The sequence below is a fragment of the Hippopotamus amphibius genome, chromosome 4 (assembly GCF_030028045.1).
Source record: "Hippopotamus amphibius kiboko isolate mHipAmp2 chromosome 4, mHipAmp2.hap2, whole genome shotgun sequence".
Taxonomy (NCBI): domain Eukaryota; kingdom Metazoa; phylum Chordata; class Mammalia; order Artiodactyla; family Hippopotamidae; genus Hippopotamus; species Hippopotamus amphibius.
This window is the reverse complement of record NC_080189.1, coordinates 14654508-14757267: the sequence shown is the minus strand read 5'-3', so window position 1 is coordinate 14757267 and position 102760 is coordinate 14654508. Positions and strand designations below refer to the sequence as shown.

Genomic DNA, 102760 nt, shown 5'->3' with positions numbered 1-102760 from the left:
GTTTAGGGAACAATTATTGCGTGACCCTTCTTTAGTGTGTATTATAGGGAAGTTTGGGAGTCTCATTGTCTGAGCAACCATATAACAAAACTTGGTTACTTTGTGGCTTGACCACACTGCCCTCCCAATACCCTGCATTACACAGAGCTGGTCTCTGGGTAGGAGGGGAATACAGCAATTCCTTCTGATCATCACCCTGCCCAGGAATAAAAGCAGAGCACGTGGCGCCCTTGAAAGGTCCTGCCTCAAAGCTCTGAAATTACTTCTCTGTGGAATCCAGTAACTCCTTCAGGAAGCACATTTTCCATTCTTTTTGATAAGAAAAAAAAAAATCCTTCCTTAACCTAATTAATCTGTTTTGTAGTTTTACACAATAACCATTAGTGTAATCTATATTTGCAAATCAAGTCACACCTATGTACACTACAGTTTGCAAAGCATTACCATAAAATTTTAAGTTTTAGGGTCTGAGACAGGGACTGGGGGAGAGAATCATGCGAATAACACGTCCTAACCCTAAACTCAGGCTGGGATGCTACAGTGAGAAGTGCAGCGAGGGGGGCACAGACAAGGCCGAGAGCAGGGGAGGAGGGAGTGTCCCCCCACACACACACACACCAGCTCTGTGTCCCGTTCAGCATCCTGACCCAGCCCAGCCCTGCTAGGTCGCCAGAGCAGCACCTGGGGGAGCAGCAGAGCCTGACTTCTGATGGGTGTGAATAGGTACCATGGTATAATTAGTGTCCTTGGGGTACCTAATCCATACCCTGTGGTAGAATACATTTGTCTTTTTTAATTACAAATTTGATGCGTTATTTAAATTAGAAAAAAAAAATCATAAAACCAAAGTGTGTGCAAGTCCCCAGCCTCAGTGATCTCCCCATCCCTATTCCCATTCCCCAGAGGTCACCGGCCACCACCAACTTGGAGTGCGTTATTCCAGAACCTGAAATGTATCTCAAGTTCCCTAGATATGGCAACTTCTAGAATAAATGCATAGGGGAAGGTCAAATACAGTTTCTTACTATTCTTGTGAATGTTTTGTCCCAGGTTATATTTGCCTTAGAAAAACTTAGGAAATTTACACATATTACTATTTTTAGGCCCCTTATTTTTTTCTTCTTTTTCCAACTCTGGCATAGAAGGAACGTGAATCTGCAAAACTTCAGAACTGGCCCTTTAAAAAGCGTAGGAAGAGCCCCGCAAGGAAGGGGAGCATGGGGAGCACGGGAGCCAGAAAGTGAGCGATGATGAGAACCTGGGTGGTGATGAGGGCGGGGGTGGGGGTGGGAGAGGAGCCAGGCTCTGCCAGGCAGAGCTGAGGTATCAGCAGTCTTCTTCCTTTCTTAGCTGGGCCAACCCACTCACGAGGGCCAAGGGGCAGTGCTCACGGCGGTGGCAGCGCATTCCCACATCCCAGGGGCTGCCCAGGCCTGTGGAGGGCGCACAGGCACGGCGTCTGTGCAGACCCTGGGGGCTGCGACTGTGGGAATTCGTGCCGGTTCATGAGTCACGTGTCCCTTGTTTACAGCCTGTTCCTCACTAGAAGCTGAGGTCCTAGAAGAGAAACCACACTCTTTCATGTGTGCCCAGACCCTGGGAAAGTACAGACTCAAAACTTTAGTTGAGTAACAGGAAACTTCTGTAAGAAAATATATTTTTGATCCAAAATAGGTGCCTACAAAGGAAACTAGAACAAAACCATTCCTAAAGGCCATCTCTTCCTTTTCAATAATTGAAAGTATTATAATAATTAAAAATAATCAGAGAAATAACATGGCATTTAGAGTTGGGCTTTGATTACAATCTCAGTTCTTCTCATTAGTGGTGTGAACCCAGACACGTTATTTACCCTCTGGCCTCCCGGTTGCATCTGCAGGATGGGGAGGACAGCACCTCACTGGTTGGGTTATTGTAAAGAAGAAATGAAAATATGCCTTGTCCACAGTGAGTGCTTACATGGAAAAAAATATAACGAGGGCTTCTGTTTCAAAACCCTGCCCGCAGCGTAGCGCCTGTTCCCCAGCCCCACCCCCAACTCTCCAACACCCCACATCCCACACTGGTGCAGCTCACAGTCTCACTGCCTGGTAGAAACTTTTACAAAAGTCAGGCTCAAAGTCTAAGGAGAGCAGGTCCTGATAAATCAATTCTAACAGACAAGCTTAATGAAGGGTCAACACCCCACAGGTTTACAGACAGTATGCAGATTTTTACAAAAGAACAGATTTGGTCAGATCGAAGTTTCCATCAGCTGGACGAAAGCAGCCTAGTAAGTAGAAAGAAGAGGTGTAAATGTGCCTTGGGTAACACTCCTGTAAGGCTGTTGAGGTGTGTGCCCTCCAGACCACCTACTCTCTTGCAGGTATTGGGCAACAGGAAGACCAGAGGCCTCTGGCCCTTCTGCTGTCTTGGTTTCCAGGAAACTGAGCTCAGGTTTCTCCTCCAAGGTGGACTCTCACCCACGTCCCGCCCCCTTCCTGGAGCCCTGAAGTGCTGCCCCCAGCGCTCCTGCCTCCCTGGTCTTCTCTCCCGGCATGCTCAGATGCCCCCAGGCCTGGCTCTCAGAGCCCTCGGAGCACTGTGTCCAGAAGGGACCTGGTCCTCCTCAGTAAACCTGCACTTCCGCTTCCACCTCCACGAGGCAGCCAGGCCCCAGGCACCTCACTCTCCCCCCAAGCCTTTCATAGCCACAGAAGCTCCCAGAGAACAGGGGCTGTGGCTCAGGCACTAGAGCAGTGCCTGGGACCCTGCAGGTGTCCAGGAGGGGCCCAGGCTGGGGACAACGAGTGCTCTTAAGTGACCATCAGGAAGTGCCCAGGGCCACAGCGCGGCCTCTTCCCACCAGTCACCCCTCTGTGTTCCTCCCCCTGTTTCAGCAACTGCTTCCCCAGGCAACACATCCAGGAAAGCAGGAAGACACATTGCTTTTCACGTTGAAACCTTCAAACTAGTCAGGAACATGAGTTCAACACAGTTTTTCACATTCTCTAACGATTCTCCCAAAACTCAATAAGCAGAAAAAGGGAACAGAAAGTCAGAGTTGGATATAGAATTCAGATTTTTTTCTTTCAAAGACACATTTTATACAACTTTCAACATTTATACTTTCAAACAAAATGAGCAAAAAATACACCGAGTGCTAAAAAAAATCAAAACAAAAGTAATACAATTTTAATTTCAATATTTTAAAATACAGAAATTGGAAAGTAGGAATACCAAATACAACTTTAAACAAGTCACTTGTCCTCCCCTATAATAACCAATGTAAGCTACTTAAAAACTTACAAATTTAAAACAGAAACAAAATAAATACTGTACACTTTCCCTGCCTGCAGGCAAAAGATGGGAAATACTGTTATGAATCGGAAAAAAATGCTCTTAAAGCTTCAGCATCCCACTTCCCAGCCACACCCCACTCCATTGTCACACAGTGTGCTTCTCTATTCAAAGGACACACATGTGCACACACGCTGACTGCCTATCCACACAACAAGACACTACTCTGCAGACACCCCGAACAAGAAAGGCTAACAGTCACCTGGGACCATGGGCGTGAAAATCAGCTCAGGAAAGTCAGTCAGGCTAGCAAAACATTACTACAAAACTAGTAAATACCATAGCCAACAACTGTCCCTTTTCAAATTTCACATATTTAAACCCTCTAAAACCAATACTACCCCTCCCTGTCACCACCCTCTACCCTCCCCTCACCACCCCCCAAATCAAACAAACCTGCTGAAGCACTGGCAAAGTTAGACATTTCACAGTAAATGTGAAAGTTCATATTATATCATCTCTTAAAATGAACCTTTTCACCCTCTTTCCACAGCATGAAACTGTTATGGCTTAATTTATATTAAAAGTAGAAAAGTCTTCTCGGAAGGAAATGCAGTCTGCCAAGGCGCGTGTGCATTTCCTGATCAGTGCTATTTCATGCCTAACAACTGCATGACTTGCTTTGCAGTCAGAAGCTGTTTTCAGAAAAACTGAGGTTATAGCTTTTGATTCAGTCTAACCATAAATGTAAGGCCCTTAGTTTGGTTTAGGTTTCTTTTGCAAGATAAAATAACCTTGGGGTTCACTTAGCAAGTTACACCTCAGGTCCCTGACTATAATGTGGAAGTTATATGTATGCTTTGTAAACATAAAAGGTGAATTGTATGAATCTTAGAGGGAAGAAGTGATTCTAGGCAGGAAATCAACTCCTCATTATCTACTCTACCTCCTGCTGATAACAGTTACCAACCAAAATCCACCAAAGAAATATGAGCATTTCTGGGTTATTTTATTCCTGCAAAATATTATATATTCCAGCACTTATGATCATTGTTTTGGTGAAAAATCTTGGGGGGAAAGAGCTGACATTTTGAAAAGGAAATGGCCAAAGTCAAACTGGGTGGAGGCAAGGTTTATCTTTATGATTAAGCTCCATTTAGGGGTACTTCCTGAAATAAAGAAAAGTGAACTCAGAATGTCACAGGTCTTGCATAGGGAAACTACTTGGAGGTCACGGGCTACGTGGTAGCCAGGGTTTATTAGTGAAATAGTGCAGAGCAGATAAACTTGTTGGAAGAATCACCGAATACAGTTTCAAAAAGGCTTTAACAAAAAAAATTTAACGTTGCACTTGTTAAGACAAAGCTTTAGGACACTAGAAAGGACAGGAAGGGTGAGAGGGAGACTCTAAGGTATAGAATGCAGGTAAATGAGTCTTATTTTCCCCTACCCATTAAAGAGGGAAAAAAAAAATACCATAACAGAATAAAACCACAGTCACGATAAGCTAACTGCTTTGAAAACAGGCATTTGCTTCTTAATGGCCTTAACTTAAAAATTTTTATGTAAGGGGTATCAAATATTTGACTTACGGCATGACGTTCACTGAAAATCAAATCAAAAATAAGGGAAGGGTTTTCAGTAAGGCTACATTATTAGAATTACATTACGTTCAATGGCAATGTAGTATGTTACTTCTTCCCCTTTCTTCCCACCTGGCTTCTAGGAAGCGTATCAGCATCACCCGCCACAGAATGAGCATAGGCTGCACAGTGTCACAGAACAGGGGCTGCTGTAGGAAGCACAGTACTGCAGGTCGAGGATCCACTGGGACCCCAGGCAAGTCACTGCCCTCGCTGGGTTTCAACTGTCTCTTTTCTTAAGCTAAAGATCTGATGTTGAATCTTCTCAAAATTGCTTTAGATGAAGGTCTAGGGCATCTGAAAGTGACTGGTGATCTTTAGCTTCTCTTTTTGGAGGAAGCAATTAGCTTAATAATTAATGAGAAAATGAATTTTTGAAAAAATTTCAAATTTATATTAAGCCCTCGTCTCAATATGAAATCATAAAATGCTTATATACTGCAATAGCTACTTCTGGCAGTCGTATAATGGGTCATAGAATGATTCACCAACTCTTTGAGGAGTTGACTTACTAGAGAGAGTGTTTCTCGGAAAAAGCAGAATCTTTTCTTCTGAAGGTGTCCAGTCAAGGCTCCCTTCCTACACTACAGTGGTTTCTCTCTCTACCCAGGGAGCCAGTGTTGGCCAGCTCGGAGCTGTGCTTGCTCATCCCCATCTCTCTAACCACCGTATTTTCCTGCCCTGGTACCATGGATAGTTGCTAAATCATTTTAATTCCATGACTTATTTTACCTTATTCTAGTGCCCTGAAGAGTATGCAGTACTCTTTGAGAAATACCTAAAAGTATCTTTTAATTACTTTAAATCATCTTAATGATTACTTGAGGGTAAACATTCTCACTCTTATCCATAAACTCTCTTTCCTTTTTCTTTCACTTCACGCACTGATTCTGAGTTTAATTCAGCACCTGGTTAGAGATACTTCAGAGTTTTTTAGGTAGCATGCTCTGGGCATATATTTGATACGAAGCAAATTTTACAATTAACAAGCAGTTTTCATTCAAAAATGCATATAAATGGGTATTTGTTGTCAGTTGTAACTTAAATAATGAAAATTCTCTGCAAGTATGACGTGTTAATGCATACTGTGTTTTCTTAACTGCACTTTGATCCAGATTTACAAGTGAGAAAACGAAGACTCAGAAGGAATAAGTGACTTCTTCAAGGTCACACAGCTGAAACAAAGGGCAGAACCGGGACAAACACCCGGGTCTTCTGCCCCTTTCATGCTATAACATGCCCCTACGATTATGAACATTCAATTATTAACTTTGGAAATGTTCTTTAAATTTTGAAAATATTAAAAAATTTTTCTTTACTTCTACCTCTACAGTTGTATTGTGTATCTCTGTTGAAACTAATAAGCTTATGTTTCATTTTATTTCATTTTGTTTTATGAATGGGCCCTCTTGCTTAAGTTTGCTTAGAAGTGAAAATAATACTGCTAATTTCATGGAGAAGATACCTTCCAGAACAGAGACTACAACTTCTACTTTATATCCCCCCTCACCCCCCCCCCCCCACACACAGTACTAAGTAGTGCTGGGCACATAGTAGATGTCTGATAAATACCTGCTGATCTCACATGAATAAATACAGTAGAGTTCTTAAAAAGGCAATAATTAGGATCATTACAAAATAGAGCAATATTCAATGCTAAGTATCTAAGTAGTGATAAAGATGGGTTTGTTTTCTGAGTTTATAAGATGGTTTCAGTCAGAATTTTCAATTCTGCAGGCTTTAAAAATTAACTCAGGCTTAATGAAGTTCAAAGTATTTCTAGGATATTGAACTATTATAAACTGCCAGCTGTGTATAGTTTACACCATTAATCAATACTGGAGAGCATAATATTATGTGACATTATGAATTACAGTACAGTGGATCCCAGGTTAACAGAAGTCACTTATTAGAATCAATACAGGAAAATGATCACCTACTACTATAATTAAAATTGCACATGTTAAATCATAATTGTTTGACATAATTTGTATTTGCTTCTAACTAGCTAATGCCACCACTGCTGTCTTCCTAGGTTGCAGTGTCTGTACAATACACATAAACGAGACTGAGGGAAAGACGAAAGGCTGTCTATTGCAGTCGAGTCCAGATGCTGAGTTAATTCAAAGTTCAGCCATTTCCATGAGATAAGGGGATGCATCACAGCCAGTGATTTTACCAGAGGTTTGACAGAGAAGTCACTGGATCAGTGGCTGGATTTTTACTAATACACAAAAAGATTACATGTATTCTGTTTTAGTGGTTATTTCATCTTACTGGAAGTTTTTTAAACTTAGCCAGTTAACGGGCTAACACTGCCAAAAATGAATCCACAGTACCTTCACTTAAAAGTTCAACATACTGGCTACTTAAAATTAGTATTTACCGGCCTAAGTACACAGGGCAGATACTGGCTACAATTTTAATTCAGAAAAATAAATTATTTATTTTCATTTTTATAGCTAAAGAAAAAAAAAAGTCAGGTAATTAAAAATACTTAGAGCTCTGAAAAATGTAAAGGCAATGAAAGAACTGAAATCATGATGTAGCTGGAAAAAGAAATTATAATTCTCATTGCTTAAACTAACACCAAAACATGTGTACTATAACACTAAAATGGGGTCTACAGAAAACCAAAACATCACAGTAATATATTGTCTGGGGAAGGTGGGAGAAACAGGCAAACCCACATTTTTGACATCTTGAGACCTGATGACCAACCACATGACTGACTGTACCTATCTCTTACCTAGTTTTGGCATAGTGTAGACAGAATTTAAGTAGGCCTATTATAGATATTTAGTACTTCCACTAAAAATTCTTCTTCCTGACACCCAGATAAGACCTAGACAGTGGTCCAGTCACTGGAACCAAAAAGGCTAATTCGTAAATTATTTCACATATATTCCATGAACTACTGGAATGGAGACAGAGTAAGAAATATTTCTCTTTGAAAATACACATTCGAATGCAACCATGAAAGATAATGGTATAGACTTTTTTTTTCTTAGCTCTTCAAGTGATACTTAATACAGAAGGGAAAGTCCTGCTACCTTGCTGAGTAAAAAAAAGACAAACCCATAATACGGCCATATTTATTCTCAATAAAAATAAATTGTATCCAATTTGCCTATATATTCTTTGTAGGAACTTGTAAAATGCTCTATTGTCAGAACTGGGACTATCTCCACCCCACCCCCCAGAAATCACTTGTTTTTATGTCACGGGGAGGGGGAGGAAAATATAAGCTATTGCAAGCAACTGAAAACTGGCATTTAGTAAAAATTGTGCACAAAGGAGATAAATGATTCCTTAAAGCTCAACCAGATACTTAACCTCACTATGCACTGGTTAAGTTAGGACAGATGGAAGAAACTGCAAAAAGCACCCATTTTACTCCAAATCCGTATCTTAAATAATTCTTTAGATGGTTAAAAAATAAAAAACTAAACACACACACACATACACACACACCCAAATCATCTACTCCAACATGCTTGCTTCTATACAACTTAATATAGTATAGTCTTATTATATTACGGCTTATTATGCAGATTTGAATATTCTAAGTCAAACCATATTTCATATTTTCCAACAAATTAGGTATACAGAATAAAAGCATCATAAAATATAACCTCTGTGGCAGGTGTTGGTCCTGCCCTCCAACACCAGCAGTATGAAGGCCCTCTGTAGTTACAAATGTATTTGAAAAACTACAAACATGACAATTTAACCAAACTTATAATACTTTTCCCACAAGTAGGAAAAAGATATTAAAGCTGTACTCTTTGGGACCCAGATATCATCAGCAAAAAATGAAAATGCAAGAAGCCTATTTTTCTATTTAGAAGAAAACTGCAATGTCAAATGAAAATGAGAAATGTGGGGTCTTTTATGTAGTTCTTACACGTTGGCTACGAAAGTGTTTCCCTGCAAAGAGAAGAGTCTTGTGTCGTCACGAAATGATGGGGAGTGCAGAGGGAAGGCGGGATATAGGTAATCAACCTGGATAACAGTATGCACCTTGGATGTTAGCAAAAGCGAAGCTAATAGCTTATAAAAAACACATGAAATATATAAAATAAAATGATTTTCATATACATCTTAATTTAAAATAATTAATGCATCAAATCCCTGTTTAAGACTTTAACCTGAATAGCAAATTTAAAAGTCCAGACTAGTTACTGTTACTGTGGCACTTCTCCACATGTAACACACACACTATCAAAAATAATTTAAAAACCTTCACATTCTTAAATCTAAATTAGTGAGATATTTCTCCAGAAATCTTCCAAATAAATAGCTTTAAAAAAGAAAGAATTTAAAAGCTGTTAACTTTAAAAAAAAATCTGTTAAATAAATTATTGATAATTCTTTACCCTACCACTGAAAATAAATCAAAACACTACCAACAACAAAATGAAATTCAAGCCCTGACAAGAGACCCTTTCCAGTTCAAGGTCTCTTTTTAAGGTTCTACCCTCCTTCTTCCTCTCCCCACCAGGTCCAAAATGGTTATTGCTGAGTGGGTGTGGCACAGTGAAAATGCAGCATCAGGTTCATTTTGTTCTTCAGGCAGTGTTCCCTACTGTACATGCAAACTGCTTCAGCGGGGGCGCACGGAAGCTCCAGGCTCCCGCACCCCGAGACCGGCCTCCGAAAGGAAGAGTGGCCACAACCACAGCTCCGTCACACAAAGAAACGTGCATGGCCATTTCTGTTCAATTTAAGGATCTTCCCAAGACGTTGTTTGGCTGTTGCCATTCCTTTTTTTGGACGTTTACCTATAAAATACAGAACATCAACAACATGTAAATAACAATGAAAATCATAGTTGACAGCACCTGGAAGACTTAAAGGAGAGACATGGTAGGCAATGGCTTTTAGGTGTTCCTAATGGGCAGAGTCACACTTCTGGAATTCCACTGCTGAAAACTCTTCCACCTCATCACACAAGAGATAAAGGCCAACCTTGTTCATAAGACTTAGAAGAGCCTCCTACACTCTGATCCCTGCACATCTCTTCAGCCCAAGCTCTCACCTGTTCCTGCCTCAAACTGTGCTTCAGCAACGAAACTGACGGCAGTTTCACACATAACCCCGTGCTGTTTCTCCCCTTTGTCCTGTGGGTCACATTGTCTCCTTTGCCTTCAGTGCTGTCTACCCCACCTCAGCACCGCTAACCCATTAACAGCCTCTCTGGGATCTACCTCCCCCTCCAGGAAGCCCCTCCTGCTCCTCAGGGTTGACTGAGGCATCCCTCTTCTCTGTCCCCACAGCAACCCATGCGTGCTGCTACTGCTGCGCTGTCCGTGACGCAGCAGGCTGTGCGCAGCAGCACGAGCTGGTGTCTGTCTAGACTGCTACTGTCACCAACATACACAGTCAGAAACATACTTAACCTACGCACGTGTAACAGTTACCTTTTGTTGCCTGGTTGCTGATAGGTGGTGGATTTGACGCAGGTCTCTTGGTGGGGTGAAGGGGCACTGAAAAGGAAGTTTCACCAACAGGCCTTTCTGGGCTTATACTGCCATTACTTATCTGGCATGCCCCCGACATCAAGCTTGAACTCTGCATATACTTTCCATTCTGAGGGCTTGAGCCACTGCTGTCCACAGAATTCCTGCTTTGTACCTTCTGACTGATTTCTGATGAAACTTCCTTTTTGATGCATTTCTGGCCTCTACTTAGATCCTAAAAAAAGAAGGAAGGAAATAAGGTCGAGTTTTTAGGGTTCCTTTAAGATAAATAAGGTATTTAACCTCTCTATGTATTAACAATTCAAGAGAGAGAAGAAATAGATTATTGAACTTGGGTTTTCTTAACATGTAGTAGCCACAGAAAACCACACCCTCCTGATGGTCATCTCATTCCAAAACCTAGATGCTCTGAAGGATTCAAGTCTTGAAGATGCCTCATAACATAAGTCGAGAAGGAAACACTATAGATAGACAGATAGACAGACAGATGGATGATTGGTGGACCTTGAAATCAAAACAGAGGGCCCCAACCAGAATTAAAAAGAGAAGGAGAACATAAATTCGAAAAGAGCATACTACAGATGTGATGTTTCGTGAAACTAGTTTTAAGTGTATTTGTGTGTGTGTATTAAACTGAATTTCTGATTCTGTAATGGTCAAGTAAGTTTTAAAACCTGCATTCAACACAGACTTGCTTTAAAACAGTCTTACAGCTGAGCATGAAGAAACAGCTGTTCAATTTGACACACCTTTCTAACGCCGCTATAGATTATAGGCAACAGAAATTCTATTTTCTCTAAGGTGATCTTGCTAATCATCTGTCCTCTACTTCTTTATTTTCAAAGACAATTATAAAAATAACAGTTAGATTTAAATAATAGCTTACTTTTAATACTAAATCCTATAAAATCATACACTGAATAAGTGAATTCTTAATAGTTATGGGATTTCTTACCTGACCTGTGACCCTGGAGTTCTTCCATTAAAAGAACTTGTACTTGCCTTTAAAAAACAACTTGGCTCTTTTTCTTATTATAAAAGTAATTGACAAGTATTTAGAAAATATAGGGCAGCCAAATGAAGAACAGAAAAACTAGCCATATTTCTGCTATTCAGAGAATGCTTGGGGTTGGGGAGGTTTAGGGACTCCACTCTGCTACATGAGAATTTTTATTCTTTCTTTGGCTGTCATTTTCTAAGGTTTGCAGCAAGAGGTCATACTGCTTTCCTTGTGCAGAGCTACCAGTTAAGTTTTGGTTTTTTAAAAAGGTATTTTGGGTTCCTTTTGTTTGGCATAAGCACTCATACACCAGGGTCCTAAGACATCGAGTGTCTTCTCTCAAAGCAGGGGCTCTTAATCTGGAGTCAGTGAATGGTCTGGGGTGAGGCTGGGGCATAAACCATGAGAAAATGTCAGCACAAGTCATATTTATGACGAACACTCTTCTGGAAAGAGAAGCATTAACTGTCATCAAATTCTCAAAGAAATTTAGTACCTAAAAATGTTCAACAAACAAAGTCAGAGATTGAAAGGATCCTCGTGGTAATTTTTTTTCCTTCCGTGTTTCATTCTAGCCAGACATAACCTAAAGGCGTTGGCAGGCAGGGGTTTTTAACTGTTTTCTTAAATAAACTGTTCTTTTCCAGATCACATTCTATTATATCAATAAGGCTTTCATCAGTCATTACATCAGAATCCCGGAAAATGGGCAGCTATTCAAACGTGCGTTTAATGGTAATTTTTAAGCTTTCCAGATCTGGTGGTTGATTACTGGTTGCAGTTTTAAAAAAAGAAAGCAAAAACAGAGCTAATGATGCTTCTATTTTAACGTTTCAAACTCTGAATATACCTGAAGATTAAATCTGGAAGTTGTATCAAATTGTTTAATCCAGGAAGAACTCCTCAAGTCTTGATCTTCAGTCTTGACATGATATCCTAAAGAGGAATTTTAATTAAATGATCTTCGCACAAACTGGATCGTAAAAAACACATTTAGCCTACTGCTCAAAATTGAAAGTAAATTTATGCTGATGTTTTATTAAAGAATGAATATGCTCTTTATTTATATACTTTCACCATACTCCTTTCCCTCTCAAAAACAAAACAGTCACCAGCTCGCAATCTAGCATGCTAATTCTTTCAGTTCTCCCAAAGACTGTCTTTCTATGGCAGGTTTCTGTGCCAGATGCTGGAGGACCTAGATCAAATGCTATGGCCATCTGCTACAGATGCAAAACCAAGTGCAATACACTTTCTCTAAAAATAGTATATTTTCCCATCTAGAATAAAGGCATATGTTCGCCTGAATTTGGCAACACTTCCATAGAAGCTTTCTTTTCATGGGACCAAAGAGATTATAGGGACACAGAATGGTATAGGGGAAAGACAGACAAACCCAGATTTGAATTTGAGTCCTTCCATTACCAGTGCATCTTGAGGCAAGTTATTTAACCTCTTTAAATCCCAGTTTCCTCTTAAGCAAAGATTCTGAGATCAAACGGCCCAGTCCTCGGTTCAAATTTCAACCACTGAACAGCTATATGAGTATGGGCAAGTTAACTCCACTAAGTTTTTTTCCCTTTACCTGTTAAAGTTACATTACATACAACCAAAATGTTGTTTCAAGAATTAAGTGAAATGAATGTCAAATTCCTGGTTTGACACAGCTAGGTGGAAATGAACACAATTTCTACAGAAGACTTCAGTTTTAATGTAGTACCATCTTCTCCCCAATCCTCCTCAGACTTATAGGGAAACAAAATTTTTCTCTAAAGGCACCCAGAAGAAAACACTGTGTGGCATCACTGATATTGCCACCCAGTCTTCTCTCTTTCCTACTACTTCCTTTTCAAGTAGGAGAGAATATCCTCAAGCAGAAACAGTTCAAAACTTGCCTTCCCTTCCATAAAAGGAAAAAGAGTTGGTTGTTTAAACTTAGCACATCGATTAAGACGCCAAAACATTACCTCCACTCTGATTAACTTATAAAAGGGAAATAATACTGTTTTGAGACAACCAGTGAACCCAACTCTTAATCCATTAATTGACATTTTGAGTTCTCATACGTGTATCTTACATTTGTCAACATTATGTGTTTTTTTGCCAACATGCTTAACACCACTTTCAACTACAGATGTGCAACAAACCGTTCTTACTCATGGTCTCTAACCTCAGCTAGGATTACAGGGCTAATAAGGTGGGGGTTATACGTTATTCTTCCAAGACTTATAGTTCATGTTTCTTACCACGTTCCACTGGCTTATCACAGTGACACAACTGCCTAAGCTCATGGTTACTGCGGTGGCAGCTGCTGGGATCCTGGAGAGAGCGTCTTTCACCACCACAGTCTGTGCTTTGTATCTGCCTTTGTAAACACGTGGAATAGTGCAACCCTGCCATAGACAGCATGCCCTGAATAGCTTCTTCCTCTGTGCTCGTCGAGGTAGGACATTCCCTAAAGGACAGATCAGCAAAGAAGACAAGAACCTTTTTATTCTAGTAAAATATTTGGTAAAATTTAAAACAGAACAAAAAAACCCTAACAAAACAAAACGACAATGTTTTCCTTTCATTTATATCACAATATAAGATTATCACCATCAGCATGCCTACCTTTTAACTGGAATTTCGCTTCTAGATGGCTTCTGGCTCTTTTGAAGGAAGCTCCTCATCACATTAGATTCTTCCTTAAAGTTTGATGTAATTTCTTGTTTCTTTTCGTCACCTGAACTTTCAGACTCTTCAGTGGTAAAGTTATTTTTCTGGGATAATTAAATGGAGGGATCTATATAAGAAATCTGAACACGTCTGTACAAACTAACCAAAAACACTTTATCCATCATGGAATTATTTCTGTATTTCGTATGAAAAAGTGAAAGTCTCTAGGAACCACAGTAATATAATTCCTTAGTTTAAAAAACATAGCACAGGTTTTCTTTAAGGCAAAATGAAATATAATTGATGAGAAACATGAAAACATATCTCCCTCTGCACTTTCCAAAATGAGACAAAAGTTATGTTGATCAGATGTAAACAGTCACGTGATGGGGTGTACGTGTGTAATCACCACTGCAGAGAAGGCTCTGTGCCACGAAGGCCAGAGAGACAGGCTTGGGAAAGCTGTCACGCACTTTCCTCCAAGGTAAAGGAAAGTGGGTGTTCACCTTTCCATCACGTAACTGTAAGTTACAGGGTTCCCAGCGTACCAGTGCAGTGCAGTCAGGTCCAGAGTCTTCTGAATCAGAAATATCAGAATATTCTGATGATCGATTCCTGAGTTCTGATTTCACACTTGTTAAAAACCCTGAGAAGGAAAATGATGACAGAAGAGGAAAGAGTCATTAGAATTTGAACAAAGTGCCATCCAAAGCCTGTCCAACTTTGTGAGCTGTCTCAACTGCCCTGCTCTGTCCTTTCTCGCTGCTTTCATGGTCTTCATTTCATTCTTGCCCCGAGGACTTCTCCTTAATTGACCAAGATACAGGCTGACGTGTATTCTGAAAACATCTGGGGTATTCATTGAATATGGTTATATAATCCTTCTATGGGTGGGTAGACTAATGTATATTTCTTTCCAGAAAAAAACTTCTAACACTAACATTAGCTACAAGACGCTTTTCACTTTCTGTCGTACGCTATCTCTCTCAGCAGAATGCAAAACAAAAAACCCTCCTAAGCCTAAGACGCATTCAAGTAGACGGTGACTTCAGCAAGCCTAAAGACCCGGCTTCTCCCTGCCTCTCTCTGCCCGGCGGCACTCCTCAACAGCAACCGTGGGATGGATTTCACTGCTTAGCTGCCCTTCCCTGGCACGTGAACAAATGCGGAGTCACCGACTACAGCAAGGCCAAACTCACCTGGCATCAGCAGGAACGGAGGTGTTCAACATGGGTTAAATAATGTTAATTATCTGCAACATATACTTATCAAGAACTAAAATATTTAACTACTTTTTAAGATAAAGGGTATATGGAGGAAAATGTTGAGAAAATGAAGACTTCATTCAAAGAAGAAAGATCTCGAGGAGGAGGAGGTGTTACTGTTCCTCACCCGGATGATAGCCAACTTATAGCCGAGTCGAGACCTTCTTGTCAACAGGCGGCCAGAGAAAACAACGCATGGATTACTAACAGCTTCGTGTCAGCCACTTATACGTGTCTCCTAATTCTGAAAACCATATGCGTGTTAGCTAAAATAACCTTAGAAACTGGATGAAACGCGCAACGGCTTTCTTATTTGGAGTAGAGGCCCATAAAAGGCGTGAGCTCTCCTGTGACCCTTGTAAACACCGTCACGAGATGCGGGTGTCGCTGGTGGGCAACATCCTTGCCATGCACACCACCTTCCCTGGACGCCACCCCTCACCTGGCGGTCACATTCAGCATTTCCCTGATGGGGAGGCAACTCAGAAATGCTCCAGACATCTCACAAGAGTACCAGGGACACAGAAATTTTAATCCTACTACTGATTTCAGCACTTTAAAATTAGCACGTTACTTTACATGTTATTAGCACATTCATAATGAGCAGACCTTTCAAATGACCATGAAAACAAACATACTGTTAAAGACTGGCAGGAGGGAGAGATTACAGAAGGGCATTTGAAAAAAAATTTACAAATAAAAATAAGCATACTGTTAAGTGGCTTTTGAGACTCTTCATTCTCCACCCCTTCCATTCCTGAACCCTCTTCCCTCTTCACTTTTGCCTTTTTCGTCCTTCTCTTATCGTCTTCATTTTCACTATCTGCTGTATAAAGACTCTGATCTGCGAAGGGCTGTCTCTCATCCCTGTATACAGAGGAAGACACAGTCAAGTCAGAAAACAGAGCAACCAGGTAGCCAAACAGTATTAAACCTTCGTTAATTTACAGCGAAAATTAAGAACTGAGACACCTTCCCCCCATATTTCAGGCAGGTGAACGATGGTCTGGATCAGGGATTAAATGAACAGAGAGAATCCACTGAAAACTAATCTGTTTGATACTTTGATCTACTTCACATACTTAATGATCCTTCCATTTGTCAGCAGTAATCGAAGATCATTATCTTTCGTTCTCCATTCAGGTACCGTGGAAGATGGCTGGAGATGTTTGTTGAATTTTCCATTCAGTTTAGAGCTCAAGATGTCCTTAAAGTATAAAAACAGAACTTACTTAACCTCTGCCCTCAAATACGCCTGCTTGACAAGTAAAGGAACAGCATGACCATCACCCCCACCCCCGCCCCCGCCCCCCAGCCCCACATGCTGCAGAGTGCTGCGCTGCCTCCGAGGCTAGGGCGTTTGCAGTGGTGCAGCACGAAAACTAAATGGCCCGTAAAACCAAAGCATGAATATGGTTCATCTTTCTGTAGTAACAATAAAACACAATTCTATAAAGCAGAATATAAACTCCGTATCAAGTGAATTCAGACGTTTCACTCTTGCATAAAGCTGAAAAACTGAAAGGCTGGAGAAGCCCTGCCTTCATGTATTTGAATTCTCTTTCCCTTGTTTCTCCCAGCAGACGTGCTAGCTGCTGGGTCCCTTCCAGTCCCCCTATCTTTGACCTCATCTCTAGTCTTCCCACCAGGCACTCTCAGCAATTTACAGGTCATCACCCTGCTATCACCAGGAACAAAGGCCACCAGGTGACAGAAAGGCACAACAGTAGCTGGTTTTCAATACATGAAGAATATTTCCTTTTTGTGGTAATATTTTTCTTTAATAATAAATAGAACCTTTTATAATAAACTAAATCTTCTCCCAGATGGCTATAGGTTTAAGGAGGTTTAGAACAACAAAAGCTTGAAACAGTATAAATATAATTATATAACACTTAAAATATTTAAGGAAGTTTTCATTTCTATATAACTTCTTCAAATATGTTAATTCAGAGACACTGCTATCTTACTCATCTTAAATTATCCTCTATTTAAGATGTAAAATCATGAGTGACACGGATCTGACCATGTCATTAGCATGCTTTACAAAGGCCCTACATTGAGCTCATTACCGGCCCACCCCTTCTCCCCTTTGTCCTTCAGGCCAGCACTTCTAAAACTGTAGTAATGGCTTCGCAGTCTCCCAGCCTAACAGTCATCCACGCTGCTGCCGCTGGGCCAGGGAAAGGCCTTCTGCACTTGCTCTTCCCTCAGCCTGCGATACTCGTCCTCAAGTCTGTGTATCCATTCGACTTCTCTTGCTATGTAAGTGTCCGATCAAATGCACCCTGGCCACCTTATCTAAAGTAGCCAGCCATCCCAGCCCCTTTATTCTCTTGCTTTACTGCTCTCTTCCTTCATAACATGTTATCTGAAATTATATTATTTTAATAGCTGTCTCGGACTTCGATCCTTCTAACTTAAGCCAGGATGGAAGCTACATTGAGGGCAGGGACTTAGGTTTTGCTCATTCCGATACCTCTTCCAGAGCCTAGAAGAGCATACAGCACTCGGTAAGCACTCAATAAACGTGTCAGCAAACAGATGAGATCTATTTGTCCTACGTCTACACTGAAGAGCGTCCCCTGTCACGAGCAGAAGTGCTGCTGGCCCTACAGCGCTACGCAAAGATCAGACAACAAGAATGGCTGGACTGTTATCTTTCTATCGTCCTTCCAAAGGCCTTTCAGAAATGACCGAGTCTCTTGTGTGACCATGGAACGGAAGCTTGCCTCTTCCCAGGGACACATCTCCAGTCTTCTGAGCACCTCCCTCGTATGGAGCTCCAGGATGTCTAGGTTAGAAGGAGTTCGGACATTATGATCTCGAAGCTTCCGCATCCTTCGACGGGAGTGGTATGGGGAAGCGGCTTCACTTGAGGATCGTGAAACTGGACATACAGTAGGAATTCCCTGAGATTTAACTGGTTTGCCATTTTCCTCCTTTAAGAATGAAATTCAGAGTATTTTTATGACAAAGCCACAAACATATCTGCCTAAATAATCAGCCATAAAAAATTTTAGAAAACAAAAAAGCATTCAGTTTAATCATATAAACAAAAAACACCAAATTATAAAACAAACAGCTTTGTTGAGATCTTTTCCCCTTCTCTCCCCCACAAAATATACTGTGAACATACTACCTTGATTTTCAATACCACTTTAAAGGCTGTGTCATATTCTACTGTACCGATATGGCATAATTTATTGACCTAATACTTAGTGGTAGTTATTTAGGCTGCTTTCAGTTCTTTTGTATGATAAAATTCTTTCACACATATAATTGCATAAATCAATGAATGCTTTTTAAACCAAAGTCACAGATCTATGCAGTTTTAAAAATTAAAACTTTATAAGCATATTATGAAAAGAGCACTCTACTCTTCCCAACTGATTCTTTTTCTCCATAGGCAACAACTTGCATGTTTTTAAAAATTGTAGTAACATATACATAATTTTGTACCACATAATGTATGTGGTAACATATATGTAATTTACCATTTTAAAGTGTAAAATGCCATAGTTCAGTGGCATTAAGTACATTTCACATTGTTGTCTAACCATCACCACCAACCATCTCCAGAACTTTTTAATCTTCTCAAACTCAAACTCTTAAACAATAACTCCCCATTTCTCCTTAGCCTCTGCTCCAGGTCACCACCATTCTACTTTCTCTATGAATCTGACTGCTCTAGGAACTACATGTCAGTGGAACCATACAATATTTGGCCCTTAGTGACTGGCTCCTTTCACTTAACACAGTATCTTCGAGGTTCATCCATGTTGCAGCATGTGTCAGAATTTCCTTCTTTTTTGATGCTGAGTAATATCCCACTGTATGTACAGACCACATTTTGTTATCTACTCATCTGTGATGGACACTTGGGTTGCTTCCACCTTTTCAATGCTGTGAATAATGCTGCTATGAACGTGTGTGCACCCTGCTTTCAATGCTTTTGGGTATACACCCAGCACTTCCAACTCTTGCAGCTGTTTCTTTGTTGTTGTTGTTTCAGTTACTTGCCTCTGAATTTCTAAAGAACACGTTTTAATTGTTATTTCTTGGTTTTTCAGCTTCCAACATTGCTGAATTCCTACTATGCAAGATGAAGTCTTAATCTTTGCACACCTCTCCTAAAGGCACACACACTCTCTCTTCCTTCAAAATTCAATATTTAAATTGGACTCAATGAAAATTACTTATAACCCAGTGCCACATAACATACTAGTATCACCTTTCCTTTCTTTTACATCCTGTGACTTTCCCTTGAGTTTATAACTGCCTCATCTCCATCTGTTTCATTTCCTGTCTTTATCACTAATTGATCCCAAAATTCCCACTAGAAGAATGCAAACATTCAAACACATTAAGTAATTTATTAATTTTTATATTTTTCTTTGGAGACAGACCTCCTAGACAGGAAGGCCTGATAAAGTACAAGATGCCCAGTTAAATCTGAATTTCAGATCAACAACTGATATGGAGCCTTTCATTCTGCTGACCCGTCCTGGACTAGCTGCTCTCTGGGCCTGCACAAGATACCAAGACCCTTCCCGACCTGCCCCCACTTTTACCCTCCTTTATTTTTCTTCATAGCACTTATCAACTCCCAAGACATTAAAATATTTATGGCCAGCCTCTTCCTACTAAGCTCCAAGAGGGCAGGGCCTTTGTTTTGTTTACAGCTCTATGCCCATTCCTAATGAGACACAGCGCACAGCAGGGACTCAGTATTTGCTGGAAGAATGAATTCCAGGGCTCCTCCTTTTTTGGTTTACTCCCTCCGGGCGCATCCTCTAAGAGCGTCGGAAGAAAGGGAACATGGAAGTAACTTGTTTGAGATTTTGCCTCTCTGACATCTTGACTTTACCATCATATTTAATTTATAGCTTGGCTGAACACAGACCTATAGGTTGGCACCCCTCCTCGTCCCAGAATGTTAAAGAGTTTGCTTTATTGCCTTCTAGTCAGTAATGCTATTGTTGAAAAGTCTGATATTATTCTCATTCCCAATTCTTTGTATGTGATCCATACTTCCTTCTTTGATGCTTTTTAGGATATACTTCATCACACATATTTTAAAATGTGACCAAATGAGCCTTGGAATAGGTCTTTTTTCACTCACTGTAATGGGCACTCTGTAGACGTCTCAATTTGGGAAGGTGTGTCCTTGAATTCTAAAACATTTTCTCTGATTATTCTTCTGATAATCTTGTTTTCTCCGTTATCTCTTTCTGAAGGTCATATTGTTTTGACAGTGATTGTGTAAAACTATTTAATTTTTCTGTCCTATTTCTGCCTTTTTTTTTTAAACTTAGGAGAGATTTTTCCAACTTTACCTTCCAACCATTTTACTAAAGATTGTTTCTATTTTATTTCTAATTTCCAAGAGCCCCTTTCTTTTTTCTTTGAATGTTCCTTTGTTATAGCCTCCTGTTCTTTTTTCATGGAGGTACTATTTACTCTTTTCTGTCTTCAGGGTATCAATTATGTTTGGATTTGGGGCTGGAGACTCATTTGTTTATCGATTGTTTCCTTTGAATACTTTTCTCCCCCCTTTTCATCTTTTATCTTTGGTCTCTGTCTTAAAATTTTTTCTTGGCTTTCTATGCATTTTAAAAGGGAAGCATAAAAAGCTAACTGGTTTCAAGAAATGGTGCTAAGAAAACTAGATAAAAATATGGGGAAAAATAATGTCTTAATTTACCTTATGCTATACATAAAAATTCAAGATTGGCCATTTATCTGAATGTAAAAGCTTCTAGAAAAAAGAAAAAGAAAAAAAGAAAGTATCATCAAGACCTTGGGTGGGGAAAGATTTCTTAGAGAGGACACACAAAAAAGTATTATTTGCAAAAGAAAAACGTTTTATAAATTGGACTTCTTCAAAATTAAAAATTTCTGCTCATAAAAAGACACCATTTTTCATATCAACTATATCAAAGGAAAAAAGTTAAAAAAAAAAAAAAAAAGACACCATGAAGATAATGAAAAGATAAGCCATGGGCTGTGGGTAATTATTTACTATTATATATATGTATGTATCCAATAGATAATCTATATCATCTGTACATACATGAAAGAATGCGTGCCAAATGACTAAGAACTTACGTCCAGGATATATAATAAACTCCTACAACTCAATAATAAAAACAACTAAATTTTTTAAATGCGCAAAAACTTCAAACAGATACTTCACAAGGGAAGATAAACAGACAGCCATCACAAAAAGAGGTGTTCAACATCATGAGTCTTCAGGAAAATGCAAAGTAACACCACAGTGAAACAATACTTCATATTCTCTGGAACAGCAAAAATTAAAAAGACTGAAAACACCAAATATCAGCAAGTATATGGAACAACTACAACTCCTATACATTACTGGTGAGAGTGTAAAATGGTACAACCATTCTGGAAAACTGTTTGGCAGATTCTCATAAAGTTAAAAATTCATTTACCCTATGACTTAACTCTACTTCCAGGTATTTATCCAAGAAAAATGAAAACATATACCTACCACAAAAATACACACAAGGTTGCTTATAACAGTTTTATTCATAATGGCCAAATCTGCATATAACCCAAATATTCATCAACAGAAGAATGGAAAACAAACTGTGGTATATTCATTCAACCGAATACTACTCAGCAATGAAAAAGAACTACTGACACATGCCACATGAATGAATCTCAAAACCTTAAGTTGAAAGAAGCCAGACACAAAAATAGTAATACACTGTATGACTGCCTTTATCTGAAGTTCAAAAATAGGCAAAATTAATCTATGATATAGCAGGAAGGTCAGAACAGCGGTAGCTAACGGCAGTCAAAGACTGACTAGAAGGGGGCAAGAAATGACCTTCTGGGGTGATGCAGATGATTTTTAGCTCAGCTGGACTAAGGGTTACACAGGTATATACTTTTGTCAAAACTCAAACTGTACTTTTATGATCTGTGTATCTCAGTGTCAGTAAAAAGGAGAAGCTAATTGGGAGCTCCGCATGAGTGCAGCTTTGCCAACTGATGGTTTCACTATAGGAATCTGGGTTGTTCCATTTGAAGGTTTCAAATTGTCAGTATCAGTGGATCTTCTTTTTGGCCTGGGAGGTACAGGGCAGACTGCCAGTGTTTTGGGGCCCATGTGGAAGAAGGATCACTCACTATGTAGACTGTCACTTAATCCTCCTGTTTTCAGTATGGTACCCATCTCCCTCAGCTGGGTTCAGTGGCCGAAGTCCAGTCTCAGGTTCGACCTCTAAAAAATGAAACCTCTAGTTTCCTATATGTGTTAAGGCAGGGATCTAGAGGTCAGTTTATTTCTTAAATAGACCCTTAATCAATCCTGTCTTCAACCCACCTCCACTCTCACATTCAGAGGGTCCTAGTGTCCCTGATTGCTGAGCTTTTTGAAGGTTTTCCTGTACCAATAAGATCTGCTCTGGTCTCCTCCCACGGCCCACACAGGTTTTCAGTGACCTCTGGTCTGCTAAGTCAGTTACCACTTGTACATCTGCTTTCCAGCTTCCAAAATTTTGTTGGAGTCTTCACCTCTATCATTCTCTTTGTCTTCAAGGGATAGCATTTTTATTCTTTTACTACCATTTTGGTTCCAAGAGGTGATAGTGGTAAGCAGGTATGGTCATGTGCCAAGTTTAATTGGAATCCTCTTATTTACTTTATTAAAACAACGCTAAGTCAAGAGATACACCAGTTAGAAAGCATACACTATTTACACTTCATACCAGCAGGCAAAAATACAGAATTTTGCCAATTTGATAAATGATCATTTGAAATCATAAATTATGTGGCAAAATGTGGTTGAATACTTTTTCACATATTTTTATTGGATTGGCCATTTCTATCTCTTCTTTAGTGAAATACCCATTTATATTTTCTTTGTACATTTTTCTACTGCCATTTTGCTGCCTTCTGTACTCCCTACCCTCCAATTAAAAAAAACACTTTGTTGACTATTTTTGTCCAATTATTCTTCCAGGCATATTTTGCCATTTTCAATTTGTAATACTAATTTGGAATTGACATATTTCAGAAATGCCACCCCCATTTATTCAACTATAGCTTTATTTCTCTTAGTAAAGATTTATAGTTTTTTCATATAGACCTACATATGACTTTAGATTTTTTAAATCCATTTATATGCAGCTCTTCAAAAGCAGAAAATAATTTCCTACCATATCTGAACATATTGAGAATTATATGAAATACTCTACCCAAGGATATTAAACCCAACATTTTAATATCTCTTATATGCACACCTCTTTTCGTTCCCCAAATACAGCCCTAATCTGAGCTGTTAAAATATCAGCTGCCATTTTTCCACTTAATTTCCTTTCAGTTCAAGCTGGACACTAACAGAACCACCTTCCTGAAGAATTACTTTAATTAAAACCCCCTTTAATACCTAGAATTGCTCCTAATTAATAAATTAAAACACCAAATCTCAGACTTCATGGGCTTTTTATCAAAGGGCATTCAACCTAACCGAGTTGCCGTAATATTTTCATTCAAGTGGATCTCCTTGCCCCATCCCCCTTGTATCATCCTTCTTTCCAATCCAGTTTCGCCCAGCTCTTACTCATCTGACATTTTCTCTTTCTCTAATTTCTTAACATGTATTCATCTCTGCACTGCAGAAAGGAATGAGATCTGAAACTTTTGTTTATTCTGGGTTTGTTTATTTTTGGAGTAACCTGAAGAACCTGAAGTAACCTGGTAACTGCTTCCTTACTACTTCATTATGATGCAACACTCCAGATTTCTCTCGTAGGACTTTGGGAGCCTGAAAACCAGAGACTCCTTCCAAGACACAGTGCATTCTATTTCTTCTAAGCGTGTCAGGGCTTTCCAATGTTTGTAGTGTGGTGGTAGATCCAACTGCTTCTCAAAGCAGGTAGTAACCAAGCATTCAGATGATAGTTTCTACTCTTACCTCTATTGCTCGAATTACTTTAGAAAGTTCTTTAATAAGATGTCCAGGTCTAACATTGTCTGGAATTTCAAAGGCATGTTCAGATACAAGCTGTATTTGGATTAACAAAGATAAGACAACCAAAGTTATTTACATTTTAAGATGTAAAAACTAATTTACTAAATCAATTTTTAGGTTCTCTGGACTTTGCAGACGAAGTCAAATACTAACAAGCCAGGTCTCAGAGCTCATGTAGTTGGTTTCATATCTTCTAAGGAGATCCTTATTAACTTACAAAATCTCTTACCTTAAGTTAAAGATGGACTTGTCTTACTGTGAATTTTGCTCTATATGGACTCTACACCTCAAAGCCTACTGTAATTCTAACTACTACTATAATTAGTAAAGAAACTAACTGAGCCTTAAATTTAATTCATAATACATAAGGATTTGTAAGGGGGAACGCAGGCACTAAAATAATCCTAGTTTCTCATGGGAAGTCTAATTCGTAAAGTTTTTTTTTCTTTTCACATTGAAAGCAAAATAGGAAAAAGATTCCATCAACAGGAAAGAGGAATTAATTGATGAGTTACCATATCTACTGAACTGCAAACTGTCGTCATGATTTATTATGTCTAGTTCCAAATATTAATCTGTATATCTAAGAATATTTTGATCTTTTAGACGCACTTAACGTACTAATTGTTACTTCTGCTTTACATCCTCTCCTGGATTTTAGCATAATTTGGTAAAAACAAATAATAACAACAGTAGCATTAAGTGCTAACTATGTGCCAGGCAAAATGCAGCTGAGTACTTTAAGAGTGTTAACTCATAAATCCTTTCAACAGCACTACAACAGAGATACTACTAGACTCTCATTCTACAGTGGAGGGAACAGAAGCACAGGTAAGCGGTTTATTAGTAGCATAGCTAAGACTTGAATCCAAGCCTCTGACTCCAGATTCCACGCTGTTAACCACTATGCTAAGCTGCCTCTCATCTTAGAGCAAAGTGTACAGTTAACTGCAAACATCACGCTTTTAAAAGTGCACTTCAAATGTAATGAATTAACAGTATCTATTACTGATGAATTTTACTGTGCATCAAAATCACCTACAAAGTTTGTTAAAAACAGAGGTTCAGATCCTACCCCAGATCTGTGAAATCAGAATCTCTTGGGAAAGAAGCAGGGAGTTTATTTTTAAAAAGCTCTAAAGGCAATTTTGATAAACACACAAGATTGAAAACAACTTGTCTAATGCCTTCAGAAGGAAAAGAATTACAGTTTTTGTAACATACCCTTTATTTTGTTTTTATCTTGTTATATACTATATACTTTAGTAATCTGTTTATGCCTTTACTTGTCATTTAGATGATGACACCTTTGACAGTGGAAGGCATGATTTTTATTTTCCTGAATGCTTCCACAGCGCCCTTACTCTAGTGGGTATGCAGCAATGATAATAAAGTGAAAGGGAGCATAAAATTATGGGGAGGGTAACCTATTAATTATTGTCTCCCAGTATCTTTTAAGAGCAGGATTTTTATTTCAGGTGGACATTTGAGAAATTAGTATGGAAATGTTTTTTCATCAGCTCAACTATCACTTATTAAAGCATTGTGTAAAGTTCCAGGAAGGAAATAAGGATGAGAAAGTCTCTGTTTTTCAAGGGCTCATAAACCTAGACAAGAGGACATGGACACATTACTTTATGGGCATTACTTTTAAGTCCACTGGCACCAGAGATACACTATGCACGCATAAGGCCAGGATGTACTGATTCCAAATGGAGATCTCGGATGACCTCTTAGAGGTGGTGGGATTCAGATGCAAAGTAGACCACATTTTAGGGAAAAATGGAAAGCTCCTGCTCGAAACCTGACCTCTCTTTTCCTTAGTTCTTACGTTAAGACTAGCAGAGGGATAACAGCATAGGCTTTGCAAACACAGAGACCAAGCTTTAATCCTAGCTCCACCAATGTCTTGGGCAAGTTCTCTGAACCTCAGCTTCCCCATATGTAAAACGGGGATACCAAGAGCACCCCAACCTCATATAGTTGCTTTGAAGAATAAATGAGTTTATGGAAATAATGGCTAAGCACAGTGGTTAGCACACTATATGAGCTCAAAGTTATATATTGTTACTCTATACCTACATGTTCACTTCTTAGTCAACATGCTAGATATACTCGAACTTACTTTCTGAGATTACAGAAACACCTAGGTACTTCATTCTCAAAACTATAAACATAGATTAGCACACCTGCATATACTGTCCAATAAAATGCAGGTTGTACTTAGTTAAAGCACAATTTCCTTTCCTTCTACTACTCCCACTCACTGCCAAAACAGCATAAGGACTCTTGTTTTCCTGACCTTGCCATATAAAAATTAACAACTGTTTCACCAAAGACAACTACTTACTTCCTTTTTCATCCATAATTTTAAAGCAGTATGCAGCGCTTTCACTCCCTGTACTAGGTAGGTCTGAGGCTGGAAACCATCTTCTCTCAGTTCTGTGGGAATGAAGTTGAGGGGGAAAGGAGTTAGTGTTCTGTGACAAGGGAGTTAACTTTAGGTTTTGAGCAACCACCAAATATCAAACAAGTTAACAGAGAAATAAGAAATAATCAACAGAAAAGGTGAGAAAGAAAAAGAAACAGAATTACATTAAATGTAGCTGTACTAAATGCTCCAGTTAAGAGAAAGCTCACGACACAATGCTGAGTAAAAGGTCACAAAAGAGTGTCAGTAGGAATCTACTCAGATGAAGTCTAAAAAATGGGCAAAATTACACTATTTTAGTTAGTGACGCAGTGGTAGAACTGAAGAAAAGGATTTCACAAAAGTCAGGATGGTGGTTCTCTCTAGAAGGGAAGAAGGACGGTGCAGTGGGAAAAATAACTGGGCCTCTCTAAGATAGCAGCAAGACTGTTTTTGCTTACTTTGGGTAGAGCTGACCTGAGTGACAGCCCAGTAATTCTTTAAACTGTACTAGAGTGTATGCACACACAGTACATGATCTATACAACTGACTATGGGCATGACATATTACATTACTGTAAAGGCAAATACACAAACACACATACAAATGTCTTTTCTGGGTTTTAAAACCAAATTGATTACCTAAAACTCATGCAAAATATATTAGATGTGGTCTAAAATTCAGGTAAGGTGAAACAAAAGTAAAAGATCTCATCTCTGCTCAGTGTTTAATTTAGTTACATAAACCCAAAATTGGTTCATTGTTTTATTATTATTACTGACACTAAACACAGTTAAGAGTTTCATATAATCCACACTTATTTAACCCATCATATAAACCTTATAACAGTCTGAGCTGGCAGACAACAGGCCACAGCAGAAAGTTAAAAGGTCAGGGATAAAAAAAAAACAACAATATAATGTGGGGTAACAAGACCACCATTCCTGCTTCCAGGATGAATCCTAGGACGATGGCAATTGGTATACTGGTCTTTTGGTTCTAGCCTTAGTGGGAATGGACTGACTCACTAATATTGCCAGGTCACCTACACTGATATAGCTGACAAAATGAAAACACTTTAAAACTTGACCTACAAGCATCCTTTAACAGTAATCTTTTTTTTTTTAAGTTTTAAAGTACAGGTTCATGTTTTTCATCAGAACTCAGTATTTCTGAACTTTCAGTGGCCTAAAACAAAGGCTAAATAGTTATTTTAAGACGAAACAATTTGCTGCTTGTGGCTGCAAGGGGAACAGCAAGATTCTGCCTTTCAGATAAATTTTTAATTTGCTCTAAAAAGTTGGTTGATGAGCCCCTCTTCGACATTAAGGAAAAAGCATCACTCCAGGAGATCCCCCCTCCATCTTACACAGCTGCACCACTGTGTCAGAGTGTGTGTCTGTGTGTGTGTGGGGGCATACGTGTGTTAGAAGAGAAAGGTGGAAAAAGTGCCCTGAACTTTCTGAATATTGATGACCAATCTCTTATCTGGACAGTTCAGTAATTGGATTTTTTTTTTTTTTTTTAAGTTTTGGCTGCACTGGGTCTTTGTTGCTGCGTGCGGGCTTTCTCTAGTCGTGATGAGCAGGGGCTACTCTTCCTTGCGCTATGGGCTTCTTCTCATTGCAGTGGCTTCTCTTGTTGCAGAGCACAGGCTTTAGGTATGCAGGCTTCAGTAGTTGCAGCACGTGGGCTCAGTAGTTGTGGCTTGCGGGCTCTAGAGCACAGGCTCAGTAGTTGTGGTGCGTGGGCTTAGGTGCTCCATAGCATGTGGGATCTTCACAGACCAGGGATCAAACCCGTGTCCCCTGCACTGGCAGGTGGATTCTTAACCACTGAGCCACCAGGGAAGTCCAGTAATTGCGTTTCATTTCCAGAAAATAAGGACAGTTGTAAGTGTTTTTTCTAAGTGTTCCTATTTTCACAGGCTTGTATAATTGAATAGGAAAGTGTGAACTTTACTATCCAGTACTTTACTGAAAACCACATATGGCAGTTCTGCGAGTCTCCTGTGACCTTCCTGACAGCAGTGCTCTTCCCCACCCACGGGATCCCCCTCCATCTTACACAGTTGCACCACTGTCAGGACACCTGCCTCTACACAGTGCTACAAGGTGTGAGATGGGGTTCTACTGCTCTTTCCTTCCAAAGAAAGTGAGCTTCCCCCCACTCCCTTTGAAGGGAAAGAAAGCATAAATGATTTTTATCATTTAATTCTGTGCATGCTATCCTGGGAAATAAGTTATTGGGTGTTTCTTTCCCTTTTACTTTTTCTTCTTGTGTAACTTTTAAATCGGAAAAAACCCAAATGTCTTGAATAGACTTTACTGTTTAATCTGTTTATGTCTCTTCTTCTGGGAGTTAATTATAATAGCAGCACTATTGGCAAACTGACTAGAAAAGTTAGACAACACAAAAACCAGACGGACTGTATTCTCATGGGCACAAGTGCTTGAAAAGCAAAAAACAGATAAAAGTAGAACTTACAGTGCGTCTCCAACTTGACTGCTCAAAGATTATTAAACCAATAATAAAACACCAAAATCTGAAATTCCACATACAAAAGGTAGCTTTCAAGTTTAAAGGGATATCCCCCTCACCCCTGAAAAAAACCACTTCTCTTCAACTCTAGATGCATAGCCTGACACTAGCTGGTTTGTGCTGACAGGTGCCTTTTACTGGCCACATAATGGTCATAACGGTAACGGCACAGGCACTACCTGGTTCGCTCAGGACATGAAAATTATCCCCTCAAGTTTCTTAAAGCAAATGTTTGGGAACAAATGTTAGGTAACAGTCCCTTGGCTTCAACTGCCCTTTTGCTAGTGAAGCACTTTTATGTGCCTGATAATGTGTGCAGGTGACTAGAGTTCCAAGTGAAAGGAACATTTTTCAGTATTACCTGTGTGGTTCTGATGCAGCTCTTCACATATCTGATTTTTATGACTATGGACTAGAGATTTGCTAATTTGCTAAAAAGGTTCTAAACAGAGGGAAATCGTGCGTTTAAAAAATAAAATAGGGACAATAGCCACACCATATTTTAAAAACAGCCTCTCTTTCTATCCAGTGGCTTTTAGTGACTTCACACATATCATGTATCGTATGAAACAACAAAATGTGCATATTAGTTTATTACCTTTTAGGGTTTCCAGCAAATTTTTGGCTACAAACCAACATATGGCTTCAAAGAAAGGGAATTTGAAGAGATCTGGTGTTTTTAGCCTTTTTTCCATCTCATAACACCTAAATAAACAGAAGTTGAAGAAATTCAATATTAATATCAGCATTTCAAAGTTAAATGAAGGCAACTAACTTAACTAACATAAGCATCCCACAACGTACAAGACCAACTGAGTACTGCACGTGGCTCAGCACCACCACACGTGGGTAAGACAGCTGTGATCTTACTCAGCTCTGCCCTTAACAGACTAGACAGTATCCTGAAGAATTTACACTGGCCTTCAAAAATAGCACCCTTTGGGATCTGTAGCCTAGTTTGTTTTTGTTTTTTAAATAAGTTTATTTATTCATTTTGTTTATTGGCTCCGTTGGGTCTTCATTGCTGCACACAGGCTTTCTCTACTTGTGGTGAGAGGGAGCTACTCTTCATTGTGGTGTGTGGCCTCCTCATTGAGGTGGCTTCTCTTGTTGTGGCACACGGGCTCAATAGTCGTGGCGCACGGGCTTAGTTGCTCCGCGGCATGTGGGATCTTCCCGGAGCAGGGCTTGAACCCTGGTCGCCTGCATTGGTAAGTGGATTCTTAACCACTGTGCCACCTAGGAAGTCCCATGTAGCCTAGTTTTAACAGAAGGAGTTTTACAAGGGTGCCACTATAAAAAATACAACGCTGCATTAGAAACGAGCTCCTTGTGTTGGACAGCACTGCAACACCCACTAGCAGAGTTTTCTTCAGGCTCCACTAAGTATCCAAGCTCAGGACCACCCTTGGCAAGGGTCAAGGTGAGAAGACGGAAACCACAGCTCGCTACAGGGCGCATCGTCTGTGGGAGTCCTTGCAGAAGTCCCTACAGCCAGGAGCCATCTTTTCCCAGGGACAGCTCAGGTATAAAGAAACAAGATTCACACTTGGCAAGTGTGGGAGCTGCCCTGGCTTAAAGTTTCATGCCCCATAAGAGCCAGAATTTCTTGTAATAACTCCACAGACACATGGCTTCTGGGGTTCCCCACGGGCATGCCAAGTCACACGCGTTACACCCAGGAAAGCCCAAAGACGTGGCTTCCTACTTGGTATTTCTAGTTCTCCCAGTGCTGATGCAGTCTATCAATCAGGCATCATTTTAGCACAAGCAAAGTGGCCTACTAACAATCTTCTCTCATTAGACTACAGGGGAAGTTATTACAAAGGTCAAATTCTCATGCAGCAGGGGAAATAGCTGTTAATCCTTCACCGCAGCAAAATTAAAGCAGGTGTTTTGACAACAATCCTAACTTAGGGGGCTCGGCCCCAGTACATATGTCACACCTGAGTCTGACTGGATTTAGTTCAATTCCCTGGCTGTAAAAATAGCCAAAGGAGAGCCTAGCCATTTCCTTAAAATTTTGAAATTTGGGGAGATATCTCAAATTGAATAAATTCTTCTTTTTGTTTTAGATTAGAAAAGCATCAAGCATCCTGTCAAAATTTTAAGACAATACTTTTGTTAAAAGTTCCTAATAATTTCTCAGGGTCTATCTCCATAAGATCTCAATTAAGTATGTTGCTGAATTTATTTTTTTAACTTTTAGAACTAAGTCCTATTTAAGAAAGGACAAAAGATCCTTTAAATACTGATGACACAAACCTGAGCTGCATGCCAATGTTAAGGTTGTGCAGAAAGTTCCCCCCAAAAGCCATACAGTCCTGAGAAGTGAGCACAGCATGAATCCACCCTGAAATGGTTAAAAGTATATAAATCAGTGATTTTTCAATATTCAAACCACACAATGTGATATTTATCTGTTGTAAGAAACACAAAATAAAATCAGTTTACCTCATACTTCAGTGCTAGAGAAGCTAATGTTTGTTACCATCTAGAGATTCAATGATTCAAATATTTATTAAATGCCTATTACATGCCGGCCTCTGTGCTGTGTTTAAGATAAATGGATTGACTGAATTAGACAAAATTATGGTGCAGGATGGGTGAAAGTTTTTTGTGGTTGTTGCTGTTTTAGTTTTTTAGTTTAAAAGCACAATCTAACTTTAAAGATTTTACCCTGAGACAGGTCAAATCTAAGTTAGAGTGAGGCAAGCACGTTTTCTTTAATTGGACAATGGGATTGGCTGAGCGCTTGCCTCCCTAGTGTCCTCCTGAAACAAGTGCCTTTAGGGACCAAGCAGAGGAGGCTCAGTGGAACTCAACCCAGGACCTGCCTCTAAGAAAGAAAAGGTAAATCACCTGCATTTCATTAGGCAGGGTTATGGTCCTGCAAATATGAATGTTGACAATCAAAATGATATTGTCCCATAAAGTCAAAGTTTTCCCATAAAAATGTTTTCAAAGTGAGGCTCATTTCTAAGAGAGAATGCTAAACTTTTGAAAGAAACGTCTGTAGACAGAACATAAAGACTTCATATAAACATAAATACTTACATACACATGTTTGCATGTAAAATTCTTAAAATAGATCCCACTTTATACTTTTCATATTTTGATCCCTCATCGTGCTGTGACACAATACCAAAAAAACTCCCCCCCCCCAAGACTGGCTTTCAAGTGGTGACCATGTGTGTATTCAAAGGCACAAAGCCTCGAGCTTGAACCTGAGATCACAAATTTGAAGTCTATGTCAGCTTCAAATCCCGTAGAACAGTGGTTCTCCATGGAGGCAGTACCACCTGTAGAGAGTGATTTGGACAGTTTTGGGGGCTTTTTTTCTAACAGTGATCAGAAGGCACTACTGTCATTTTGTGAGTGGAAGCGAGGGATGCAACATCAGGAAAGTTCCACACAGTAAGAAGTTGTCCTGCATTTGTCAGGACTTTCACATTTCTGCTGGGCATTCAGATAAGCACAAAATCTGTTATTAACTGTCTGAGCCCAGAAACTGTAACTTGATCAATATGAAACAAGTATCTTTTGCATGGTTTTGGCACAATTTTCCAGGAATACAACTAGGTGGCCTGTAAATATCAGTTGCCAACTACCTTGGGGAAAAAAATCACACTCTCTCTAGAGTGGGTCTCACATGTGGTCCCCAGACCAGCAGCACCACCCTTAGCTGGGAACTTGTCAGAAATGCAAATTCTCAGGCCCACCCAGAGCTGCTGAATCAGAACTGCTGGAGTTAAGGCCCAGCACTCTGTGTTTTCATAAGCCCTCCAGGTGATTCTAGTGGTCAATGAAGTTTGAGGACCTTCAATCCACACCAACTCTACAGACTCTGAGCTACCAGTTTCCACACCTATACTGGTTCGATGGCCTGTGCATCCTCCTGGCTTCTGACGCTGCTGTGCCTGAGCAAGGACACTGTGAAATGGTATTTTGTTATAAATTACTTTTCATTTCTTCTTTATATTCTAATTAGGTCATTACATCAATGGGGGGAAATTACTGGTGCAGGAGGTTATATTGATGATAAATTTGAATTCAAGATTTTTGAAGCGGGCATAACAAAATATTTGTTATAAGAGGGAGCTTTGGGGGGCTTTAAGAGAAAGGCTTTAAGGGAGGCGCTTAGCCCATTCACAGTGATGATACTGATACGTATCCAGATTTATAAATTCTGGTAGTGCTAGGCATTTATTCATTCATTTATTCAACACATACTTTTTATTATATACTCCAGAGGCAAGGTAAGAAAGCAGGGCCTCTAACAGATTCTTGCAAACTGTGTAGCGATTAAGGTCACCCAAATGAGAAGAACACAATTCTCAAAACCACTGACCTAGAGAGTCCATACCCTGCATTCAGTCTTAAAATGACACACTCGATACCTATACTTGAGGCTACGGCTAAGACTGGTACTCAATCCCTTCCTAGGGTCCCTCAAAACAGACTCATTGCCTCCTAATTGTTCCAGGACAGCAGCCCAGATTCTTACAGCAGGCTTGGCCTTTGACCTCAATGCAGGGCTGACCAGTTAAAATTGAAGGGTATTTCACCAAAATTTTAAAATTTTATGCAAAGGACATTATCGAGAAAATGAAAAGACAACCCACAGAATGGGAGAAACTATTGCATATCATAATATCTGATAAGAGTCTAGTGTACAGAATATATAAAGAATGCTTACAAGTCAACAATAAGAAGACAACCCAACATAAAAATGGGCAAAAGATTTAAACAGACATTTCTCCAAAGAAGATATACAAATGGCCAATAGGAAAAATGCTCAGCATCATTACTCATTACAGAAATGCAAATTAAAACCACAATGAGACACCAGTACTTCACATTCACTAGAATGGCAAAAATAAAAAAAGCTAATTACAATGTTGGTGAGGATGTGGAGAAACTGGAATGCCTGTACATTGCTGGTGGGAATGTAACATGGTGCAGCCATTAAGAAAACAGTTTGGCAGTTCCTCAAAAAGTTAAACATCATTAAACCATATGACCCAGCAATGCCACTACTAGGTATGTAACCAAGGGAATGAAAACAAACCGCCACACGAAAACTTAACACACAAATGTTCAAAACAGCACTATTCATAATAGCTAAAAAGTGGAAACAACCAAATGTCCATCAACTGATGAAGGGATGAACGAAATGTGGTACATCCATGCAATGGAATATTATTTGGCCATAAAAAGCAGTGAAACATCAGTAAGTGCTACAACATGGATGAGCCCCGTAAGCATGAGGCTAACTAAAAGAAGCTCCATACAAAAGGGCACCCATTATATACGGAATGTCCCAAAGAGGCAAATCCACAGAGATCGAAAGTATACTAGTGGTTGCTAGGGGCTCAGAGGAGGGGGAATGTGGAGTGACTGCTAATTAGGATGGGGTTTCTTTTTGAGTGATGAAATGTTCTGGAGTTAGATAGGGGTAGGGTTGCGGAGCCCTGTTAATCTACTAAAAATCACTGAACTGTACACTTTAAAAGGATGAGTATTATGGTATGTGAATTTTTCTAAATAAAAATAAAAGTGAAGGGAAATGACATAAAACACAATGTCAAAACAAGTCCTAACTACAAGAGAAGCCCTCTAAGGGACAAAGAAGTGAAAAGTCTAAGATCAGAATCATCTCTCGGGCTATGCAAAGCTACTTTTCAAACACGTTAAAGTCAGTTTTCAATCAAAAGCTGACTCCATGGATGAGTATCCACTATGGGGAGCGGGAATGGGATTAAAACCTTACCTGTAGGAACAAATAAGGTATGTCCCTGCTTTACCACACATTTGTAGCATTTATCCACCTTATCTCCAAAGAACACTTCACTCTGGGTCACAGATGAACTCCAAGATTCATAGAGTGCCAAATTGTCATCTGTTGGCTTTATCAAATAAAAAACCTTCTCGCCCTAGGAGGAAGTAATCACACTATTTTTGAAAAAGGAAATGCCGTTCTTAGGATGGCCCATATTGATGTAATTTCCCAATACAATGTTCTAAATTAGATAATTATCAAGATTTTTTAGGCTCAAAAAGACATATTTCACATGCTTGATCAATAGCTCTTGCCCTTAATTAGCATCTTCAAAGGAGCTAAGTCTCCCCCTCTCAAATACAACAAGGGGTCAATAAAGCAGTGATGGAGAACTAGTTACAAGAGAGGAGGGGAAAGAATCACAAACATCCTACTGATCTCATTTTCAAGGTATAGAAGTAAATACATGTTAATAGGCCCCAGGTTACGGAGAGTCATCTCTACAAACTTTGCCCTTTCTCCTAAGACCTATAATAATACAATTATTTTAAAGACCTGCGAATAAACTTTCTTTAATGAATTAATCCTTTGCTTTCTCATGGAGGAAAGGAAGAGGAGCTCAAGGGCACAGCATCAAACATAGTCCAGAGCATTGCTGATGCACACGCATGTGATACAGATGAAGATCTGGTTCTAGATCAGCACTGTCCAAAAGAACTTCCGGTGACAATGGGAATGTTTTACAACTGTGCTATCCAATACAGTAGTTATAAGCCCTATGTGGCTACTGAGCACTTGAAATGCGGTTAGTGCCAATGAGGAACTGAATTTTAAATTACATTTAATTATTTAAATTTAGCCACATGTGCCAAGTGGCTACTGTACGGAATAGCACAGTTCTAGATAAAGCAAGGTGAATGTAAGCTCCCAAGGAGAATTTGTATTTTTATGGGCATTCCTGGCTTAACCAACTAGCTATCTTTAGCCTGACCTTAAGGTCAGAAGCAATTATTACTGTAATTTTGCTGCTTCTCAGGTATCTGACTCAGGGATTAATTGGTAATTGACTAGGGGGAAGAAGAAACAAACAGAGACAAAAGGCTAAAAGAGATTAACTTATAAGATGGGGGCAAAAAAAGGGAATCTATATAAATTAAGAATTCATGGCTCCTCCATTACTTGGGATTAAAAAAGAATCATGATGCTTCTTTAAGCATTTAAAACGAGAGCTCCCACTGAAAAAGTACAAAAAACTTCCCTCTTTACAAATGTTATTTATAGCAAATGAATATACCCGTGGAAAAATAAGACTGTATGTTTTTGTGATTAAGTGAACAAAGATATACCCAAGCTTACCCAGAGGACATGGTACCAAACTGAAGTCCCACCAAAGTCAATGTGGAAATCTGTGTAGCTGTCTTGAACTCCCATTAAGCAGTATTTCTGAACAAATGGCTTGGGAAAGACTGAATCATCTGGCCAATAATTTTCCACCCAGGAAAGTTTTCTGGCTATATCAGGAACCTCCACCAATTCAGACATCCTATAAAAAAACGAACACACACATAGACACACACCGACATCATGCAAATTAAAACTTCTTAAAATTGCATCTCCCATCTCAACCCCAACCAAGAAGGTAACTGGAACTCACGGCTAACAATAATACTTAAAGTCTGAGCGTCCCAAAGCAAAATTTACAACATAGCTATATCACTGAACCACTTCAGAAGTCACAACTCTGTTTCTTACTAAAATATATTCATCATTTAACTACATTTAGCTAACACTCAGAAGGCTAAACCAAAATGTCCAGAACTACTCACTTTGTATCGGAAAATTCAAGGCTGATCACATTTAACACTTTTGGTCTGTTAGGATTCATGAAGTATTTAACATAATTGTGAAGTGTCATTTTGCTGTCTGCCTGCCTTGCCACATCAATGACATCTATCACTTTGTCACCACCTGCAGAGAAAAATCATAGTCTCATTATGGGGCTTACGAGTTTCATCAATAGACGCCCTAAACAAAAAAAATTTTTTTTTAAATTTTTTTGGGGGTACACCAAGTTCAATCATCTGTTTTTATACACATATCCCCGTATTCCCTCCCTTCCTTGACTCCCCCCCAACAAAAATATTTTAAAGACGGTATTTACTTGGTATGATAATTAAACCATCTATAAAAACTATATAGCCTAGACAAAGATTCTTCCTATATCCTTACTTTTTAAGTCCAACTGGAACTTGTGAACAAAGGGATGACTTTTGAAAGAAAGTATAAAGTAAGACAGAGCTGCATAATTAACATTGAGTATAAAAATGTATTATGTTTACAAAGCTTTCTATACACCAATGATTTTTTGTGCAGTTCACAACAAAAAATGCATATTACATTGGTAGGTAAAAACTGTGCCACATGTTCTGGGTATTAATTCCTCATGCATAAAATGAGGGGACTGACTCTTCCCTTTCACTTCTTTAACACCTAAGATTCTGAGAAACCAGTCATTGAGGATTTAGTGAACAAATTAACCAGAACAAGTGCTGCTTGCCTGGAAGTGTATTCTCTTCTAATATTCTGTTTCAATACAAAGTGAGTGGTTAGGAAGCAAAAATGAGTTCATATCAGTGTCTGTGAAATGAGTTCTGAATTGGGATTAATTTACAATTTTCCTATAAAACCATGAGGTATTGCTTGCGCAACACTGCGTCATCTTAAAAAGCGTAGTTTTACAATGTCCTATAGGATAAGGTAAAATTCAAAATATGGCAATAATCTGAAATAGGAAACAAGTAAGTGCCATTTTCTTACTTTAATGTAACTTTATATAAGTTAAGAAAGTATTGCTAAATAGACTATTTTATACTTAGGAGGCAAAACAATTCTGTTAACTGAAGTGCTTTGCAGTACTAAAAAGTTAGGTATCAAGTAGTACGAATGTTTTTCCTACTTGTGTTACACCAGCCACTTACTTTACAGTGCTGTCCACTGCAAGCGGGTTTAGTGAAACCTCAGCCTCATCAACATCTATTTTGCCACATAATTCAAAACTAGCGGAATGTGAAGTCAGACAGTTTAATTGGGTTTCCTCAGTGAAACAATTATTGATGTCAACCAATGGGTCAATAAAGGGACAAGTTCTCAGGTACTCCATGCTCAGGAGATAACATACTGTAAAGAATAGACAATCTGAGTCCAGATCTAATCCTCAAATAACCTCTAGTTTGCTGACAAGGAATGAGATCTACACAGAGTCGGCTTTCTCTCTAAACACCCTGAGGAGGATGAAAAAAGTGACTGAGAATGCCAACAATATTGCAATAGATGAAGGGTCTTTCACCTTGTTTCTTGCACCTTTCTGGGCCTTAATCTAAAAAATTAAGTCCAGACATCATTAAATGGCAGTATCACCAAGTCATTGATATAAAAACAGGTTTGACAATAAGCTCCTCTTTTTCATGGCCTTTCTCTAGGCAGCAGGAGGTCACCAAAGCAGGATCCAGAAATCTTGCACCTGAATGCTGCTACGCAGGCCCAGGACCAATCCAATCTCCCAAAGCCTCCTTCCGCATATCTGTAAGCTACCCCTCCATAACAATTCTTCCTGAGCAAGCATCAGGAAAGTTGATGACAGTAACAAAGCAGCAACAGGATGAGGTGGACTCAATAAAAAATGTTCCTGTCTCTCTGAACGCAGGCCAAGAAAAAAAAGTTCTCAACAGAGGTGATACTGAATTTCACTTCTCCTGACCCAGAAACTGAACCAAATTAACATCTCTTCATTCAACTTTTAGTATTTTCTAGGATAATATCAATTTTACTTTTACCATGTTTTCCCAAGTAACTAAAGGAGTCAAGTTCGTACCTACATAACGTTCCACATCCATAACAGAAAAAGCAGGTGGAGGGAGCCTGAGTCCTAGGTCGTCTAATTTGGGGACCATAATAGGGACTTCGAATCCATGTTTCTCCAGGTATCTCTGTGTCAGCTGGCTGCCATGCATCTTCACAATGATTTCATCGGCACTGAGGAAAGCATAAGAGCAAAATGTCATCTTTGTTGATAAGTTTGGTTAAAAATACTCTAGTAATGGGTCAGTTCATATACTATGTTATTATCTATATCAGTGGTTCTCAATCTATCATACCTAATTCTCCTTTTTATAACAAATGTTTTATAAAGCCCCTTTTAGTATTCTAAAGTAAAAGTTATAGATAATTGCTTCAATACTACATATAATTGGAAAAATATGCATGTATTATATAAAATGCCTTAACTCTAACAAGAGAAAAAACAAATTAGTTTCTAGCAAAATATGTATTTCAATATGTAAATGTTCAGGTAAACAACAGTGGAAAAGACAATAGAATAACAGGATGCTTACAATTAATTGTAATGAGTGGTTGGATTTAAAAGAAGTAACAAGATCAGAAGCTACTCAACACAAGCTGTGGAGAAAACCAGACGAAAGAGGGAGGGGGTACAATAGAATAAAAGCTGGTTAGGAAAAGTAAAAACAGACCAGATTTCAACTGGCTATAAAATTCTACACAAACATTTGTTAGCCATTACAAAGTCCCAAGGGACATAGAACAATTCCTGTTCTCCTGCACACTGGAGGATGACTAGCATCCGTGGTCCCTACTCACTGAGACAATGTCCAAATGCCCCAGTTGAGAACTCCTGATTTAAAAGATCTGTTATGACCAATATTTAATGTTTTAATACGTAGTCACATTAAGCCACTAAAAAGGGTTGCTGAACCTCCAGCTGCCCTCTTTAATGATTAACACACATGCTGTAGGCGTTACACTTGTGTGGTCTGTCCCTTTTCACTGTCCCCTATCTAACCATAAATCAAAGATCTCTTTAAATGGGGATGTTCTAGATTTTATCTTCCAATTGCTCACAGAATGCAGCTGCTATACATTCAAAGTTAAGTGCAATATTTGCATCATAGGTTAAACACAACAGTTTCCATTTATACAATCAGATCTTAACAGTCTTGATGTCATCTGTAGCCTAGGTGTCAAGGAGAAGACAGGAGAAACTGGGTCTTTGAATCACTGAGCTCAGATCCTCCCACCTTCTCAATAACAGAAGGTCAGTTTAAGGACTAAAAAAATCGAGACAGACTTTTCTTGGATAGCCTTGTAAGTAGAGGGCTTAGAGCTCCTTCACCTGACTCACTGAATTCTGCACTGCCTTTTATTTTCCCCATAAGCATCCACAAGTGTTCCTTCTTCCCTAACCTCTGAGAATTTAACAACTCCTTAAACTCCAATGGAAGGGAGAATCTTAAATCACTTGTACTCCCTCATCTTAAATGTTTGCTATTTTACTTTCCCCCTCGCTGATCAAAAATATATAGGTACAAGTGCTTAAAAATACAAGCACATCATTACTTACAAGAGAAAAAAATTGGACACAAACTAAACATACACCATAGTGGGATGGTTAAGTAAATTATGGGATAAACACACACACACACGCACACTATTGCATACTACACAGCAGTTAAGGAGTGAGGTAAATTTGTGTATACATACAGAAAGATATCTATTAAATATAACAGTAAAAAAAAGCAAGTTGCACAACATATGCATAACATAACCCCATTTAATTTTTTTAAAGTAGATATATATATATATATACATCCATACACACAATTGTTTTAAAAGCTATTTATGTAAAAAAGGGTTTCAAAAGACTTTGTCTTAAAATGGGGGGGGACAGAGAGAGAGAATCCATTCACTCTATTTTATACATTTCTGTGTTAATCATATTGTGTGTGTAATTTAGTCAATTATTGTCACTCTACCATGGTTTTAAATGACGTGGAGGTTTATGGAGTTAAACAATATAAAATCAAAGGCCTTTAATTAATGGTAAGTACAGATGGTCACTTTGTGACCATCTCTGTAACCTGCTCACATTTGTGTTTAATACTTTGGCAGAGAAGCCACAGGAATCACTGGGCCAGGATTTTTTTTTTTTTTAATTTATTATTTTTTTGGGGGTACACCAAGTTCAATCATCTGTTTTTATACACATATTCCCATATTCCCTCCCTCCTTCGACTCCCCCCCCACCCTCCCTCGAGTCCCCCCCACCCTCCCCGTCCCAGTCCTCTAAGTCATCTTCCATCCTCAAGTTGAACTCCCTTTGTTATATAACAACTTCCCGCTGGCTATCTATTTTACATTTGGTAGTATCTATATGTCTGTGCTACTCTCTTGCTTCGTATCTGCTTCCCCTTCACCCCCCGCCCCCCCCAAACCTCGAGTTCTCCAGTCCATTCTCTGCATCTGCGTCCTTGTTCTTGTCTTGTCACTGAGTTCATCAGTACCATTTTTAGATTCCGTGTATGTGAGTTAGCATACAATATTTGTCTTTCTCTTTGGGCCAGGATTTTTAATACTACACTTTTGGGTTACAAACCTATTTTAAAAAATGAAAGCTATGGCTCCTCTCCCTGAAAAATTCACATTCACATGTCAACATGTCAATTGTTTATACAATTTCAGGAAACTCACAAGCCTCTCTGAAGCTAGCCCATATAGCCTAGCTAAAAACTCTGGCCCGTAGGCTCCAAATCAACGAAAATAAACAAACATTTCTCCAGTGACTCTGAAACTGATAAAGGAGAATATTTGAGAATAGGGCCTTTAGTATCACAAAAATCACGTGAAAATCACTGTGTTTCATATATGTTGGGTTTTTTTTTCTCCTCTCAGTGCCTAAAGGAGTCAACATCAGCTGTTTATTGGTTTCCGTTTAAGGGAGGGGAATGGCCAGGTATCCTAAAGACTATGAAGAAATAGCAAGGGTCATACAGTTACAAGATCCGAAATAATTCCCTAATAGGCTGCAGGTGATATTGTGATTGAAATTTAAATTGTGCTTCACCTTTTTAACAAGCCTGGATATGATCTTGTGTAAAAAGCCTATTAAGTATCATCACCTGAAACAGATGTCAGGCAGTGAGTAGGAAATGATCTAAATTAGCATGGTTAAATGCTGTATAATGCCTCTGACGTTCTTCGAGCCACAGATAACTCAAATACCTTCCATTATCTTTAAAAAAAAATCAAAAAGCCTAGTTCTGCTGCCACCAGAGGCTGAGCAATGGTTGTGGTGACTTCTGGCAGATGCAGGGTGGAGACAGATAGGAAAATAACATAAGAAAAAAAACAGAGAATGAAACTAGGAGTAGGTGAGGTGAAGATGAAAGAGAAGCAGCAGCTGTACAATATGAGGAACGAAGCACAGGAATAAGTGCCTCAGATGAGTGTGTTTCAAACTTTTTGGACTGGGACCTACAGTTAAATACATTTTTACACAGTAATCCAGTACAGGTACACATAACAAAGCTTCCATGAAACTATGCTTATTTACTTCTATTGCTTGCAATGTACCAATATTTTCTATTCTATTTTCGAAAAGTAAAAAGCTGATTGAGAACAATAATGGCTTGCAACCTGAAGTTGGAAAACGCTGCTTTAGATAATGTCACCTTATTAGGTAACATTCTTAAATGTTCTTTGGTCATAACAGGTTTCCTACCTTGGGAAGACTCGAGAACGTAATTCCTTTACAAAAGTTCTAGTTCCAGCCTGCACTGGTTTGGAACCATCATCAACTTCTGTGTAGTCATGCCTGTGCCAGTTCCTCCTCTTTTTCACTGGAGTTTTAGAAAATTAAAACAAGAAAGCATTTTTGTAACTGGTGGTACTATGTACCTTCTAATAGTTATAGTCTATATAATCAGAAAAAACAATTGTCAAGTACAATAATACTCACATTTTCTAATGCATTTCTAAGGCTGAAGAAGTAAAATTTACTTTATGTAATGCTGCAATTACAGGCAATCAATTGTGGGTTTTTAAAACTATTTCAAAAATGATTTTAAAATTAAATCGAGGAATTCAAAGTAGCAGATTAAGCCTTTTATAACATCCACAGTCACACATACATAGTGCCCCACAACTATTTAAAACCATGATTGTCACTGGAACATTAAGTCATAGTTTGATTTTCATGGATCATCCTCTCAGCACAGGGCCTTTTGTCCCACGTCGGAAATCTATTTTAACCGCAGTTTCCTTCTCTTTTATATCAAGATTTATTCCCAAAATAATCATGGTTTACACTGACACAAAGAATAGCAGGTGATTGCATTATAATGAAAGGAGGACAAGTGAGATGACAGAATAAACAAGCTATGGTTAGTTCTAACGCTCAGATCCCATGCTTCTACAGCTCTGGGAGGCTACAATCCTGAACAGGCACAGGTGCAACCAAAATCAGGACACTTGGCTTTGATGCCTAGTTTAGTCATAACTTACTCTGCAACCTCGGGCAAATCACTTAACATGTGTGGGTCCGGTTTCCTCAATGTGGAAATGAAGGGGATGCAGTTTTTCATACTGTGTTGAAGAACCCTTAATAAAAGGGAAGATGGGAGAAGAGGCTGAGGTAGGAGCTCTGGACCTCATTCCTCCTTCCTCCAGGGTGGCACCACCTACATATCTTTTGCGTGGTATCAATGTAAGATTTCAGTTTTACATCCTTTTTTTTTTTAAAGTTTGAAAATTCTGGGACATGTACTGATGTCTGTAACCTACTTAGAATGAATCAAAAAATAAGGATGGGACTTCCTAGGTGGCGCAGTGGTAAAGAATCTAATGCAGGGGACTCAGGTTCGAGCCCTGCCCTGGGAAGATTCCACATGCCACAGAGCAACAAAGCTCGTGCGCCACAACTACTGAGCCTGTGCTCTAGAGCCCGTGAGCCACAACTACTGGGTCCATGTGCCACAACTATTGAAGCCCACGCGCCTAGGGCCCATGCTCCACAACAAGAGAAGCTACTACAACGAGGAGCCTGCGCACCACAGTGAAGAGTAGGCCCCTCTCGCAGCAACTAGAGAAAGCCCGTGTGCAGCAACGAAGACCCAACGCAGCCAATAAATAAATTAAATAAATAAATTTATAATAAAAAAGGGTGGATAGATACATGGATAGACAGTGGGACAGTTACACAGAGAGATACGAGATAAAGCAAGTAAGGTAAAAATGTTAATAGTGGAATCCAGATGGTGGGTTTAGAAGTACTCACTATAAATTTCTTTCAACTTTTCCTGTATGTTTGAACACGTTCATAATAAAACCTTGAGGGAAGGACACAATTCTATGAATCTAAGTCATTTCAAATCCTTCACCTTATAAAGTTCGTAATAACAATGCTGGATCCTCACATGGATAAGAAGTCACACTAAATAATTAATAGGGGTGGAGATCAGGCTTATTCATATCTAAGTGGGGAGGGTTGGGAGGGAATGAATTGGGAGATTGGGACACCAAATTGTACACTCTAAATATATGCAGTTTATTGTAAAAACAAACAAATAAATAAATAAATTTTTAAAAAAGATTCCCAAGTCATTTATGGCAGTCAGACCCTCAATATGGAAGAAAATAAATCCCATTTTTAAAAAATCTCATGGAAAAAACTGACAATCATTAAACAACCTTCCTAGAAAATACCATTAAGACGTCCTTTGTGTGTTATTTTTTTCTTCTCACTTAAAATCACTTCTAAAATTCAAGGGTATTTCATTCCAGGCTTCTTTCCTACACATACATAAACATACATGACCGCATTTTATTTTCAATTGGGACCATGATGTGTATCCTGCTTACCTTTCTTATCATGGGCATTTTCTCCTTATCAAATATTCAAAAACAATTTAAAGGCAGCCTAGAACTTTAAGATGTAAATGTAGATGCATCTTTAAACAAAGATGAAATATTCAATATTTATATGCATAAATCTGTTTCTTGCCACATACTGCAAAACTGCCTCCAGAAAAGTGGTAGGCAACTCACATTCTTACTAAGATATGTTTTTTGGTGGAACAGATTAGAATTAAAACAGATTTGGAATTGGACAGCTATGGGTTCAAACTCCAGCTCTGCCAAATAGCTACATTAAAGACCTAGTAAGATAACTTTTCTCACATCAAGGTGTTACAAATATCAAAGGAGATAACATAGGTCTAGTCCTTCTTAGCACAGGGCCTGGGGCAACCAATAAGCTGCCAATTACTTTTTCTTTTTAAATGTACTGACTTGCAGGATGTTAACAGAAGGCTACACTGTCCTGTTGGGCCAACATCCTTAACACATAAAATCAGCCACTGCAAGAGCTGACTGAATTTCCTAAAGGAAGGAGACCAGTGAAAGAATATTTTAATAGTGGGCATAGGGAAAGGAGAGAGATGTTTTGAGTTTAGATTGCATGTGCCTGAGGAGCACCGAGAATATGTGTTTAAGTATCGGGCTGGTTTTTTTGACACTGGACCTCGAACAGAGTTCTCAATTCCCATTAAGAGGGTAAAGTCTAAGATCACCATATTCATGGATATTATATTGTCGAAATGGTATCTGTAGTAAGGACTCCTGGGGAACTCTGAAAGAAACAGGAAGTCCTTGGTGGCAAGCAAGAGAGGCTTAAGAGCGGAGAGAAAGGGACCAAAAGGGATTACCCAAATTAGGGGTGGGGGTGGGGGTGAAGGGTGGGGCAGCTGAGCCTTAAATCAAGATAAAACAGATTGCTGGACCTTGGGCCTTTTCCTTAAGGGTACTTAGAGTTGGACTTTTGCCCAGAAGACAGCCAGTGCCTGATTTTCTGTTATTCAAGGATGAGAAGCATATGAAGAGGCAGGTAACAGTCAAGCTTCTCTCTGATGCATTGTTGTTCAAAGTGCAGGCCGTGATCCATTATGGATTGTGAAATCAATTTAGTGAGCATGACAAGCTTTTAAAAAAATTAAATCACATAGGAAAACACAAAATAGAGTACATGACGTGTAGTAGTGTTTTTTTTTAAAGTATTTTTTAAAGCTTTTTAAAATTATTTATTTATTTTTATTATTTATTTTGGCTCCACTGGGTCTTAGTTGCAGCACACAGGATCTTCGCTGCAGCATGTGGGATCTTTTAGTTGTGGCATTTGGACTTCTTAGCTGAGGCATTCAGACGCTAGGTGCAGATTCCTTAGTTGTAGCATGCGGACTCCTTAGTTGTGGCATGTGGACCCCTTAATTGTGGCACACGGACTTCCTAGTTGGGGCATGCAAACTCTTAGTTGCGGCATGCATATGGGATCTAGTTCCCTGACCAGGGATTGAACCCAGGCCCCCTGCACTGGAAGCACGGAGTTTCACCCAATGGACCACCAAGGAAGTCCCCTAAAGATTTTTTTTTTCTTTTGATGTGGACCATTTTTAAAGTCTTTATTGAATTTGTTACAATTCGCTTCTATTTTATGTTTTGGTTTTTTGAGCTCGAGGCATGTGGGATCTTAGCTCCCCAACCAGGGACCAAACCCTCACCCTCTGCATTGGAAGGCGAAGTCTTAACCACCAGACCACCAAGCAAGTCCCTGTAGCAGTGTTTTAAACACTGCATTATTCTAATTCATAGTAACCCCTTTAACATTTCACAGAAATTAAATTCAAATTATTTCATTTGGTGGTTATTTACTTAAATTCTAAATTGAAACTTACATTTTAGTTCTGCTTCCCTTCTTGACATAATAACCCAGTATTATTTATTTCCTCAAAGAATTACACTTGGTCAATAATTACTTCAAGTTATACACTACATACTTCAGTGCTACACAAAATAAGAACCTTTAAAAACATATCAACAAATTAGTCAATTACACATGTAACAATTCTACTAACTTGCTAACCTCAAATTTTCTACTGCCTAACAAAAAGGATTATCTGTATTTTACAAAAAAATATTTTAATACATTCATATAGCTTATGCTAAATCTCTTAGAAAATAGGTAAATTATTAATATTTCTAACAAAACAGATAAGCAGTCAGTTGCAGTAAGTCCCTTTTGAAAAATCACTTGCCCATAACCTCAAAACAAATTTTCTATTTTAAAAAAGTACTAGGAAAAAAGCCTCATTCAAAATAAAGAGGTTGTTGGGCTTCCTAGGTGGCACAGTGGTTAAGAATCCGCCTGCCAATTCAGGGGACACAGGTTCGATCCCTGCTCCAGGAAGATCCCACATGCTCACGGAGCAACTAAGCCCGTGTGCCAAAAAAAATAATAATAAAGTGTACAGTTCAATGGTTTTTAAAAAACAAAAAAACAAAATAAAGAGGTTGTATAGGTTACCTACATCTGACTCAAGTGTGTATCAAGGTATGTTCGGGAAAAGTCCAGTTCTAAAATGATTAAGTTTACAGGTTTTCTCTTTAATTTTATGAACACAAAAACACTAGCATGCAGTCTACATTTTTAAGAAAAGTTATAATATAATCCAAAGCCTTTAAAATCTCTTCTCTACTCTCACATTTGTATGACAATTAATATTCCCATCTATTCTTCTGAAACATTTGTAAAAGGCTGACAACAATGTCGCTTTGTACATGTTGCTGGTATACTCCAGAGGACTTGTGAGCTTCCCTACCCGTGCCCCTGTCCCTAAGAAAGAAGAGTGCGGGCAGAGACTTGGTCTGGCCTCTGCCCCCCTCAGGACGGGAACTGTTGGGAAGCTGCTTCCATCACAGAGGATACCTGGGCAGGACTCTAGGCCTAATTCAGACAAAAGAAGTGGTACGTTAGCACATCAGTGCCCTAATTTTCTCCTAAAAGTATAATGCATGTGTGTGCATTAAAGTCTTATCCTGTACTGTACACTGTCCCAAATCGTACTGGAAGATCTTTTCTTCTTCCAGTTTTACTGTGATATGATTGACCTACAGCACTGAATAAGTTAAGTTATACAGCATAATGATTTGACTGACATATGTCATGAAATCACCACAATAAGTTTAGTGAACATTCATCACCTCGTGTAGATACAAAATAAACAAAATAGAAAAAAAAATTTTCTCCTGTGATGAGGACTCTTATGATCCACTTTCTTAACAACTTTCACAAAGAATACACAGCAGCGTTAATCATATTCATCATGTTGTACATCTCTGGTACTTATTTATCTTATAACTGGAAGTTTGTACCTTTTGGCCACCTTTATCAAAACCCCCTCCTTGCACCCCTGCCTCTGGTAACCACAAATCTGACCTCTTTTTCTGTGAGTCTGTTTGTCTTTGAAACATAAATGACAAACAACACTATGTTAGTTCCTAGCACACAACATAGTGATTCAATATTTCTATACATTTAAAAATGACCACAAGTCTAGTTACCATTCTTTTTTTTTTTAATTTATAGAGATAAAAACATCCAGAATGAGAAAAATTTTACTTTATTGCACTTCTCAAATTGAAAGGTCTGAAAAAATACATTTGAGTTTAGGGGCTTTGCACTGCCAATTAAGAACCATGGTATTTTTTTCAATTAATGTTTTGACTTGTTTATATGTTCTTTAGTAATTCAAACAAAAACTGTATTCTCAATATTTTCAGAAAAATCTTCCTTATAGTTCTTGGTGGGTATAACTAGTCAGAGTATCATTAAAGTGCTGTCATGTACATATTAATTTCTAAACTTCTATTTTTATTTAAGCTTCTAGTACTTACTCAAGGAGGAACCATGTAGAACTGCACAGTTGGGACAGTGATATAGGTCAATGTCAACAGCATGATGTTCTTCTACTCCAACACAGCTAAGATAAAGGAAAATAAAGCCAATATGTAAATAAGGTGAACATTTTTACTTAACTATAATAGATTGGTTAGAATTTAGCTGAGAAATGCACAACAATCTCACCAACAAATTTTGTAGAGCACAGAAACACATGCAAAAATAAATTTTATTCTCTTACTTACATACTTGCCGAATAACTGTGGTGGTGAACACATGAGAAGTGATTCACTACTAGCAGCAGTAGAGATATCATAAGTAACATAATTACAAACCATAACCTCCTCAACCTTTACGTAAATACTACCTGTTATGGACTAACTGTTTGTGTCCCTCCAAAATTCACATACTTAAGTTATAAACCCCTGTGTGGCTGTATTTGGAGATACGGCCTCTAAGGAAGTAATTAAGGTTAAATGCGGTCATAAGGATGGGGGCCTTAGTCCCACAGGATTAGTGTCCCTATAAGAAGAGATACTGGAGAGCTCACATACCCTCTCTCTCCTGTCTCTTCTCTCTTCCTCTCCTTCTCTCCTCCCTGAGCAGACTAAAACACCATCTAACTTTAAAATATGGCTGTCATCAGCCAAAGGTGATTAGTAAGTTTGGGAACATTACTGACATGGTAAGAGCACTGAGTCTTAACAGTTCTGCTTTAGGTCTCATATCCCTAATTAACCAGTTGAATTAGTTTGAGGCACTGTATCTGAAATACTCTATTCCATGGAGTACATAGCAGTAGCACTTAAATAAAAATAAAGATTAAGGGAAACAACTAAGAACTGAAAAAACTATACAGTGACATCTTGAAAACAGGAGTAGTTCATCAAAGAAAGACCACAGCAGCTTTGTTCACTTCCCAAGTAACTTATTAGGGTAAAATTTTATACATGTTTGTACTCCCAGAAAGTTTCAGAACAGAAACACAACCACAACTAGTACTTGAAAAAGAAGCAAAGCAGAACTAACACAGAATTTTGGGACATTGATTGACACGTGTAACAGTGGAAGAGAAAATTAGAGAAATGGATGACGGTCACATTACTCAGAATGTGGTAGACAGAATAAGATGGTGGGAAATACAAACAAGACTGTAAGAACCATAAAGGATAAAATGAAAAGGTGTAACATACATTTAACCAGAGCCTCAGAAGGTAAAGACTGAATAGGGGCAGAAGCAATATCATGAGCTAACAGCCAAAAATTTGCAGAGAAATAATAAAAGACACCAATCTCCAGATTTAAGAAACCCAACACACACCAAGCAGCATGAATAAAATGTCTACATCTAATCACATCATAGTAAAACTGCGGAAAACCAAAGTCAGAAAATTTCAAAGCCATAAGAAGGAAAAAAGCACACATTTTTTTTGCAAGGATTAGAGAACTTCTCAAAGCAATAATGGAAACTAGAACACATGAGAATACCTTACATGTGCTTAAAGAAAATATCTGCTAACCTAAAATATCTATTAATCTAGCATTCAATATTCCGTCAAAATGTAGTTCAAGAAGGAGGGGAGAAAAGAAATTGTACAACCAAAAACTGAGCGTTCACCTCCAGCCAAGCCACAGTAAAGAAAATGCCAACGGATGTTCCTCTGGCAGAAGGAAGATGATCACAGAGAGGTCTGGGATGCAAGAAAAAACGGAAAAGCAGAGTAATAAATATGAGGGTAAATTTATATGAACACTGACTACATAAATAATGTCATGTGAGGTTTAAACATATACATATATAAAGAACTAAAAGACATGACAATAGCAGCATTAGAGTCAGGAGAGGACAAATGGAGTTACAGGGTCGCAAGGCACTTATACTAGAAGGAAAGGGAAGGTAATGATTAATGTTAGACTTCAATAATAATAAGTTGAGGATCCCTATTATAATTTCTTGGGAGACAACTAAAAGAACAGAAACAGAGAGCGTACCTCCCCAACTAGTTGGGGGGGAGAGGTGTGATTTAAAAAAGGAGGGGAAGAAAAAGAGAAAAAGAAACAAACAGACCAAAATAAGGTATAAATTCAAATATATCAGTAATATATTGTATGCAAATGGACCAAATGCTCAAGTTAAAAAACAGATTATATGGCTGGACTTAAACAATACAATTTGCTGGTTATAAGAGACATAAAACAAGGATACAGAAAGACTGAAAGTAATAGGACAGGCAAATAAATACCACAAAAATAGTAATCAAAAGAAAGTACAGCTATATTAAGCAACACAGACTCTAAAGCAAAAAATATGAGATAAACATGTTCACTTTATAATGATAAAAATTTCAATTCACCAGGAGGACATAACAGTAGTGAAGATTTTGACAATTCTCTCAGTATCTGATAGAATAAGCAGGCAAAATCTATGAAACATATAAGATTTCAACTACAGGATTAAAAAAACATGGCCCAATGAACATTTATAGAATCCTACACCCAACATCCACAGAACACACACATTTCTTCTCAAGTACACATGGACCATTCGTAACAGGCGACCACACACTGGGCCACAATCAAATGTGGAGGTCCGAAATCAGAAATTCTTTGGCCACAGTTCAACTAAGATAGAAAGTAATGACAGAAAGTTAACCAGAAAATCTTTCATGTGTAGAAATTAAGAAATAATATTCTAAATAACCTGAGTCAAAAGATAAATCATAATAAAACTCTAAAAAATATTTTGAGGGACTTCCTAGGTGGCGCAATGGGTAAGAATCCGCCTGCCAATGAAGGGGACACGGATTCGAGCCCTGCCCCAGGAAGATACCACATGCCACAGAGCAACTAAGCCCATGTGCCACAACTATTGAGCCCATGTGCCACAACTACTGAAGCCCACACGCCTGGAGCCCATGCTCTGCAATAAGAGAGGACACCACAATAAGAAGCCCGCGCACCACAATGTAGAGTAGCCCCTGCTCGCCGCAACGAGAGAAAGCCCGTGAGCAGCATCGAAGACCCAACACAGCCAATTAAATAAATAAATTTATTTATTTATTTATTTATTTAAAAAAATATTTTGAGCTAAACACTAATGAAAATACTACATAACAAAACTAGCCAAATGCAGAACTTGTAAACAGAAATGTATAGCTTTAAATGCATGTATTAGAGAAAAAAGAGGCTAACACTAATGAATAAACATCTACCTCAAAAAGTTACAGAATAGTAAAATAAACCTGAAAAAATATAGACAGAAGGAAAACTAAAAGAGCAGAACTGATGACACAGAAAACAAACATACAATAGAGCACTGAAGCCAAAAATTGATTCTTTGAAAAGACATAAAATTGGCAACCTCTAGCAAGCTTAAGAAAAATGAAATAAAACATAAATAACCAATGGTAGGAATGAAGAGGGAGAAAACTATAGATTCTATAGACACTAAATGTAAAAGAGGGTATTTATGAACGATTGTATGCTAAGAGATTAGAAAATATAGATAAGACAGCCAAACCTCAGTCAGAAAGAAAAAAAAATACTTGAATAGTCCAAAAATTGCTATTTATAATATTAAAAATTATCCCTCCACCCCCCCCCAAAAAATATCCCAGGCCCAGATGGTCTCACAAGCAAGTTCTAACAAATATTAAAGGAATAAATAATTCCAATATTATATAAAATTTGCACCAACAAGTAGGAAAAAAAAGACTTACTTCCTAACTCATTTTATGATAGCATGACCTTCATATTAAAACTTGGAAAGGATGATACAAGAAAGGAAAATTATAAGCCACTCTCATTTGTGAGCAAAGATTTAAATATCAAGTTTGGTCTATCACAGGAATGCAAGGTGGTTTTAACACTAAAAAATTTAATCTGTGAAATCTGCCACATTAACAGATTAAAAGAAAAAGCCATAAGACCACTTAAAAAGAAACAGGACAAGTATTTGATAAAATTCAACATTTACATGTGATTAAAAAGCAAACAACACTCCTTAGAAAATTAAGACTACAAGGATACTTTCAAAATCTGGCAAAGGGTACTTATAAAACTCCTATGCAAATAACATGAAAGTAGTCTCTTTGAGATAAGAACAAGACAAGAATGCCTGATGTTCCCACTTCTAATGAAAGTTATCCTGATGTAGTAAAATAAGAAAAAGAATTAAAGGGTATAGGGATTGGAAAAGTAAAAACAAAGCTGTCATTGAAAATGCTGTGGTTACACACAAAGAAAATGAAAAAGAATCTATAAATTATAAAAATCAATAAAAAGGTTACTAGATACAATATCAGCACATAAAAGTAATCATATATCCATATACCAAAAATATAAAGCTAAAAAATGAAATAAAACACCATGTACAACTGCAGAAAAAATGTCAAGTATGCTGGAATTTAACAAAAGCTATTTCAGACCCCTTTAAGGAGATTTATAACACATTATTAAGAGACTTTAAAGAAGACCTAAATAAATGGAGATATACATCGTGATCATGGATTTGAAGTTCAATACGTAAAGATACTAATTCTCCTCAAACTGATTTATAGATTCAATTTAATCCCAAACAAAATTTGTGGAACCTGACAAGCTGATCCTAAAACTGATATGGAGGGCTTCCTAGGTGGCGCAGTGGTTGAGAATCCGCCTGCCAAGGCAGGGGACACGGGTTCGATCCCTGCTCCAGGAAGATCCCACATGCCGCGGAGCAACTAAGCCCGTGTGCCCCACAACTACTGAGCCTGCGCTTTAGAGCCTGTGAGCCACAACTATTGAGCCCATGTGCTGCAACTACTGAAGTCCACGCACCTAGAGCCCGTGCTCCACAACAAGAAGCCACGGCAATGAGCCTGCGCACCACAGCAAAGAGTAGCCCCCACTCACAGCAACTAAAAAGAAAGCCCGCGCACAGCAAAAAAAAAGACCCAACACAGCCAATAAATAAATAAATTTATAAAAAAAAATAAAACTGATATGGAAACATAAAGAGCCAAAAATACGTAAGGCATTCTTGGGGAAAAAACCCCAGCAAACTCTCTACCAGGTATCTAGACCTATTTTAAAGTTACAGCGATGAAGGTAATACAAAACTGATGCAAGAGCCCCCAAACAGACCCACGCACATGTGGACACATGTACAGGAAGCAGTGCAAAGCATGCAGCAAGGACACACTTTTTTGTAGGAAGTCCTGAGACACCATTTACATAGCTGTAAGGGTTCAAAATGAAATTAGACACCTATCTCACAACATAAAAATGTATTCCAAAATAAGTTAAAAACACACATGAAAACACACATGAAAGGAAAACTACAAAGGTCATATAACATAAAATGAAAATATCTTTATGACTTTGTGGTAGGAAGCATTGTCAATCAAAACATAAAATGTACTATCCACAAGGGGAAAAACTGGTAACTTTAATTATACTAAAATACAGTTCATCAAACTATAAAGAATAAAAGGATAAGCCAGAGTGGGAGAAGACATTACAACAGAGATAACCACCAAAGGAATTGTACCCATAGTATAATAAACTCCTACAAATCAATAAGGAAGAAAGGAAGGAAGGTAGGGAGACCCAATTAAAAAATGAACAAAAGATGTGACTAGGCACACAATAAAAGGAAATCCAAGTGACTGATATACACATGAAAATGCATGTAATCTCACAAATAACTGGAGGAATGCCAACTAAAACCACAATATACTCATCATATTGGCTAAAACTAAAGTCTACTGATACCAAATGCTGAAGATGATGTGGAGCAATGGAAAGTCATATACCACTGGCTGGAGTAAATTTGGTACAGCCATTATGGAAAACAATTTTGTAAAAGAACTGAAGAATCCTATATTCTATGACCAAACAGTTCCTCTTTTAGGTACAAACACCTTAGAGAAACTCATGCACGTGTGCACAAGGACACAATGCAGGAAAGGTTATGGGATCATTATTTCTAATAGCCCATCAACAGTAAAATGCATAAACTACAGTATATTCTCACAATGGAATTCTGCACAGAACAGAAACTCAAGAAGTCAACTTGACACTTCTAGAAACTTGTGGTTTGTCTTACCATACCTTGACTTTGGCCACATTCCTTACGCTTAAAAAGTGATGGTTACACCAAAAGAATTATTGAGAAAAAAGTGTTAGATATATCCTGGAAAACCTAAACCAGCATATATCATAAACATATATGAATACCTAACATACCTATATAGGGTGATTCCCAGAAAGCTTAGGTAAGAGAGGGAAGACAGCAACATTCCAATTAATCAAGAACACTTCAGGCAAAACTTGGCTAATGATCCTCAAAGATCCACGGTTCCTCTCTCCCGCTTCTACTCGTCACTTCCACATTCACCCTATATACTCTCTTTTACTAAAATGTCAGTGATACCTTCAGGTTTTGACCAATTCTAATTAACTGGCAAAGCATTTATAGCTTATATTTATTAAAAAATTTCAGAACAATGGTAAATTAGTAAAAACAATAAATCTGATGAATTAGTAAATCTGAAAAATAATGCTTTACATTAATCACATAAAATATCATTTTAAAAATCAAACTGAACATAAAAATTAAATGCCCCTAAGCCAAGAAGGTTATTTCAGAAATTTGAGGGCACTAAAAGAACTACTACATACATTTCAGTTTCTCTTTCAGAGGGAGGGATAACTTCTCCCACCCCTCTGCCCCCATGAAAAGAATTGCAGAGTTGCTATAGCTTTAACAGATATGCTAACAGCAAATGCAGTAGGACACATAAAATGCAGAACTCTGAAAGCAAACTTCCTAAGAATAACTTTCAAATCTCCTTTAGTCTCTCACTCCATTTATTTCCTTCAAAAAACTTTCCTTCTTATACAAATAGCTCCATCTTTTCCCAATGGCAAAATACTCAATGTGTATTAGATGGTTGTGAGTGTGTGTGTGTGGAGGGGGGTGTCTTCCAATAGGGGTGATAATCTGACCTTTGCTGAATAGCTTCCATCTATAGAAGAACAGCCTCATTGCCATTTGGTGAGTGGGTCAGTGACAACTTTAGCTCTTTCTATTGTCTTAATCTTCTGAAATTGTTGCTTAGCTGGCATTTTTTTGGACACTTGACAAGAACAGGATTGAATTAGTGACTAACCAGAATTCCCTGGGATCTGCCAAACATTCTGTTTTCCTCCTGGACAATGCTCCCACTTTTATTCCCTCCCCTTTGAAGAGTACGTGGCCAAATTCTTCAAGATCTTCCTGCCCGCAGACTTCACTACATATTCCTCTTGCTTCAAATGCTCTCCCCATTCCTCACCAAGCAATCTTACACTACCTAGGCTTCAAAGCTCAACTCAAATTCCTCCTCCTTGGTGAAACGTCACTGGATCACCCCAAAGAAAGTCTGCAACATTTTATTCACACACATTTCCACTCACTGATGTCTAATACTGAGCTATTTTACACACCCTATTTCCTGAGTTGAGCTCAAGATTTCTCTCAGGACCACTTACAGTGACCTCTCAACATGACGATCCCAGTAAATTTCTGTTGATTATTAACTGCTGAAAACTTATTTGAAAATTGATCCATTGTGGTAAAATCACAAGCAACTTAAAAAAAAAAGTCTGTTCAGCTTGAATTTTTTAAGAATTTGCTAAAGGAGCTAAAGGCAACACAGTTGGTAAAAAAAAAAGGGGAAGATCTTTCAATGGATGAATTAGTAGATTTCCCACCTTTCCTTCGATGGTAGAATGATATAGTAATGAAATTCATTCATTTAAAATTTTGCTTCAGTGCAAGTTTTCACCTGTGTTTCAAAAGTTCACCTTTCCACCCAAAGGTGATTTTTATGACTTCTTCACAGAGGGCTGAGTTACCCATTGTGCAACCTCTAAAGCCTCACACTAACATCATCAAAAGGGGGATGCAGAGTGGCCTTTGAGATGAATTAACTCCAGGAATATAGAGGGTGGTTTATAACCTGCTCTTTATATTTCCTTTCCTATCACAACTCTAGGGTCAGCTGAGGCCTTGGGACAGCTATAAGCCAGGCAGGACTACCCAGTCCAGTTTCATGCCACCAGAAAACAGGTGCCAACTGGCTTCAGTGGGATGCATACATAGATTTTGGAATTATAAAGACTTGGTTTGATTTCTAGCTCCAGTAGTTTTGACTTTTTGAGCAACTTCCTTAATTCCTCTGAGCAGGAGTTCCCCTAGGATTAAATAGGACAATGTATGTAAATATGTAAAGCATATGGCTTAGTATATAATAAGCATTGGTACAGTAAATATTATTAAGTAATAAATAGCAACCATTAATATTATTATGCTTCTATTAGGTACCAATCACAGCTCATACAGCTCTGAGCTTATTACCTATGAGGTCTGAGTCCACGCAGGAAATCTGGCTTTATGATTAGGCTTAATATTTTTTTCTTTAGTGATGTCTCTTCAAAGCACACATTAGACACTCAAATGGCCATTCTTCAAAGGAAAAGAAGAGAATTCACTTTCAATTTTTAACTCCTTTTTGATGACTAAGTTCTCTGGAGTCAGTCTACCCACGTTAAAATCCTGGGCTACTACCTATGTGTGACTTTGGGTAGCTTTCTTTGTCTGTTTTCTATCTCATCTGTAAGGATAGAGATAATGACAGTATATTCCTCAAAGTTAAGAAAATTAAGTTAATCAACATAGAATGCTTAGAAATGAAACTGTAGAACAATTGTTTTGCTAGTCCAAAAACCTTACTTTGTTAATCGGTATTGGTTTAATAGGTTGATATTCCTGCTAAAAGTACTAGGATGTCAATAGGCATTTCACTTTTAAATTATGTTTTATGCAGTGTTTTAACCCTAAGATACTTTATTATCAGATATCAGCTAAAGTAAAAATTTATAATTTGCACATATGAAATATTTTCACTGAAAATCAAACTGGTAATTTTTAATTAAATCTGTGGTTCAGAAAAACCCAACTTCTGTTATTCTCTTGCTGACACACAAAACTGTTTTCATAAAATTACGTGCCTTTCTTTACAAGTTGAGCATGGCACTGAAGACTTTATTTTTGCCGCATTAAAGCTATTTACTGCCATATTATACGTTAACCATACGTAATAAGGGTTTTGAATGAAGTACATACTCTGAACCAAATTCATAATCATTTCAGGAAGTTAGCCAATTTTCATACCTCTAACAGCCAGCTCATGCTTCCAACTGTCCTAGGGCTTCTGAGTTATTTCCAACCAGCTGACTAAGAACATTTATGCTAATAAGGGTGAGGGAGGAAGACAATATAAAAAGAAATGAACAAAGAACATGAGAGGAAAATAAGAGTGACTGAAGAACCGAGATGAGCTCACCGACAAAATGCTCCCCTTAAAAAGCCGAAAATCCTGTTGACATGCTTCTAATAAAATTTGTTCCAAGATCAGTGTGTGAAACATATACATCAAATATAATTTACATGCTGATACATTACACCTCTAGAGCACAGAAAACATGCCTGTTCTGCTTGTCACTGTCTATCTGACACCTGAGTACACCGAGTAGGCAACGTAAATGGTAAATGGAGTTAAGGAGCCTTACAAATAAGCATAAATAAACTGTTCTCTCAGGAAGGTAATAATTTCTACTAGGATGCTCTAAAGAAAGAAAAGCTGTTTTAAATTTCTGAAATATCCAAAAAGCTAAGTATATTTGCTTTTCACCATCTTATGGTCATTCCACTAGCCATTCAATCTCTCAAACTAATAGTCTCTCACCCCTCTTTAGGAACCTACTTTCGGCCTCTCCAGCTACATACGGGGTATGGCTACAGTGACTAAGGAACGTATGGGGTATAGCTACAGTGACTGAGGAAGGCTATAATGCAAATGGTGCCCAGTAGATCTGCTATTTCATGGAGATAGACTATATTGCTATTTATAACCAGCGAAATAGCAAATAAATGCCATCCCAAAATGAATATTAGGTAAGAATTTAGTAAGAACTTTGTAAATCATCTTGAGGGAGAAAAAACTTGCCATGATGATAAAGGATAAACAGTAGCAATTACATAAAGGTTTGCTTGGAAATGTTCTTAAGTTAATAAAGGAATTAAAAACTATGCCCTCAGTACGTATGAATACCTTACTACCTTCATGTATTTTTGACTGATGAGTTATACCCAATAACTATAGCAAGAAACATGCAAAAATTTGTTCTAAAGCAACCTGAATCTAGAAGTACATGAAATGTTTGCTGAGTCCAGTTCCTTGCTGAGAAACCACAAGATTTAAGGAATTAACATTCCAAGAAAACTTTTTCTAAACCCATTTAACACTAGGTCTATCTGTGGCTCCAAACCTGGCTATGCATTAGAATCTCCTGTGGAGCTTTTTACAAGCTGTGCAAGACAGCCTTTCAAAAGAATGAGGCAGCTCTGAAAGAAGGTATATCTCCAAGATACACTGTAAAGCAACAAAAGCCAGGTGCAGAACGGTATGCCCCCCCACCCACCCATACATGCATGTTTGCAAATGCTGAGCATATGTGTGGAACCATATGCAAAAAAATTTGTAAGAGTGGTTCCCTCTGAGAGAGAAAATTGAATGGATGCAGAATGAAGGAGAGAGAGGATTGCTTTCACCATGTAACTTTCTCCATCTTTTTACTGTGCATTGTTCATTTTTTTAAAGAAAAAGAAAAACACATTCTTGAGCCCCACCTTAGATTTACAGGGAAAAGTTAATGGGTGGGGCCCAATAATCTTTATTTTTAACAAGTTCCCCAGGTAATTCTTTTGCTGTCAGCTCAGCAGAGAAATGGCATTTGGGGAACTAATGATCTAAAGCCGTAGCAGAGAGGCTAGGGCAATATCTTATTCACGGCTGCTTCCTATGAAAACTTTGTTACTCCAATTAGACTTTAAGTTTCTTAAAGACATGAGTAATAGTTAATAACTCAGAATTTCCTCTTCCCCACAGATCTACTTAAAGCTGACTATACAGTAGATGCTCAAAGAATACTTACTGACAGAAAGCAAAAATTCCAAGCATATTCAGGAGGCATTAGTTTGGGCCACTTTCCTGGCTGATATCCTATCATATGCAAATTAAATATGAATTTTGCAAATGTAAAGGGGTAGAAAATGGATGTGAGGGGGAAAAAATAAATAACAGGTGACACTTCTGAGGTCTTATTTTGAAATGTCCATACTTTTTGTCAATGAAAAAGGATGCAGTATTCTTGAATGTTCAGGTTTAGTTGCAGGTGTATAATTCTATTGCACAGAAAGGGTCTCTGTTTGTTACAAATTTATATATTATGCCCATTTATTCTGTCCTCCTTTCTTGTAGCTTCTAAGGGTCCCTATCTTAACTTGATTTTCCACGTAGGGTATCTACTGAAAGAATACATAGAATAGATAAATAGAAATAGATTTTTAAAAGATGAACCAATAGCCATCACGTATTTTCATTTCAACCCAGCTGACAAGTTTATTTCCCACTGTAAGCACGCGAAGGAAAGCTATATTTTCTAGGGTCTAATGACACCTACAGAAGATTTAATATATGCAGGGCTAAGAGATCACACCCTGGGATAAAAGACAACAGCAAGTCATAAATATTTATATTGAGGACACTTAGTGATGAGTCAGCTACAAAGGACAGGAGCCAACTCAAGTAGATCCAGCTCCCTAATAACCTTTCTCCTCTTGTAACAGCCTTCAGTGCCCAAATCTAGGGGGAGAGACTACATTCCAAGCGAAGCCAAGAGAAAGGATTCATCTTAGAGAATTTTCTGTTGGGATAGAAACTAAGGTTTCTAAGGGGGACTACTTAACATGCTTTGCAGGCTTCTTCATTCTCAAGGAAGGACAAGTTAGAGTAGAGGTTTGGATCATGGAAATCTTGACGTAATCCTTCACAAATATCCCTACATGAGGATTTCAAAGAACTTCAACAAAATTACAAATCAGAAGTACCCATCAAAAGTAAAACAAGTAGTGCTGAGTTGCCCAGAAAAGGCCAACAGCAAACACTGGACCATCCTATTTCAAAACATACAGTAAGGGCAAAGTGTAAGGTGTATAACATGTAGGGCTTTTTACCTATTAGATCCATTCAGAAGACAATGTATCACTATAGGTTCCTCAAAGTTCATTTTGTAATTCTTCTTTATTTCCACTAGAGGTCATATGGAAGATGATTGGCAAATACAAGAAAAATACAGGCAGTCCTCCCTTTGCATGGTAGTGTGGGACCAAAAAAATAATTATGCAAGTTGAAACTACACAAAGCTAGCTTAGTAATCAGTGGGAAAATTACAGTTGTTCCCTGATCTTCAAAAACGTTTGTTAAAACATTTAAAACTCTCTTACTGATGGTTATAATGTATGGAGAAATGAAAAGTTACTAAAACATTTCTTTAGTACACTGTAATTTTAAATATTACGCTGTTAAGTTTGCCTTCACTAAGTGCTTCTGGCTGCATATCAGGAGTCTCCAATGGCGGCAGTGTCAACATTCCTACCCTCGGTTACTCATTTTACTATTTCATTTATGCTCAATTTAAATTTCACTTCCAGAAACATCACTTTCTGCTCTTTGTTGGACTTTCATCTTTACTGACCACTTCCCTCTTTTGATTACCCAGCTTTGTAGTATGTCAGGTTTATCACTGGGAAACAAGGAAGCCACACACCACCACCCTTTCCTGTCTGTGTGTGAGCTAAACAACAGATGCCCAGCGGTCACTGACACACTGACTTGCTGATCTGCATACTGAAGGGCTAGCAGCAGAATTTGTACTTTATTTGCACAGTTAATATATCATGGTGACCAAAATGTGAATTGTGTTATTGGGGGACTAGTAGTTAACTAAACAATGGTGATATAGTGATATGATGAGAAATAGGTATTTGGTCTTTATCCCTGGGTCCTGGCACAGGAGCACCTAAAACCCTGCTAAGTTCCCAAGTGACAGAGGAGTGTCTTTTGTTATTCATAACAAGCCCCTTTCTATCACACCTGAGTTTATGCTAATATGGTGACTCTGGGTGGGCCCCTGGATAGCTTCAGGAGTTACCAGAGGAACCAACCCATGTGATTAGGGAGTTAGAATTTCAGCCCCACCCCCCAACCTCCAAGGAGGGGAGAGAAGTTGGGAATTAAGTTAATCACCAATGGTGAATGATTTAATCAATCCTCCTACAGAGTGAGGCCTCCATAAATACACTACCCAGAGGGGTTCGGAGTGCTTTGGGGGCTGGTGAATGCATTCACGTGCCAGAAGCGTGCATATCCCAAACTCCAAAGCGACAGAAGCATGTGGGACCCTTCAGGCCCTCGCCCTATGTACCTCTTTATCTGCTATTCATTTATAATATCCTTCATAATAAACTGGTGATAGCAAGTTAAGTGTTTCCCTGGGTTCTGTGATCCATTAGAGCAAATCATCAAACCTAAAGAGGGGGTGGCGGAAATCCCCAATTTGTAGCCAAGTAAAACAGAAATTTATCTAACCCAGGAATCCACTATTTGCAATTGGTGTCTGAAGTAGGGGGGCAGATCTGTTGGACTGAGCCCTTAACCTGTGGGATATACACTAACTCCAAGTAATTACTGACAGAGTTGAATTAAATTGTAGGACACCCAGTTGGTGTCTGCAGAGAAATGGAGAATTGCTGGGTGTAGAAAACCCACACATTTGGTGTCAGAAGTGTTATGAGTAGAGAAACAGTTTTCCTTTGCATGGTGACTGAAATCTGTGCAAATCAGAAAGGACAGAGTGTGGACTACCTATACAGTAGTCTCTAAAAGAGCATTTCTTAAACTATTCCACAGGAGTTAAAGTTAAACAACACAAAGATTCCCTAGTCAAGACTGGGAGATGCTAGGCTAAGATCAAAAAGAAGATGTGGCATATATATACAATGGAATATTACTCAGCTATAAAAAGGGATGAGATGGAGCTATATGTCATGAGGTGGATAGACCTACAGTCTGTCATACAGAGTGAAGTAAGTCAGAAAGAGAAAGACAAATATTGTATGCTAACTCACATATACGGAATCTAAAAATGGTACTGATGAACTCAGTGACAAGAACAAGGACGCAGGTGCAGAGAATGGACTGGAGAACTCGAGGTTTGGGAGGGGGCGGGGGGTGAAGGGGAAGCTGAGATGAAGCGAGAGAGTAGCACAGACATATATATACTACCAACTGTAAAATAGATAGCCAGTGGGAAGTTGTTGTATAACAAAGGGAGTTCAACTCGAGGATGGAAGATGTCTTAGAAGACTGGGATGGGGAGGGTGGGGGGGACTCGAGGGAGGGTGGGGGGGAGTCAAGAGAGGGAGGGAATACGGGGATATGTGTATAAAAACAGATGATTGAACTTGGTGTACCCCCCAAAAAAATAATAAATAAATAAATTAAATTTAAAAAAAAAAAAACTTCTTAGAGATTTCAACAAATTGATGTGCACTTTGCATTTCCCAGATGGGGATCTAGATGGGGGCTATTATTTCCCACCTTAGGAATGTGTTATAGAAATTAATTTTCAGACTCACAGCTGTGAAGAATTTACTATAAATTTAATGTTTTTATAATTACAATTCTTATAATTTTACAATTTAAACTTACAATGTTTTTTTTTAATTTACAATTTTACAATTGGTACAAACCACCCGTATAAAGTGTTTTGTAAAACCACTCCCTTAACAACAAAGGATACCAAATTAGTGACAGCATTACCAAGCATTTACAGCACACATTATTGGGAAGCATATGAGCAAAAATAGTCAATTATCGCTAACACACTAAAACTTTTTAAAACTATTATTTTAACCTTAAGAGAAACTTATCAAGATGTTTGTCTCATATTTCCCTTATCACAAGATAATTAACAAATATTTATAGGGGCACTTTCTAGGCTCAAGCCTAAAGATTGTGTACCCTTACTTTAAAGAGCTGACAATCTTGTCAAAACACACAATCTCCAAAAAAAGAGCAAGACACACCACATCTCTATGCCAGCCATCTGACTTTCTTCTGGGCAAAATTACTTATGAGCCAGGACTACCCCTTCCCACAGAGCTTCTGCCCCAGGGTGAGAATTCAAAGTTACTACCTAGCATCATGAGCTCTCCGACTTCCAAAGTTATAACCTTGCCTGTTAAACCTATTTAAATGATATTTGCCAAGTCCCCTTTGCATAACTTGACTCCATTCCTGGTTAGGCCCATCCTGCTGTCACCACTGTATCAGAATGACAGAGTGGGCAATTTAAGAAGACCTCTTATCAGATTCCTCATCTAAACCTTGGAAGTTTTTTTCTGGTTAAAAAAACATAGAAAATTAGAAACAGCAGTGGGGGTTGGTTAACGTAGATAAGAGACGGCAGAAAAAAGATACAGCAAGGAAGGAGCCAACTACCAGTGAATGCCCACTGGCCTGGAGCAATTTTGTGCACAAATGGTCCAACACATGCCAATAGCTCACAGAGCATAGAGAATACCTAAGGTCCATTATGTTTAGACATTAAAATTAAATAATACAGTATTCTATCAAGAAGAGCATAATATATTGTTAAAATCCTTCTAAAAATAGTTGACACATAAAGAATTTTATTTCCTGAGTAACTTTTCTGAGGATACTCAGCCATATTTCACAAGTAGAACTTTTCAGTTATAGGAAAGTCTTATTTAAGTACATCATAACCTTCCCCAAAGATGGCACCGTTATTAGTTTTTTATATACTAATTAATCTGTAAAATGTTAACAGCTCGTTGCTATCGTCCCCAGGCTAAAGGTTACTTACTACTGTGAAATGTTTCTAGCATTTTAAAAGTAGGGATTCAAAAGGAATAAAGGACAGGAGAAATAAATTAAAACAGCTTCAAATTAAAACCCCAGCACACATAAACTCCAAGTCAAGGCATCTTTTCAAGGCAGTAGGACCAGAAAACTATTCAATGAAGTAAGCAAGCAGCTGTCATATTCTACTTTGATAGCCATGGTCCCAAAGCATCTGCACATAGACACAAGTAAATGAAAACACACATTATATAGGCATTAATACATGAACATGACTATCATGTAAACAATCTGTCTGCTATTTAATAAGTGGAATCCAAACTCTACCTTCAAATCCAATTATCTTATGACCATTCACTTATGATCACTCTTCAAATGAACAATTTTCTAGCCATTTAGGTTGGCGTGTCCCAGAAGCAGATCCTGACACATGAATCTGAGTGGGAGGTGGTCTCTGGAAGCACTGGCAGGGGAGCAGAAGAGGCAGACAGGGAAGGGGAGGAAGCCACAGAGGGCACCTTCATGGGCATTTACCCCTTTGGCGAAACAGACGGGGCTTCAGGGTGGTCCCAGCAGTGAGAAAGGAAGCTAGGTATTTATCCATTGTCTTGCAGTCGACAAAGATTGAGGGCTATCCAGAGGCATTAACTCCCCAGAATTTCCAGCCTGCTTCAAGTACAAGCTGCTGAGCACCTGTAACCAGAAAAAGCCCTCAGGTCAAGTCTCAACTGCTTTCAACAAGAAGTATCCAGAGATGGAGATAGAGACAGAGCTAGAGCTAGAGGTGGAAACACAGAAAGCCAGAGGAGATGGGTGGGGCTTCTGCAGAGCCTGCTACCTGTGTCGCATTCTAGTCTAGCCAAACTAATATGCAGACACACTGATATGAGTTCACTCTTCGTACACATCTGCTCATCTTACCACTCCCTGTGTTCTTCACCCTCCTCTCCATTACTCCTCCATTCTCTCTGGGATGAATAATGAACAAGCATATACATAAAACACATATAATAAAGTTATAGGTAAATAGGTACAGACTAAGCAGATAATATTAATAATATTACTAATTAGTAAGTAATATTTAATACTTAATTCCTGAACAAAGATTAAGGACAAAATTGTCCAACTTGATGAGGAAATCCACAATTGACTTGTGCAGGTATGAAAGCATCACTGGAGCTTAGCAATTCTTCAGAGAGAAAAATAATCATCCTACCAACTTACGACATATCAGTTCCAGAGACAGACACAAAACTGATGGGTTTTAAAGGCAAATCTTGTCCCACCTATGAGAGCAGCCTCAGCTCTGGGCTCAGCTACCATGAACCCTTGTGAAACTGGACCACTGTGCAGAAGAATGAAACGGGGAGCAGGTGGAAAGAGGGCAATCGTCTTTTAGACAAAAGGGATTAAAATATTTTTTTTTGAAGCAATAACATTAATTTTATTATCCTTAAAGTTATTTAAAGTTCACAATGATGGCAGGAAATTATGTGTGGAAGTGCTTCCACCCTCGGGGGGAAGAGTAAGCAGAGATCATGGTTAGGAGGGGCCAAGAGAAGCCCAGCTTGACCCGCGGACCCCAAGGCCTGGCTCTGATGTTAATACGAAGGTTGATAGCCTGGAAAGAGGTTAATAAACATGCCCCCTCCTGGGAATAGGACCGTGGTCCTCTTCTCCCTGTAATTGTTTCTAGGGACGCCCAGGCAGGAAGACCTCCCTGAACAATGATGACATCACCTCTGCTCACCGGAGCCAGCGGGACCCCTTGAGCCCCCTGTGCTCAGAGCTGGGGAGCAGCCCTACAGCTTGGTGGGCTGTGGGGGGGGTGAGGTGGCTGGGCCCGCTGGACGGGGGCAGCACCATGGGCAGGGAGTTGCTGCCCCTTTCGTGCCAGCACGTGTCCAGGATGGGGTAAGAGCTTGCCCTGGAAGTCGGCCTGGAAGGTGTAGAGCGGCCGCGGGTCGTCGGGGCGGTCAGCATCAAAGGCCAGCTCCCCCTGCTCACAGTGCAGGCAGATGCCGAGGCGGTGGGGGTGGCCGGCCACGGGCAGGGGCACCTGCGGACAGCTGAAGGCCTCGTACACCCGGCCCTCCTTCAGGCAGACGAGCCGCACGCCGTGCTCTGGGGACTTGCTCAGCTTGCCCTGGCGGCTAGCCGTACCCTTGATGACCCCCAGGCGCCAGTCGCTCTTGCTGCCCACCCCCACCTCCCAGTAGTAGTGGCGGCCGCAGGAGAAGCCCCTGCTGGCCAGGACGCACGTGCTGTAGTCGAAGCCCTCGGGCTGGCTGGCGCGCTGCTGGGCCAGGAGCCCACACTGCACCACCGTGTTGCCCTTGGAGAGCTCCAGGAGCGGGTGGGCCGTGGCAGGATCCAGCTTGAGGGACTCCGGGGCTGGCAGAACCTTTCGGAAAAGCCTTTTCCATACAGTCAGCTTGATGTCGGCCTGGTGCAGGCCTGGCTTGAAGGAGATGGGACTGAACGTGCCTTCCAAGGGCCGGGCCTGCTGGAGCTCTGAGCTGGGGGCAAAGGTCCACAGTGACAGTGGAGCTGCCTACTGTGCATCTCAGCCCTTCACCTGTACGCAGATCCAACCAGCCAAGCCACAGCTCAGAAGACCGTGCACTGGAGATGCCCATCGTGTACCCCACCGATTAAAATATTTTAAGAGAAGTTCCACAGAGAAAGTAGCACTTCAGGAACTATTTTTAAATGAAGAAAGAAATCATGGTGATGACCAGGGAATTTCCAGAGAAATTTTTTTTGCTGAAGAGGAAAGTGTTACGCTAAATTACACATATGTATCTGCGGTAGGGGTGGAGGGAGGGTAAACTCTGAGAAAGGGGGGTACTCTGAGAATGAGGACGAGCAAACCAAGCTAGGATTCGGTAGAAGAGATTAGGTTATGAAGAGACAGCTAGAGGCAATATAAAATATGGGAGGTGAGAGCAGGAAACAGGAATATTAGCAGGTAGAGGTGCAGGCCATAATAGCAGTTTATTTGTTTAGAATGGGTAAAGTACGCACTTGACACTACCTGCTTTCCTTCATCAAGAGATGAACTTCATGCTGTAAAATGAACCCAAATGCCTTCTACAGCTCAACCATTCACTCATTCAAAGCACTATCAGGACACTGGAAATACAGCAATGATGAAATCAACAAATTGAGTGTCTATACTCTTGAAGCTTACATTTTTCTTGGGGGAGACAGACAGAAAGGAGGCTAGTGCAGCCCAGAGGAGCAGTGGCAGGAGAGGACACCTGATACAGAGTGTGGGGACAATCTGCAGGGTCTCACAGGCCACAGCAAGCCCTCTGCTCTGAGTGGGATTCTGTAGAGGGTTCCAGGCAAAGGCGTCACAGGATCTGAACTGTGCGGCCTAGTTAGGAGGCTACTGCAATAATCTGAACTTATACAGGGGAGGCATGTGAAAGCGATGAGACGTGGTGAGATTCTGAAGGTAAGCCAACAGGATTTTGCTGAAAATTTAATGCAGATTAAGAGAGAAGAAGCAAGGATGACTCCAGAGGTTCTGGCCTGAAGGAGTTGGCATTAACAGAGATGGAGCAGACTGCAGGAGGAGTGGAGCTGATTGAGAAGGGAGTTCTGGAGTTTGACTTTAGATACACTAGAGCAGAGGATGCCTACTGTTCATCCCAGTAGAGATATTAAGTTGGCAATTACATATTTAATTACATTTAGAGCTCAGGGAAGAGGTCTACAAAGAAGATAAAAAATTGAGGGATCATCTACATACAGATGAAAACTGAAGTGGTGGGGCCAGATAAATGCTAGAAAAGAGAACTACTGAGGGATGAGCCCTGTGGTACTCCAGTGACACCAGACCAGAGAGATAAGAAGGAACTGCAATGAGGTATGAGGAGGAGGAAGGAAGAGTGAAGCAGGAGGAAAATCAGTATAGGGATTTCCTGGAAGCCAAGTAAGGTGAAACTCATCGGTAACTGTGATAAGAACTATTCCAGTGGAAGAGTAAAGTTGAAAGCCCCACTGGACTGTGTTCAGAGAGAACAGGACCTCAGTTAGACAAAGAAAGAAGGGAAGCAAAGCAACAACTGGAGGCATTAAATATGGACAATTCTTCTGATGAATTTTGCTATAAAGAGAGAAAAGAAATAGGGTTGCAGCTGAAAGAGGAATGTCAGGTCAAGGATTTTTTTTTTAATGAAGTTATATATTATTTGCCCCCTAATGAGAAAAACAATGATATTGTGGGGGAGGGGGTAACTGCTGAAGTCACGTCCTTGAATCGGGGAAAGGGGATGGGATCTAACACACCTAATGCACCTAAAGATAATTTTCAGTGACTTAGCAGTTCCCTTTTCTTCCTGAAATTACATTTCCAGAAACTTCCTGATTCTGAAAATAGATCTCTCCATAACTAAAGCAAACTTTGGCTCACATACAAATGGCTGAATGCAAGATGTGCAGCACTGACACTTCAAAAACAATGACTAGAATAAAAATGTCTCAAGGGAAAAAATGTCATTTATTTGAAGAATATATGCTATTTTGACAAAATAGATATGCTGCTTTTCATCATTTAAGGATCCCTTCTTTCTGTGGGTGTGTACAAACCTTCTAGCTACTTTTTACTGATCTATGTCTACCAAAGTGTAGAGTTATGCATACCCGAAGGAATAGATTTCAAACAGGCTTGAAGCCTGCCAGAAAGATGGCACGCCTGAGAAGCTGATCTACAAATCATCCAGTCTTTCCATAAATACCAAGGAATATGCTGAGGTTGTGATCAGCTACTCATACCTGCTGGACAGGCAAGGTCACCATTAAAATAGGCAGGAACCCAGAGGACCCCAGCACCATCCACACCGGGAGAATGGCTGAACCTGACGGGATCCAGTTCCCAGGTGGCATTATCATTGGCAGCAGGGCACCTTTATGAGAACTGGAGGCCAGGGTGGCTTGTTCTGCCAATGGGACAAATTCTGCTGGGCCTCCTGCTTCATAGAGCCATTCTCATTTGGTTAAGATCTTCAATTCTTTACTTCCAGTAAAGAAACCTGTATCCTTTCCCTGTCTCTGTATTATCCCTTTATCAATCACCATCATCACCCTTCTGACAATCTTACACATCAACACTTTAGATGATGAATACTCTTTATCTCAATAAATATATCTTTTCTCACAAATATTAAAATATGTAGTGAGCACTGCAAACATATGATTTAACAGAGACCACTGTTTAGGATAAAATTAAATTAAAAAAACCAAAATCCATTTAAAGTTGTTTTAAAGAAAAACATTAAGTAAATATTACCAGTGCTACATAGATATGGCAGAAACCATGCCAGTGGTCAATAAAAGCTTGAAATGTGACAGTGGTAACGAAACCAAAAATCACTGATGTGGTAAAGAGAGAAGAAAAGTCACGCATATCTTAACATCACTTGATCTTACAGTCTTATGAAACTTGTACCACAGTCTTCCTCTGTCCTGTCCAAAGAAAGGAAAGAACCCCTCAAAGCACTGGAACTGGTGAATGAATCATGCAGCAGCCCTGGGGCGAGGACAAGACTAAAAACACCCTGCAACTGGCAGGAAGTAAGTGGATAGATTCCCTGGGTAACACTTCTGAAGGGACAGGCAGCCCCAACGAGGTGATCCTGAGGGAAAGAAGTGTGTGAAAGACTTTGGAGCTTTCAGAGGATAATCATTTCCAACACGGGGATCACGGAATGAGAAAACAAGGTCAGATCAGGGAATCTGATCTCTCCTTCCACAGAGGGAGAGGCAAGAATAGGAGAACAAGGCAAGCAGAGTCCAGTGCTGACTACTTGGCATTTGGATGGCCGGAAAAGCAGGTGTGAGGAAAGAAGTCCCTGAGTCAAAAAGCAGGGACTCTGCTCTCCCAGTAACCATGGCATCTAAGGAAATGTTGATCCTCTGATATGCAGAAAATAAGGACAGGCCAGTAAAATAAGGAAAGTGACTTCAAGAACCAGACACACAGAAAGCCAGCCTTAAAATAGGAAGAATGTAAGAGAGGACTATGAGTCAGACCTGAGACAAGTTAAATTAAGTAAAAAGATTAGAATTCCTCTAATCTGCAGACAAGACCAGAATTGCTCTAATCTACAGACAGCTTATATCCCAAGGTTCCTTCAAAAAGTAGTAAAATAAAAAAGAATGACCACATGTTTAGAGTGCAGTATGCGTGACAGGTGAGGCACTGTAGGAGGTCACAGAGAAGAGGAAAGTCCCAAGAACCCACAAACCCAGGCTCTAGGAGAGAACATTCCCATGAGGTCAGTCACGACAGAAAGCTTCTGAAGTCACTGATGGGAACAGAAAGCCTCTGCTCTGAGGGTGCCTTCTGCCCCATACTTTGTCACTTACTGGCTCAGTCAGGAAGCTATCCAAACTGTTTCATTGCTCTGACTTTTGTTCATGTGTTTTTGTTTCTTTGTTTGTTTGTTTGTTTTTAACAATCTATGGGGCTCCTGGGCAGTGTGAATATCTCCAGGACTTCCAGACAGATGTCCAGGACTTCCAGACAGATGTCCAGGACCATTTTATTTTCTTTCTTATATTTACTAATATTAAAGTATCCATAGGACAGTGTATAAATCAAAAGGGACCACAGTGGACTACATTCCAATTTCTTTGTCAGCTAGGACCACTCATCTGACAACAGCTTTTGTGCATAAAAAAACACCAAATTATCTACAATGGTATAGCTTCCTGCAGCTTTTGCAGTTTCACAATTTATTGCACGTGATGTCAGACTTTTATGATTACTAACTGATAACCAGTAAATAGAAGTCAATATAATGTGCGAAATTCTGTGTTTTGTGCTCAAGGAAAACACTTCCCATTTACAAAGGCACATAAGTTCAGTGCTTCTCCACAGAGCATCCTGAAAGAGTTTTATTTCCCCTTCCCCATAATAAAATACAAATCGGTTATGTCATTGTATTTCCTCTAACAATGATTTTTTTGGGGGGGGGGGGTACACCAAGTTCAATCAACTGTTTCTATACACACATCCCCGCATTCCCTCCCTTCCTTGACTCCCCCCCGCCTCAAGTAACAATGATTTTTTGATGCATCAGAATTACCAGGTGAATGCAACTTAAAGCGCTGGTAAAGAAGTATCCTTACATTTGCATAGTTAGTATGTTTAAGCTCATCGAACTTGTATTTCAGTACCATACGCTTCCTGTCTTTGATCAACAGTCCCTTTAGAAAATAAATTTTATTTTATTTATTTTATTTTTTTTAAATTTTATTTATTTATTATTTTTTTAGGGGTACACCAAGTTCAATCAACTGTTTTTATACACATATCCCCGTATTCCCTCCCTCCCTTGACTCCCCCCCCCCTTGAGTCCCCCCCACCCTCCCCGCCCCAGTCCTCTAAGGCATCTTCCATCCTCGAGTTGGATTCCCTTTGTTATACAGCAACTTCCCACTGACTATCTGTTTTACAGTTGGTAGTATATATATGTCTGTGCTACTCTCTCGCTTCATCTCAGCTTCCCCTTCACCCCCCGCCCCCACCAAACCTCAAGTTCTCCAGTCCATTCTCTGTATCTGCGTCCTTGTTCTTGTCACTGAGTTCATCAGTACCATTTTTAGATTCCGTATATGTGAGTTAGCATACAATATTTGTCTTTCTCTTTCTGACTTACTTCACTCTGTATGACAGACTGTAGTTCTATCCACCTCATGACATATAGCTCCATCTCATCCCTTTTTATAGCTGAGTAATATTCCATTGTATATATATGCCACATCTTCTGTATCCATTCATTTGTTGATGGGCATTTAGGTTGCTTCCATGTCCTGGCTATTGTAAATAGTGCTGCAATAAACATTATGGTACACGTTTCTTTGGGGATTATGGTTTTCTTTGGGTATATGCCCAGTAGTGGGATTACTGGATCATATGGTAGTTCTATTTGTAGTTTTTTAAGGAACCTCCAAATTGTTTTCCATAGTGGCTGTACCAACTTACAGTCCCACCAACAGTGCAGGAGAGTTCCCTTTTCTCCACACCCTCTCCAACATTTGTTGTTTCCAGATTTTGTGATGATGGCCATTCTGATCGGTGTGAGGTGATACCTCATTGTGGCTTTGATTTGCATTTCTCTGATGATTAGTGATGTTGAGCATCTTTTCATGTGTGTGTTGGCCATCTGTATGTCTTCTTTGGAGAAATGTCTATTTAGGTCTTCTGCCCATTTGTGGATTGGGTTATTTGCTTTTTTGGTATTAAGCTTCATGAGCTGCTTGTATATTTTGGAGGTTAATCCTTTGTCTGTTGTTTCATAGGCAATTATTTTTTCCCATTCTGAGGGTTGCCTTTTAGTCTTGTTTATGGTTTCTTTCGCTATGCAAAAGCTTTTAAGTTTCATGAGGTCCCATTTGTTTATTCTTGATTTTATTTCCATGATTCTAGGAGGTGGGTCAAAAAGGATCTTGCTTTGATGTATGTCATAGAGTGTTCTTATTTTATTTATTTTTTAATTAATTAATTAATTAATTTATTTATTTTATTGGCTGTGTTGGGTCTTTTTTGCTGTGCGCGGGCTTCATTTTAGTTGTGGTGAGTAGGGGCTACTCTTCCTGGTGGTGCGCGGGCTCCTCATTGCCCTGGCTTCCCTTGTTGCGGAGCATGAGCTCTAGGCGCATGGGCTTCAGTAGTTGCAGCACATGGGCTCAACAGTTGCGGCTCATGGGCTCTAAAGCACAGGCTCAATAGTTGTGGCGCACGGGCTTAGTTGCTCCACGGCATGTGGGATCTTCCCGGACCAGGGCTTGAACCCGTGTCCCCTGAATTGGCAGGAGGATTCTTAACCACTGCGCCACCTAGGAAGCCCTAGAAAATAAATTTTAAATAGGTCCACAGCCGAAAACAATTTCAAAATGTATATACTAGGAACTTACCTTAAGAATACCTAAATGCTCATCAAGAATAAAGGTAAACATACAAACATACACATTGCAGCACTGTTAAGTAAATACTAAGAAAAAGAGAGACAGAAACCAGCTGAAGAATTCATCAACAGAGAACCAGGTAAATTATAGTAAATCCACAGAATGGAATTCTACTCAGCCATTAAAAAGAATGAGATATCTCTATATGCTGATATGAAAAGCTCTCCTAGACCTCCAGAATATTTTAATAAATGAAAAAGAGCAAGGTACAAAACCATTTATACCATATGACCCCTTTCATCTGGATGGAAATTCCTAATTGTTAATGGTGTTTACCACTGGGGCAAGGGGACTGTAGGAAGGAGACAAGACACTTTCACTTTTCATTTTTTTACCTTTCTATATTGCTTGAATTTTTCACCAGATTTTGGGGGTTTTGTTTTTGTTTTTTAATTACAAGTTATGTGGTCAAAGGAGACATGGACCTTTGACTATTTAGGTATTCTTAAGGTAAAAATCCATCATTTTACTTCACATTGCTAAAAAATATTATACACTGAATTTTTCCTTTAATTTTTCCTTTAATAACCAATAGAGGATGCTAGCGAGCCAATTAATTTCAAAACTAGTGATTAAGGAAAAGAATCAAACATTTAAATCTGCCTCTCTTATACAAACAGTACCACCAGCTAACCAAAGGAGTAGATGAAGGAAAGTTTTCTCTTTATAGAAGTATTCCAGCTAATAAATGAAGAAATTTTATAATCAAAATATCATTTTGCAACTGCTAACAAATGAATGAATGGATACTGGCATTGATCAATGGCACCAAACATGACAAAAAGAGAAACAATCAGATATTTCACACCTCCTGATAGAAGACTATACCTGCCACTTACAAAATATTCTTGGAGGGAGAAACCTGAATCTGATCAAGCTTGTCTAGCTCCAACTACCAATTTACAGGAAAGAGAGAAACATGTTGAAAGACACTGCAGGGATGTAATAAGTAAAATCCAGAAAGTGGAAAACTTCAGAGGATAAACAACCACATTCTGCAACAAATAAACTGCAAAGGAAAAAAGAGAAACATACAGGAAACCTACAGATCAGAGTTTTCCAACAGCAGCACTACTGACATGCAGGATCAGCTAATTCTCTCTTGCAGAGGCTGCTCTGTGCAGGACGTTCAGCAGCATCCCTGCCCTCTACCCACGACATGCCAAGAACAACCCCACCCTATCCCCCTGCCAAAATAAAAAAAGTCTCTAGACACTGCCAAGTGTCCCCTGGGAGGCAAAATCCCATCCAGTTGAGAACCACTGCTACAGATTAAGAGACACATCAACTAATCATAATGCGTGCACCTTATCTGGACCTTGATTCAAACTACAGTACCAAAATTTACTATATTTACCATTTACTATAGTACCAAAATAGTAAAAAATATTATGACATTTATGAGACAACTGAAAATCTGAACACTGAATACTGATGATACTACACACTTTTCAATTATTTTTAGTTGTTTTAAAGGTACTGTAGTTTTTCTTAAAAGAAGCCTTATCTTAATAGATATATATGCTGAAATAGTCACAGATATAATCACAAGTTCACTTCAGAATAACACCAAGTGCAAGGGAAATGGGGGCAGGGTTAAATGAAACAAGATTGGTCATGAACGAATTGATAGTCACTAAAGTAGAGTGACGTTTCTCTGGGAGCCTATTATACTGTTCTATTTATTTCCGTTTATGTTCGAAATTTTCTCAAAAAAAACCCCAAAATTAAAATTAAAGTCAAGACCCTCATGGTGGCTAGCAACATTCAGCTGAATGACAAACCAACCCAGCAAGTAAACCTTAACATTCAACTAGTTTTCATTAACCATCCCATTTATGCTTGCGCAAACACATGCAGGGACTCTCAGAATATACAAACAGATGAAAGACAGACAGACAGACAGAAAGAAAGACAGGCAGACAGAAAGAGGGAAAGGGAGAGAGAGAGACAGAGAGACAGAGAAAGAGAGAGAGAGACAGAGAAAGAGAGAGAGAGAAAGAGAAAGAGAGAGAGAAAGAAAGAGAGAGAGAGAAAGAAAATGGCCCCCAACCACATGAAAAATTGTTCAAACTCATTTGTAATTAGAGATATGCAGACCAAAACATGGATACCATTTTTCACCTATCAGATTGGCAAAGATTAAAAATATGACAACACATCCTGATGACAAGAATGTGCAGAAAGCTGCACTCTCCTACACTGCTGGTGGGAATGAAAGCTACTCCAACCACTCTGGAGGGAATCTGGTAATCCTGACAAAACAATGTACTTAATCTTCTGACCAAATAATCCCACTTCTAGCAACCTAACCTGAAGCTAAACCTCCATTACCGTGAAAACACATATGCACAAAGTTCATTACAGCATTGTTTGTAATTGTAAAATATTATAAACAACCTAAATGCCCATACATAAGAAAATGGATGAATAAAACAGGGTACATGCACACAAGGAAGTACCATGCAGCTGTTAAAAAGAATAAAGAAGAGCTCTATGTATGCAGATGGCTAACAAACACATGAAAAGATGCTCAACATCACTAAGCATTAGAGAAATGCAAGTCAAAGCCACAATGAGGTATCACCTCACACAGGTCAGCATGGCCATCATCACAAAATCTACAAACAATAGATGTTGGAGAGGGTGTGGAGAAAAGGAAAGCCTCCTGCACTGTTGGTGGGAATGTAAATTGGTACAGTCACTATGGAAAACAGTTTAGAGGTTCCTTAAGAAACTAAAAATGGAACTACCATATGACCCAGTAATCCCACTCCTGGGCATATACTCAGAGAAAACCATAATCCAAAAAGAAACATGTACCATAATGTTCACTGCAGCACTATTTACAATAACCAGGACATGGAAGCAACCTAAATGCCCATCAACAGATGAATGGATAAAAAAGATGTGGCACATATATACAATGGAATATTACTCAGCCATAAAAAGGAATGAAATGCAGCTATTTGTAATGAGGTGGATAGACCTAGGGACTATCATACAGAGCGAAGTAAGCCAGAAAGAGAAAAACAAATACCATATGCTAACTCATATATATGGAATCTAAAAAAAATGGTACTGATGAACCCAGTGATAGGGCAAGAATAAAGATGCAGATGTAGAGAACGGACTTAAGGACACGGGGTTGGGGGGGCGGCGAATGGGAATCTGGGATGAAGTGAGAGAGTAGCATAGACATATATACACTACCAAATATAAAATAGCTAGATAGCGGGGGAAGCTGCTGTATAACAAAGGGAGATCAACTCGATGATGGGTGATGACTTAGAGGGCTGGAATAGGGAAGGTGAAAAAAGAGTCTCAGGAGGGAGGGGATATGGGGATATATGTATAAATACTGCTGATTCACTTTGGTGTACCTCAAAAACTGGTACAAGAGTGTAAAGCAATTATATTCCAATAAAGAGCTTAAAAAAAAAAAGAGCTCTATGAACTGACCTCAAGTGATTTCCAGTATACACCACCAAGTGAAAAAAAGCAAAGTGAAGAGTATTTATCATATGCTACACTTTGTGTAAAAAAAGGATCTGCTCATTTGTGGGAAAAAAAACAAAAGAAGAAACTCCACACAGAAAGCATAAACCAGAAACTAAAGAGATTGATTACTCACGGGGATGGGGGAGACGGGGCACAGGGAAGGGTAGAGGGAGTGAAGAGGGCTTGACACTCTGAGTATAACTCTTCATGGAACTTCTGGCTTCTCAGAACCACAGTAATGTTCCACATACTCAAAATATGAACCAGCAATTAAAACCAACCAGGACAAAGGAGGAATCCAAAATGCAATACAAACAGTAACAAATAAACCTAACTGTATTACAAATAAATGAGGCACTGAAGTAGAAGAAAAGAACTAAGCTAACTTTAGAAAACAGTGTTCTGCCCAGATACTATAAAAGGCTAAAGACACAAACAAACAAACAAAACCCAAAAAAACTACACACAAATACTGTAATCTACTTAGCAAACTGGGTTTCTCAGAAGGGTATGGGTTAGCAATTTGAGAACTATTCTATGTACTTTATGTACACACTAGGATTGAACAAATACATATCTTGTAGATAAAGAGAGCTGTGTTTCTGTTAGTCAACAAAGTTATAAGCAAGGAAAGAGGGAAGGTTAAAATGAACCCTGTGGTGTTGGATTAGAATCAAAGGTATCATTATAAAACTTCCTGGTTTTAATACAGGTAGACACAAACACAGATGTATGTGATTAGCGTATTTCCTAGCTTTGTCCACTGAGAAGGCCTAGAAGCAATGAGCCCAGTGAGTGCCAGACCTTGGTTTCTAACAACCATTCTCCAATAAAAGGAACCAGGGCTCACGCAAATACATACAAAAACCACACAAGTTGCCATTAATTCACATTCTAATTAATGGAAAAAGTATAATATTAATATTAATAAAAAAGTAAGTAAGCAATCACTAGAGTAATAAAATGTAACTTCCAAAAAGAATTAGACTCTTGGTAGCAGCTGCAACATCCGCACTGGCCAACTGTTCAAAGGCTGTGCAAATTATTGTGAGGTTTCAACTGCGCAAACCAACCAAAGCTTGCTTTATAATCAAATTCCTTTACTCCTGTTCTTTTCTTATTCTTGAGCCCCACCACGCCAGATCATCAAACATAAAGGCATTCTTCCCCTTGGGCAATCAGTAAACTCAATTTCATACCAAAGAACATGGGATATGAGAGCATACCAAGCAGAAATCTGCCCCAAACTAATGGTTTAAAATTTTTTTAAAGTTTGATGAGAACTGTATGTTAGTGCCACTAAGCATTCTGAGATAGGACTCCATTTCAAACATATTTTAGTTCAAACAGCAAAATTGAGTATGCATGTAGAATACTATTATAAGAGAAACATATGAAGAAAGTACTCATATATTCTTCTATGATAAACTGTCACATCAAAAAAGGATGTTGACAAACTCAATAAATGGACTTTTTGTCTCCTACAGGGAGATACATGTCCACCTATTAAGTTTATAATACTAAAAGACTTGATCATTAAGCAGAAATGCATATAAAACAAATTTTAAAAATAATTCCCATCCTTAACATTAAAGAAAATCAAAATATACTCCAATAATAAATTCACTATAGTAAGGATGAAACAGAATTAATTATAGTACTTTTCAAATAACTAGTTTATACTCTGTTCCCAAGGCAGTTATGATCATTTTAAACATATTTACGCCAAAGAAAATAATTTTAATAAAGAAAAAAAGGGAAGATGTTTACAGATGTATTTCTCTGGAACTCTGTCACATCTGTTTTACCTACATCGCCACCCCACCACCCCCGCTGCCCCAGGATAGAGACAGAGTTCAGATCTAGTTTTATGAACCTTCTAGCTTTGCAACCCTGGGAAAGTTACGGACCTCTCAACCCTCAGATTCCTCATCTGTAAAATGGAGATAATAATAACACTTACCCAGCCAGGTTACAGTGAGAATTAGATGAGTTAATTAATACAGCTAACGCAGTGAGGACAGTGCCTGGCACTTGGTAAAGCATTCAGAAAGCGTTCGAGTGAGTTCCTGGGACTCTAGAGTCAGCAGCTGAGAAACTCCTATCCAAGAGCATTATTCTAGGTAATATGCTTCTGTCCCCATAAACCAGGCTCTTCATTCATTCAAGCTTCAGGAATCAAAATTAATATAGGACACTTGTAAATTACCAAAACCAATCAAACATTTAAAATCCTCTCTCACCTGGATTATCACAATAGCTTTCTTACTCGCCTGCCTGTCACCTTTACCCCCCGCCCCCCAGTCTTTTCTCCATGTAGCAGCCAGAGTGAACCTTTTAAAGGTTAAGTCAAATCGTTTAACCCTCCACTCAAAATATCTGACTATGTGCTCTGAGTGAAATCCAAAATTTTCTAGCGTTCAAACGTCTCCTGCTCAAAGCCTTCTATAATCACACCATATGAAAGTAGCCTATACCACACCCAGTCCTCTCTTTCCTAACTCAATTTTTCTTCACAGCACTTAGCATTCTTGTGTCATGTATATCTGCTCACCTATCCCACCTGCCCACCATCCCCACCTCCATAAAATGTGAGTTACAGGAGAAGGAGGACTTTGGTTTGTTCACTGCTATATTCCTAGCACCAAGAACAGCGCCAGGCATACTGCAAACTGGGCCAAAGCCAACGTCATACTTGATAAAACACAAGAGGCAATCCCTTGTGTCAGGAAAAAGAAATGAAAGAAAATTACAAAATACTATGTGTCAGCTACTAAAGTGGCAAGTTTTTAATGTTTTAAACTTTTTATTTTAATGTCTGAGGTGTAATAAAATGTTAAAAAATCTTCAGTGCACATGCAGCTCAGTGAACTTTTCCATCTGTATATACACTCATGTAACAACAACCCAAGACCAAGATATAGAACATTTCCTGCACCTCAGAAGCTCTCTTGGGCCTCCTCTCAGTAAATACCCCCTGAGAGGTAAGTACTAGTCTGACTTCTATCACCCAATTATGCCTGTACTTGAACTTCATATAAGTAGAATCAAACAGTATATGCTTTTGTGTCTGTCTTCTTTTGTTCAATTTTACATCTGTGGGATTCACCCATGTTGCTGCATATATCAGTAGTGCATTCCTTCTTTATGGCTAAGAAGCATTTCAATTTATGACTATATCACAATTCATACAACTGACTATTGATGACCTTTAAGTTGTTCCAGTTTGGGGATAATATGAATAGTGCTGCCATGAGTGGTCTTCTGGGTTCATGGGTATGTCTTTTGGTGGCAATATTCACTTACCTGCAGAATGGCAACATTTTGCTTTGTTTGGTTTCTTTTTTTTTGGGGGGGGGGGACAGTAATGGTTAATAATACCTCAGTGAGAATCCAAGCAAACATAAGTGGGCAGTGGGTGAGAGTATAAACTGAAATAACCTTTCTAAAAGACAATCTGGCAATAGGCACAAGCCTAAAAATATCTGTGTCCTGTGACTAATAATTCTACTTCAAGGAAATTTCTTATTGAGTATTTACATGGGCCAGATCTTCTTCTAAGTGTTCTACATGCATTAACTCACTTGATTTATTCTAAGGAAATGATCAGAGATGCTCACAATGGTTTGTTTAGAAGGATGTCAACTATCCATCATTAGGAAGTACAAGAAAAAGTAGTAAACAAAGTAAAAAACTAACAAGAGGGGAATGATTTTGAAATGTAATGTACTTCCATGAAATTAAACTCTATGCAGTCACTGAAAATGTTTTTCAAAGAACATTAAAGATGCAAGAAAAAGTATATATTAATGAACAATAGGTAACGTAGAATGCATAAAATAAATTCTCAGTTTTGTTTTATTTTTAAAAATACGTATAGAAAAAAATAAATAAAAATAAAAATACATATGTATACCTTAAATGTTAAAATAGCGGTAATCTCTGGAAGACATGGGTACTGTCATATTTTTGATACTCTTCTGTACTTCCCAATTTTTCTACAATATATTACTTTTGCCAATCAAAATGAACACATGACTAACAAGACTAATAAATAAAGCTGTTTGCATTATAATGGGGAGACAAAATACATTATAATACAACTGAATTAGGGCAATGATGCAGTTTTGCATAGGATGACACAAAAGCTCTATGGAAAGACATCTAGCCTAGAGATGAGGGGGTAGGGCATTGCCAAGAAAGATCTCCACTGTCTTAACCCCAGCAAGGACTCAGAGAGAAAAACTCCATTTCTAGGTTGGAAGGAACCTGCCCAGGAAAATCCTGTTAATTCCTCAGATCGCTGCCGCTAGGGTATCAATTACAGGTTGTATCCTGGGCACATGTTCTTTTCCCCTCTCACTTACAGAAAAGACTTAGGCAGACTTAGGGACTGGAATTCCTGAACACCAAGGATGCAGTCTCAAACCTGGAGGAAGCTGGTTCCATCTGCCCTCATGCCTGGCTAAAAAGCATCAAGGAAGGGTCTTCCTTCCCAGTCAGGATAAATTAGGGCAAAAACTTTTCAGAGTCCCATATGTCAGAAACTGCAGGCAGAGTAAACCCAAACTTACCCAAAATTTTAGTGACTCCTTGAATTTAAAAAATTCTTCTACTTGAAAAAAATGAAAGCATCAAGAAGTTAACCAGGTAAAGATAATTCTCTGCATCCACCCTCCTACCCTCTCTCTTCTGCAGACAGACCATCCCTGGAAACCAAAGGAAAGCTGAGCATGGAGATTAAAGATTACCTTGGTACTTAAGGGGCCAGTTCTCACATAAGCAAATGATGTTTGTTTAATAATTAATAAATAGGGAACATTTTGCTGTGTTCAACAAACCATTCATTTTGTGATACAATTAAGAGAGTAAATATTGACTATGAGAAAAACATATGGATCCCAAATCACCAAGATTTCATTAAGAATTAAACTTGCTAATAAGATATTGCTTTTACATGGCAGGGCATTATCACTAAATTTTCTAAGTTTTAACATCTGAATCACATTAATTTCTCAAAGACTGCTGTTCAAAAAAGCCCTGGGTTCAAAAACACATTTTTCAAAGTCACTTCCACAGATATAAAGTCACCCAAATTTATGCGACAAAGCAGACCGTACTTGCTTTGGCCCTGTTCGCCCTCATTCACACACACCCTCTTTATTTTCCCTTCAACTTCACCTGTTTACAAATTTATATTTAAACATATTAACAAAAGTCTGCGTAAACTACCTGCAGTTTTTCATGGTTACAGTGTTACCTAAATTAAGATAAATAAAATTCTAGGCAAAAATTTATTAACCTCTCAAATCGCTACATTGTACAATGCGATGAATTTCTTATGCAGCAAAGAACAAGAGTTCTTTGAAAAAATAAATATTTACATAATCACCAGGGATCCGGGTTTTATTCTATATGTAACCTAGACTTTTGGATAATCTCTATTCTGGTTGCCTATGACGGGAAAAGAGGATGTAGAAATAGAACTGGCAAGACTTGGTATCTTCATATTTCAGTTTTACATACAATCGAAATATAGGGAAAACATCGGTTTCAAGTAATAAAAAAGAACTTTAGATAATTCATTCTTAATTACAAAGCGGCACGTTTGTAATAACATTCCCACCATATACCAGACTGTTAAAAGATTATCTGATATACAAAATAAGGACACTGTCCTTCTTTTACAGTGACGATTTGTTGTTGTTGTTGTTTTTCCCCTCTGTTGTTGCTGTCAGAATTGTGCAACCTGAAAACTGAGTAAGGAAAACTGGCTGCACTTGAAAATTAAGTAAAACTAACTCTACCTAGCACTAAACACTGACAAGATCGCTGTCATTTAACTGGTTTTCTCTCCCAGGGCCGGTAGAGGGAGACTAAGACATCTGGCCTGGTCGTGTAGCGTTTCTGCAAAATTGGGGAGGGGGGGGAAGCGGAGGCTGTATTTAAATGTCCTGCTGTCAATCAAAGGACACTTCCTACAATCACAGTCCCCATATCTGCTCTTACCCGCGAGCGCACTCTCGCCCAGAGACAAGGCGAAACGGGGCTCGGGCAACCTGCCTCACCTAAAAGTGACCGCAGGCTTCGCCACAACACCCAAATAAGGACTTCGGGAGCCCAACCTCAACTAGTTTCTTTGTTTAAATGCCTGCGAATCCCTCCCACGCCGGAGTCAAGAGGCTGTGGCGCCGCCCTTTATTAGCCTCACACTTTGATTACAAAACACACGAGTCGGCGGCGGAGGCGGCCCGAGCTCTCACAAACGTCAAACCCGAAAGGCAGGCGGCGGCCGAGGCACAGGGTGACGCTCGCCGCCCCCGCCTCCCGACCCGAGGTCCCCGCCGGCCGGAGAAAGTTCGCCCCCCGCTCCGGGCGCCGGCCCCGGGCCGCGCGGGTGTCGCCGGCCCCTCGGGCGACGGGAAATCTCACTCTTTGTAAAGTTTGAGCGGCGGCGCGGGGGCGGCGCGGGGGGTGGGGGACGGGTGGCTGTCCCTTCGGGCCCCGCTGCCCACTCCATCCGCTCCACCCCCGCCGGGACGGGCTGCGCCGGGGCGGCGGGGGGGAGGACAGGCGGGCGCGGGCCGCGACCCGAGCCGACCTGCCGCCCCGCCCGGGACCCCCGGCCCGAACTTCCCACTGGCATCGCTCAAGTCCCCGAGAGCGCCTCATCTGTTGCTCCGTTCACTCGGCGGAGCCCCGCCGGGCTGGCGCTGCCGACGCCCGCGTCCCGGCGCCCCGCGGCCGAGGAAGTTTGATGAAGCCCGGGGAAGGGGGCGCGACCGGGACCCGCGGGCGGTGGCGGGGGCGGGGAGGGCAATTTCTGGAGACCCCGCGCCGGGACCAGCCGCTCGCCGCCCGGAAGGAAGGAGCGGCGGCCGGCCGGCCGGCCGGGGAGGGCGGCCGGCCGGGCGGCGACTCTGGGCCGGGAGCCCCGGGCGGCCGGCCGGGCGGGGCGGCGGCCGGGCTGCGGGCGCGGCGAGGGGCGGCGGGCCGCGCCGGCCGGCGCTCCGCCCGCCGCCTCCGCCGGCGCCTGCCCCGGCCGCGTCCCCTCGCCCCGGTCCTCCCCTGCCAACTTCTCGGCCGGTCCCCTTTGTTCCCGTGTGTTGCGGCGACTCTTCGCCCGGCCGGGCGATCCCACCAGCCCCGCTAGCTCGCCCGGCGCCCGGCGAGCCCGGGGCCCCGCGCGCCCCCATGCCCGGGCCGGGGGCTCGGCGCCGGGGCCCCTGCGCGCTCGGCGCGGCGCGGCGGCCGGGCGGAGGGCGGCCCGGGTGGCCGGAGCGGCGACGGCGGCGGTTGGCCGGTGGCCGGCGGCGGCGGCGGCGGGGCTGGAGGGGGTTTATTTACCTGCCGTGGAACCAGTCCTTGCAGATATCGCACTCGATCATGAAGCGGTTCACGTCGTACGGCTGCCGGCACACACAGTACACCGGCGGAGGCGGCGGGGGCGCCGAGGCCCGGCCCGGAGCCGCCACCGACACGGCTGCCGCGGCGGCTCCAGCTGCTGCTCCCGCGGCCACCGCCGCCGCCGCTCCGGCCATCTTTAAAAAACACACACACGCTCGCTCGCTGCTCCGCTCGCCGACTGGAGCGAGCGCAGCCGCCAGCCAGCGCCGCCTCCTGCAGCAGCCGGAGCAGCAGCCGCGGCGGCGGCGCCTCAGTGCGCGCGCGCGAGGCCTCAGCCGGGCGGTGGGGGGGGGGGGGGGGGGCGGCGGGCGGCGGCGCGCGCACGACGCGCGAAGTCCCGGCCCGGCTCCTTCCGGCGCTCCGCGCGGGGCCGTGCGTCTCGCGCACGTCGTCCTGCCGCGGGCGCGCGCGGCGCGCTCCCCTCGCGTCGGCCCGGCGGAGGGACGGACCGAAGGGCACGCGGGGCGGGGGAGGCGCGGGGAGGCAGAGGCTCCCTGAGGACACGCGCGGTGGCGCGGGGAGCGCGGCCCCGGCAGGAGGACGGCGGGCGCGTGCGAACAGCCGGCTCCGGCGCTTGAGTGAACGCAGAGGCCGGGGAAGTTCCTGCGCAGTGAGAGGCGGCGCGCGCGGCGTCTGTGCACTGGATCTGGGAACCGAGGAAACCAGAGCCCCGCCAGGGCCACCTCCCCACCCGGGGAGAATCTTAAATCAGTTAGCAGCCGCCCCGCGACCTCCGTGGGTCCGAGCCGAGGGTTAACGGCACCCGTGAGCCGGTTACGCCCTGCTGAGGGGCAGGATGTGCTGGGGAGTCATTCAAACTTCCGAAACGTCCCACCCGAATTCCCACCGGCCAGCCGGGAAATTGGTGTTGATGCAGACTAGTAGACGAGGGATGTCGTTCCCAAGAGGAATTCATCTAATGTCTGTCAGCCTAGAGGGACCAGCCTTGGAATGTAATGGGTGGAGAAAGGACGGGTGAGGGACCCGGCGTGTTTATAAACAACACGACTTAGATGCGCATACTTTCGCGTTCCAAGTTTGGAAGATAGGGATAAAATTCTAAATGACAGTGCTACCTCGGAAAGAGACTACAAACCAGATAATACGGTACTTGGCACATAATCAACCACTAATAAATATTTTTGAATGAAGGATGAGATTGATACGAATAAAAACACATATCGAATAGAGATAGATTGCCTTGTTATAATTACGCGAATTGGGAGGGATGTTAAGAATTATGGAATCACACAACATTGTAAGTCAACTATTACTTCAATGAAATTACATAGAGAGAGGAATTATGGAATCAGATATCTGTTGCTAAATTTCGCAGGCATTTTTATCGTTGGTAAAATCCCTATAGCTCCCATCTCACTCAGCTCCAGAGAATCACGGATCTAGTCTAAGCTTTTTATAATTGAGGACAGCAATTAACTTACCAAAAATCTCAGATCTGGGCTTGAGCTAAAGTTTTTAAGTTTCTTGATTCTGCAACCAGTCCTTTTTCTGCCTCACCATTGCTCGTCACCTATTTTGCAGGAAAAGAAACACCTGGAAGTCAGAGTTGACCACAGAGTGAATGAGTTCGAAATATATTTCTGCTGGTGAAAAAAGAAAAGTTACTGTAATTTTGGCATATGTTTAGAGGCATCCTGGCTTGGGGTAGTGAAAAGAGCCTTACATTCAGACCCTGCTTTGTAGAAGCTGTGTGACCTTGGGCAAGTGACTCCATTTCTCTTGAATTAGATCCTTGAAGACCTCCTCAAAGAAAACTTGTGGGTAATATTATCTTCCTAAACTACCTCACAGAGGCTTTATCATAAGCAGAAGAGATCGTGTATTTTGAAAATTACACTGTAGAGGATGTGTGTTGTCACGGAAGCGAGGCAGCGAAAGCTATCATGTTGGTGTGGGGGTGAGAAGGGCATGCACATAGGGACGTGGCCTGTATGGGTGTTCTCAATGCTGGAGGGGCCACCTGGCTCTGGGATGTCAGCATGGGTGGAGTGAAAAGGGTAGCCAAGCAGAGGAGGAGGCAGCAGTGGTGATGGGAGATTGGCTATGAACAGGAGAACTGATCCAATATGATCCAATAAGTAAATATATTAAGGAAAATGGGAGCCAATTTCTCACTGTTGAGGAAGAGAGTTACAAATATGAAAAGAAAACTAGAATGACCCTTTTGGTAGTGAACTGATAATGGAGGTATCAATCTATTTCTATTTACAGAAATAAATATAGGTGTATAAGTCCATGAATACTCTGTCCAATTGAGAGGATCTGGGACACATCAAAATGATGAGTACATCTAGCCCAGATCTTGGCTTCTGAATACCATCCTCCTCTTCCTTTTTTTGTCTTGGCAAAATGTCTGATTTCAGGACTGGAGAAGTACAGGATGAGACTAGAGCCCCTAGTTGTGCCAGAAAACAAAGGACATGTGCAAAGAATAATGGGGGATGTCCAAAGGACACAGGCCAACTTATGTCCCAGATCTGGGACAAAATAAAAAATAATAAGTATTAAAACCCATTGAATAGCAATAGGAAACCACACATGTGTAAATAAACATAAACAGAAAGTTTGAAAAGGATTGGAATATTTACATAGTTTCAAAGTATCTCCCCACAAAATTGTTACTAATTACAAAGAGAATTAAAGTAACTTTACAGCGGAGAAGTCTGGCAAGCACCATCTTAATCGAGAGATCAAGGGCCATCAGTAATAGGACAAATCAGAATCATGCACCATCTGATAGAATCCAATGAGGATACTAGCATCACTTCTGTGTATTTTTGCCTGGTGCACTTAGTCAAGTCTCCAGTTTGGGAACACAGCTAGTTTCAAAGGCACATCAAAAAATCAGCAAGAATAAAAACACTATAAGGCATACCAATCTGTAAGGAAAGGTTAAAAAATTATAAACACAAAGACTGACCTTGTGAAGAAAGGGATGAAGGCTGGAACTCTGAATAATGCCAAACTTTTAGTGACAAGCTCCATGCCTAGTAATGAAGAGCATGTGTTTGAATTCCACAATCTACTATCTCTGTGACAACTTACTAACTATTGGGTTTTAGCTTCCTCATATTCAGGAGTAATAAGAATATCTACCTCACACAGTTAGGTGCATTAAATGAGATAACAAAATGCAGGTCACAATTCTTGGTACATAGTAACCTATATAGCTGTTAGCTATAATTATGAGTAATTATTTTACTTGCTTATTAATAATAATAGGACCAAAGAGCACCCAGAACATTAGGAGGGAATAGGAGAGTATTATCCCAAAAAGGGGGAAAAGAATTTTAGAAAGAAAGTATCTTGAGGGAGGGATAAATTGGGAGATTGGGATTGACGTATACACACTACTACATATAAAATAGATAACTAATAAAAACCTACTATATAGCATAGGGAACTCTACTCAACACTCTATGAGTAATGACCTACGTGGGAAAAGAATCTAAAAAAGAGTGGATATATGTATAACTGATTCACTTTGCTGTACACCTGAAACTAACATAACAATGTAAATCAACTACACTCCCATAAAAATTAAAAAAAAAAAAAAGAAGAAGAAAGAAAATATCTGGAGGAGAGACACTCAGCTCCATGCCAGCACTGGCTGTCAATGTCTATGGGTCTCCCTCTGCCTTCCTCCTTTGCTGGTACTCCAGTGTCTACCGTACATCTAACTTAATTTTCATATCAAATTGAAGTCACTCTGTGGGTTCTTTTTAACACTCCACTTGTCCATAAACCCTCATTTCTCTAAAAAGAAATGCTTGCTCCAGCCTAACAGCTCTGCTTCCCACTACTACTGATGCTGGTCTATCTCCATGACCACATCTGCTAGTCCCTTCTTCAGCATTCCCTCTCCTTCCTTTTTCTTCAAAACACTGTTCCAAACCCACCTTCCCAGTCTTCTGATTCTGCCATGTTCCTTTCTATACATAAAATTTAATTAGCATGTTACTTGTGTGTTCCTCGGCTTCAGTCAGTGCCTATACTTTTTTTTTCCCCTAGAGGATATTTACTTTTTTTTCTTACAGATTCAGAAACAGAGGATTTTGTTTCCAAAAGGCTATCCATACTGGAAGAAAAAAACAGAATCATTAGAAAAAATGTTAATGGGAAAGAAAGGAAAATGGTAGCATATTTAGCTGTAGCTCTGGATGTTTCTTTGGTGAAGAAAGTTATAGACTTTAGGCCTATGCAATGCAATTTGGAGATCCTGAAAGAAATTACCCACCCCAAGTGGTTTTCTTCATCAGCCTGCCAGGGTGCGTAAAATCGCCACTTTTACAGTCATCCCTTCAAGGTGGGGTAGAGGGTTGTGAGCAAATATAGATAGATACACCAAGTGTGAGAGGTAGTCCATCGGTGGTGATTTCTGTGGAACACGGACACTCACACTAACAAATATTCTGGGGACTGAAGGGTTTCCATAGTCAGGTAAGTTTGCACAGGGCTACATACTCTGCCTTCTGCAGGTAAAAAAAAAAAAAAAAAATTGTGAAGCTTGTGTGATTTTGACTCTGCATCTCCCAAAGTCACCTGACCTCTTAATGTGTTCAAGTTTTCTTTTCTCATAATAACTATTAATGTCCCACAGAACAAACATATTCTGCAAACGCTACCTTGAACCATTGATACATATTAAATGATAGTGGTTTGCTCTTGTGGAGCACTTTATACTGCTTGATCCTCACAATAGCCTGTTCATCAGATTAACGAGAGTAAGCAGAGGACAGTCTGCTTAAAGTTGTAGGAGAAGATAGAAAATTTAATTTTTTAGAGAGCTGAAAGGAAGAGGAAATGTCTGGTTAGGAAACATCACCCAAGGAGAGTAGATCTTGAAGAGGGAGTGCATGGTTGGTGCCTGGAGGAAGAAGAGCAGGGTCCCAGGAGAGAAGGCAGGACCCCAACACACAAAGCTCAGCAGTTGTGTTGACAGTCAGCCTGATTTTCTTTGCTTCTGCCCGAGGAGCTGGGGAAAATTCTAAACTGATGGTTTAAGATGTTCTCAGAGGAGACCGTCAACATGTTGAACATATTCAATCAACATGCAGACTTAAGAATAAAACAGTGGTGAGGAAGTAGAAGGCAAAGCAGATAAGTGACATTAGTAAGGAAAGGGAGTCAACAATATAGCCTGACAGTACACACCTTCTGAGGGGATACGATATAAAGTACATGGCCTCACATATGAAGTATCCTGGCTAAAAATGTTTAACCTGAATGTAATGAAGCCTTTAGACTTCACTTCTGGTTCACAGGAAATTCAAGAGGTAGAGCAGCAAGTTGCAAGATAGCACAGGGAATTAAGACAGATCCAATATGTGAAACATTTGACAAGACAACAGGCTTAGTCTCTTTAAAAAGTTGTCATTAAAAAAAGGGAGGTGTGGCGGGGTGGGGAGCGTCCCTGGTGGTCCAGTGGCTAAGACTCTGCACTCCCAATGCAGAGGGCCTGAGTTCGATCCCTGGTCAGGGAACTAGATCCCCCATGCAGCAACTATAGATCCCAAATGCCACAACAAAGATCTTGCACGTGGCAACAAAGATCCCGCATGCTGCAACTAAGACCTGACACAGCCAAATAAATAAATAAATTAATTAATTAAAAAAAAAAAAAGAAAGGGACAGGAGAGAAGAGGAACACTGTTCTAGATAAAAGTCTTAGGAAAATAACCGAAGATAGATAGATTAGATAGATGATTAGATAGACAGGTAGGTAGATAGATAGAGATAGATGATAGATATAGATAGATAGATAGATAGATAGATAGATAGATAGATAGATGATAGAAATATTACTCAGCCATAAGAAAGAACGAAATAATGCCATTTATAGCAACATGGATGGACCTAGAGATTATCATACTAAGTGAAGTAAGTCAGACAGAGAAAGACTTATGTAGAATCTTTTAAAAAAAGATACAGATGAACTTATTTACAAAACAGAAATAGTCCACAGACATAGAAAACAAAGGAGAAAAGAGGGGGGATAAATTAGGAGGTTGGGATTAATAGATACACTCTGCTATACATAAAATAGATAGCCAGCAAGGACCTACTATATAGCACAGGGAACTATATGCAATATTTTGTAATAACCTATAAGGGAAAAGAATCTAAGAATATATTATATATATTATAATATATAATATATATATGACTGAATCACTTTGCTGTACACCTGAAACTAATACAACATACTTCAGTAAAAAGAAGAACAGAAATGTAATTTACAAACTTTGATCCTGATTTTTTAAAAAATCTAGACAATACAGTTTGGGGGATAATTGGGGACATCTTAATAAAACCTGGGTATTAAATGACATTTAGTACACATTAATTTTCTTTGGTGCAATACAGCATTATGGTTTTGTAGAAGAATGTCCTTGTTTTTAGGAGACACGTGCTAAAGTTTGAAAGGTAAAGCATTAGAACGTCAGCACTTGCTTTGAAAGGTTCAGCAAAAAAAAAAAAAAGAAGAAAGGAAAGATGGAGGAAGCGAATACAATAATATTAACAATTGCCAAATCTAGGTAATGACGTGTACGCGAGTATTCACTGTACTAGCCTTTCAACTTTTCTGTATTTTTGTAATTTTTCATAAGTTTACAAATCTAACTTTTCCTGAGTCTGTTCAGAAGTTAAATAAGTGATATTTTTATAGTGGATAATACCTTCTAGAGTTACACCTGTCTTTCAGAGATCAAAAGGCTATGGAACTAATATTTTGTTTAAGCTTCACAACCCAAAGGGTTATGAAATAAGAAGTAAAATTTGACCTTTCTAAAGAGGAATAGGGAGGGGCACTTTTTACAGACAACGTTTCCTAAATGCTCCTAGTGCCGTGCCCCCACCACTCCATCCCTTGTCTAACGAGAAATGATGTTACTCATGGGCATGTGCCCCACGTCAACGTGGAAGCCGCAAAGTGTTGATAACCTCTGTGTGAGACTGTCTCCTTACAAAAAGCTCCACCTGTGCCCCAGTCTAACCATAAGAAAAACATCAGACAAATTCCAATAGAGGGCCATTCTTCAAAGTATGTGTCTGGTACTCCCCAAAACTGTCAAGGTCATGAAAAACAAGAAAAGCCTGAGAAACTGTCACAGCCAAGAAGAGCTTAAGGAAACATGACAGTTAAATGTAAAGTAGTGTCCTAGATGGGATCCTGGAAAAGAAAAAGGACATTAGGTTAAAAGAAAAGAAATATGAGTAAACCATGAGCTTTAGTTAATTATAATGCAACAGTATCAGTTTGTTAATTGTAGCAAATGTATTGAACAAGTGGAGGAGGTTAATATAGGGGAAACTTGGTACCTGCATATGGGAACTCCATATTATCTTCTCAATTTTTCTGTAAATTTAAAACTGTTTCTTCAGCGGCCTAGAGCTTAGAGCTATCCCACAATCACAAATGCTTTGGATTTGTTATTGTTTTGGTCTATCAAAAAGTTCTTGTGTGCATTACCTACAAAGTCTCCATGTTTCAGATATCAACCTATTTACTAAAAAATAGTTACACAGGACACGCGATCATGGTTTCCCATTCTGAGTTCTGTGGTACTTTGATGCAGTTGGAGAAGATACGCCTGGTGGGGTGAGCAACATGTTATTAATAATGATTCAGTCTGGAAAATTATGCATGTCTGGATCTGTGTGTGTGTGTACCTGTTACCAGCCTGAGGGGTTGGCAAAATTTTAAAGTATTTATTCATCCATCCACCTATTCATCCATCCATTCATTACTGAGTGTCTACTCCATACATCTGGTAGTTGCTAAGAACACATGAATAAAAGACACATCCCCTGTCCTCTGTGGGCTCTTACCATAAAAGATATAAACAAGTAAATATAAAATTGTAACATAATATGCTAAGAGTTGTGATGGAGAAAAGCACAAAGAGCTGCGGCAGAACATAGGAAGGACATCTAATCTGGACTGGGCTTGATCAGGGAATGTTTAGTCTGAAAGGACAGACAAATGTTGAAAGAAATTCTATGTCCTTCACCATCCCTGTTTAAGAAACAGTAAAAATTTTACTTTCCAAGCAGTACAAAGAAGTTTTACTCCCACCTCAAGTAGATGTGGGAGATATAGATGACATAGATATAGATATAGATGTGTATATATATGTATACACACACACACATATATATAGGTTTTTTGTGGGGTTTTTGTTTTTGTTTTTGTTTTTTTGGTTTTGCAGGTTATAAGAAGCAAACAAAATAATCAAGGTGGTACTTACTAGTAATGAGGCTGGGTGTGTACCTTTAAAGTGGACTGAATGAGAGGCAGTGGCAAAAATCTCTTATGTAACAACAATAATAAACATTTATTAAACATTCAAGGTGGTGTGTTTAGCAATACCATAGGTATAAAGAAAATGATAAATAGAAAATTATGGATGAGTTCTTTTTTTTTTTTTTTGGCCATGCCACACAGCTTGCTGGATCTTAGTTTCCCAACCAGGAATTGAACCCATACCCTTAGCAGTGAAAGCGCCAAGTCCTAACCACTGGACCACCAGGGAATTCCCCAGTGGACAAGTTCTTAATAAATTTTGTTTGCATTCTTATTTCAGGGGTGATTCCTCCTTGTTTCTGATTGATGCAATCAGCAGTCACTCCTAATGATCAAGAAACAAATATTTTTAAAACGCAAAGAATCTCTTTCAAATTGAACCCAAATGACAAGTAATTCTTTTGTGACCTGAAAATTGCAGCATTAATATATATGTAATAAGTCTGGACATTGTTCACTGTTTTTGAACTCCTCATGTATGACTTATAAACCTTTTGCCTGTGGATAACTAATTAACAACCTACTGTCTTTAGATTTAATTAAATTGTGAGTCTTGCCTCTTAACTGTATTGCCTCACAGATTTATTCTTTTATAGGTCCTAATTAAGAAATTAACATTAAAACCAAAAGGATGATTGAAGTTTTAGCTTTGTTTTCTAATTGCACAAAAGCTATAAAATACCACTACGTATCTTTCTTCATAGTAATAGAGATAGGGTTTAGAATTCCCACTTATCTTTTGCTTAAGTACTTAAAAGTAGGAATCAATGTATAGTCAGCCTTAATATTCAGGGCCAGTTATGGGAAAGAAGCTTATATTCTCATATGTTTGAGAAAAATAGCTGTAAAAGATGATTTTAACAAAAACACTAAAAAGAATTACCTTCGCATGTAGAAACAAAAATAAGTTGGGTTAATAAGATTTCACTGGTCTGTTTCATGTAAGGCAGTATATTGGATGCCATGAAGAAGATGAAAGAAATGTATAAATGGTTCCTGCTTCTAAGAAACTTACCATTTACAGGAGTAAAAATATAGTGAGCAAAGAGTTAATCATGTGGTACACAGGCAGCCCTGAAAATCCACGATTTTTAAAGGACTTGGTGAAAAGAACATTCAGTCAAGTACAAACACAGAATTGCAGCACAGATTTGTATAAAAGGTGTGAGGAAGACCAAAGCCTAGGATGAGCTGGGCCTTGCCAAAATAAATTCAGGACAACTAAAAGGGCTCTTTAATCTATATTTAGAGTGAGAAAAAGAACAAGGAAGGTGTAGGCATGATGGTAGGGGCGGATGGCGTAATATTGACAGATGATAAAGCAAAGTTCTCTACATCTATTTAATTTTCTTCTCTTATCAGAAGATGTCTTTTGAGCTAGAAAATATTCTCTGCCAAAAAAAAAAAAAAGATGGCGTGTGAGACTAAGTATGGATTTGACCCACTTATGCGTAGCAGCATTAGGAAGACTAGAAAGGTTCTCTCTTTGAAACTAGATTTAGCTTCTTGAGTGGGCCAAAGGGAAGTACCAAAGTGTGGGAGAGGCAGAGGCAGGTGGTTCTAGAGAGACAGATGCAGGTGCAGATTCATGAAGGATAAGTTTATCCACTGGAAACAGTACAACCAGATGACAATGCAAAGAAAGCTGTTGGTGGTAGGACCAGAGACAAGGTAGTAGAGAATGGAATCTAGAGCTAGTGTTTATATATATTATATATAAAACAATCTTAACGAGAGTAGTGTTTTTATCCTTGGACTTTCCTAATGTGGAAAAACAAGACAACTTGCTAAGGCTATGCTGCTAGCAAGAGAAGCAGATGAGAAATGACCCCAAGTCCATATGACTTCACAGTCTCTTTCCTCTGTATGCTGAAGAAGGCCCAATGATATGGAATCCAAAGGATAATAAACTTAAGAATCAAAGGAACCCATTGGCACCAAGGAAGTCTGTGAGCAGCTATGAGGGATCCGTCTCGGGACTGGAGTTTAGGGGTCGGGTGACCTTCCCAGGGCAAAGAGACTGGCAGGAACAAAATTAGGTACTAGGCCTATGCGATCTTGGATATATCAAAAGAATGGCCTGTCACAGGGACTAGGACAGAGGCCAGGAACTACAAGTACAATTCAAGGAAGGATGATTTGTTGCTGAGTTGCTTAAGTACTTGCTGCTAAGATTCATGCAACCTGGGAGAATGGTAGAGGGAAATCCCGGCATTGTAACTGAGCAGAAGGCTTGGAGAGCAATCTGCCAGATGAGAGAGGGGGACAGAAGGACAGGAGGACAAGAGGAATGTTTCCAGGGACTGAAAAATAATGAGAAACTTATAGATTGCTTGAAATGATCTTTTTAACATTACGGGGGAAAAAAAGACCTGATGACAGATACCTTGGAGCATTGGGGAGGAAATTAATAAATAAGCACGCCCGCGTGCAGCAACAAAGACCCAACACAGCCAATAAATAAATATTTTTTAAGTTGATATTTATTTATTTATTTTTGGCTGCTCCATGCAGCTTGCCGGATCCTAGTTCCCCGAGCAGGCATTGAACCCAAGCCCTCAGTGGCGAAAGCACAGGGTGCCAACCACAGAATCCCGCCAGGGAATTCCCAAGTTGATTTTAACTCTAAGATAAACTAAAGTCATAAGAGAAAGGAAACGATCAGAGGATACTGTGGGGTTCTAGAGGGAATCCTATTTAAACTCTGGCTATTGATTTTTTTTTTAATTGTAATATAACTGTACTTAGAAGATGGAAAGAATACAAGAGGGCAAGAATGGATTAAAATAGTTAAATCCTCAGTAATGATAACAGGAAGTCAATAGGTAATGTCCAAAATTGAGAAATAGCTATATCAGTATTTTATTTAGAAATATGGAGTTAAATAACAAAAAAAGTGGCTAAAAGAGTTCAAAGTAGTTGCCAGTAGAGAATGGGTTGGAGTGGCTTGGGGGCAGGAGCCGGGGAGCAAAGGCATAGCGATGATAGCAGAGGACTGCTTTTTTCACTGTAAGTAATTTTGTACTATTTGATTTATTACTTATATCCTTGTGTTATTATGAAAAAATTGCTAACTTTTTAAAAGCAGATGGGGTTTGATTGATTGAAAAAGAGAAAGGGGAACTGCACCAAAAGTAATTGGATCTTCCCAAGAAAGCCTTAGAGAAGCTTCACACTCCAGTCAATACATCTAAAGGCAAGGAGTGAGCCATGGGACGATCATCATGGTAACTCATGAAAGAACTTTTGAACCTGGAACCGATGTGCCCTCCTGTCTCCTCCTCAGACACAGAGTTGCTGGCCACAGCAGCTTTGCGCGAGGCCAGCGGTGGTCAGATTACTGGGCTTGTTTTCAGGCTTGTTAAAACCCAGATTGCTGAGCCCCGTCCCCAGATTTTCAGTAGGTCTGGGGTGGGGCAGAGAATTTGCATTTCTAACAAGTCCCCAGGTGATGCTTCGGCTGCTGGTGGTCTGGGACCACATTGAGAACCACTGATCTAGGCAGAAGCTAGAACTACTCTCTAAAGAAAGCAGGCAGCATGCCTAAGGAAGGCTCCTGATAAGGGTACTGAGGGCTGGAAGAAAAATGCAGCAGAGCTTAGGTAACACCAGGCCTCCACAACAGATGCCAGGAAAAAGAAGGAAGAGAAGAAGGAGTAAAAGATAAGGGTAGAAATACACTGAGCTGCTATTTTCCCAGAATAAAGCCCTTCTTCCTTTGATAATTAAGAAGTTCCCCAACCTGCTGGCCTGCTGCTCACAGACCTGACCTGAATGCCTGTAAACACTCCTGGCCCACCTACTTGAAAGCCACAGTCAGGGCTCCCATTCAAGGAAGAACCGTGTAGATAAACTGCAGAATCAACCAAAGTGGGTAGTAGGAGTGTTCCTGGTTCACAGCCATGTGATGAAGCTGGCTCATTGTGGCTCACAGGAGTTCACTGGTAGGTTTTCAGGAATTTGGGGAGTCCATTGTTAAACAAAAACATTATTAAAAATTAAATAATATAAACTTACAATTAAATAAATAATAATAAAAACAAGGATAATAAATACTCAAAAGTCATCATTTCCCAATTATCTCACTATATTTTACCATTACTATGCTCTTAAGGTTTTATTTACATCTATTGTATCCACATGATGCAAATACTATATAATGGTGTACACTCTTCCCAACTCCACTTACAGCGATGTCACATCGACAACCTGAAATGGGCCATGGTGGGAGTATTTACACCATAGGAATTCAGCAAACACTACAAATCCAGTTGCTAAACATTTATGGGTACACCACCACCTGGTAGCCGTTCCTACCCCAGGACAGCTAGCCATTGCACAGCTGTACACAGATCTAACTACAACCTATGTGATTATGTCCCACAAAAGCAAACAAAATGAAATTCCAACTCAAATTTCCCTTAGCTGTGGCCACTCTCCCATCACTCAACAGGAGGATAAGTGTGATGGAGAAGAAGTTGGAGTGGAAAGAGGCAGCAGTTTTAACCAATTGCAGTTAAAATATCTTTTGAAAATTTTTAAAAAACAAGATTATGTGAACACTTTGCTAGGACACCCCCTCAGACACTGGGATTATCTCCGACAAGTGAAGGGCCCTGAAATGTACGCTTCATTAGTTTCATGGTAAATCTGCCTCTGCTCCAGAACTTTCTAGATGTTTCTACTGCCAACAATGGCTCCCACCCAGAGCCAGATTCAGGGCTGGAGGCAAGTGGGGTGTGGGGACAGCGAGAGCCCTGGCACCAGACTCATTCTCCACACTCTGCTCTAGTGCTGCCCAGTGGCTCTCGTGCACATACTCTGGAAGGACTGTGCATTTCCCCTCCACTCTTCCTATCTGAAAGCAACTGCCCTTGTGGCATGTCTTTCTTATTCTTAGTTGCCAAATCTATATTAATTTGCTAGGACTGCTCCAACAAAATGCCATAGACTGGGAACTGTAAACAATAGAAATCATTTTCTCCTGGATCTGGAGGCTAAAAGTCCAAGATCAAGGTGTTGACAGGACTGTTTTCTTCCGAGGTCTCTTTCCTTGGCTTGAAGACAGTCATCCTCTTGCCTCTTCACATGGCTGTCCCTCCATGCTCTCATGCTCCTGGTGCCTCTCTGTGTGTCCAAAATTTCCTCTTCTTATAAGGACATCATTTTAACTTAACCATCTCTTTGAAGATTTTATCTTTAAACACAGTCACATTCTGAGGTACTGGGGGTTAGGACTTCAACAGCTGAATGGGGCGGGGGCGGGGAGGGGTGGAACATGATTCATCCCATAACACAATCCTCCCTGGAGACACTAAGCCTCAGAGTCTTATCCGATCATTAATAATAAAAAGACTGCTACAGGACCTGACTTACCAAAAAGGAAAATACAGCAGTAAGTGTTTCAAAAACTATCACACTGTTACAGAATTACTCAACAGAGATCCACAGAGAATAGGGATCAGAACTAAGGCCCATGTTTGGAAGCTCCAGGGAGGCAGGTTCTAGTTTTGTGTGAAAGTCCTGTGCAGATGTGGTACTGCTTGGTACCCAAAGAGCTCTCTATCACCTGACACATGTCAGAGAGAGGTGCCCAGGCAGAAGCTGGAAAACTAGTCTGAGGGCATTCACACACCAGATAAGGTTTTGAATTAGATGACTTTCAAAACTCTACTAACCCCGTATTCCCAAATTTTTTCACAACCAAGATGGCAAACACACGACTAGATTTATCAAATCTTTTATTTAAAAAAATGTAGAGTAAGTTATAATTCAGAATACACTTCATAACTTAGAACTATGGCTAAGTAATTTTAAGTCATTTTCCTTTAACATTTTATCTGGGAAAGATTTGAAATGATTGAAAACCAAAACCAAAACAAAAATTTCCCAAGCTCCAAGATTTGAGATTCAAGAAAAAAGGTTCCAGATCTCAGCATGCAATGATCCAAAATAGGCAATATAATTTTTACATCTCTTAGAAAAATACTGAGTCATATTGCCCACCCACATCTTACAAAAATAACAGAAATCCAATGATTCAAGCAAGATACACTCTGTCATTGTCTGAAGCAAACATTTGAGTCATTCAGGAAAATAAGGAGCAAAGTCCCGTCAGTGACAAAAGTTTAAATTCCGTGTCCCAAGGAAAATTTTGGAGTGAGGGATTCTTTCCAGCTTCAGACATGCCTTTTCCTTGCCCCCTGGGGATACCCAAGGGCCAGAAATCACCCTCTGCCATGAGAACAACACAGAGCACTTGCTGAACGGGCAAAGCACAGCCAGGAGTTCAGCGAGCAGTGATTAGGACTCGATAAACAGTCCCCAGGGAGAAAGTTAAACATCCTGGATGAAGGGTGCAAAAGGCTTGCTAGAGACCCTCACGACCAACAGGGCAGATGGAGGCCACACCTCGTCTACCCTCTGAGCGCCCTTCCTCTCTCAGACTTTCTCTTTCTTCTTTCTCTTTTTACTCAGAAGCCACAGCCTCGCCCTCCACCCATGACTATATGACTCTACCCTCCCGCTTGCCAAGCCTGTCCGGCGCCTTATCCTCCTTCCATGCTTGTACATCCTTCCTCTCCTGCTCCATTAACCCCTCTCTCCCCTTCCTACAAGCCCGGGTTTCCCTGCGCACTGCCTAGCAGAGGGTGTGATGGCAGTCACTGTCCAAGAAGTGTCTGACCTGGAGAAAATGACAACCAAGCCAATTCTAAACAAGCCGTTCCCGAGGCTGTCCCTCCTCCTGGAACTGACCTAGCCGTCCGCTTCCTCCACGAGGAACTTGGGTGCCTCCCTCTCCTCTCATCCATCACTCTCCAATCCCTGGTATTCGGTTTGCATCGCTGAAATGCCTCCCTCACCCCCAGTTAAATGAATTTATAAAGAGTCTTTACCAGGCCCTGTGAATTCTTTCTTGAAAAATGGTTCTCTCCTTGACCCACTCCATCCCATCCCCTCCTACCACACACCTGAATTCTGGCAGTCCCCAACCCCAGAATTTCTCCAAAGCTTAACCATCTCACTCCTCCAGTTCAGCTCAAGGCATCTTCCTAAAGCACCTCACTGATCCACATTGGCCCGCTCATGAAACTTCAATAGATCCTCATCATCCCCTGAATGCATGAATGAATGAATGAATGAATGAATTGACAAAACCAAAAATCTGCAAGGTGGGCTGGCAGGCTGGAGACCCAGGAAACAGTTGATGTTGCAGCTCAAGCCTGAATGCAGTCTGCTGGCAGAATTCCCTCTTCCTTGGGAGAGATTGTTCTTTTTCTTAAGGCCGTCAACTGATTATGTCAGGCCCACCACCCACATTATGGAGAGCAATCTGCTTTCTCAAAGTCTACCCATTTAAACATTAATCCCATCCAAAAAATACTGCCTTGGTCAGCTTGTGCTGCTATATCAAATATCATAGACTGGGTAGCTTAAACAACAGACGTTTACATCTCACTGTTCTGGAGGCTGGGAAGTCCAAAATCAATGTTCTGGCCAACTAAGTTTCTGGTGAAAGCCTACTTTCTAGCTTGCAGATGGATGCCTTATTGCTATATCTTCATATGGGAGAGAGAGAGAAATCACCTCTCTCACATCTCTTCTTATGAGGGCACTAATCCCATCACGAGGGCTCCACCCTCATGATGTAATTACCTCCCAAAGGCCCCATCTCCAAATACCATCACATTGGGGATTAGGGCTTCAACATACGAATCTGGAGGGACACAAACATTCAGCCCATTGCAAATGCCTTCATAGAAACATCTAGAAATATCTGGGTGTTGTGGCCTAGCCAAGTTGACACAAAACATTAACCATCATCTCAAGATACCACTGAGCTCCATTTGGGTCCTCCTCCCTTTACTGCAAGTGGAAACTCTCTAGGTAGTGATCTGGGGGAATTTCAGGGTGCTCCTAGTTTGTTTCTATTCTTTCAGGTATTATTGTCTTATGTTGCCTGTTGTACCATGGTTGAAAAATATTGCTTCATATATTTTGCCTGGTTTTTAAATTGTTTTAGGTGGAAGGGTAAGTCTGATCTCTGTTACTCCACTATGGCTAGAAGAAGAAGTCTATCTCTGCATTTTGCTATGAGGAGGGCTTTGCTTATCTATGTGATCAATAATAGTGTCAAACAAAATAGCATTTTTCTGATTTTAAAATGAGTCTGTTGGGGGGGACTCGAGGGAGGATGGGGGGGAGTCGAAGGAGGGAGGGAATACGGGAGTATGTGTATAAAAACAGATGATTGAACTTGGTGTACCCCCAAAAATATAATAAATTAATAAAAAAAATTAAATTAAAAAATAAAATGAGTCTTTTTATCACAGAAGACTTTGTCACTTCAGAAAAATATGAAGCAAAAAAAGCAGTTCACATATAACCTCCCACCATTTGCTGTATAATCCTCTTCTTTTTATGAACACATTTATGAATATCACTGTTATTATTAGCTTGGTAAACATTTTTGAATGAAACCACTAAAAGGGCCAGGGACCATGCACACAAAATCTCAGAGAATCCCCTTTACTCCTAGAGGGGAAGCAAATCGCTACAAGCAGGTAGATGCAGCTGCTGAATGAGGAGCTCCCTTCTTGGGGAGATTCAAGAGTTTGGACAATAAGAGTTTACATATAGAGCCCAAACCCGATCAGCTTTTGAGGTGTGAGTTGCCCTAGGTCGGCAGGCCCCAAAGCCTCTCTTTCCAGAACAAAAATACTCTCACTCCAGGAGAGGAAAGTAGAGAGGGTGTCTTGTGACGTGGCAGAGAGTCTAGTCTGAGACGTTGGATGGCGGATAAAAGGACAGCAGAATAGATCTGAGAGGTCACAGGTGCTCAGCCTGGCTGAGGCGACGCCCTCTACACCCTGCTGGAGAAAGGGCCAACCTGAGTTCCCTGACTTCACAGATGAAATGCCTTCATCCCCTCCTCCTCGTGCCCTGCTCACCCTAGGCGGGCCACGAACGTTGGTTGGAATCGTGAAAGGAATGTATGCATAAGATAACAGGTCTCTGAGAAGCCAAGTCTTTTCCGGGAAATCTCTGTCTCTGCACGATGGCTTCGCTTTAGTGCTGTTTCTTTAGCGCTGCCCACACCAGATCTGAGGTGTCCTGCACTCACTCCGCAGGGATGGGGTTCTACTTAATTGGTCCACAGACGCAGAAGTTTTTATCACCCTTCGGTTTTCAATTGTCTGACCCTCAACCATTGTTTAGGGGACCAGGCCAGTGTCCTTTGACTCCTGCCATTGACCTCTGACCTTTCCATTGCTTTCGGTGGCTCTCTGTCTGGGAGCAGTGGGGGAGGCTGGGGAGGGGAGAAGGAAGTTCAAGTGTCTACCAAACATAAGTAGAAGAAACTCTCTTTGATGAGAATCCAATAGAAAGCCTTGAAATAGGTAGCAACAGAGTACAGGGAGACAGTCAGAGAACCAGATCCTTTCTTCTGCGTTAAATACCGTGACCCTGAGGCTGGAGATGGCCAAGCAGCCTCAGCTCAGATAAGCTCAGTCGCACCCAGAAAAACATCTTCCATGGTAATCATGTCTCAGTTCTCATTGACAGGGCTTAAGCAAGAGCCCCCACTTCCCCTCTTTCTCATCTGGTCATGGAAGGCAGGCAGGATGTTACAGCAGCTGAGAGCACAGGCTCAGAGAGTTACACACCAGAGTTTGCACCTCAGCCCCACAAATGAACACAAGTGTGACCTTGGACAAGACCCCCACGTGCGTCGTGGGGCTGAATTGAACAGCGCCTGCCTCACAAGCGTGTTGTGAAAGATTCAAATTTGAGATAGGAGTATAAAGTATGTAGAATGTCCCTGAGACTTAGCAAATCTCAGTAAATCTGAGCTGCTAGTCTTTTATTTTCCAGAATTTCTCCTTGCATGTGCCTTTAATTATTTGGTTTCATTTACAGAGATTATGAGGGTAGAGCTGTAGATTGTTACCAAAAAATGAAGACATGATGAAACAAACATTTCTGGGAAAAGAGGGAAAAGGGACACTTGGGGAAAGAGAAATATATTTAATGGGAAAGATCCACAAATGCCCTTTTTTTAAAATTAATTAACTTA

At 40.0% G+C, this 102760-nt stretch overlaps 1 protein-coding gene across 2 annotated transcripts; it reads right to left on the bottom strand.

Annotated features, from left to right (window-relative positions):
* Positions 1-3058: 3058 nt before the first annotated feature.
* Positions 3059-84584, bottom strand: KDM7A (lysine demethylase 7A). Of its 2 annotated transcripts, XM_057730707.1 has the most exons (20): positions 84294-84584; positions 48648-48733; positions 42643-42760; positions 38941-39101; positions 36896-37037; positions 36426-36612; positions 35061-35223; positions 31553-31640; positions 29886-29992; positions 26686-26777; positions 24279-24368; positions 18061-18270; positions 16411-16535; positions 16041-16195; positions 14612-14709; positions 14019-14167; positions 13652-13860; positions 12256-12341; positions 10346-10619; positions 3059-9706 (listed from the first exon to the last, which is right to left on the bottom strand). In XM_057730707.1, exons 1-20 carry the CDS (start codon positions 84485-84487, stop codon positions 9612-9614), a joined length of 2829 nt encoding a protein of 942 aa, XP_057586690.1. In that variant the 5' UTR covers positions 84488-84584; the 3' UTR covers positions 3059-9611. The 2 variants fall into 2 exon arrangements, with proteins under 2 accessions (XP_057586690.1, XP_057586691.1); XM_057730708.1 differs by lacking the exon at positions 24279-24368.
* Positions 84585-102760: the final 18176 nt, after the last annotated feature.

Excerpts from the sequence above, each read along its gene's own strand:
- KDM7A (XM_057730707.1), bottom strand. The coding sequence starts at position 84,487 with ATGGCCGGAGCGGCGGCGGCGGTGGCCGCGGGAGCAGCAGCTGGAGCC. Across the intron at positions 24,369-26,685 it reads AATTATGGATGAAAAAGGAA|CTTGTATCTGAACATGCCTT; the intron begins GTAAGTAGTTGT and ends ATCCAAATACAG. Across the intron at positions 16,196-16,410 it reads ACAAATGGAAGGATCATTAA|GGATGAGAGACAGCCCTTCG; the intron begins GTATGTGAAGTA and ends CTCTGTATACAG.